This window comes from Polyodon spathula, chromosome 3 (assembly GCF_017654505.1).
Source record: "Polyodon spathula isolate WHYD16114869_AA chromosome 3, ASM1765450v1, whole genome shotgun sequence".
Lineage (NCBI taxonomy): Eukaryota > Metazoa > Chordata > Actinopteri > Acipenseriformes > Polyodontidae > Polyodon > Polyodon spathula.
Genome location: NC_054536.1, coordinates 81,459,666 through 81,603,844, shown reverse-complemented (window position 1 = coordinate 81,603,844; position 144,179 = coordinate 81,459,666). Strand labels below are relative to the sequence as shown.

The 144,179-nt window shown below is 36.4% G+C and overlaps 1 protein-coding gene across 1 annotated transcript; it reads right to left on the bottom strand.

Annotated features, from left to right (window-relative positions):
- Positions 1-34,435: 34,435 nt before the first annotated feature.
- Positions 34,436-96,561, bottom strand: LOC121313487 (cadherin-2-like). Its single transcript, XM_041246091.1, has 16 exons — positions 96,258-96,561; positions 93,575-93,683; positions 55,174-55,397; positions 52,941-53,114; positions 52,323-52,478; positions 51,619-51,763; positions 50,912-51,084; positions 49,774-49,911; positions 46,267-46,452; positions 45,766-46,019; positions 45,367-45,509; positions 42,445-42,678; positions 40,682-40,915; positions 40,324-40,463; positions 39,371-39,535; positions 34,436-35,918 (listed from the first exon to the last, which is right to left on the bottom strand). The coding sequence occupies exons 1-16, from the start codon at positions 96,312-96,314 to the stop codon at positions 35,712-35,714; spliced, it is 2,739 nt and encodes a 912-aa protein (XP_041102025.1). The 5' UTR covers positions 96,315-96,561; the 3' UTR covers positions 34,436-35,711.
- Between the last annotated feature and the right edge of the window lie 47,618 nt (positions 96,562-144,179).

Genomic DNA, 144,179 nt, shown 5'->3' with positions numbered 1-144,179 from the left:
GCAGCATTAGCATAGTAGCATGATGCAGATGCTGCTGCATCAGTCAAATAGGATCCATGAAGAATTGATACTGCCAGTGGGAGCCACATTCCCCCTGAATTATCCTGCTGAGTTTGAAGTGATGGAACAGAAGCTTTTCAGAATGAGGTGGCGAGTATGTTTTGCAGTTTTCTCCAATAGATTACACATTGACAAAACCATTACATACAAACCCCTCCTTGTCTCAGCACTGGCACTGAAAATCTGTAGATAAGTTCAAGTGATGACCATATATGCCATACTCCAAAAATCTTTGGTAAATATTTTTAATGAACTTAATCATTTTCTCCTTCATAAGCAAAAATAGGGATTATTCAATGAATTGAGGGGATCAGTTCTATTTGGGATACAGGTTAGATCAGCTGTTTGTACTTGCCTGATAGTGCACATTGTAGTTATAGCTATAAATCCAAAACATTGCTTTTTATGGAAGTCGTTGGTTACTATCCTTAATTGTTCTTTCGATTTTTCATCTTTAAATATGTGGCAGTTTATTTACTGGGGAAAAAAAAACAAAAAAACAATTACACTTTTTAGCATTCCTTCTATATATCATTTAGACACACTCTAATTAAATATTTTGTCAAATTAAAATACAACCAAGTAAGATATTTAAGTATTTGATCATGATATGTTTTTTTACATAGTCTACTTTCTCGAAGACCTGGGAGGAAGGAAGCTGGATGAAGCAACCAAATGCATGATAAACTTTTCACTTCGGAACTGTCTTTGCACCACAAGCACTTAATTCACGCACTGTAGGAACTGTGTCTGTGTTTGTGTTTTGTGTGGGTGAGAAAAGACGGGACTTTGTGGTTGCGCATCAAACCCTTGGGATGTTACAAACAGAAGTGATAGACACCACTGTACCACTTCCATCATTGTTATTGTTTGCAGGTTCTGCCATAAGGACATTATAATCATTAATAAACACCCTTGCACCCGTAGATCATTTGTCTGTGTAATTAATCCGCTCTGCACAGCACTCACATGCAGGTATTCACCACTTTGCCACATGTATGTATTTGTTGTAGCATGTGACTTCTGTTGGATTTAATTGTTTTCATTTTCACATGCTTTCACATCATATGTAGTATTTATTTGAGAGCAAGCAGCACATGTAACTATAAAACATAACCTGACAGTTGTTTCACAAGCACAGTGGGGAAAATATATCTACCAATGTGTTTGTTGGGACTCAGGTTTGCAGTTGTCTGTGTCCCCTTTAAAAAAATAAAAATAAAATTCAAGTACTGGAAAAAAAAAACTTGGAAAAATCAATAATTTTTTCCCCCTTAGAAAATGGTGCTGAATCTGAAATAACATTTTTGTTATTAGCTACTTCGATACAGGGAGCTCTCTAAGGAGATAGCATCAGACAATAGTCACAGGCCTAGTCCAAATCCATCTCTCCTCAAACCGATGTGCCCAACAGACTGGGTCTGTCGTTTACCTGCCATACAATCAGCAGTTGACAATTACGCGTATGTCATCATCAGTCTGAATGAGATGTCTGGAACATCTGACACTGCAAGCAGCCTGAAAACTTTGTTTGAAAAGATGGAGATACAACTGGGACTCAAGGTGGCACTAAAACTACTAGCATTACTAGAACAGCTCAACAGCTCTCTGCAAGCAACATCTTCAGCTGTGCCAGGCATGCTTTCAGCAGTAGAGCGAACCAGTAACAAGATAACAAGATTGGCGCAGTGAGGAGGCCTTCCATGAAATCTTCACAGAAACAGTTGAGATAGCAGAGTCTGGATCTGGATCCATTGCAGTTATCACTTAAAAAACCGCGTCAAAGATACACAGGATATGGCCCCACAGTACCACAGCCCCACAGCTGAAGAACATTTCAGGTTTCAATACTTTGAATTTATGGATTTGGTCCGCAGCATTGAAGAAGTGTGATCCAGAAGATACTGAGATATCACACTAACAGGAACTGGAAAACACGCTTATCACAGGAACAGTCAATGAAGAGACAACTAACACACAACTCACTATCACTACAGTTGCAAATGTTTGTAGACCACACTGAAGCCAAAAAGCTATAGGAAGCAAAGACAACATATTGAAGTGAGGGGACTGTTCCCACAGGTCTTCATGCTACTAAATATCTTACTTGTTTGCCCTGTTACTTCATGTGAATGTGAGAGAAGCTTTTCAGGTTGAGAAGTACGATGACATAGAAACCCAAGATTGACACAATAGACATAAAGAGCTGCAAAGGTATTTGTAAGCAGGTTAGAAATTTGCAGGAACATCTTTGGTCAATTTGAGAACTAAACTGTGTAATAAGTGTGGAACAGAATTAACCTTGAGTGTTCAAATAAAGTAAAGTTCATCGACTATCATTAGCTTAAACATGTATTAAATTGATCAGAAACACACCATAGATACATATTGCAAGTATTGACAATTATTAATACCAGTCCTCCCAGTTTGATTTTTGCGATCATAATCAGCTCAATGTACGAGACCACAACTACAAAACAAAATTTCAAACACCCCCAGGTTTTCAGACAGATCTACGCCCCTGGCCTATGGGTATTTGAGAGCAAGCAACACAAATAAATATAAAACATAACTTGACAGTTGTTTCACAAGCACAGTGGGGAAAATATATCTAAAAATGTGATTGTCGGGACTCTCATGTTTGCAGTTGTCTGCCTCCCTTTTTTCACACAGTTAATAGTTATGTTGTGTGAGGTGTAAGCTTCAAAATGTTGGCAGGCTCATACTCTGTGTTTTGTAGTTCCCACTGTGGAGAACTGGAAAACATGGACACGGGTACATCCGGAATGTAGCGGACTAAAGGACTGAACACTATACGGAGTTGCGCCTCTTTCATGAGACCGCCTGTGTACCATTGTATGTTTGCTGAAATCCATTACAGGATTTCTTGCTGACTGCTTCTCAAGCATAAACAACTGTTTAAAATATGTTAATGGCTACTGACAAAACTAAATGGAACAAATAAGTTTAATTGATTTTTTTTGCCCCCAACTGAACCAGCTGAAGACCGGAGAGAACCGGAACAAACTCCTGCCATAGAAGGTAATGAAGACATGGATGTAGTAGACAATACTGAACATTGTCTGCTTAGAAAAGACGATTGTCCACAAAGTAAAAAAGAGAGGCTTTGGAGGGCTGGCTGGAAAAGACTATTTCCCTTGCTAATAAAAGAAGTCTAATCCCTTCGCCACATCAGACTCAAGCTGTCTACATTTCAGAGACATGAAAAGAACAGAGAACATCTCTTGTTCGTATCATGAATGAAGTCTTCAGAAAGGCTATCTATACCTGTAGAGAGGCAAATCACACATCTAAAACCAACTGATGACAGTAAAAAAGCACAGATACTGACTATGTACTATATAGCCAAGAGTGGACAGTGCCGCAACCAGAATGAGAACCTAATCAGCTTACAAGTTTGTTATTTTTCTTTTTTTTTTTTGCCAATTTGTTGCATCTGTTAAAGTACAGTGTTCAAAAGCCAGTAAAGTCTAGCCACGTAGTAGCCAGGGTAGGTTTATTTTCCACTGTCTATTTGGCTGTACTGTAGATACAATACTGCTATGTTTAAGGGCCTACTGGCTGCTTGTTCATTTCCCAAATAATAATTATAATGAAATGTGCATATTTAAATATCCCATCTGCTAGCCGATCATATTAAATATGTTTAAAAAATGAACTCCCCTCGAGTTGATTGATATTAATTATGTTGAAATGTCACGAAAGCAGGACTTCACGTCTCACTTTTCTAGAGCTTAATGTCTTATAGCACAGAGACCACTTCTAGTTTGCAATATTGATTAAGCAAGTTGGTTAGTTTTAAGTGAGACCAAAAAATTAATTGTGATTGTAATTAAATAACACCTTTTTTTTTAGTAGAGTCCATTGTAACACGTGACATTGACAACCACTCAATTTGTGTCATGAGTGAATTTAATTGACAGATTATCTCACCTTCCATGTCATTTATACACTACAGACACAGAAGAGCAAGATGCAGTAACCCATGCTGGATGCTAATTATTACTTCTTCGCACTTTGATAGTCCCCCTCTTAACAGGTGTTTTGCAGCATAGCTTTCTTAAAAGGTCACATGGTACTAAACAGAGCTGCAATACAGATAAGAGAAAATATTTAAATATGTCATGTCAAAATGGAAGTAAATGTATGGTACTTTTTTGCAAGCATTTTTTTACAGCACATTCAAAACTTTAACCCTTTGCAGTCCATTTATTCAGCACTTGTCAGGAGCGTCAGGTCCAATTTATTTTCACAAGCGCTGTTTAAAATATCCCCCCACCCTCCCCCTACAGTAAAACAGGTTTAAAAGGTACTGAATCGCAAAAGCACACTCAGTACTGCATCTCCAGCCAAGCCCCACCCCTTGTTCGCTGTATTTTTCACATACCTCTTTATAGACGTGCACACTGATAAATCCTCTCCTGATCACTTGTTTTGTCACTAAACTCCTCAATAATGCGATCCAAGTCATTATTACTACTATAACATCTCAAAAAGCTCTGCAGATGTCTGTGATATTCTTTGAGTGCTGTAGAAAAGATCCAGCTCCCTTGCAGGATCCGGTATAAGGTTTGTCTTCATATATTTGATTGCGTCACCTACCAACACTGACCGCTACTCCCATGCACACTACACTCTCCCCTGCCAGGCTCAAGTCTGCCCTTGGACTTGTTCACCCGGCTACAGGCTTCCATTTGCATTCCAGGGTACCTGCATCCAATCTGACACCAATGTGGCGAACTGCAGTTCCTGCAGGCAGATGTTTCTCACAGGCGGAGGTGGGAGCCCGGCTCTTTTGTATAGCAGAATCGGTGCTATGCTTCAAAGCGGGAGGACCCGGGAGAAAGGATGAATATAAAAGAGCATGTTGCCAAAAGGTTGCTTTCATTTAGAGAAGGGCAGCTAATGTGGCAAGGTTACATATTTGTACATCTTTCTTAATTACACAAACTATTTACGGATAAAAGGAATACAAATATGCCTGCACAAACAGACCTCTCAGCCAGTCACATACAGTCACTTATCACAGCCCCTTGCAGTCTATGGGAATGCCATCACTTATTTACAGTCTCAGAATGGAGATTGTTGGAGAACCTACAGTTATCACATCATTAACCAAAAGGAAATCAAACAAGTTACTGACCAAATTACAGTATCTAAATCAGTTGGGTTTTTATAACTGGTAAGTACACCCTGCATATAACCGAGGTTGTTGATTTGTACCCAAACTACAAAAAAAAATTAATAAAAACAGATTTGCTAAAAGCACACAGAGAATGATAACACAAAGGAGTGATGATCCTCTGAAGCAGATCTCCTGCTTTCAGGCGATATTGCCTTTGAATTCCACTGCTTGTATAATAGGTAGGATTATGTACTCTGAAAAGACAATGACCTGGCACAGCGGTAATGTAATAGGTTAACCATAGTTCTAGGTTCAAATTCTACCTCTCTCTCATTTATTATTATTACCATTATTTAATAAATTACATTTTAACAGGAAATTCATGCCGACGTGCTCCAAAATGTGTTTATGTCCAAAAGATTTTTATGATCCAAACTAACTGGACAGCATACAGTACAAAGAACCCATTACTTGTCCTCAGAAACTGATACTTATGTGATTACTCGTACTTGGATTTACTCAGCGGACATCACCAGAAGTGGGCAGGGCTAAAACCGCTAGGTATGTTAAGATGCATCTCTACCCTTTCACTCGGAAAGTGACCATATGATGTTTTAATGTTTATTTAACCATCTGTCAGCTGCAATAATTGAGCTCACACAGAAGGTGGAAAAGGGTGCAAATGCACCTCATACATAAACATGGTTAACTTATAATTTAAAGCAAAATAACAAGTTTATATTTAAACAATTTTGTATTGGATAAACGTTAAAGTGCCAAATTTTTTTAATATTGTATTTGATTAAAAAAAAAAAAAAAAAAAAAAAATCAACAGTAAATGCCTTTAAAATGCCACAAACACAAACATAAACTACAAAAATAAGTATTGTACTTGCAAACTTAACGTCGTTTCATAACATGAACGTTTGAATTTGACACGTTCTTAATATATATATATATATACACAAATATATACTAATATATATATAATATATATATATATATATATACTACGACAATGCTGTGCTTTAACGTGAAGACACATTGCAGATAAAAAAGCAGCTCCAGTCTTTGTTGATAAAAAAAAAAAAAACTGCACAAAGAGAACTTACATACATAACAAAAAAAAAGAAAAATAGGCTCCATCCACATTTACTCCAAATTGCCTGTCTCTCTCAGGCATTGATTCTACAAGTCAACAGGGGCTGCACAATAGTGGTAGCCTGGTATATACAAGACATCATTTTTCGCAGAATAAAATCATATTTTTTTCAATAATGTACTTTAGAATGTAATAAGCAGGTTGCTGTAAAGAATGCAGTAATTAAATACAGCCTTGGAAACATATTATACAGACATATATACTCATTATACGATAGCAAATTGACATACAACTAAAAAAAGTAATCTATAGGACTAAATAATAATAATCAATAATTTCACAAGCAGTTAATCTTTTCTACAATTATCCCTGCAAATAGCACTCTATTTTGCAACTAAACAGGAGCTGCACATGGTATACGAAAAACATGCCTTTTGTGCTCACTGAAGATGAAAAAATGTAATACAAGATCATATTTTTTTCAATAATGTACTGTATCGGGTAATAAGCAGGATACTGTAAACAATGAAATTATCAAATAGTGCTGGAATCTAATTATACAAGCATAGATGCACAGTTTCTTGAAAATGACTATTGAACACTTAGACCAAAATGCAAATCTGCAAAATGCATTTATTTATGTTTATTCAGCAGTCCTTTTGGGATTATTGTGATTTTTTATTTTTTTATTTTTGGTGGGGGGGGGGGGGGGGGGGTACAAGTAGGTGCGGGGTGGGGGGGGGGGGGTGGGGGGGGGTTTTTTTATTTTGGTGGGGGGTTCAATCTCCAACACATACTGTTTATTATTTGAGTGTTATTTTGAGATTATGATGTGATCAGCTAAGTAAGGCGAGTTCAATCTCCAACACATACTGTTTATTATTTGAGTGTTATTTTGAGATTTTAAGTATTCATTGTGATGGAGAGGGGCCTGTGTAAAATAAAGATTGATTGATTCTGTGCAAAATAAGAAAATATTATTTGTCAATATTAGGCTAATGTCTACTTACTGACTCTCCAAACTCAAATGCACAAATACATACATTTTAGCATGAAACGATGCATAGAACTTGTGGGAAAACAACAACAACACATACAACTCATGGACATATCTTTGGCATAAAAATGTCTTATTAAAAGCTAATGCAAAACAGACAACAGTTTGTGTGTGCAGAGTAAATTAAAAGCTGAATTATTCGTTATTTTACAGGCACGTAGCTTAAGTGTTGTCTGTGTGTATACCTTTACCAGTATTACTAGTACAAAACCAAATAAAATAAAATAAGAATAAAGAACACAGAAAGAAATAGACAAAATACCTGTGGTTGCAAGACAAAGATCCCAAAAAACACAAACAAGTCTGAAAAACACACCTTTAAAATCAATCATATGTTTGTTTTTTCTTTGAAAAATAAAAATATAATTATTTGCATCGTTAAGCAAAACGCTTTTTATTTTTTTTTAAATAAAATATATATTAATAAATTATATTCTTTAAAAAAGCAAAAAGTTTTTAATGCACACATTTCAAGCCCAAAGCTGATCTTTCTATCTGTCTAATTTGCTCACACAGAAAAAACAATTATCTTCAAATGAGGAGTACAAAATTACTTGTTTATTACATGTATAATGGGAAAAATTACAAATGCTTATTTGTGCTCAGGCTTGGGCAGACCCCTACTGGTCTAAATCTACTATGTTGTTTCTGGAGGAAAACATGGATTTTGACAGGGTTTGACAGCTTCCTCTTCACTGTTCAAGAGAAATGCAGATAAGCTTACCTCTCATCTTTAACATCTGTATAACAGTGCTAGATGTCGGATCCCTACCAAAACCCCTGAACAAGGCTCTAATAAAATGGTTTCATTAGAAGAAAATTAAGCTATTTAAACTATTGGCCTGCTGCATCAGATTACATTTACCATTTCCACCTATAGAGGGGTGCTTCACCTTAGTGAACTCCACCCACTGCATAGATCTGGGAAGAAAAGCTTCAGGGTAAAGAATATGTGGAAGAGGGTCGCACAACACTCAACAATGCTAAATGGTCCCTTCAGCTTATGGGAAAATTATCATTTCTGTGGAGAAGCACACATCAGGTTGCCATGGAGTTTTGAACACACTAGCAGTTTGCTGTCTATTAAAAATAACAAGATGCTAGAAATCAGATAGGGAATTTAGCAGCTCAAGAGAGGGTGAGGAAATGTTATCTTTGCAAGTTGGAATATGTTTTGCTTTTTTTCATCTCGATTATTTTTTACCGGCATCCAGTTACAATTTAGCTTTAGAGATGTGCATTTTCATAATATTTTTGGAGCTTGCCATTAAAAGAGTGTGCCTACTTTTCATGCCCTGCATTGGGAATTACTTCATAGTGAATCAATTTTTGGAAAAGTGATTTGGAAGAACACAAAATATGTTAATAGTGGTTCACATTTTTGGATGAAATTGGTCTTATAACCAAAAAAAAGGCTGAGTTCGCCCCATCTGACTGCATCTTTTAAGATTTGATCAAACCCAGTCCACCCCTTTGTCCTTGATGGGCCCACAGAAGATTTGTGTTCGTAAAGGTATACCTTTAGTTCATCAGGTTGTTAAATATTTACAACAGGGTTGGGAGCACAGTCAAGTGAGCAAGACTGCAGAGCAGTAGTGCAACTTGAGACCCCCAGAATCCAAAGGTTTTTCTTGTTCTGAGCAGCCTAGGTAACCTTATTTACTATTTAAACAGCTATGATTACATTTTAGCAGTTTGCAAAAAAAAACATAAAAAAAAACAAATATGCATTTGGATTATGAAACAATAATGTCAGAAACAATTACATTTGAACTGTTTAACATATGAGAATATTCATCTTTCAGAAATCAATATTTTTTAAAATATGCCTTACAAAATAAATGCAATACACAAAACAATACCTCTTGCACAAAACCTTTGCCTAAGGCAGCGGTTCTCAAACTGGGGGGCGCAGACTGTATCTTGGGGATGCACAAGGTGGTTTACGGTTTTTTACATTTTTTTAAATTCAATTTTTATTTATTTATTTATTTATTTATTATTAGAGCTCACATCTTAATCTAGGCTATACCATTGAATGGGCAGATACTTTATTTGGGCTTTGTTGGCTGTTTTGATTGGATCGCCAGTAATACTTCCAATCAGAGGGTTGCATACAGTACTTGTAGCAATCCCGCCACCTGTCAGACTGATATACAGTGCAGAACAGATTAAAGATGCGCAGGACAAGACAAATAACATTATGTAACACAATTTTTGTTCCTGGGTAGTAAGTGTTATTTCCTAATTGTTTATGCCTCAGAAGTATAGAAAATGGCTATTATTCCCCACAAACTTTGCTTTTGTGACCAGGACAGTGATATTTAGAAATTTACCTATTTCCAATGAGAAAACGATCTTTTCGTTCACATGAAGTCAGAAAAAAACAACATATGAATCCAAATTAACATGTATTTATACTAAAGTAATACAAAAATGACTACAAAAGATTTAGAAGTGAGTAGTTTTTCGAGATTTACGATTATACTGTAAATCACTTTCATGAATCAGCCCCCAAATGTAGTCTCCCATCATGTTCTCGTTATGCTGTCCTTGGTAGTGGCGTTCAAAGTCCAGTATATCCTGGTGGAAGTGCTCGCCTTGCTCCTCCGAGTATGCTCCCATGTTCTCCTTGAATTTATCAAGATGAGCATCAAGGATATGGACTTTGAGGGACATCCTACAGCCCATTGTGCCGTAGTTCTTCACCAGAGTCTCAACCAGCTCCACATAGTTTTTGGCCTTGTGATTGCCCAGGAAGCCCTGAACCACTGCGACAAAGCTGTTCCAAGCTGCTTTCTCCTTATAGTGAGCTTCTTGGGGAATTCATTGCACTCCAGGATCTTCTTTATCTGTGGTCCGACGAAGACACCGGCTTTGACCTTTGCCTCAGACAACTTAGGGAAGAAGTCTTGAAGGTACTTGAAGGCTGCCGACTCCTTATCTAGAGCTCTGACAAATTGTTTCATAAGGCCCAATTTGATGTGCAGTGGTGGCATCAGCACCTTCCGGGGGTCCGCCAGTGGCTCCCACTTGACGTTGTTCCTCCCCACAGAGAACTCGGTCCGTTGTGGCCAGTCCCGCCTGTGGTAGTGCGCCTTGGTGTCCCTGCTGTCCCAAAGACAAAGATAGCAGGGAAACTTGATAAAACCGCCTTGGAGACCCATCAGGAATGCCACCATTGCAGCTTCTTGATGCCATCTCAGAAAAATGCAGATATGTATCCACTTAGGCAGCTGGAACTAAACTGAACTGGTGGGCTTAAGGCCCCTGTATTTATACTAATATTTATATTACTAGAAAGTTCTAGAAGTTACTCCAAGTTTACTCAGCACTGAATCTATCTGGAATGTTCTGGAAAATAGGTACATTTCAAAATATCACTGTCCTGGTCACAAAAACAAAGTTTGTGGGGAATAATAGCCATTTTCTATACTTTTGAGGCATAAGCAATTAGGAAATAACACTTACTACCCAGGAACAAAAAAAAAAAAAAAAAAAAAAAATTTGTTACACGGTGTCAGATATCACAGTGGATATGACAATGGCAGTGATGATGTCAATTTGCTTGAAAACAGTAAAAGTGATCAGAAACCCGGAGGCAAACTGCCTGCTAGTATGACTTATTTATTTAAGCATTTGTTGTTTTTTTTTTTAGAAGGGTTTAATTAAATAGCCGAAATTGTTTGTCAGACTTGTTAAAAGTCTGTAACAAAATAGTTGATTGTTATTGTAGTTACGACTATTAATGCCATCATCGTGCAGGTATTGCAAAGTCCAGAAACAAAACAAAACATTAAAACTTTTTGCACCGTATAAAACTGAGCTGATTTTGCCAGTGCTTGCTAGTAACCAGTTTGAAATGATTTTCGTTTCAGCTTTATTGTTAAAGATTTCACACGTGGCAATACTGCCCACAATTACTTCATGGTAGTACTGTAATCGTTCCGCTGTGTTATGTTGTGAACCAGTTATAAAACTGAGACAGCAATTGCTTATCATAAAAGTTTACTGGATGTTAAGGGCCAAGAACGTTAAATACTGTAGCTGATTAGAAGGCCGTCTTTCTCCAAGTTGCTGCAGTTACATTGTAGATGCTATAATAAGTTACTGTAAATGACATAATGTTTTAACAGACATCTTTAATTAAATAAACATTTATTTAAATGTTGCTAGAATTAAAAGTACAAATGCAAAGCTGACTTTTTTCTGAAAGTGCTGTGAAAAAAATAAATCCGTTGAATTTAGTACAAGCAAAAATTTCTCGTTACACGGTATTAACATAAAACCAATCTTTATGCTGACTGACGCCTCCAGGCATGTCAAAGTTTGTAGATGGTGCTGTGCATCTGACTGGTGCCTTTTAAGCTTGCATATTTTGGATGAAGTCCGCTGTCATCTGGTAATATATTGTAGCGATCTCAGTTAATGCAGGCAGGTGCATCACACAGGGCGAGGCAATCCGCACACAGGCAGAGGGCGGGCGCCAATACTGCTGTACAAAAGAGCCGGCTGACGAAGGCAACGCATCACGCGGGAGGTCGAGCTGTTGCTGATGGGAGGAAAAGGGACAATAACTATCAACATCGGGGGTCAAGTGTTAAAGCACCCGGTGTTGATTGCCCCAGTCCAGGATGCATGCATCCTTGGGCTGGATTTCCTCAATCGCATAGGTGGTCAACTTATAACAAACAGCCTTTTAAGACACAAGTCAATTAACTGATTTAAAAAAAAAAACAAACAGATAATTAAAGACTGAATTACAGCGAATAATGGGACCAATAGTTTGTGGGTAAGTGTGTTTTTATCTTCAGTAACTTCTGCAATGGCAAACAACTGTAGGGCAATACAATATGTAACATCAATGTGGAAGGAAATCAGTATCGTTTACACTATTATTCTGAACGCACAATTCAATAGAATGTATATAGTATGTACATTTGGTTTCAAAACAGCAAAAAATATCACAGCAGGGAACAACCAAAAAATACCCCCTTAACATTGGACATTGCTTGTAAAAAAGATACAGAAAACATCCAATTTTAAGCGCAATCAAAAAAGCATTACCATAGAAAAAAAAACAAAAAACAGTCCATGTAAATAAATGCGACAACCAAGTTCCTTATAGAAAAAGAAAACCCAAAAAACGAAGTCCAGCCAAAAATCAAAGTCAATCGTGCGTCTCACAAAAACAAACAAACTTGCAATACATATATTACAAAGAAAAATAAAGTAACAAAACTAATACTCATAGTACTATGAAAAAAACTACTGTAATCCAACAAATGTCCAGCATAAAAGAAAGCTTAACCGGACATTTCATCACTCCTGCTTTGTGTTTGATGATCATCAGCGCATTGTTCCTGAATTGTGCATTGGTTCTGTTTCTCCAGTTTCAAACCATATTAAAAAAAAAACAACAAGCAGCATTCCAGCGATGTATTCGTAATGGGAAGCTCAGCACTGTTTCATAAAATGTTGAACTGTTTCTAAATAAGCTTTGTTATTTTTTAAAAGCAAAAAAGAAACTACAACAAACTTCTATCTAGTCATCCTGCTTCCTGCAAACACTGCTCAGCTCTACTTTTAGACCCCTCCCCCATTTCTTGCAACTCTCTATACATCACCTGGAACCTGATGGCTTTAATTCAAACAAATTACCATAACTGGTACAATAGAATAGCTTTCAAAACAGAAAAAATAAATACAACAAACCCTGACAAATCCCCCTCAAGCCTGAAGATATAATTCAAAGGGAAATAGATTAATAAATAAGGCAGAACACAACGATTTATTTTGACCTGGCCAGGTTCTAAACCATTCTAATTAAAGAACAGTGAATGATGTAATTTTAACATCATTTATGTGGCGGTTGCCACAAACTCGACCTCCGGGAGGGGGTGCAGCGAATCCCAGGTGAGCCGGTCATTGCCCTGGTTGGTTTGGAGACACCACCGTCGTCTCCAAAGGCTCCTCAGAAACACAGGCCTATGCCTGTGCGTGGATTGCCTCATCCTGTGTGATGTACCTGCCTGCGGTAACCAAGATCGCTACAGTATGAGGTTTCTCAGCTTACTATGTAGTAACAGCGGGTCACAATCGGTGAACTATAATTTGCAGAGTTAAGTTTGCAAATATTAAGATGGATCGGTGGCTCATTCGTGCAAAAAAAACCCCCAAAAAAACTAAACAAAACAAACAGCAGTGCCATACAAAGAACTTGCAGGCATGTTGGATTTGTTTTTTACCAGTATATGTGCGTGTGTGTGTGTGTGTGTGTGTGTGTGTGTTTGTGTGTTGGGGTGGGGGGCGTCAAGTATCACAGACAAGAGGAAGGAGGGAGCGGCCCAAAAAGTTTCAGAACCACTGGCCTAAGGTATTTTAGGCTTTTTTTTTTAATTTAAGGTTTGACATTTTAGTAGCTGGCATTTCTACATTACAAATACAAAACAAATTCAAGGGACACTAGAAAATAGATCTACCTGAGTATTCCTTTACTGCTTTTCAATATAACCCCCCCCCCCCCCCCCCCCCCCCCTCAACTCTATACACTTGCTCTACCTTGAATTCAAATATAATAAATCATTTACTATATAAATCTGTTTTTTGTAATGCTCCTGCCCCACAGGAATCATTTTTTGATGATGCTTTCAGACCCATTGTAAAATCTCTACCTTACATATGGATAATTTCACCTTACGTATTGTAAGGGAGTGGTCAATAAAAACTCATAAAGGTGGTAAACACAATGTAAACAAACTGGATGGTAAACAAATAAGTACATAATGTAAAGTATTTTGGAGATCATAACTAAAGTAGGGTTAAATAATGCACTTTCTAAATGATAATTTTGTTAAATAAGGGAAACTAAAAAGTAAATAAGTACGGTTTAAAATAACTGGTTACTATGGTACAAAGACAATATATGGGAGCATTAGGATCACGGGGAAACTACTGGAGTCAGGGATGGCAATGTTAGGAAGTATAAATATTGCAACACAATTAAATGTAAGCTATTGTGTCTGGATAAGAAAGCATAACGGCAAAGTTTAAAGGAATCGGTACTCTATCTAAATTAATTGATTGTGTACAGTTTTTAAGTGCTTTTGAATTGCCATTGCATGGTCATGATGAAACAAGGTCATCTTTGAATCCAGGAGTGTTTTGGGGCTTAGTGGATGTTGTATTCCAGTATAAACAGTGCAAAGGAGAAGCGTGTGAAAACTGCTACAGTGTCTAAAGGCACTTAAAAAACCATTAAGAACGAACTGTGGACTGCATGCTAGACATGACAAGGGAGTACCTTGTCCAGCAGTTGAGAAGACTGGATATGTTCATCGTTCATCATAATTTAGAGCAGCTATATTGAGATTCTTAAATATTTAGTTCCTACTAGAAGTTGTTCAAATTTGATTATAAGTTAAGGAGTTCCACTATTAGGAGAATGACTGGAGTTGTGAAACCCAAATCTCTGAATGTGAGTTCACCTTTTCCATTCCAAGCAGACATGATGGTAGCAAACCACTGATAGACCCTGTATTAACTATCGGCAACTCATCTCTCTAGACATCAGAAGGGTCCCCAGTTCCACCATCTCATATTCAACTAAACCAATCACTCTCCAATCTACTCTCACCTGTAAGAGAATACATGTCATCAGCTCTCTCCATCTACCAAGTCCTACGCTACAGGTTGGTTGTCATTCTCTTCATTCTGTGCCCAGAATCGAATGTACACTAACCCATTTAATGAAAATTAGATTGTAGCATTCATCGTTCACGCACGAGATATTCTTCAGCCTTCACCAGCATCCATAAAATCCTACATCTCAGATATCCAATTTCATTATTGTAGCTTGTCCATCCCTCACTGACACTTTTTTCCATCCCCGCAGTGCGCCTCACACTCAGAGGAATTTCCAGACTACCCATATCTACAGACATCCTTTCCCAATTAATTTCAATTATGAGGATGTTTCAAACCATTTGATGACCTGGTGATGGAAGCTATGTGCCTGTCAACTTTCTTCAGATTTCTTTGTGCAGAATTCACAGTACCATCACTATCTAGTGTCCCAGCCAAAGGTATTCATTCTTGTGATCTTTCAATAATTCCTGATAATTCAGTTCCTTCACTCATCCAAGACTGACCAGCTTCATCAAGGACAAGTTATTCAATTATCCCAGATAAACTCCCATCTCTACCCTTACGCTTCCTTTTCCAGGTTCCTATCTGTCAAAAAAAACTTTCAGTCTCCTAGATCCCCTGTTAATCAAACATTCCCATAATGTCATTACAAGGCACTGGTTCGCAAATCTCCTTTCTTCTCTTATCTCCAAAGCAGGTCTCTGTCTCCAGTTCTATACCACACACTCATTTAGGATCGGCACAACCCCATCAGCAGCAAAAGCCAGTGTTATCGTCATCACCTTATAAAAACTATGGGTCTCTGGTCAACAGCAGCAGTCCACTCCTGCATTCATTCTCATTCTGCAGACATCTCAGCAGCTCACCAATCAATTGCTAGTATGCCCAGAGTGGGGGCACCCTTTCTGCCAGGACCACCAGAAGTTTCCTCCTAACAGAGGGGAGTTTTCCACTCCACCAAGCTGGGGGTTTCACATAGCCTGTTTTACTAACCATCTCTTTGTCCTCATTTGTCCCTCTTCCCTGTTTTATGTTGCTCATTGGCACACAGCCTTTTGTTTGTCTTCACAGGTGCGGTCCTTGCGGGGAGTCGGTTAGTAAGCCTCACTTCTCTGGCTTTGAGTCAGCCATAGCTACTCATGCCTTTGTTCTAAAAGGCGGGTCCTCACTGCAGCGAGTGAGAGGGGACCACCGGCCACACTGTTTTTTCGCAGCTCATTTGCTATTTTCTTGTTTTTCTCTCACTGTACCAATAAGAGCTGTAGTCATCTACAATCCTTACATTTTAAAGTCCAAATACTAACAAACTCTATCTTTCAGATACCTCTGCCTGGCCTTGGAGGACTTGTCTCACCTCTCTGAGGGCGGCTCCTGGAGACAGGGATTCTCTTTCCTTCCTTCTTTCCAGGCTATGAACCATTCCGATCTCTGAGGGCATGGCCCTGTCCACGAGGCAGCGGCTCCAAGGATTATCCGCAGTCAGAGGATATTTCTGTTTTTCAGGGGTTGTCAGGGACCCATGGGGCTAACCTCTGCAAGGTTCTTGCGGTATAAAGTCTGGACCCCGTCCTTTGCCCTGGCCCGCAGGCCACTAACAGTTCAAAACAAGGACTCCTGGCCCACAGACCATCATCATTCCCTCGATGCTAAACCTTTAAATACTAACCTGTATTCTTCCCGCCACCCTAGCTCCCACCTGTGAAATAACAGCATGCCATAACAATGTGCAGTGTAATGTGTCCGTCTATGAATATAAAAAAAATACATGGTTTGAGTCAATCTTAGTTGATGTGAGGCGCGAGTGTATTAAATGGAATGTCCAGACAGTAATTTATGTGTACAGAAATAAAATAATTTATTTTTATTCTCTATACACAACAAAAGGATTAAATAACAAACGAAAACAAAATGGTGTGAGAGAAGGAGTGCAGGGGTGAGATCCAAAACAAACTGTGATGACTCGTCTTTAATTTGTCTTCGTGGCGACCCATACATAAACAAAAAAAAGACAAAAGAAATGTTAGTGTTTTAAAAATCCCGCTGCACAAAACCAGTCTCTCCCTCCACCCGTTACTCCTCCTATTTTACTTTCGGACCAACCCCGAACACAGTAGTACGTTCCCTTTAGTATGTAATGTCCCGCCTCTGTAGTCAGTGGAACACCAATCCCCAACCGACACGTGTCCTTATCCTTCACTTGACTCCAGTGGCTGGAATTTACATACTCGTACTTCCGCCCCTCACCAAGGTGCCGCCCCTCAAAAGATGACTTTTGCCATGGTCACGAGATCTTGGTAAGGGAAGTCCCGAGTTGGTTTGATGCCATCTACTGTCGGGAGGCTGAATCACAGACCGAAAACCCTTTGACTCATCACAGTTGAGATGAACTTTTTTTTTTATTTCTAATTGACTTTTTTTAGTTTTTTACCTTTTGTAAACCACACATTTGAACCCATGTTTTATTATTGTAAAAACACAATTTTTTCTTAAAAGCCTTCGCCTCAGAAAAACAAAAACCCACTAATTCTACTCTGAATTGGTATATATTTAACATTGTCCTTTATCACAAAGTTTTTGAGTTTAACAAATCTTAATGCTTTTTATTTTAAGTGTAAAATGCTTATGTGTGTTGTTCTTTGGACTTAGGAGGCCAACATATCATATCATATCATATCATATCGTATATCATTGGATATCATATAATATTTATAAATATCAAGTACGGATATATAAAGTTCCATGAATAAAATGTGTAGGCTATCACTTTTTTTTTTTTTTTTACAAAGGATAACCGTGTGTGTCTCCAGACAGAAACTCAGGAGCATGAATCGTGTGATTGAATTTAAGAAAAAAATTGTAATATTTTACCTCAGACAACTTGCATCACACTAATTCAGTAACAATTACATATCAAAAAAAACATGATTGTATCATATAATAAACATGATTTGTATGTTCATTAGATGATCTAATTATTTACAGTTTAATCAGATTAATTTGGATAGCACTATGGTCTGTCACCGTTATCTCGCTTTATATATAGGATTGCACTATGTGAATAGTATGTTAAATTAGCTAAACATAGTACCAGTTATAAACTACATGGTGTTACAATAATTATTATGAAAGAAAAATAAAAAACGTTTAAACACAAATGAACAATTCATAAAACAGGACACTAATATTGTTTCCTTTGTTCAATAAATATTCATGATAAAAATAAACATATACATTTTATATACACATATACTTTATAGATACAATGAGTAAAACACAAAACTTACCAAAGTATTAAGAGCATCTCAAATCAGCCTCTCAAAAGACGTTTGTCAGGCTGAGGGATTTTGTTAACGTTTCTTAGGAGGAGAGAGCACAAGATCAGAATTCTTCCAGTTTACCGGGAGGAAGTCATTTAGAGATATTTTCAAATGATTTAAAGATATCTTTAAAACCCTCATTTTAAGATATCACTAATTGACAGTCTGGTGTACCATGATAGCAAAAAAATATCTGTAAATCAATTTGAGATATATTTATTTCATTTTTAGCATCACAGATATCTTAAAATTAATTTTAGGTATCTTAAAAACTGCACAATTAAAGATGTATGTAATTCAATTTGAGATATCTCAAATTGATTTTGAGATATCTTTAAATATTTTAAGATATCTTAAAAGGCAATTTGACATATGTCTAAATGATAATTTGGCTTGCCATAGATGCACAGAGAAGCTGCCGGGATTCAAAGGAAGGTGAAGGACAGATACCCTAATGCACATTATGTTCATTGCTATGCCCAGCAGCTAAACTAAGCTGTATCTAAAATCTCGCAAGTTAAAATGTCTTAGACATGTTGCATTTTTCTACTGTGATGCACTATGAGCATCAACAATTTACTCAAAGCCACCAGTAGCATTTTCTACTATTATAACAACCTTGACTGCATAAAGGCGGCAAAACATTGAGTGAAATAACTTGCATCACTTGATTTTCAAGGTGTGGTATCAGAAGCATAATCAACAAGTACAGAGAAACATCATCTGTAATTGACAAGCTCAGGACTGGAAGAGCCAAAAAGCTGTCTAACAAGGATGAGCAATACTTGAAGATAATATCCTTAAGGAATAGAAAGAAGACAAGCGTTGAATTAAGAAAAGAACTGGCAGAAGGCACCGGAGTCATTGTCCATCCATCAACAGTCCAAAGCACCTTTGATCATTATTCCATAATCCAATTTTTGTGTTCTTGAGCATATTTTAGCCTTTTAGTTTTGTCCCCCTTTCATAAGAGGTATTCTTACTGAAACACATCCTTAAAGTCCTGATTTCAAGAGTGACCTTCATACTGTTGATTTGACGGACAACGACACCTGTGCCTTCTGCCAGTTCTGTTGTCAAGTCAACGCTTGTCTTCTTTCTATTCCTTAAGGATATTATTAAATTAAAATGCATTAATAAAATATAAAGCAGTTTGTTTGATATTATATAATATTTTAGCTGTGGCCTCTGATGATGGTTCCAGTTGGATTTGTAGCTCGACTGGGGTGTTTACGTTTCAACCTGTGTAGCTTCAAAGTTTTCTTATTCTTAATGTGATTGGCTGCAATGACAACAGGGCTAGCCAGAGACTGGATAATGATTGTTGGGTTGTTTTTTCTTGTATACAGTTTCCTAGTAACTGAAGACATTGCATTCTGGGAGAGACAGTTGTTAGTGGAAGTTTTAGGGGAGGCGGGAGGAGAGATAGACAAGCTGTGCAGAAAAATTGCTATGCATAGTGATACTGAATGACACAAATGTACTATAATGATATATTTTAGGATGGGACTAGGTGTGTGTTGTGTGTAAAGAAATATATATTATTTTGTATTTCAGTTTGGCAAGGATGTGGTTAATTTCATTACATGTGGAGTTTGGCTGGGTCTTGATTGAATGATCATCAATCAAGTCCCAGCCACATGGTATAAAAGGGGAACTAAATCCTTTGTTTGGGGAGAAGCGTTTTAGGAGGAGCGGGATCAATGGATCAATTTTCTTTTGTCTTCATTTGTAAATAAACATGCACCTCTGTGCTTTAACTGCAGCTGTCTGTTTCTGAGTCTCCCTCCTGCCAGTAACCAGCCATGCTACCCTTTCACACACTCCAAAAAAAGTAGGTGAAAGAATGCTGCAACAGTGCTCAGCTCCTTCAATGAAGCGTGGAAGAGATATAGTAGCATCATACTAGGGGGATTTTTAAATGAAAATCATGTGAGAATCTCCACAGGGAACAGTTAAATGTTTATCAAGGTTTTAAAAAGACTCATATCACTGCATCTTAACCCATTATACCTGATTGAAAAATGTATTAGATTGGAGCTTAAGGCAACATGTAGACAAAATAAAAAGTTCTGGAGAAAACATGTACACAAACTAAAAAATTCCCATGGTCATCATCACCCATAACCAAGTGGGTCTGTGTGGCAGTAGGGTGTGGCGGACACTTTGCAGTTAAATTTGAGAAATAATATAGAAAAAAGAAAACAGGGGCGTTGTTTCAGTGCAAGTACAAAAAAAAAGCATGTTTTCATGAAAGTTGTTTTCTAAATGGGCTGAGAGATTAATTGTTAATATTTAAAAATATATTATTTTTTGCCTTTGCTTGTACACTCAGATGACTGATATCTTGGAACATAACACAATCAACTTAGTTTGCATCTCAAATTCATTGCAATGCCAAAAACAATTTAGCAGACGCCTTTATCCAAGCCCTCTATAAATATGAATTTTAATAAAACATAACAATCCGCAGTAGGCCTAATGCCTAATGTTCTAGAACACATACACATACACATTTTTACTTAAAATATATATATATATATATATATATATATATATATATATATATATAATTATATATAATATATATATATATATAGTTTATATATTGAACGTAGTGATCACTTACATGCTTGCTTACCCCAGCCTTTATAAGACTTCCCAAATCTTAATTAGATTTTCTTTGAATGAAGATACTTCAGTGTTGACCCACCTAATAAACACTTTTTAAAAAAATCTTTTTGGGAGATCTACTTTCATGAAGCCAGTTATAGAACTGAAGGAATAGGTAAAACCAAGATAATTATTCCAAGACAGAATTCTCATTTTGAGGTCATTTTGAGGTCTTGTGTCCTGTGCACATGATTCTCTTTATTTGTATCTTTAATATTCAGCACACCTAAAACATATCCAGAAGGAAGCAGAAAAGCATTTTCTGCTCGACAGTCAATACCCTCTTCCCTCACTAATTAAAAACATTACTGCCGCAAAGCTAACAGGACTGTACAATTCAGTTTAAAAATTGACAAAATGGATCATTGAACATTTAAATATAATGGACTTGTAATTTACTTGCCTGTGGGTCCAAAAAAAGAAACACTGGCTTGGTTTACATGCACTTGAAAATCAACTCTACAGTTATGACTGTTTGACATTGTCACATAAATACATTGTGAAACAGCAAAAGGATGTCCTTTTGGAAGTGCGACTTTAAGGGCATGTCAATCGCTTTCTCACGACAAAAATAGCTGTAAAAACCCATGTAAATCAGAGCAGGAATCGTGCTTGTGGCTCACGAGGTTTCAGTAGTCAAGATCCAGTTTTTCTGACTTAATATCACGTAATCTCCAGCAGAAAGGAGGTACAAAACATACACCATTACCCCCACCCACCACCACACATACACACACACACACACACACACACACTGTAAATTTATGGAGTACTTAAACACTAGAACCACCAATTCTTATACTCACCAATTTATTCGCACCAATGGTTATACTCATACCTACAACCGCTGATACATTTTAAACACCATCAATATTAAAATGAAAGACAAACTATCGGATACAACTCAAAAGCCTGCAGCTTTGCAGTTTTCTGATCAAAATGTTTGTGCTGAAGCGCTGTGGCAAGCTTCAAGATGAAATCTCTCCTACTTTGTACAAAACTAAGGAATGGATGGCTGCCAGGTCCAGTAGAGATAACAACAGGCTTGTATATACAGTGCCGAGAACAAGTTTGTGAACCCCAATAATTATGGAAATTCCATAGTTTTACCATGATAGCCTTCTTGAATCAAAACCAGTCTTTTGTTAAATATCCAATATGATTTATATTAACCAATTCAATGTCTTTTGAAACAAAATGATGTATGAATTAGAAAAACAATGAGTAATTAAGATTCAGGGTATGTGAAAAAATAAGTGAACTCCTGGTTTTATCAGCACAATTAAGGGGAGTAAATCAGGAGTAAATAATTAGGTAGATCGTTAGGGGTGAATTTGGGAGGCCCCACCCTACAGTGGCTCTCAAAAGTATTCATTCGCACCTTGGACTTTTCCACATTTTATTGTGTTACAACATGGAATCAAAATGGATTTAATTAGAAGTTTTTGCCACTGATCAACACAAAAAAGTCCATATTGTCAAAGTGAAATATAAAATGTACAAATTGTTCTAAATTAATTGCAAATATATAACAGAAAATAACTGGTTGCATAAGTATTCACCCCCTTGAGTCAATATTGGTAGAGGCATATTTGGCAGCAATTACAGCCATGAGTCTATTTGAATTAGTCTCTACCAGCTTTGCCCATCTGGACACTACAATTCTTGTTACATATAGTGAGTTTGGTCTTCACTATTCAGGTGTGTGGAAAGGAGGACCTCAGAAAAAGTTATTGATGCTTATCAGTCTAGAAAGGGCTCCACCAATCCACTGTCAGACAGTCTACAAATGGAGAAAGTTCAAGACCGCAATCACTCTACCCAGGAGCGGTCGTCCTACCAAAATCTCTCCCAGATCAAACAGGAAAATCATCAAGCAAGTCACAAAGAACCCCAGAGTAACATCCAAGGATCTGCAGGCCACTCTCGCCTTGGCTTATGTGAGTGTTCATGACTCAACTATCAGATAAAGACTGAACAAGAATGGTATTCATGGAAGGATAGCTAGGAGGAAACCACTGCTCTCTAAAAAGAACATTGCTGCCCGTTTGCCAAAGAGCACATAGATGATCCACAAGACTTCTGGAACAATGTTCTCAGGGTAGACGAGTCAAAGGTAGATTGTTTTGCCCTCAATAAGAAACATTATGTTTGGCGAAAACCAAACACTGTGTTCGAACAGAAAAACCTCATCCCAACCGTCAAGCGTGGTGGTGGGAGTATGATGGTTTGGGGCTGCTTTGCTGCCTCAGGACCTGGGCGGATTGCCGTCATTGACACAACCATGAATTCTGCATTGTGACAGAAGATTCTAGAGGAGAATGTCAGGCCATCTGCCCGTGAGCTGAAGCTGAACCGAAAGTGGGTCATACAGCAAGACAATGATCCTAAATGTACAAGCAGATCTACAAAAGAATGGCTGCAGAAGAATACATTTTGTGTTTTAGAATGACCTAGTCACAGTCTGGACCTAAAACCCATTGAAATGTTGTGGCAGGACCTAAAGGAGGCTGTCCATGCAAGGAAGCCCTCAAATGTCATTGAGTTGAAGCAGTCCTGTAAGGAGGAATGGTCCAAAATTCCTCAAAAACAATGTAAGAGACTGACCAACAGTTACAGCAAACACTGAGTTGAAGTCATTGCTGCTCAAGGGGGTGCCACCAGTTACTGAATCTAAAGGTTCACATACTTTTTCAAACTTGGATAATGTTGACTCATTTGTGGATAAATAAATGTTGAAAAAGTATCATGTTTTTGTGTCATTTATTTAATCAGGTAATCTGTATCTATTATTAGGACTTAAGTTAAGATCTAATAACATTTTAGGTTTGAAATATGTGAAAATTCTAAAGGGTTCACAAACTTTTTTCTCGTCACTATATATAAAAAAAATTGAATATTGTAGGTTATATTCAAAATAAAAACATGTATTGTAAAAGGCTGTTCTTGTTAACGAAATGTAACTTTTAAATGTGTCTGGTCAGTGTGTTTACACTTGCAAGTCTGCCCTGGACAATCGATTGGATTTAAAGATTCTTATTAGCTGGGAAAACATATACATATATTATGGGCTCTAAGCTGCCTCAGGATCTGTATGCACGCTCATAGTCCCTGAACTAACGTGCATGACAACAGACATCATATTGCCATGTCGACCTCACTGCACACTTGGCAAAAAGTTATAGAACATTTAAATTAAGTGTACCTGTACTGTATTTCTTTTGTAGCCATTCTGTAGACAAACCACAGAAAATCTGTCTACATGAACTATTGTTGGCAAAAAGCTATTGCTCTCTAAAAGGTTAGTATGTAGTAAATGAAAAGTATTTAATATCATCAAGTAACCATGGAAATCTGTTTCACACCTTTGATGATTCCAACAGCAGTTTCTGAGTGCCGTGACATACTGTATCATGTTTTAATAAATGAAGAGACTTTTACCAATTCGATTTACTTTCAGAAGACCACAGAGGACATAGTAGGGATTATTCTGTGTGTCTGTGACCCAGGAATAGCAGATCAGCATATACATCAATAATCCCTTTTGTGAAGAATAGTTCTGGTAGAAAAAATGTAGCTCTTGATAGAATTTAGTTTTCAGACATAGCAAGTTCACCTTTGGGGTGTATAATGCCATTTCTAGTCTGTCAACCATTTACCCATTAGCTCCAAGGTCCAATTAAAAAAATATTATGTTTGACTGTGTCTGGTGCACAGGGCATATAAAAATAGCACATTTAAATTTAAAGTTTTATATTAGACTTAAATTCCACAAATACTGAGGTTCTCTCTTGAATATATTTTTTAAATACAAAAACCTCATGTAACCTACATGGCAAATCCATTGCCAGTATTTTTAAACAGTTTTTTCACCATTAAGACAAAAAATGATGTTCGATTTATATTGTTCACAGGGGATATGTAAGTAAATTATGAACATTTTTAATAGTTCAGGTCCTGCAGTTCCTGTACTATTTAGATTGCTTCTATGACATAAAGATACTGTGCATAAAGGTACCTTTTTATACAGAATCTATCAATATTGTTTACAGGGCAGTTCTAGTTGCTACCCAAGTATTTATTTGTTGGATGTTGTCTGTTACAATAACACCAGTAAGCATGCATATTGCCAGGATGAAAACTTCAGTTCTGGACAAACGAACCATAAAACATACATGGCTGTAAATTCAAGAGCGATCAGTATTACCATTACACATATGTGAATAGGATTAGTGGTGCGGTGTACAAATAGAATGCTCAAACAGTATTCCCAATGAAAAATGTCCGTATTTAATAAAACAGGCAAATAATAATTCAGCCGTCCCTATACCAACAGTGGTATAGGGGAAGCAATACGGCGGGTTGCAGTCCCAAACAAACAAACAACACTTCTCCACGCATGAAAATGTGCTTCTTCAATCCCGGGGAAAGTGTTGTTCGTGACCGTGCTGTGCTGTGCAGTGGGATAGTGATCCAGGGTAAATGTTAGTTCAATGGAGGCAGCTTCTGTTCTCTTCAGTCCTCCTCCTCTAGACAAACAACAAAACACAAACAATAACAAACACGTATAACTCCGGCTGTGAACCACATCTCAGCGTAAGGGGGCCTGGTACTGACGTAGCAGCTTACCACAAAACTCTTCCCTGCAATCAAGCCAGAGCCATGGTTTCTCCAATTGCCATCTGCCCCGTAGCTGATTCCAAGGAAGACCTTCCACATACATGCAGCTATGTCCCCCTAATATGGTTGCCTTCCGGTTTCTGCCTACCGTCAAGGCTGCCCATCTAGGAGGAAGCGTGCCACCAACCTTACACAGCTGATCAGGAGGGAGATTTACAACTCAAATTCCTTCACTCTGTTACAACATATCAACCTAATCTACAGAATAATAGACTACATAGAAACCAGAAACATTGTTATCATGTTTTAAAAAGTATGTTGACACTTCTCTTTTTTTTTCTAATGTGTTTGTGAAGTTTAGCAGCAAGGCCTAAGCACTTCAAAGCCACTGCTATTAATATTTATCATTCCTATGAAGGGTTATACAGTATGTACTAGGTATATAGTATGTACTGTTACTATATCATTGCTCAGAATATGTATCTATGTAAAGGACTTAACTGAGGCTCTAGTGCTGCGGTCCTCAAAGTAATTTTGGCACTGGCATAAATTGAGAAGGCACTCTAATAAGGCTAAGTCTCAGGTAGTAATTGTGCATGCTGTCCTTATTCTTTAAATAATTTACATAAAATGTGCAATGCAAATATGTGCAATGTCAACACTACTTTGTTTTAAAGATCTCCAGTACAATTATTCAGAGAAAGTGGATTCGTAACTAAATCTACTACGGTGTTTCCATTGTCTGGTGAAATAAAAAAAAAATATGGAGATAGAAAATTAAATTCTACATAATGAAATGTAATTTCTCAATAAAAGTCGCCGAAATTCAGTGCTTACCCAGCATATTAACACCCTGCCTCTGCTCACGAATGATTGAACAGCTGTCAGATCTTGCTTATGATTGGACAGCTGCATAAAACTTGACAGATATTTGACTCCCCTATTGGTTAAACTTCTAGTGAGTACCTGCACTTAAAACAGACACAGTTCATGTCCCACCCAGCTACCTTATGCAACATCGATAATGGATAATTGCAAAGCATATGACATGGTTTATTTAGATTTCCAGAAAGCTTTTGACAAAGTCCCGCACAAAAGATTAATTCTCAAACTGAACGCAGTAGGGATTCAAGGAAACACATGTACATGGATTAGGGAGTGGTTAACATGTAGAAAACAGAAAGTACTGATTAGAGGAAAAAATCAGAATGGAGCGTGGTAACCAGCGGTGTACCACAGGGATCAGTATTAGGTCCTCTGCTATTCCTAATCTACATTAATGATTTAGATTCTGGTATAGTAAGCAAACTTGTTAAATTTGCAGACGACACAAAAATAAGAGGAGTGGCAAACACTGTTGCAGCAGCAAAGGTCATTCAAAATGATCTAGACAAGATTCAGAACTGGGCAGACACATGGCAAATGACATTTAATAGAGAAAAGTGTAAGGTACTGCACGTAGGAAATAAAAATGTACATTATAAATATCATATGGGAGATACTGAAATTGGAGAAGGAATCTATGAAAAAGACCTAGGAGTTTTTGTTGACTCAGAAATGTCTTCATCTAGACAATGTGGGGAAGCTATAAAAAAAGGCTAACAAGATGCTCGGATACATTATGAAAAGTGTTGAATTTAAATCAAGGGAAGTAATGTTAAAACTGTACAATGCACTAGTAAGACCTCATCTTGAATATTGTGTTGAGTTATAAAAAAGATATTGCTGCTCTAGAAAGAGTGCAAAGAAAAGCAACCAGAATTATTCCGGTCTTAAAAGGCATGTCATATGCAGACAGGCTAAAAGAATTGAATCTGTTCAGTCTTGAACAAAGAAGACTATGCGACGACCTAATTCAAGCATTCAAAATTCTAAAAGGTATTGACAATGTCGACCCAAGGGACTTTTTCGACCTGAAAAAAGAAACAAGGACCAGGGGTCACAAATGGAGATTAGACAAAGGGGCATTCAGAACAGAAAATAGGAGGCACTTTTTTCACAGAGAATCGTGAGGGTCTGGAATCAACTCCCCAGTAATGTTGTTGAAGCTGACACTTTGGGAACCTTCAAGAAGCTGCTTGATGAGATTCTGGGATCAATAAGCTACTAACAACCAAACAAGCAAGATGGGCCGAATGGCCTCCTCTCGTTTGTAAACTTTTTTATGTTCTTATGTTCTTATGATTGGGCTACCGCAGAGACAATGCAGCTATTCGATTGGTTGATCGTATCGCAAAAGCCATTCAGGAAAAAAAAAAATGTTGCATACGTACAAGCACAGCATAAGCAAGCAGCACTGTCAACAGACTGCCGTGGCGCTTTTGTTGGAAAACGTGTTTAAAGCTTTCTTTATTTTCCCACGCTACGACCAGCCAGAAATGTGTTCACAACCCATAATTTAAGAACAACTGCCACGGCTTCGAGGGCACGACTTTGAGGACCACTGCTCTATTGCAAACTATAATATGTCACAGAATTTTTAAAGAAATTGCAAGACAGGTTTTAAATCAAAACTTAAAAAAAGCTTTAAGATGCATTTTGATATTTGAGATGCAAAATCTCAAACAGACAGCTAACTACCGCATCACCTCTTAATGCAATTGTAACTGAAGTTACGTGTAACTTACTAGAGACTATTTAAGGAGCAGACCAGCAGTAGGCAGAATCGAGGTACTAGCCTATAGGCTCAGTACTGCTATTTCTGTTAAATGTAAAAATGTAACATTGCATATACTTGTACGGTAGTTTGGAATGTAATCACCTCTGTTGCTAATTTAGAGCAAGTTAAAAACATGGTCCTTACTGAATAAAAAACTTTGATGATTACAAAACTTAAAAGCTAATTAAAGAGTCACAGATTCATGTATCTCTGATTGTCTTATTGCTTGGAAATTTCAAATACAAAAAAGTAAGATAAAAAAGAGTAAAATCTCACAAGGCATGGTAAGTTAAAACTGTAAATGAGGCTAAAAAATTAAGCAACTGCTGGTATGTTGAAGATGATATGCAATTTTTGACACATTGTGTTTATAATTGGTAGGTTGAAATTGAGTTCATAAAGTTGTCTTTCTAAAGACTTGTTTTCCGGTTTAAACCTCTGTCAAACCAGTTTATTGCTGTGTTCATGCTGGGCTCATCACAAACAGTCTCAGATCAATTCCTTTGATTTAAAACAATCAATTTGCTTGCGGCTCACACTTACACTAAGCATTTTTTGTGATTAGTGGACTGGATACTTACCCAGTCTGCAATGCATCTTAGTATATTTTTAAAATGGGAGTGATTTGGTAATTGTTCTGTTTTGTCAGCATGTGTTTACATTTAATTTCATTGTGGTTTATTGAAACAAGCACTGAAGGAAAGTACATGAGCTGGAGGGAGAGCATTCTCTTTGTCATGTACTGACTGGATTTTTGTATCCAACCAAATTTCTAACAGTGGCGCCATTTCTTGCACTGTCCATATTGTTCCCCTTGACTTTATTCACAGAATACCAGACACAAGACGTGCAACGCTACCAACTAACTACACAAAATAACAAGGAAATGCCACGTTCTCTTCATTAATTTGAGGAAAAAATAAAAGATCAAATAAATATGCATTTACAAAAATACAACCTCAATTACACATATAAGAGTCATTTATAGAAAGGACTACTCCATTTTTTGGCAATAAAATGCTACAAACTCGTCTATTAGGCATATTGGTAAAGCATATTATATAAGCATGCCTGTAACAACAAGTCCCTGAGTTGGAAAAGTCCTCTTTATAACTTGACATCTCGCAGACAATGACTCCTGCTTCTTTGAAAATGTCTGGCTGTATGTCATTGATGACTCATCTTTTCTTGGCAATAAGTCAAGTTGCTGTTTGTGTGCTTGGGTAGTGATGTCTATGTTCGTCTTTTCTCGACGCGTCTTTTGTTGACGATTTTAATACACGCATCTCCATGCTTGAATTTCTGACACAGACCATTTTTGAGAAGAAAAATTTGTTTAAAAAGTGGTCTTAAATTCAAAGAAATATGGTATGTAACTGTGACGGAAAGATGAGTTCTGGTGATGAATCTTCCTCCCGACCTGTGAGGGCGCTAAAGAACGGGAGGAGAAGTATCTGGAAGGGCTGGCCTGACAGTTCGTTTCCGGGTCAGGGAAGTGGGTCAGCCTGGAGAGGAGCGCGACTCTGTTGTAAGACCGTATTGATTTGAAAGGTAAACGAGAGGCAGCTGCAAGTAATAAGGCAGCTGCAACCATTTATCTCGATATCATGCGGGATTACATATAGGGGCCAGGGTAACGCTGATCTTCTCCTTCGTTTGGGTTAACGTTAGGAGAGAAGGACTGAAAGAGGAGCTCTCAGAGTATTTGTGAAGAGTGTTTTACGTGCTGTGTGTTATTTTCTGTCTGTCTGTAATTGTCTGTCTTTGTTGCACTAATAGACAGTTAACGCACATCTCCGGAGCTGTCGAAAGGAGAGCACTATCCGGAGCACCACTGCACTGAGCACCTGCACGTTTTCGATCACCCAGGACTGGTGACCGTACCGTTGTTTTTGTTCGGGACTGTGCCCTTGTTTTCATTATCCCCGTGCTTTACACATTGTTGTGTATTGCCGGGGATTTATTATTTTTGACGGTCGCCAGACCTGGAAAAGAGCAATAAAGCACTTATTCACTGAATCATTGTTGTCTGTTCATCACTCCTGCACCGCATCACCGCGACATCTGTTCCCCTTACCAACCACTTTGCCACAGTAACCTATGTCTGTTGATAGCATTGCCCATAGCAGCATGTCTGCTAGCGGAATTGCCCTGGCTGAAGGAGAGCCTGGGAGCAGTCAGCTTTTCCACTGACAGCATTGCCATGGGCAGTATTTCTGCTGCCAGTGGTGCAACAGGAGGAGGGTCTTCATTTCATGTCTCCTCGCTCCTTTCTACAGCATAAAGCCAGGAAGCTCACAAAAGCATATCTGCACAATCCAGGAAGGACCTTTTCACAGGCGCCTCATTTCTAGGATTCAGGGGTTTCATGAAGCAGCAGCTCCAGTTCCATTGCAGGCATTCCATCCACAAGGTTGTCTTGCACCACAGGCTGTAACTACTTTCAGTCTTCTGTACTCAAAACTGGATTCTTCCTATGCCGTTCTGTCAAGACTGGATTCTTGCTTTCATCGCACACACAAGAGACTTTCTCCATCTGGTTCTAGGCACAATTAAATCATACATTAGTGGGATTCAGTATCAACTCTTACTACAGCAGATCTTGGCTCACTCTTCAGATCTGCTTACTGTTGCAGCAGGCAAAAGTTGCTTTTGTTTATTGCTTAAATCTGTCCTCCTCCAGAGCGTCCAAAGCTACAGCTTGCCTCCAATACTTGGATCGTGGCATCCATTTCTGCTTGACTTCTTCACCAGTCTAGTCGTATGTCTGCTCATACTTTCAAATACTACAAACTTTAATACATGATGAGAGACGTGGTACGAGACTGGAAATCTGTCTTGATTATGAGTTAAGAGTTCCACTAGTCGGAGAATGACTGAAGTTGTGAAACCCAAATCTCTGAATGTGTGTTCACTTTTTCCATTCCAAGCAGACATGATAATAGCAAACCGCTGATCGATCCCGTATCAACTAACACATAGGATGGTCTCAGCACTCTCTGTCGAGGAGCATGGGGTGCTGTTCTTCTATAATAGTCAAATCTTACATCAGTTCATCCTCTACTGACACAGCAATAGCCATCAATGACTAGCTAGCATGCCCAGAGTGGGGACTACCTGACCGCCGGGGCCACCAGAGGTTTTCCTCTTCTAGGAAGGGTTTTTTCCTCTCCACTGAGCGGCAGGTACTCACATAATCATACCACACTATTTTAACCTCTCCAGTTTGTCACATATGTCCCTTCCTTCCCCATCTTTTCCAGCCCAGCAGACACCCAGTGAAAATGTTAACCTTAGGGCGAAATTCGAGGGGTGGTAGCTAGGCTGATTAATTAATTAAACCTCCTATTTAAACCCCAATCTCACTCTAATCTCCAATCTCAGACTAACCCATCTTTCTGTTGCAGATTACTTGCAGGACCTTTTTCTTGACTTTGGAGGCCCATGCCTCACCTCATGTGAGGGCAGCACCAGACCAGTCAAGGAATCCTTTTCTATTCTCCTTTCAGCCCTACAATCAGGCTATTCCCATCACCCTGAGAAGCTCCTCTGCCGAGCAGAGCAACTTTTATATGTTTTCAGATCCTCAGGAACGCTACCTTGGACCAAGCTCCATCCTCGGCAAAAGGAGAACTCATCAGTCGGGATCTCTTTCTATCTTAATTTATCTATCCTATCTGGCCCATCTAAGCCAAGTTATGGGATCAAGCCTCTATCTTTGGCCGAGCATCACTCGCTCGGCCCGTTTTACTAACTGCTCATTTCTGCTTCCTCTGCTCTATCCTCACAGCCCAGCAGAAACCCCAATAATTAAAATGCATTATCTTCATGTTTTACATATATGTTTTTTTATTGTTATTTATGTGTTTACAGAAAAAATGCAAATGCTTAATCACATAATCCTTTGAACTATAACAAACTAGAATCAATTAGTTTGTGAGCGTACCCCACACTTGAAGCTTGGAGATAATCTTGATCCTCTGCTGTGTACTAAACCTGAGGATCAGCCAATCTCCAGCTTGTTTGTTTGTTGCAATTGGAACTAACTTAATCTGCAGCTGGGGATGATCCTAATTATTACCATACTAGCTAGTCTGCTTGATGAGTACTAACCCTGAATGTCTGTTGCAATTGACCCTCTGTGTTTTCTGTGTTTATTTATGAAAGGCTTTATTTTTAAAAATGGATCATCGATAGTACTGTGATGTGTTGTTAGTATATAGTGTATATACTTCTGGGAGGTGAATAGTACAGAACTGAAAGTCCCAGATGTTTCTTTTTAGCTATTAAACAAATGAGTTTTGCTTTTGTTGAATAGCAAAAGTATTTTTCATGGATAAGAAAATAAACTGGAGTTATTGTTTACATCTACATATAAGAGGAGTTGTCAGACTGATGTATAAATCTATACAATGACATGTTTCTTTAAATGTCCACATACCCCTGAAGATACTTTGAAAGTGGAAATTTAAAAGAAACATGTGTTATTCACATATTGGTATGGCTATGCAAATTTTCTATGCTTCACTCCATTTCTGATGACAAAACTAAATCTCAATTGGCACAGAAAAAACACTTTGAATTAGAAACACACAAGTGACATAAATGACACGCTTCTTGTTGATTTAAACAGTTCTGCCTCACTGTTTTGGGGAGTAAGAATGTCTTCATGCAAGGGGTGGTTGATAGGATATCATTGAGTATGCTCTAAAGTTCAGGGGCTATACATGTGCCTACAGGGGGAAAGCCAGCTTAGGTTTGTGCTCAAGTGTAAATGGGTGGCCCAGATGATGAGAATCTGATTGACCCAAACCTGCTCAGGTCTGAGTTAGTGTAAATGCACCATGTAAGTGCTTTTGGTCTGTATCATTAATTTTCGCCAGAGATTAAAACTCCTTTAACAAATGCTTAATTATTTAAGATGTTAAGCCCAGATGAGGTTTTATTTGGGCTCCTGATTCCACCCAGTTTTACAATTCAAAAGACCAGGAGACAAGTGCTAAAGTCACACTGCAATCCGGTGATTGAATAAGGATTTAGAACCATGGTTATTTGTTCCATTACTATTAAATCATTCTAACAGGTCTATATATATGAATGTTTTCATGTAATTTACTTTGAGTTTAGTCAGAGAGATAGACTATTGGATTTCTGACTGTTCAGTTAAATTAGAATTAAACAGAATTAAATCCAAAATAAATGTTATTTCAAAACAGATTTCTAAGATCTCACTACAATTGCCTTGTTGCAGAACAAATGAGCTAAATACTTTGTCCCGTATTATTCCGATACTGCCCTAAATAAAACGACTTGTTACCAGCAACCATAGAATTTCAGGACTGCTCTGTCTCTCAATGCCTTCTGCCACCTCTTCAAGACCCCCCTGTTTACACTGCACTGGTAAATCTCTTGATTTACCCCTCCTATCATGTTAATGGAAGCTCAGCTGAAGCACTATCCTTGCATTGCTGCACTACTACTATGTCATTGTAGATACAAATGGTTAATCCTTTGTTACTTTGTATCTCATATTGTTTTCTAATCTGCACTTGCTGAAATAACACCTGTAAGTTGTCTTGGATAAAGGCTGCCAAATAACCTACCGTATTTGCTCGAGTAAAAGTCGCCCCCCCCCACCCCCCATTGTGAGGGTGAGATTCGGGTAGAATTTTTTTTCCCCATAAATATATGTAATAGATATCCTGATGACGTTTGAGCAGCAGACTTGTAAAAACAATTTTACAAGCACTTCTACCTAGAACCTCCAGAGGAGTAATTTTGACACGTATTACAATACAGTAAATGTTTTTTGTTTGTTTGTTTGGGTTTTTTTTTGTAAGACTACAATTTGGCCAGATGGCAAAGTTTTAATGAAATGAAACTATATAAAACAGAACATATCAGCCAGACAGAGGCATACTGCAATGGTACAGGATACATTTTCTCAACCAACAGATCAGACGTCTGTACAATGTAAACGTCATCCGAGAAGCCAGGTCGAGTCAGGAAAACACATTTTCATGTTTGTTGAACTTCAAGTGTCATGACATACCCCTGTAGATTGTGATAAATGTTCTACAATAAACTTAATCCAATTTCTTTGGAAAATAGGTTCAAATGTTTAGAACATTAAACACGTCTGTGGAAAATGGTACAGAGCAAGTGTAGTCATGCTAGCTAAAAATAAATAAATAAATCTCAGCAAAAATAGTTTAGTACCTTGGGATTTTTTCCGTATAGAGATCCAGACACAGTCATGTAGAAAAAAACAATTCAGAAACAGTCACTTGCTCCAAAATTAGCATTTATTCAGATTGTTGGGGTCAGGAGATGCATAATTTGTATTCTGGTACAGATCTGCAAAGCTGCAGTCAAAAAAGCTTTCCAGTTTTAAAGCCGTTTCATTTACTAGTGCTACTGGTGTCATAACACCGCCTTTTTGGTACAAATTCAAACAGTTGTGCTAATAAGATTTACTCATTTTACAAAAGGTTTCTTCTCACCTTCCATTCCATTTAACTCATTGTGTCAATGTCTTTTTTTAAATCAATTTTGGAAATACGTTTATAATGAAAAGATAAAAACATGCAAAAAACTTGAATCCGTAGTCCAAATTCTACATATACGTTCGGATCTTTTTGCACTACGTCAAAAAACATTATGTACACACAGTTTCTTTGCAGTAAAGTAAAAATTAACCATAGGCTGACTAAGGCAAATAACAAAGTGTACATGGATTAGAACAAAATAAACATTTTTGTAAAATACTATACCACTTCAGAAAAACAAACAAACAAAAAACTGCTACAAAATGGCGATTTATGACAGTCCCTTTATTTGCAACCAGCTGCATACTTCGTTTTTTTTTTTTTTTAATTTTTAGTGAAAAACTATCTAAAGTCTAGCACACTATACATTGCTGTTTCAGGTTTTATTCCCCCTCCAAGCCAACTAATGGATGTTTCCATCAGTTACCAGTAAGTACTTACTGATATATATATATTTTTTTAAATATCATTTAACAAACAGCAGTATGGCATAACCAAAAAGCATGTAGAAGCACACCATAGTTTAACATACTTTCTCAAATTTGTAATCACTCAAAAAGTCAGTACCATTAAAGCCTTGAACATAAAACTAATTAAATCAGATCCAAAAATGTACAAAAAGGCACATAACATCCCAGTGCTTCTGTACTGTAAAATTCAAGTGTAACTGTGCGCTCTTAATATCAACGATCCAAAACAGTGTCAGTTTACCGATATTCCCTTTGAGCTGGAATCGGATTGTAACCTATGCCAAATCCTTCATCAAGCACCTGTGCTAGTAGACTACAAAGTTAAAGCCTAGCCTTTTGTTCTGCCTTTGGGAATATCGGTTTTAAGAAGCTGTCCTTGTCCCATAAAAAAAGGTTCCACTTCAAGGTTCAATTAGTCATCACTTCCACCATACATGTCTGCAAGTTTCCTAAAACGTGGTCCCCAGTCATTCAGATAATCATAGTCCTGGTCGCCTCCACTACTGGAAGAGGCCAGGGAACTCAAAGAGCCTGCTGTAGATCCACTGCCTTCATAGTCAAACACCAGCAGAGAGTCATAGGGTGGAGCTGTCGGGTCATTGTCTGCTGCCTTGAGACCCTGGAAAGACAGAAAAACAAACAAACAAAAAAAAAATTAAAAAGTCTTCCACTGACAGATGTTGTCTACCAGGGGCTGGTTTAAGTTTTTTTTTTTTTAAGCAGGGTGTACAAATCACAAGTTCATTTTTGTTACTTACTATAGCCAACACGTTTTCATTTTTGATAAAATACCATTGATACACCATTTGAAAACCAGCTTAAATATTTGAACACAAATATGTCTATATAAATATAAAAAGTTTTAATACAAACTTTTGAAAAATATAGTATAAAAGTATTGTTTAGTAAGGTAAAAAAGGACATTTTTTTTGTTGTAATTCAGCAAAATTAAGAATAGATACTACATTTGTAACCAGGGGTAACAGAAAACTGAGGCCAAAAAGACTTCAACAGAAACTAACACTGTCTAATCATTGTTTTAGATCAGCAATGTGTACATGAATGTCATTGATTTACTAGTAGGAAGAAGACCAATAGTTAAAAGTATAACCTGGTTTCAACATTTTCCCCCCTCAGTCTGATAGTACTATCCTGATATGATCCAAATTTGGATATTCAGATTCTGAAAATAGTTTAATAAGGAGTTTAACTGAAAACGTGAACTTTTCAAACACAAATTAACACTAGCATCGCCATTGCCACTTTTTGAATGGCTTCTGCAATTAAAATTTAAATATCTCTGCGTATGCGAATATCTAGTGCATGTCCATTAAGTATTACTAAATATTTGTTTTAAATACCCATAGTGTTTCAGCTGCAGAATTGTAAAAATGAATAAGTTATAAGCACTTGCTTCTTCAACCACCAGACCGGCAGTTCATGCGGCATATTGAAATCGAAACAATATTGTAGACAATTTAGTCATTAAAATCAAAGTAATTGTAAAAGAACGTATTACATACTGTCGAGTGCTGAAACACTAATGAAAGTCATTCTACACATCATGTATTATTATTAATTAGAAGTTGCAACAAAATATACACATTGAATCACAATACAGTGTGATTTACAACACGACAGAGTACGGCGTGGATATACTGGATCACATTGCACGGCTGTATTCTGTCAAAGATGGTACTCGCAGGTGGCCTGTCTTTTTTTTTTTTTAATGTTTTGGACGTGGCAGCCATCAACACTTTTTGTACAAGGAGTCAACACAATCACTCAGAGGGACTTCATTTTGCAGCTAGCCCTGGAGCTAGGGCAGAGACATTTTGATAAGAGACACGAAAGCTGGCTGGCAAATGCCCCTCAACTGGCCCACTAGCACAAGCAATAAAAGACAATGCCATGTTGCTAAATGCAATAAAAACAGAACTTTTGATGTCTGCACCCATTGTGAAAAGGCAGTCTGTGGCAAATGCACTGGTACAGTTTAAAAGTGTGTTTTCTGCATAGATTGTACTAGGATCCTGAAATAGAACTCTGAACAGACAGCGTTTTTGAACTGTTTCACTCAAAGCGCTTTCACATTGCATAAGTTATGTTATATTTTAGTTTTATGCTATTTTTATAACTAGTTCTTTATGTTTTATAATTTTATATTGCATACAGCTTTCTGCACCTCTTTACACAGAAGTTTATTTTACTGCAGTTTTTCAAGTTTATGTATTTGTGCTCGTTTTGGAAAAAATAAGAAAAAAGTTTAATTTTCCATTTAAATATGGTGTTTCTGCTCTGAAAATGTTATGTGTGATGTTCATAAATAAAAATATTATGTTGAATCCAATTGTTTGTTTTTCATTTTCATATCGAAGCCGTTTTAAAATGGAGCCGCACATTCGTGCAGCTCCGGTTGTGTGTAATCCAAAATCTCGGTGGTTCTAGTGTTAATCGGTTTTAGTGCAACTAAGCAGCAATCAAATTCAGTAGTTACATAAATGGTCATTTACAAAAGAAATCCCATTCAGCATGGTTTAATTTTCCCCTTGTTAACTAGTGAAATGTTTGCTCTCGGCAGCCATATACAATTTGAATGACAGATCTTTTATTACAATTCAAGTCATCATTGCTCTAGTGGTAAACTTTTCTATTGTGGTTTAAAATCGCCCCGGTGTCTGCACGCAAGTAGACTCCAAGGTCAGACATTACTGACTCGCAGGAGGAGTCCCAGTTTTATCATAACACCATTAACAAAAAACTGCAGGGTTTTTACAACATCAGCTTATATATATATATATATATATATATATTTTTTTTTTTGTCAAGTCTCTATTTCTGGAGACACTATACTTTCTTCACAAGCACAAAAGTTAATTCATGTTTCAGACTAAGGTTTGTCTAAAGATTTTGGTATAGGAAAGAGCCCATGCTTCTCCAGAAATAGTTGCTCTACAACAGTTTTATATTCCAATATAAACCTGAAACAAAGGGTTTAATCTTTTATGAAGTGGGTCTAAAATTCATGATTTTTTTTATTTAAAAAAAAAAAAAAAAAAAAGTATCAGCAAGGGCTGAAATGTTAACTTTCTCTGGTAGCTTGTTACACTAATGGCTAATATTATGCTTATAAAAAAAAAAAAAAAAAAGGTACATCGGTCCTGCAAGAGTGCCAATCCAAAAGACTGGAAACAAATGTTGAAAAGGAATAACATTTGTTATATTTTCTTAAATTAAACTCTTTCAACACTGCACACATGTACTGAAGTCTAGTAAAGATAACTCTATTCCAAACAGTTTCTTTCATAAAAGTGGTCACATATAGAGGTTTAAACCAAAGATCCTGTGCTGGTCAAAATCAGGGATGACTACTTTTAATTCTCCTGAAAAAGCTTGTCTTTAATTCATTAAATATTTAATTTATCTGTGTTTTGTGCTAATTTTCTTTGCATAGAGTTCAACTTGGCTCTTTTAAAAGATATTCAATTATTTCAACTGTTGTTCAGCTTGAAAAATGTCCAACTTTTTGTAGCAAGAGAAACAGCGGCATATTTTGTTTACGTTTGTTTACGTGCAATTTTGTAGCAATGAGGTGCACTCGTGGAAATCAGAATACATCAGTGTTCCTCAAGACACTCTCGCAATACCAAACCAGTTTTAAAAAGATTAAATAAATAATTTTAATTTAAGCCTCATGATCATGTTATCAGGTTACAAAACAGTACTGTATCAGTTGTGAACTAATCACTACCAGTGCCAAAAAGGTGTTTTTAGCTAAGTTTCTGTTCCTTTAGGCAGAGCATTTACAATGGAAAAAAATCTGTTTCACCACAAGGTTGTTCTCTTAGCTGAAATGTTCTCTTGGAGGTGTTCCTATACATGGAGACTTGTGTAATTCATGTAATTTAAAGAGCAAGTAGCGGGTTTCCGAAAAATATAGCGTTGCACATCTCCACGTGTTGCTACAACTGTTTAAATAATGTAACGGTACCTGTAATTTGTCTTTCCTGACAACGTTTTACACTTATAACTTTACAGTCTGTTTCAAAGCTGTTTTAAAATCTCTCTCACCTCATTAATGAAGTCGCCAATGTCCCCAGGGTGTGGAGCAGCTGATCGTATTGGATATTGTGGCTCGGCATGGATTGGTCTCTCATCAAGACGTCTAATTCCAACAGGCTTGATGGCATCTGGCTCTACCGTATCAGGCTGTTGAAGCTGGCTCAGGTCGTAATCCTGTAAAGCAGATAGGAATCAATGAAAAACCACCTGGTGATTGCAGAATGCATGACAAACACAACATTATGATGACCTGCTTTTCAAATGTGAGGTTCTCTCTTTAAAAAGAATTTGACTGATCAACAAATTAAAAAATCAGTGAGGAACACTGTTCTAATGGTTTGCAATAAATGTACTCCTATTAACAAACCAAATACTTTTTTTTTATATAAATAAAGCCATATTTGTAGTGTGAAGTGTTAAGACACATCATGGCAAACAGTACCCAATCCAGGACCACATGATGATATTTAAACTGCTGACTTGTCTTTACAGCTTCATCATTTTGTTCATTCTTTCACCTTTATTAATATAGGCCAAAGATTGAGAATTGGCACTGTCTTGGATTAGCCTCAATGGGACTGACACAATTAGCTGAAAATGAAAGACTCCTCATACCCCAAAACATTACCATGTCTGTAGCTATTGACAGTGAAAGTTCATTTCTCTATTAAATCTATTTAAAAACTGTGTGTGCTCCAACATAGAAAAAATAAATGGCAGTTGATCTGAATCATATTCATAATATAAACATTATTCTCATTTTAGCTAATACAATTAGAAGAAATCATAATAAGTGTGAATGGACTTCGCTTGCTTCAAAGAATTTCACATTAATAAAGGTTAGGCCTGTGGGCAAAATTTACAAGAATGCTCGGCATTAATTATTACCTGCTTAAAATTAATTGTGACTGGCATCTAAATGTTTTCAACAACTGTGTGTGTATAGTATCCAAGTAACATACCTGGTCCTCTTCTCCACCACCTTCCTCGTCATATTTCAGGATGTTGTCACGAACATCATCCTCAGGATCTATCAGCAGCTGCTTGGCTTGGCGTTCCTTGTCACGACGTTTCATCCAAACCACAAACAGCAGGACAAGAACTTGAACATTAAAAGAAAAAAAAAAAAAAGACAATCAATAAAATGAAACATATGTAGTTTTGTTTTTTTAATTCAGACACATTTTTAGAAAAGGATACAGCTGTACAGGCTTGATCAATGATTTAGTTTTTATCCATATAATCTGCAAGGATTTCTTTTAGGATGATAACTTTGAATCTAGCGGTGTGTGGCATCAACAGCCAGAGCTGTATACTTACTGAGCAAGGTAATGATGCAGAGCAGAATGGCAATGATAGCTCCCGTCCCGAGACCAGCAGCAATGATCCGCTCCACGTCAGCGCAGTCTCCATTGTGGTCACACTGGCACACCTTTATTCGAAGGATGGATGTGTGGGACTTGGGCGGATTGCCAGAGTCTGTGATTATTATAGGGAGCTCATAGACTCCACTTTCAAGATAACCAATCTGGAGACTTAGTTGAGCATAATCGCCTGTAGAAGAAATTAGAATTTTTAAACTAATTACATGGTTATTGCATTGACTTTTACAACCGTTTTCTTTATAAAACAGGTATATACAGTACCAGCCTAAAGTTTGAGTACACCTGCTTGAAACCAGGTTTTTCATGATTATCTACAATGTATAAACTTGTCTATAAACACTTAATATTTCGTTATATGATACATGTACTTATATAAGCTGATAATAATAATCATAAGTGAATTGCAATCAAAAAATCTAATTTTTAAATGAAAATGTAAATCTTGTCAATTTCAATTAAATAGTCACCCAAAGTAAGGGAGCAGAAAATGGCAAAATATACTCCGTTAAGCAAAGAAAAAGACACAATCGCAAGAACTTTGCAAGTGTCTGTAACTGCTGTGGCCAAGACCATCAAACGATTTGAAGAAACTGGCACTCATGAGGACCAAACAAGGTCAGACAGGCCAAGGGTGACCTCAGAATCAGAGAACAAGTTCATTCGAGTCACAAGTCTGTGAAACCGGCGATTAACTGCCTCTGAAATACAATCTCAGCTAAATGCTACTAGAAGTACAGATGTTTCAACATCAACTGTTCAGAGGAGATTGCGTGAAGCTGGCCTAACTGGAAGAATTGCTGCAAAGAATGTTAAGAGTGCAGAATAAGAGGAAGAGACTTGCCTGGGCCAAAAAACACAGAAATTGGGCGTTTGAGGAGTGGAAGTCGGTCGTATGGATCGACAAGTCAAAATTTGAAATATTTGGGCAGTCCTTCATTCTTCAGCAAGATAATGACCCGAAACACACTTCAAAGTTGTGCAAGAACTATCTGGCGAAGAAGGAAAGTGAAGGCAACTCAATCTAATGAACTGGCCTGCCCAGTCTCCAGACCTCAATCCCACCGAACTTGTATGGGACGAACTGGACAAAGAGTCAAAGCAAAGCTACCCACAAGTGCCCTACATCTCTGGGAATTGCTGCAGAAGAGCTGGGAAGACATGTCGTTGATTTCCTGCTGAAACTTGTTAACCAAATTCATTGTGCTTGTGAGGCTGTTATTAAGGCAAAGGGTGGCTATTTTGAGGATTTAGAGACAATTTTAAAATTTTCTTGAACATTGCTTTCATACTCCTTATGTTTTGTTTTGTATTTTGTAACGTGTTTTCATTTTCAAGTATTTACAGAAACGTATACGATGTAAAAAATTGTCAATTATGAAAAAAAACCTAGTTTCTAGCAAGTGTACTCAAACTTTTGACTGGTACTGGTACTGTGTGTGTGTGTATATATATATATATATATATATATATATATATATATATATATATATATATATATATATATACATACACACACACACACACACACACACACACACACACACACACATATATATATATATATATATATATATATATATATATATATATATATATATATATATATATGCATCCTAGTCGTAGCTAGGTTGAGTTTGGTAAAGGCAATGCTGTTTTTAACCACTACTACGTTAAATGTTGAAATCACTGCTAACATACCACTCAAACGGGTAATGGTCCAGTTCTTCTTTACATCAAAGGGCTTATAAGGAAGTTCAAAGGCAAAGGGGCCAGAATTGGGGTCAATGTCCCCGTCAATTGCTGTAATGTTGATGGCATTGGGTTCAGGCTTTTCACAGATTTCTGCCTCTTCAGGAAACACATGTGGAGCATTGTCATTGATATCCATCAGGAGAATCTGCAGCGTCCCAGTTCCACTTGCAGGAGGAACTCCTAAAAGAGGGAAAACATTAAAACATGTTTAAAAACAACATTAAATGATAAATAAATGCAGAGAGAGAGAGAGAGAGAGAGAGAGAGAGAGAGAGAGAAAGCGAGAGAGACGCAGAGTAGATGCCGGATATTATCAACCCTGATAAAGACAACTTAATGTTACTGGATTTCGAATATTGACAACTGTCTGCCGCTTAACCACAAATAAACAAATCCCCTGGGCCGGATGAGATCCTCCCAGTAGTACTCAAAGAAATGAAAGTAGTAATTTACAAACCGCTAACCAAGATCATGCAGCAGTCTCTTGACACAGGGGTGGTACCGACAGACTGGAAAATTGCAAACGTAATACCGATCCACAAAAAGGGAAACAAAACTGAACCAGGTAACTACAGACCAGTAAGCCTGACTTCTATTATATGCAAACTTATGGAAACTATAATAAGATCCAAAATGGAAAATTACCTATATGGTAACAGGGTCCTGGGAGACAGTCAACATGGTTTTAGGAAAGGGAGATCGTGTCTAACTAACTTGCTTTATTATTTTGAGGATGCAACATCGATAATGGATAACTGCAAAGCATATGACATGGTTTATTTAGATTTCCAGAAAGCTTTTGACAGTCCCACATAAAAGATTAATTCTCAAACTGAACGCAGTTGGAATTCAAGGAAACACATGTACATGGATTAGGGAGTGGTTAACATGTAGAAAACAGAAAGTACTGATTAGAGGAGAAACCTCAGAATGGAGTGTGGTAACCAGTGGTGTACCACAGGGATCAGTATTAGGTCCTCTGCTATTCCTAATCTACATTAATGATTTAGATTCTGGTATAGTAAGCAAACTTGTTAAATTTGCAGACGACACAAAAGTAGGAGGAGTGGCAAACACTGTTGCAGCAGCAAAGGTCATTCAAAATGATCTAGACAAGATTCAGAACTGGGCAGACACATGGCAAATGACATTTAATAGAGAAAAGTGTAAGGTACTGCACGCAGGAAATAAAAATGTACATTATAAATATCATATGGGAGATACTGAAATTGGAGAAGGAATCTATGAAAAAGACCTAGGAGTTTTTGTTGACTCAGAAATGTCTTCATCTAGGCAATGTGGGGAAGCTATAAAAAAGGCTAACAAGATGCTCGGATACATTGTGAAAAGTGTTGAATTTAAATCAAGGGAAGTAATGTTAAAACTGTACAATGCACTTGTAAGACCTCATCTTGAATATTGTGTGCAGTTCTGGTCACCTCGCTATAAAAAAGATATTGCTGCTCTAGAAAGAGTGCAAAGAAGAGCGACCAGAATTATTCCGGGCTTAAAAGGCATGTCATATGCAGACAGGCTAAAAGAATTGAATATGTTCAGTCTTGAACAAAGAAGACTACGTGGCGACCTTATTCAAGCATTCAAAATTCTAAAAGGTATTGACAGTGTCGGCCCAAGGGACTTTTTCAGCCTGAAAAAAGAAACAAGGACCAGGGGTCACAAATGGAGATTAGACAAAGGGGCATTCAGAACAGAAAATAGGAGGCACTTTTTTACACAGAGAATTGTGAGGGTCTGGAATCAACTCCCCAATAATGTTGTCGAAGCTGACACCCTGGGATCCTTCAAGAAGCTGCTTGATGAGATTCTGGGATCAATAAGCTACTAACAACCAAATGAGCAAGATGGGCCGAATGGCCTCCTCTTGTTTGTAAACTTTATGTTCTTAACTTTTTTTTTTTTCAATTTCTTTGGCTATAGCACGCACACGTATACATTGTGTGCACCATCGCAGTGTCTATTTATGTATCCATTTTCATAACACAACTGCACATTTATTGAGTCTGATTGTCACCAGGTCCTCAAGGTTTAAAAATGTGTACATCTTTCTAAGTTTTTAAATTGGTTAAGAAGATGCACGCAAAATTAAGAGTGACAAAACTGGACAACTACTTCTTTTAAAATGATATAAGTCCTGTATACCAAGTTTTTCTGCTGTTTGTAAGGATATTGATAGTAGGTTGTTGTAGTACTATGTGTACAATACAGTACTGGGTATACTGTTTTTTTACATATCTGTGTAGTATTAGTAAACAGTTCTTTGTTGTGATATTTGGTGTTTTTCGTGTTTATTTTTTATCACTAAATGAACCAAGATGTGTATTTCAGTGCGCTGTTTCTACAACTATAATATACATTGTTTTTCCATATACCTACAATTCAAAATGTGGCTTTTCGCTTAACAACAACATTCGTTAATAACAACTTTTTGCTGGGAACCGAGAGGTTGCTAATAAGCAGCATCTACTGTGTGTGTGTGTGTATATATATATATATATATATATATATATATATATATATATATATATATATATATATATATATATATATACACATACACACATACATTTAAAACATATGATTAAACTTGTAATTTCAGTTACTCAAAGATGTAACCCTCAAAGATTTTCTGTTTAAATGGGAGCATGTTCCATTATGTACACATCATATATTTTGCAAGAAATAAAAGTCTTCAACCTTCAAAACGAAAAAAATCCTCAACTTGGTGTTTATCTGTTCACATGTACAGTTTCAGATAAGTCACGTGAATTATGATAAGATTAATTCACTTCACAAGAAAGTGATTTAAAAAAACAAACAAAAAACACACACAACAAGAACACCGCATACCACTGTCTGATGCAAGGAAGGTAGCATTGTAAAAATTATTTTTCACATATGGAGATTCCCTGTCCAGAACTGCGATTGTAGATATTCGTCCACTAACAGCATCAATTTTCAACCAATTTGCAGGATCCGATAGTTTTGAATACCTGAAAAGGAAAAAAAAAATGTTTGTTTTGTTTAATAAATACTCAAGAGCAAATCAAATACGAGTACAATACTATAGTTATTTACATTACCATCCTAGACTATACATGGTTAAAAAAAAAGAAATTGTAATTGAACCAGTAACAATTAATCAATAACTTTATTTAAACAGAGATTTTCAACAGTGAACAATTTCGTTTTCCAATTCTCTGTGTAAACAAGATGTCTCTAAAACATAAGAAAGAAACTTTACTGTACCTCAGTGTTTGCTGCATATAACGATCAGGATCCTGGGCAGTGAAGCTTGTTAGCATTGTTTCAGCTGGCAAGCCTTCTTCCTGTTTGATAAGCTTGGGGTTTGGATTAAAATAGGGACTCTCATTCATGTCAATAACTGTAATGGAGACAGTCGCAGTTGACTGAGGAGGGAGATTGATGCCCCTGGCCAGAGGCACTTGATTTTCCGCAACCACAGTTAGTACAAACATCCGACTGGTCTCGTAGTCAATGGGCTGTAGAGAAATACAAATATGTTAACAATGTCATGCTTCACAAAGGGGAACAAATCGTGCAACAGCAGCATACTCAAAATATTATCAAAGAAAATTGATTTCACAAGTTTCATTATTAACTGTTCTCATTGGAAAAAGGCTATGTGGTTATTTACAGTTCATTATAATTATTTTACATCAAAGTGTTTCAGACCAACAAAAAAATCTGAAGCAATTCTCATAAATCTCAAGATGAGCTATATTTTACCTTGACAACAGTAACCAAGCCTTCATTACTGTTTGGGTCAGTTGGAATTGCAAATCTTCCTGTAGAATCACCACCTGTTATTCTATAGACTGCATTCCAGGCAGGCGTGTTGGGCTGGTCCTTATCAGTAACTGTTAAGTTGGCAACAATAACATTGACTCTGTTTTCTGGCACTTCTCCATAGAACTACATAAATGAAACATAAAAAATGTTTACAAACTCAGACAGGTACAAGTACAATCATATGTTTATTAAATTATGCCTTTTAATTAATTAAGATATAACAAAACGTAAGAGGTGGTAGAGTTTATTATTATTTGAAGAATGTAACTGTGGCTGCTTGGGGTTTGACTTGGGTTACTTGGCAGATGATCAATGTAGGTGAGACTGCTGGCACACTCACCAGAGCACAGCCTTGAGTCTGGAGTCAAACACATCATTTACATTGAGCTGCTTCATCACATGTCATTGTGCTAACCTGATAATCATGCTAGCAGCCATTTCTTTTATAAAAAACAATACACATGCTTTAGAAACTGATTACACCGTGTAACAAATTTCTTTTTTTTTTTAGTTCCTGGGTAGTAAGTGTTATTTCCTAATTGCTTATGCCTCAAAAGAATAGAAAATGGCTATTATTCCCCACAAACTTTTGTGACCAGGACAGTGATATTTTGAAATGTATCTATTTTCCAGAACATTCTAGATAGATTCAGTGCTGAGTAAACTTGGAGTAACTTCTAGAACTTTCCAGTAATATAAATAGTAGTATAAATACAGGGGCCTTAAGCCCACCAGTTCAGTTTAGTTCCAGCTGCCTAAGTGGATACATATCTGCATTTTTCCCGAGATGGCATCAAGAGGCTGCAAGCATCCGGCAGACGCATTTTGCTATGTCTGCGGCCAATTTATCAAGACAAGAGCGAAAAAGTACTCCGTGGAAGCATCTGCTAAGATGTGTGAGGCCTACAAGGCATATTTCAGCATGCCTGTCGGGGATCAAGACAATCCCTGGGCACCTCATTTCACCTGCGAGCACTGCAAAAAAACTCTGGAATGTAAGATGGACAACTGTTGCTCGGAATTTTATGTTATAAAATTTGTTAATTTTAAAAATTGTAAAAGTTTTTTTTCAAAATGTTTTACAATTTTCAATGTTATTAAAAAAATATATCATATATGAAAAATGTTGCGAGAATCTCTTACATATTAGTCATGGGTGAAATAAATGTATTTTAGTAGGATGGTACAGAGGGGAAAAGAGAGCCATGAAGTTCGCTATCCCAAGAATTTGGCGGGAACCCACTGACCACTCAAGCAACTGCTACTTCTGCATGGTGGACCCTTCCAAACGTCGGACTGGCAAGAATGCACCTGCTATCACGTATCCGGACCTTCCTTCATCCATCGCCCCGGTGCCACACTGCCATGAGCTCCCCGTACCCACTCCTCCGGAGAGAGAGCAGCCGTCTTTAGAAGAGAGCAGCAAGTCAGAGAGCGAGGAAGACATTGTAGATCCAGATGACAATTTCAGAGGTGGAGCTGAGGAGAGAAACCCATACTACCCCAACCAAGAAGACCTCAACGACTTGATTAGAGATTTTGGTCTCATCAAGTCCAATACCGAGCTTTTGACGTCTAGGCTCAAACAGTGGAACTTGTTGGATGAAAGTGTGCAAGTCGCAGATCAGAGGAAGCGTCACCAACCTTTTTCCAGCTTCTTCACCCGTCAAGATGGGCTCTGCTTCTGCCACAATGTGACCAGTCTGTTCGAGGCAATCGGAATCGCCTGTAACCAGAATGAGTGGCGCCTCTTCATTGACAGCTCATCCAGGAGCTTCAAAGCCGTGCTGCTCCATAATGGTAACAAGTAACCGTCTCTTCCCCTGGCTCACTTGGTGCACCTCAAAGAGGATTACAACAGCACCAAGACCTTGCTGGACGCCTTGAAGTATGATGAGTACGGCTGGGAGGTCATAGGAGACTTCAAAATGGTGGCATTCCTGATGGGTCTCCAAGGCGGTTTTACCAAGTTTCCCTACTATCTTTGCCTTTGGGACAGCAGGGACACCAAGGCGCACTACCACAGGCGGGACTGGCCACAGCGGACCGAGTTCTCTGTGGGGAGGAACAACGTCAAGTGGGAGCCACTGGTGGACCCCCGGAAGGTGCTGATGCCACCACTGCACATCAAATTGGGCCTTATGAAACAATTTGTCAGAGCTCTAGATAAGAAGTCGGCAGCCTTCAAGTACCTTCAAGACTTCTTCCCTAAGCTGTCTGAGGCAAAGGTCAAAGCCGGTGTCTTCGTCGGACCACAGATAAAGAAGATCCTGGAGTGCAATGAATTCCCCAAGAAGCTCACTAGTAAGGAGAAAGCGGCTTGGAACAGCTTTGTCGCAGTGGTTCGGGGCTTCCTGGGCAATCACAAGGCCGAAAACTATGTGGAGCTGGTTGAGACTCTGGTGAAGAACTACGGCACAATGGGCTGTAGGATGTCCCTCAAAGTCCATATCCTTGATGCTCATCTTGATAAATTCAAGGAGAACATGGGAGCGTACTCGGAGGAGCAAGGTGAGCGCTTCCACCAGGATATACTGGACTTTGAACGCCGCTACCAAGGACAGTATAACGAGAACGTGATGGGAGACTACATTTTGGGGCTGATTCGTGAAAGTGATTTACAGTATAATCGTAAATCTCGAAAAACTACTCACTTCTAAATCTTTTGTAGTCATTTTTGTATTACTTTAGTATAAATACATGTTAATTTGAATTCATATGTTGTTTTTTTCTGACTTTATGTGAACGAAAAGACACAAATTTGCCCGTTTTCTCATTGGAAATAGGTAAATTTCAAAATATTACTGTCCTGGTCACAAAAGCAAAGCTTGTGGGGAATAATAGCCATTTTCTATACTTTTGAGGCATAAGCAATTAGGAAATAACACTTACTACCCAGGAACAAAAATTGTGTTACATAGTATTATTTAGTGGCAACATAGTGCTTTAATGGCCAACAGGTCAGAAGTTAAATACAAATTTGGTCAAACAAGTTTTAAATCTTGATTTTAAAATGGTAATCACAGATTCTGCTTTCATGATATCTAACGACACACATTTCTACCTGGGTGAATGGAGACAAAATGTAATCTGGGCAAGAAACTGAGAACTAAAACAGTGAAACATTATAGCTGAAAATTAAGTACACGTGATATGGCAAGATACTCTGGTGTGGGTAAGCATTCCCATCACAGTGCTTTGAAAGAGAAACTTAAGTCTGCAAAAAGTCAGACAAGAGAGCCAACAATGAATTACAAAAATCAAAAGGTGATAACCCACTACTGGGTCACAAAGAATAAATTCTTTCCTCCTCAATTTTCTTTCTCAATGTCATAAGGCTTGGAGCTTCATACTTTCATGCAGGGTTACTGTACATTCTATCAGGAAAATCTATTGTCGTATAAAATAAAAATGCAAAGAAAATAATTATAGGTTTTCACTTACAGTTCGAGCTGTGAACTCAGGAGGGTTGTCGTTGACATCTGTGACTTTGATAACAGCAGTTCCCGTGTTAGAGAGGCCATATGTCGGGTTTCCCTCCATATCCGTCGCCTGAATTATTAACGTATATTGTGGTACTTTCTGTGAAATAAACACAATCCTTTATGTTTAATAAATGAATCACAAAAAAGTTAACAGAGGTCATTGGGGAGATACTTAACCCCCCTTAAGTGCTGCATTTATATGGTCTCACCTCCTGTTGATTATATCTCCTAAATACAAACTCACAAACCCACTGTTGTATGCAGTACTGTTTGTTTGTTTTTTTCATCGTGTTATGTATTTTCATCCCCCCCTTGCACATATACATGAACTTTAATATCGTCCCAGATACTTTTTATCATTAATTCCTATGATGTACAAAATCAACAGTGCAGCTTGTTGGTTTAATATTCTTGAGCCTGGAGGGAGGTCCTGATCTGGCAGCTGACTCCCTCTCTAGTAAAACTGTGCAGGTACTGGTTGCTAGGTAATAGGAAGCAGACAGATTATTTTCAGAGGAAACCTCCCCCCCCAGCCGCTGCACATGAAACAGAACCCTGGGGTGTAATTACTCAAACAGGAGGCAGTCATGCATATTGCCTTTTCTCAAATTAGAGCAACTGACCGTCTCTTTCATATTATAAAGCCAGCAAGGCATAAAACATACTGGGAAACTGATACTTTGAGAGAAAAAAAGAGCAGGCATTTTAACATTTCTATTAATACATCTGTAGCTTGCCTTACTAAATGAATATATAAAAAATGTAATTTTACATTTAAATATTATATATTTATTTATTAGGATAGAATGCCAAGGTCACATGTTGTGTTTGTTTTTTACCTGGGAAATATGTACAACCATTGCCACACTCAAATGTGTTGATTTATGATGACAATGTATACATTTTAATAGGAAGATACCTTCATTATTCAGTTCTGTTTTATACAAAACCAGTAACATATGCTTCTGTTTTGTCCCCAACTACTGGTTTAATTCTGACTCACTAAAGCATACATTTAGAATGCCAGTTGCAATTTTAGTTAATCCTATTTAAGACCTTTTGTTTACAATTGCAATTTAGTTTTACATTGTTCATACCTCTCTGTCAAGTCCTGCTGCTACAGTGATAATGTCTCCAGTCTGATTGTTTATAGTAAACATGTTTGAAGAAGGGCTTTCAGGATTCTGGGACAGGATCTTGTATCTCAGAATACCATTGTGAGAATTGGGGTCGTCCTTGTCAATAGCAGTGACAGTCATAACATAAGTTCCTAGAGATAAATACAAAACAGCAAACTTGTGAGACAATTGTACTTTGATACTGACACTTCCTTCAGCAAAATATTGCTATTGTTCAACTTGATTTGGCAAAGGAATACATGCATTTTGTAATCATCCCCAAAGCGCCAGAGATCACACATTTTATTGATTTAATGTATTCATGTATTTATTACAGTTGATTTACTGCAAGGAAAGATACCCAAACGGTGTATCCATACCAGTGCCAACATTTAAGAACACTGCCTTAACAACCCCAAGTAACAAATTCAACAGCTCATCCAATCTTGTAACATGCCAACAGTAAGATGAAGCATTAGCTTCTCTTACAGGACATGCATTTTTACTTTCATCCAAGTAAACTAGCATTTCCAATAAACATTACTCAAATTGCATGGTACAGTATACAAACATAACAGTACCTAAGTGACTAAGTAAAAAAAAAAAAAAAAAAAAAAAAAAAAAAAATACAGGGATCCTGACTAAAGCAATAGAACATTAACATTACAAACCAGGCTCTCAGTTACCTGGCTTTGACCCTTCGGGAACAGTGCCATTCCAGATTTGATGCAGAAATTCAGGTCTGTTGTCATTCATATCTATCACATTGATAACAATGTCAATGGGATTTTCCACCTGGTTTCCATTCAGATCCACTGCATGTGCCCTCAACTGGAAAAAGCATGAACAATTACAGCAGGAACCTACACATATTTTCTGCGGCTCAAAGCAACAAAACACAGATAAGAGGGAGGTCATCTAAAACACACCAATATTTTAAAACAGCCTTTACTGTGTAAGCCACATGCAAAACTTGAACAGTAAGATTGCAGTCGAAAACAGTGGGTAACAGTGTTGGCAGTTTTTGCTGCGGTTCAATTGGCTTACCTAAAATTGTATTTCTAATATGTTAGATTATATAGAAACAGTTAAACATAACTTACTCAAATTATCATTAAAAAGATTGATTTCTATCTATCCATGAGACCATTTATTGGTTTAATACATAGATATATAGCAGTGGTATCTACAGTGGCACTGGAACAATTGTTAAAGTGGAGGGTGCTGAAAGCCATTAAACAAAACTGTAACCCCTGTATATGATGGAAGCCATGCCTAGACAGGGGTGCTGCCGCCACACCCCCAGCACCCTTAGTTCCAGCACCCTTGCGTATCGACATATCTGGAAGGGCAGTAAAAGGCACACTGTGCTGCCAATCATTATCCTTACATGAAAGTTAGATATTTGCTCCCGATCCAAAGGCTTAGTCACAGACAGTTCTCCTGAAATTGGATTAATGATGAAGATCCCAGTAGGAGGCTGGTCTGCTCCAGGTCCTGTGACACTGTAGCGCAGGGAGCGGTTTTTGTCCCTATCTGACCTGATCTAAAACCAGAGGGAAAAGGAGGTGAAGGAAATGATAGACAAAATAAGAACCAGCAGCTTTACTTGCAAGAATGCACTTTTTTTTTTTTTTTTTTTTTTTTTTTTACAGGTGACACAAAAAAAAAACCTGACAATCTATTAATTACTCCATCACTGTACATTAATAATAACCAAACCAACCAAATAGTGCTGTCAGCTCCCGCTTACACACAGCAGGCAGTGCTGGTTTCATAAAAAGGGTTCTTTCTTCCTATGGCAAGGTTAATTACATTTTTTTACTGTGTTCTTGACAATGTATATTCAGGAAATGGAAACCCATCAAAATCACCCATTGAAGTTACAGTACAAACATAGTTTTTTTTTATTACCTATAAGTGAAATGCACCTTTTACAAATATATTAACATTGCAAGAATGTGGTTAAAATAGAATGAATACATAAATAAATAAAATATTTCATTACCCTGACAAGCTCTAGTGGAAAAGGGCCTCGGGAGTTTTCTGGCACATTGATTGGGGGGATGACCCAATCTCTCTTCATGCGCTTCAGCTGACCACTACGGTCCGGGTGTTGCTGTGGAAACACAATTTCCCGGATCTGCTGGGGGAACTCTGGAGCACTGGATTTCTTGCCATTCTGAAATTCAAATCCACTAAAAATTAGGGTTGGTCGATAACAAAAGTTTCAGTTAAGGATTACAAATGATCACAATAAAATCATGGACTACCTTAAATAATCTTTTAGCTCCTATTATTTATGGCTTTCTCCATATTTAGTAGTGCCAGACAAAAGTATAAATTATTGTTCCAATCTCAAATTCCATTGTGCAACACACAACTATATTAAAAAGGGTATAAGCAGTCTTAAAAGAGAATACAGAAAAAAGAAATACTCAGAACTTTCAGGGAAAAACTGAAAAGTGTACATGACTAGACCATGCTTTTCCCTTTGTAGAACAAAACAGAAGCAAAGCCACAGACACCAAGTCAGTATAACTTTTGGAGATTGTTTATAAAACTGCTGAGCAAGTGACAGCAACAATCTGTGCTGCTTTACTGTCTTTTTGAGAAAGTATTTTGTTTTTATTAAAAGCTCAGTGGAATCCAGCTTTTTGTAAAATGCCCTTTGATTTAAATCCTGTTATGCTGAAAAGGGGGGAAAAAAAACAAACAAAACTACAATACATTACGGTTTTCCTTTAGACTTCTTAATGCAGTTGGTAATGCTAACCATGTTTGAAATCCGATTATAAACGTAATAAATTTAAATTCACAGAAGCAGGTCTTGCAGCTACCAGAAACATGACTCAGAAATATTTATGACCCTATTAAATTCTAGAGAAGTAATGCAGTAATTATTTGAGACCTATGTCAAGAATGATGGATATTCTAGATGGCTTGCTTATGAGAATGGACATTCATCTCAGTAGGTAAAATGTCGAAATTCCTAACTCTTACCAATAACAACCTCTTCTTTTTTTTTACATACTGGTACAAATCACAAAGCAAAAGATCTAATATTGGCACATTTACAATATTTGTTGAGAATCTAATTGATATATCAAAAGGCAAAAACTAATACAATCATTGTTTTAAATGATATACAGGGAGGGGAAAAAAAGGTCACACACTAATAATGTGGTTGTACATTTACATGTTACCCAAGTCATTAATTTACAGGTCTAATCATATACTAAACAAGGCTTCCCAGCAGTGCTTTTCAGTTAGTTCCTCCAGAAGCTTTGTAATAAACGTGCTTGATAGTTGGCTTGTAGAATACTTCCTATTCTGTAGTTATAAACTGTCCACATAAGCTTTTTAAATGGTACAATTTTATAAAACACAAGAGAGGCAGTCTTAAATGGGAGTTGCTGCTTTTGGAGATTGATCAAAATGCTTGCAATGTAATACGTTACAATGTTTATTTTGTATTTGCTCTAATGAGAATTAAAATTTGTCTCCCTATTTAATTTGTGTACTCATGACCCTTCATCAAATTCCAGGTAACACAGTCGCTGAAAAACCAACTAACAACCATTAGTATTAAGTTTAACAGCTACAGACATTTGAGCTTAACCAAATTTCACTGGCTGAAAATCTGTTATTGATTTAGCTAAAATCTCATAGATGATGTTTGTCGTTGTCATTCATATTATTTTTTATATATTATAAAAACTATATATATATAGGAACAGTATAGCAATACATATTACTATATATATCTATATATAATATATATATATATATATATATAATATATATTATAAATTTACTATCATATCTGGGAAACTGAAACCTAGTATAGAGCAAGCAGCACTTTTGCCTCTGGCAAGCAGATACTAATTATATTTCTGCACTTTACCCTTAGTCAAGTTTTGCAGGAATATCTAACACAGGTTTCTTAAATCGCTAGAACAGATCTTTTATAATAATTCAGGAGTAGAAGATTAACTGGAAATTCACTTAAAAGTAAAACACTTTGTTGTGTACCTCTTCTGCATACACACTGCTATGTTGATGTTTAAAGATTACCTGAGACGGCTCCATTTAAAACCACAGTGACATGGAGAAATGCATATATGCTTTTAGAAAAACAGTTAAAAAAAATCGTAATTTATTTCTTAACCGTACCAGACAAACTGTCGTTGCTGCAATATATACATTAACACATACCACTGGTTTATAAGCTTCCTCACCTGTTGCTTTTCACTGTGTGCCAGCGTGGGCATCAGTCTCACCGTTGCCTGCCACTGCTCCTGGGTTTCGGTATCCCGTGCTTTCACAGAAAACGTAGTCTCCTTGGAGGAAATGTGGACATTTCTTGCAGCATAAACCACTCCATCATCCCCTATCCTAAAGTCTGATGGGTCAGTGGTTTCATACCGAAGTCGTCCATTCCTTCCGCAGTCTACAAATCTCACTGAAACACACATGATAAATAGAGAGGACGATCAACAAACGGGAGGATATGGAAATACATTTTTACAATATAAGCAGAACAATGAAAAATGAATACGACATGTCTGTCATATATATATAAAAACACACACCACACACACACACCCTCATCTTGAGGGATGCAGCTTTTAAGCCGCAATTGAGCGAAGATTCATTAACAATTGACACAATGTATACAGGTCATCAACAAACAACCAGCACAGTAAAATATATAAAACATTCATAGGTGTTAGTGGAAGGTTTGAAGATGACCAGGATCAGTTTCAGTTACTAGTTTAGTTCATTTTTCAAATATACTTTTATAAATTTGATACTGAAAGCAGTTAGCTAACTCAAGTCATCTCAATATATGTGTGGTTAGACATTGCTGGTACTGCAATGTCCTTATACAGGATATATAATATATATATATATATATATATATATATATATATATATATATATATATATATATATATTTTTTTATATATATATATATATAAATAAAAAAAAATTACTATCTCCATTTTTTTTTTACTGGATAGAGGGGTAAAGTGATTTCTTTGAGGAATATTTTTTGGCATTGCTGTGTCTTGACCCTTTCGGCACACCGTACTTCATTCCTGGCCCTGGTAACACTGGATTGTGCGTCTGAGTGCAGTTATTGTTTAAATAGAAAGTTAGTCGCTGAACCGCGTAATGGAGCAAAGCACTAAAAATGAATGGGAGGGTTTTTTTTTTTTTAATGTTCTGACGGCTCACTGGACAGAAAGCCACTTACTTGGCTACTGTTTTATGTTCTCTTCACAATGAACAGTTCATATCCTAGAAGGTCTTATTGTAGCTACATATTTATAATTTTTTTTTAAAAAACTAATTTCAGTCAACAATCACATTTAAAAATAAACACCCTATTTATTCAGTTTTCTGATCACTGTATGCTGCTGATCAAGAGAGAGAGCATGTGTGAGAGAGAGAGAGATGCACGTGAACACACACACACACACACCTCTTACAGATCTTATGGAAACCCCCTGTAGGAAAAAAAAGAGGAACTTATATTTAAAATTTGACAAAACTGATTTCCTTTTTCCACTGCATGTGACCCACAGTAATCCATCAGCAACAGGAATATACTTTGGTATACAGCAATATTGGTCACACAAACACGCCATACAAACAACTTTAAAATAACTTTTGCAATAAATTGTGCTTTAAACAAAATCTAATTGGACTGTAGATGATTGGGACATCATGCCTAGAGTAACACTACTGGAAAGAGAAGGTTCCGATTACAGCCATTTAGTCAATGGAATGAACACTTGTTATAAAAATTCCTTTTACATTCTTGTGATCATGTAAACCATGTGAATGTCAACTGTTCCAAGAAAAGTGTTTATTTCTTCAGCTATAAAAACAAATGTATTGCAATTCATTGCACTCTACCCTAACTTACACATCGATGGAAACTGGCCACATCAAATGCATTCAACTATGCATACCTTTTGGAGTCACAAACAGGTTCCATTTACATTCTACCACCAGGCAATTATACTGCAATACCAAGTTAAATACCCTTGACTGAAGACAAAGGCTCTAGAAAAGAATGGTTTAAAGTTATACCAGACATTGCAAAATAAAAAAAATAAAAAAAAAAAAAAACAGCCTGGTATTATTTAATGATTCATCATTTTAAAAAGATGTATAAACTGTGATTAAAATTGTGTAAATCACATAACAGATTATAACTTCAAGTCCATCTTTTACTTTGACGTTTGCTTGAAGAAAGACTACTTGCACAATGATGTCCCACCTTACTGAGTCTAGGGTAAATCAAACAGAAAAAGTCTTATCCCACGTACTGTAAATCCCAATGGCTTCTTATTACAGGGTATATTAGAAGCCATTAATAGTAGCTGTAAGGGACTGGTCCTGGCTTTACACTACAGGGTGTACATACATACATACATACATACACATACACACATATATATATATATATATATATATATATATATATATATATATATATATATATATATATATATATATATATATATATACCTGCAGCCATTTAAGATGATTTCTTCCATGTTGCTCCTGACCCGGTTGTCCTTCTATCTAAGACTGTAAACGTGTGCCACCAGAGCATGTTCCTTTCAACAGAAGGTCACCATAATAAGCAGACTTGCATGTCACAATGCAGAATCTCTGGGGAGCACCAGTTCTTTCTTCAGTATGCCCAACTCAGTTTGTTACAGTTTTCAAGACAACACTGACTAACAGGTTGTCACTGCATAACATTTATGAAAATGTTATGATTTATTGTGGTTTTAATAATTTAGTAAACAATGAAGCTGGAATCCTTTTGTTTGTGGCCATCAATTTCCCAGAAAACTAAAACGGATTCCACGGTAGAAATTTTAATCTATAAACAGTGCAGATTTAATCCATCAGTTGTGCTGCTAAGAATAAACTGCATTATTCAGAATAGCTGCAAGCAAGAGTGAAAAAAGCTACCATATTTAAAACTGTTCCTAATCACATTTACAGCATACTGAAAAGTTAACTGAAACAGCAAACGAGTCTGTGGTTTATAGTCGTACAATTGAATCCCACTGCAGTATATATTACAATTCAATAAAACACTGGAAATACAGTATACATGTCTAATCCAATGCGGTTTTAGCAACACTTTATATATAAAAAATAGAAAAAAAACTATTATCCTGACAGTAATACAAATGGAACTACAAAATACATTTATTTAAATAACTGCTATCTTTAAACGGGGGAAGAGAGGGTAGTGTTTGCATCCTTATTTTAAAAAGAACAAAATGTCAAGCTGCAACAACCTGTAGGCAGAAAGTTTGTTTAATATTTAACAGATAATTTAAAATTTGGAAACACATTTTGACAAATCATTGTCAAATGAATATTATCTGTGAATAAAGTGTCACCACAGGTCAGTCACTTCTCATTGTCGACTACTGTTTTTACTGAGCTATCCATATTCATAAGACACTTAAAAAGATATATATTTTAAATGCAGCCAAGTACAGTATTTCATTTAAAACAGAAATGTAGACATAGTACCTGGGTCTAAAATTAAAAGCCTTTGTCAGTTCACTTTTCTAACGCCATCTTGAATCATCTCTGTTGTGTAATACTGTACGCTGATGCACCTGAATGAGCTTAACCTTTTATTTCTGTGCCTTCGTTACCTTCAAATTTAAGATACCCTCGAATTTAAGACGCAGCCGAAATTATCCACACAATTTGAGGAATAAAGAAATCAAATAAAGCTGCATTTACAAAAAGATACAACCTCAAGTACGCATATAAGAAAATTACGTCTGGAGGCAGTTTGCGGCCCTCTGCAGTCAAACAGACCATACAGTTATGCGCTGCTTCTCAATTCACCGTTTTTCTTCCTTTTTGTGAACTGTGGTATTTCTTGGCATATCGAAAAATATGGGGCATTTCCGATCTGTCCAGGCTGGTACTATTTGTTAGACAGAGACCAATAACGAAAACGTGAAATTGTAAAAGCTTACCTTTGAATTCCTCAGGAAGCTAATGACTCTTCTTTGAAAATGGCTGTGTGCATGTCACGGCTGATTCTAGATCGGGCAGTGACGTTTTTTTTTGTTATCTTTTCTCAGGTCTTGTCAAGCTGTTGTTTGTGTACTCTGGGTACTGCCGTCTCTTCGTGATTTTTAAAACACGCATCACTTATGCTCCAATTTAAGTCGCAGGCCATTTTTGAGAAGAAAAAATTAATTTTTTCGGTATTTAAAAACAGAAAAGGTAAATTAGCAACCCAGGTCACCAGGGGCCACTCAGCTTGGCAGGATGAAAACAGGTTAAACCTTTGTCAATTGTACTTTACCTTAACTGCCTGCAAATTAGTTTATCTAAAAAAGACATGGACGATGTTACTCTAGCATCTAGAACGACTAGTTGGTGAAATAATTTGACCTGTGGGTACTCTTGCTTTTATAATTTAACCAAACACTATGCACCCTCCATCTATTAAGCCCTCAAGACAAACACTTTAAAAAATGAGTCCTTCACATAATTCAACACTGACAACATAAATTAGTGGTGTAATGGTGTTTGAATTGTGATTTATTCTGTAACCAGATATTAGCTGCTTCAAAATATTGTTGTATACCATCTTCAATAGTCTTAGTCCCCTTTGTATAAAAAAATAAAAAATAAAACAAAACAAACCATGCCACATTAGACATGTCGCCATGGACGCAGTCTTTGATAGCTTGGACAGAAATGCCTATGCAGCACTACAAAATGGGAATACTGTCTGTCAGCAAAAGCCCAGATTTAATGCCTAGAGCAGAGCCAAAATTATGTCTGATTCAATGATCACATTCATAGCTAACCCCTGCTGCTTACAAATACAAAACCTTACTAACCTCTCAAGTACCCTTTGTCTGCAGTGTCACGTGACACAGCAAACTTGAACACAAACATTTAAAAAAAGCAAAAAAATTGTAAATTTGTAGCTACAAACAGAATAAGCTTGCAGTGTAGTTTCTCTCCTGAGCTTTGTCTGAGGCATAGTGACAGAACAACCTAATTGTTTCTTAACAGAGTGAAAAAGGGAAAAAAAATACAAACCTTGGAAGCTCTATGGTCATGTAGACTCTGCTACCAGTTAGCAATTTTTAAATCAAAAGACTTTGAAAACACAGGGAAAGAATGTGTATAAATAACATTCAACACAAACCACAAAAGAACCTCTATACTGAATTCGGCACATACACATTAAAAGCAGGAATACATTTTCTGTCACCAACTTCTAAGGATTCAATATCAAATGTTGCCATTAGTCCCACTCAAAAACTGACAGCCATCTCTCTTCATTGGCAGATCATTTTAGGAGGAAATCTACAGACAAACTTTCTTGAATAACTGCAGTTTTAAGTATTTTATTCTGCCTGTCAGCAAGTAATTGCAGTTCACACTTTACAGGTATTCCTGGAGGATATATTTTTTTTGTCTAGATTATACAGTTTTATTTAAGATGTATACTAAGCGTTAAAGCCTTTTAAAACAACAATCATAACCATAATAAACCCATCTGTGCATAATAAGGATGTAGTTCTATCAACGACTTCTGGGGAGAGTGCTTGCTTGAGTGATTCATCAATGTCACAAGAAACCCAAATACAATTGCTTCCTTACATGTACAGTTTGGGATTATTTACATTCATGGCGACATAAGACAGAAATTGTCGAACTACCAGCGTTTATTTTTTACAATTGAAGTGTTGAGAAAAACTTTTTTTTTCTGTTTTCCAATGTTAATTTAACAATTAAATTTTAAACTTCAGCATTTTTTTGGTTTGTTTTATTAACATTTTTTCGGGCAGGAAAACAACATTAGTAAGAACTGGAGTAGAACATTTGCTTGGCTTTTTTAGAGGAGGAACTTAGAGGATTTCCTTGAGATCTGCTTTCTGAGGCCATCAGTCTACACTGCCTAACATGCCATCGACAGCATGTAGTTGAGGTCATGTCTTACTAAATGTGTCAATTATCATTTTTTAAGACTACTTCCGTAATTCTGCTTTTCCACTAATTTCTCCCAGTCTTTCGCAGATAAAACTTTAAATGTGCTGCCCATTGTTGCTTGTTTAAGTATTGACAGTGTTTTGTTATGTTCATGTACTGATGGAAGAGTTTGTTTTTTTAAAAAGTGGGAGGTCAGCAGTTTTATCAACCTTATTGTATACAGTCAGCACTCACATATCAGACCCATTTTGACTTCATTGATGGTTCGAGTGCGACACATATCTGATTATTTCATTTTAGCCCGTTCCAACCCTTGTCTTTTTTAAGGGAACACAAAAAAAGATACAATGTCAAAAATACATAGCTGAAAAGGACTGTGTTTTAAAATAAGTAGGATTCAATTTAGATGTACTGTATTGCTTTGTTGGTACAGTACTATATTTTTAACAGAAGTAGTATTTTAATTCAGAACAATACTATTCTGAAAACTTACCAAGAGAGACGACTGTGGACTGTAACACAGTTCATATTTAAGTCCAGTATGTATTACAGAAGTATGTAAAAATTCCCATTAACGACCCAACAGTAAAATGAAATCAAAATGTTACCCATGCACAGAACTGCGTATTTAGCACAGTATAAAAAATAACACCAGGTTTCCAGAATTAAAACCTTATCCAAAGGCAGTATTCAAATTGCAGATTACTGTAGTCGATAAGGACCTAATGTCACAGTTCACTTGCAAATGAAAATTAACCACAGTATCTAAAACTGTTTCATGATTAACTTTTACATCACTGTAGCTTGTCTCGTTCACTTTGTTTTTGCTGCATTTTCGTCATGTGAAAAAGTGCTGTGTAACTACATAACAGAGAGACTGATTTGACATATGAGAGAAAAAAAAACGTGGGCTGTGACAGTTGAACAAGTACATTGTAACAGTGAAGCTATAGTCAGAAATCGCGTGTGATGGGTAAGTGCATTCATTTGTTACATGTATATAATGGGGATTGGTTTTATTATAAGTGCGGTAAAACACGACTGACGTGTACCTGGGGGTAACAGATATCAGAGTGCTGACTGTACAAAGTCAATCTTATTGTACACAGGTTTCACACCACCGCCATGTATAATATGACTAGAAAACACATGTTTACAGGAGAATTACTGTTCACCATATACTATAACAACAATGCATTAACAATCAATGCACATAACTCCCTCAAAAAAAAGAAAAAAGACTGATTGGAGAATGCTGAAGTTATATCTACTTTGTAAATCGGATTTAGTAGAATATGTCGGAGGAGTGTCTTGTCTGTCGATTATCAAGCTTACACTTTCACTTTAGACTGTCAATGTGTGTTAGTAAGTACACATCTGCATCAAGGCTATTTCATCAACTTAACACGGCTAACCTGTTACTCTGATGTACTGTAAATTGCCATTAAAAAAATAAAAATAAATCCAGGTTCTAATAGCAGGTCTACAGGTCCTTGCACAGACCTTACCTGCACAGATAAAATGTTTATTATCTGAAAGAATAGATTCAGCTAAACTATAGACCTTTGCTTAATGCAACATTAAGTGTCTTGCAGATTAAAAAACATTGTCTATGATTGATTTAAAGAGAATTGTTGTACTTGTTATTACTGTTTCCTAAAATGTAAAAAAAAAAAAAGAGTACCTTTTGTGTGTTGCAATTATATTAAAAAATAAAAATAATAATAATCCAATTGGGTTTGGGTTTTAGATTAGATTATTATTTGCCCCGATTGCCAACCATTCCACCAAAAACATGCCTACATGCATCTGAGAGAGACTCCAGCTTGACTGTGGGAATTTGAGTTGGGGAAACATTGCATATGGAAGCAACATTACCATACTTCCCTTCATCACTTCCCCAAAATCAGCCTTCAGAAGTATTTTCAGAAGCAGAAAAAAAGGTGGATCATACTTGAATGTAGAAAATACTGCAGACAAAAGTATCCCTTTAATACATTGATTCTAAATTTAACACTCTCATCCCAAAATAACCATGTCCAAAGTTTCTGAAATCCTACATTGTCAAATAGTTTTCAGTCAACACCCTATTTATAATGTTTTTATTCTTATTTACTTCAATGATATTTAACCTTATCACCTTGTCCAACAGTCAGAAACCATCTTCAGGGGCATGTTACAGTAACATTATAACATTATTTGAAATCCTTTCATTATTTATTGTTCTCAGCTAGGGATGGGCCGGTAAACTGTTTTTTCGGTTTAGGTACATTACAGTATTAATACCTTTGCTTTTATTCTAAAACGCAATTATCGTAATTCGGTTATACACCAGTTAACGCATTTTGTTCAACTGCAAACACATTTCTTCTAAATCAAGCGATGGTACTTGCAGTCTTAGCAAAGAGTCTGAGGAAGTTCTTTTTGTGAATAGATAAACATTAACTTTATTGTAAAATTATACATCACTTATCACGGATTTAGTACATTATGTTTTTTTTTTTTTCCAAATAATTTATTTATTTATTTAAAAGCATGGACAAGACTGTTCACAGCTTCATTGTCTAATGATAAAATGTCATTCGCCTCCACTAACAAGGTGGCAGCAGTAGTTTTAGTGGTTATTTGCATTACGATTAGCAGGTCACTCGTGATCTTTGCATCGTCCCTTTGGTTCGCAGCCGCAGTCAGCCTCCCGCAGTAACATTTCAAAGCTGCGCTGGGCTATGCAGAATCTGCAGCAGCACAGATTTCTGTGGGTGTTGAGTGACGTCTACAGCGCGTCTCCGCGATTCTGTGCAGCGCTGTGCAGATCTGTGGAAATCTGCGCTATAAGAACACGACCAATGTCTTCGTATAATCTTAAATCTGGTAAATCTCGAAAAACTACTCACTTCTAAATCTTTTGTAGTCATTTTTGTATTACTTTAGTATAAATACATGTTAATTTGGATTCATATGTTGTTTTTTTCTGACTATGTGAACGAAAAGACACAAATTTGCCCCCTTTCCCATTGGAAATAGTGATATTTTTCACAAAAGCAAAGTTTGTGGGGAATAATAGCCATTTGCTATACTTTTGAGGCATAAGCAATTAGGAAATAACACTTACTACCCAGGAACAAAAATTGTGTTACATAGTGTTATGCTTAAGATACCACACCTTGAAAATAAAGTGATGAGAGCTATTGCAATCAATGTTTTTCCATCTTTATGAAAGTCAAGGTTGTTATAATAGTCTAGCAGTGAAAGCCAACAGGTGACCCAAAAGGAAAACTGCTTCCTGGATTATATTCTTATTAAAAGAAAACAAAGGTAGAATGTTCAGCTAAAACTAGCAAGCTCATTAATAAAGTTAAGAATGAATGGATATGTATACTGTATACACAAAATACTTTTTTTTAATATTAATGTATAGCACACATGCATTTTCTTCTTACCAAAATGTACATACCCTTCAGCCTCCAAGAGAACTAAAATCTACAGCAATGCAGGAATCAGAGTTAGTAACTATTTTCGGTCTTGTGCATTGTCTAGAAACAAATTAAAAATCAATAAAACCATTCTCAAACTAGTGCATTTAAAAAGTACATAATCTAGTTAACAAAGCAGATTAGCTACTAACTTGACCAGAAAACACAGGGGGCCAATGCTCTCTCTATGCCTTCTATATAATGAGTTAACAACTTCTTTCATTTGTAAATTCTAAAAGTGCAATACCTTGAGTACAAGTTTCTTGGTGACATCAAATACTCATTATCATACAGTACCAAAACACTTTCAGAAGTGCCACTTCCAACGAACATGCAAACTAAAAAGTCAGCAGGGTCCCACTTTCTTCAGGGATATGACAGAGAACAAGGAGTGAGGTTATTAAGATTCTTCAGGGAGCATATAGTTCAATTCTTTTAAGTCCATTAAAAATAGCACACAAAATGTCTTTTCTTACACCATGGTGTTATGTTAAGAAGCTCCACCAAGCCCCAGGATGAGTCAGAAACAATCCCATTATGAACAGGTGGAGAAGTGGAGCTCCCTTGGGTAAAACCACCTATTGTGTTTGTTCTTTCTTGCATTTTTTGTAATGATCAAATAAATTGAACATACTGCAGATCAGTTGTTGTGATTAAGCTATTACAAATTGTTTCATTAAAAGAATGTGCAGTGAACAGGCAGTTAATTAAATGTTTACTCAGCTCATTTCTTCCAATTGAAGAAATTAATACTGGAAAAACAATGCTGGTTTTGTGTTTACAAAGACTTGTGTTTACATAGTTAACTGTCAGCATCGAAAAAGTCATTTCGAATCCTAGAGGCAGCGTGTTGTCTAAAATGGTTCTACGTGGCCTGGTGCCTCTGCCACCACTTGTGCAATAATTCCAGCCTCAAATTGTATCATGGGTAGACACCAGGGGAATCAGACACTAAAGAGCATGATTCACCAAAAAGCTGCAGGGGTCCACTAAACTAATAGCAATTTCAATTTGCATTGCAAGAAATGTTCTATTGACTCCCACAGGAAATTCACCAACATGCTGGCTTGCATGCTGTGCCTGTGCTCCCTTGGGTATCAACATTATATATGGCCTAAATAGTGAATGGACCCATCTGAAGCAAAGCCAAGAATTGTGTAGGGTCTTATGTTGTAATTTCTAGCACTAGGTATTTGCTTTGTTTCATTGAACAGCTAGGAAATATTCTAATACTCTAATATTCCAATACTTACTATTACTTTCCCTCTTTTTTTATATATCTGTTTATTAACTTACTTCTGTGCTAAATTAAAATCACTGGCATAATAAAAAAACTAAATTAGGCATAGTGTAATCAATCAAAGCATACCTGTGCTTTAGATTTTATTTCTGTTTTATGTAACATCATCAACACTGTAATGCAAAAACAAACAAAGAAACAATGCACTGTAATGAGATTAGTTTTCATACTTTAAAAGACAAGCAGGAGAAACCTGTCTTCTACCACTGACACAAATATTTGTTTCCAAAACAACAAAAAAAAAACACACACTCTTAAGGTTGCTTCTCTTTTTACATTAGTTAATCATCAATGTATGCCTTACAATATGTTTATGTATTCTAGTCCAAGCATTCAGCTTCCATTCTGATAAAGTGCCTAAAACACATGCCTCCTGTAGGAACCGATTAGGTCAATGGTATCCAATTACAAAATGAACCATTCAGGAGTGGAACAGACCCAGCTGTCAAGACATTTTCTTTTGCCACCAGAGATGTTTTAACCTTTTGACCAAGTTAGGCGAGATTAATCCTATCAATGCATAGTCAGTATTAACCCTTTCAGCAACAAGTACCAGAAAGGCTACCTTAAGATAATTAAATAGTTTTAGTGCCTTATAGGGAACAATAAAATAAAAATGGATGCAGGAGGGTGTGCAATTTTTAACAAAACTTGATGTCCAAGGGATAAAATGATAGAAAGACCTATTTGTCCTTTTTAATCTACTTGCCCCTTCCCCATCACACAAAACACACGCCAAAAAGTAGAATATAAATCTTGTAGGATTTTGGTTTTAACAGTCAACACAACAATCAAATAATGATTAACAGTGGTTTGATCTAGCCTTACAGCTTGACTGGTTCACCTTCTTTCCCTGCACTACTTACTGAAAAATAAATACATACATATATACATACATAAACACATTATCATGAGATTTAGCCTGTATATTTAAATTATATAGATAATAATATATATATATATATATATATATAGATATATCAGATATATATATATATATATATCTATATATAATATAAATTTAATTTACTTATCATTATAAAACATATTTGTATAATCTTAATGATTAAATTATCAAAATTTTACAAATCAATGCCTGTTAACTTGATCACATTTATTAACTAATATCACTTCAGTTCAAATCTAAATCAATATATGATATAATATAATATATCTATTATATTTATATATATATATATATATATATATATATATATATATATATAGGTATATATATATATATATCAAAATTTAGAATCTATATAAATTTAAATCTAAAAATAGCTAAATTTATCGTAATTAAATCACTAATTTAAAGAAGCTTTCGTTTTGCCATTATGTAATTTCTATAGATATAGAAAAAAATTATATTATTATATATATATATATATATATAGAGACACACACACACACACACACACACACACATTTTTCGCCAGGAAAAGTTTGTCTTGAAATACTCTAAACAGTAAACTTTCTTTTTTTTTTTTTTTAACTCTATAAATAACCCGACAAGTACATCGACCATTAATTGTTATAAATTACACAACACAATTGTTTTCTTATCTGCTAACACCTTAGCGACTCTGGTGTTTTTACTGTTTTTTGTAACTATCAGATTACAGCATTTAATTGTCAGGTTCATGCTTTAAGAAAGCAGTATCACTTAGTTGCTAATTTACAAAAAACGTAAATAATACCTTATAAATGTAAAAGATTAGTCTGTGTTGCAGGAGGCTCTCTTAGCAGCCATTTCTGGATTTCTTTATAACCTATAGAAGATCAGACATATACCCAGAGTGTGTTTCTAGCAACAAAACAAACCTAGGACAAATAAATAAATACAAACTACTTGTCCGACGGCAAAACTTGTTGTCTGTCACACAAATCTTGTTGTCCCGGGCATCGGGTCTCACCCCTGTAGTTGAATATCTTAGTACGTTAGATTACTGGTCTGAGGTTGTGAATGGCGTTCTATTTATTGACTAAGAAAGGTCTGCAGTGTTAAAATAAGTTAATATTTCAAGCTCTGCAACACGGCAAGAAGGAAATGTAATCCATTATCCATAGCTTCAAAGTGTTCTGTATATAAATTCAGCACTCTATGATCCTTGCTAACAAGCAACAAACAAAACAATCAAACAAGCCTGACAGATAAAGCTTCGTTACTAGGGAACAATGCTTTCACAATCAGAATTGTCACAGAATGCTGACTGGAAATCTAGAGTAAACCATAATAACAATGATCCATTATCCACGATGGATCGTTTAGGATAGAGCTGGTTCCCAAGATACTATAACCCCATTGTGGCAAGACAGTAAATAAATCTCCTTTTAACTGTTTAGAACAAGGTTTTACAATATTTAACAATGGGCATTGTATTTAAAGTTGTCCCCTGTTGAACCCCTGATATTCTTTAAGATTCTAATTAAATTTTATTAAAAAAAGTTTCTAAAAGTCTTGCATTAACCAATACTCTGTTTACATGTTACAAAAAATAAAACCACTTAAGCTTGTGGGTTCCTACAAGAAACAAAATGGGATTAATGTTTCATATTCTGTACCACATAATACCACAAAGGTTTGACCAAAAGAAATTCTGTAATTTCTATAATTACAGCTATATTATGAGACCAGCCAAGCCTTGAAAAGTGGAACATTTTAAAACAAATCTTTTAACTTTCTGTCAATAAGGAATAACGCCTTGGAATGGCAATGCTTGTAAATCAATAATGATCAAGGATAGGCTTGTACAGCAATTATTCTAAGTATAAACCTATACAATCATGATTATAATAAAGTTACTGTTGGCAAAAATATGTACCCCAAGGCTACAGCATTGCACTACAATTCTCATTGCTATATTTAGGTAAGGAGATTATTGGCATCTTCACAAAGTCTAGAATAAATATTTGTTTATTTTTATGGTAATCATTTAAAAAGTATATACATATTTTACCAGTATTTGATTTTATATAGAAGCTGTAGTTTGACTATGGTTTCCTGGCAGAAGCATAAACAACAAACTGGTACATTTCTAGGCGGTACTGAATACCCTTTTGTTATCAATCAGTTTCAGAAGCAAATATTTAAACCTGTTTTAAGTTCTTTCTTACATATCATGTCAAATACATTTGTTCACCACTGCTGCAGCGAAAACAAGCAACATCTCCCACAAGTGCCACTATTAACCTACTTTACAGGGATGCAATCCCCTCTCTCAAGGCAGTTTTCTAAAGATATCAAATGGAGAATAGATCCATCTGTGCTAGCAATGAGTGCCTGTATCTGCAGGCAAAATGTACCAATTCCCATAGATCAAGAACAATTGACCAAACCGATCAGGGAAGAGAGACCTCACATTTTAAGTAGGTATTTTGGCAAGTTCTCCAAACACAGAGCTTTACTTTTGGTTATACTAACACAACTTCATGCTTCAAAGATCACAGAAGGCAGTGTAACATTCAAATCCTTATTACCTTATTTACGATCAACTTGTGCCTCTTCCTGAAATGCTGGGTATCCCTGTAATGAAGTGCACCATAAAACTACAAAGCTTGAAAGGTATACCTTTCCATCAGACTGACTGCTCCGCATGGCTTGATGTCAAATGAAAAAAAAAAAAAAAAAAAAAAAAAGTAAGTAACTTCATGTGTTTCCACCCAGGAGTAGACATACAAGGGTGGCTGGGTTTTCAAAGAACGGTTGTTTAAACAGATTGAGTTTGACACAAAAAATGGGGGTATGGAAAAAATAATTTAAAACACAAACAGAGCAATATTGAGAGTAGTCATGCTGAAGTTTAATGGATTTTGGTTTGTATAAATATGAATGCATGCAGCAGCATTAACTACTTAACATGCAGTCCTGAGAGAGTTTCAATCTAAAACACCATCATGCTCACCAAGAATCTGTGGATGTGACCAGCTTTCTTCCTTTAAGTCAAGTGCAGTATTTTAAAAACTGGTTGAAAAGGGTGGAAAAACCATATACTGCCTACTATGATTTACTATTATTTTATAATAATTATTTATTATCAATATTTATTTTTTTAAATATTCAGGACACATGGTTAAGAGAGGTAAATTGTGGTCAGAATAAACAAACCTATTAAAAACACCCTTAATACTTTAGTCCTGAGATGTTAAACTGTGTGCTATAGATTACAAAAACATGATTAATGCTGTACACTACAGAATGCTTGCATAGCATGTTACTTGAAATGTTTTAAGCAATTAAGACAGCTAGCCAAGACCATTTCCTATTATATAACTTCACAGAAGACATCAAGTTATGTATGATCCTTTTAGTATCAATACATCCATGGTGTTGAATAATAAATAACTTTTTGTAACAAGAAATCTTACTGGGGCAACAGGGCATAACATTACTGGTGCAATGTGTAGCAGGAGCTTAAATGATTTAAGTACTACTTGGATTTAAAATGGTTAAGATTGTGTATTTGTAATCATATCATGAGCTTTCTTTTAAATGTATTAAATTCTATTAAATTCATCCAGTATACCCAGACTTCAAACAAATTGTAGTTACCATAACCATATATATATATATATATATATATATATATATATATATATATATATATATATATATATATATATATATATATATATATATATATATATATCTATATATAGAGGAGTTTACATTTCTCTAAATTTAACTGGTTTTGTTTCTTAAAGAAAATCTATCCAAACCATTTGGTAAGCAGGAATAAATGCCAACGAATTTACAATGACAAAGCTGTTTATTCATGCTGGCTGTCTTCTGTCACTACATCACAGAATGTATAAACTGATAAACAATGCCCAGTGTGGTAAATGACAAAGTATTATCATTAGGATACTGTAAAATGTAAAAAGCTTCAAGGGACATGCAACAAAGCATGCCTTCATGACACCAAGCCCTTTACAGAACAATAACATTTTTACCTTTTTGTTTTATTTTTTTTTTTAATTTAAGATGTTCCATCTCAGCAGCCACATCCCCACACTGTGGAAAGGTCAATGTTTTGCATGAACAACAGATTAATTTAAAAGTTTTATATTGTCAGCAAGTCAGCATCAATTTGCGTCTGAAGATTTTCAAATAAATGAGCCTCAGTTATTGTTTCCAATCAACACAATCATTGTCTTGCTGTCAAATAAACACAAAAAGCCTAACAGCTCAAATACTGCCACACCCATGCAAAAACTATTTTAGAAATAGACATATTAGGATTGTAATGTTTATAGTAGGGTTTCTGAAGAGTGACTTGATAGCTAGCCACGGAGCATGAATTCATCCTCCTCCATTAACAGCTCCCCTGACAGCAAGTAGCAAGACAAAGCCAGATTTACATGCACCAGTGACAGGGTGGTACCACCAGGACTGGGTGAAAATAGATTGCTGCTTAAGTGTGTCAGGTGGTGTCCCATTTTCGCAGTCCCCTGCTACACCTCAAGGTATTAAAATAGCATTTTAGCTCTCAAGCTTATACATTCCTTTGTACATGCTGGGGGACTTGCCTATTCATTTTTTAATCTATTAACTTAAGTATGCCAGCACTATGACAACACTTTCTAATCTATCTCAGTTCCATGGATACTGACTTTAAATTCCTATTTAGGGCATATTGCATTTTTAATTGACAGACTTGCACATAACATGCAGTACTGATTAGAAATGAAACCACTTGCTGCACAAATCTAAATTTAATCCCATTTTCTACTTATTCAGTTTCAGATTTTTGCTTTTAAGCTTTATGCACTGCATTTTTCCCCACTTTGACCCAATTTGAAAAAACATAGATCTCTGTTTTTTATACATGTATAAAAAATATGGTTATTAGAGCTATAATAAGAAGACGTGTTTACTGTCAGCCTTCTCCTGTGGATGCCTTTTTTGTCATGTATTACATTTAAGTTAATGAATGCAGATAGATAGTTTGTTGCTCTACACACCAATCAGAGCAGACATATTGGGTGGCAAGGTAATAAGTTTTGAGTAAAACAGGCAGTGAAGGAGAAATGTGAAAATGAATATAGGAGTCAGCACAGAAGGACGAGACTAAATTTTCACCGTATGGACTTCAGAAGCTTTCGGTACCATGAAATTTGTTTGGTTGCTGGAGTGAATTACTTTAGAGCCATATCACCTGAAGGATTGTGTTTTTGTGTGTACGTGTGTGTGTGTTTGTGTGTGTGTTTTTAAATAAATCCACTAACAGGTTATTATGCTTTTCAATTTCCAATGTGTATCAATTATAAACACCATGAACTCCTTTGTTCTCCTTGCCCCCCCCCCCCAAAAAAAAAAAAAACAATCGTGTTTGAATATATGAGATATATTATATATATATATATATATATATATATATATATATATATATATATATATATATATATATATATATATATATATAAATTTACAATTTCAACTGCTCTTTAGTAATCTGACAGTGATGTGTAGGAACAAATCTACCCCTTCCTCCATTAAGAATCAGCTGTTCTTTCTAACAATTAAGTGTCTATAACACTTTTGGTTTAAGGAATGTTAGAGCATGTGTGTCAAGTTTGAAAGATGGCTTACATCAACAGCTGCATTACTAGCACAGTTCAGCAATGTGGGTTCAACTTAATGCATTACACGTTGGTATGTTCACATGCCAACTTCCCATCGAAACAAATGATCCCATTACTAAACCACACTGAAGTCTAAAACTCATGCAGATTTTTTTTTTAACACCATTTAACAGTTTTATTTAAAACAATTTCTTTCAAAAAGAAAAAAAGGGGAGATGATATTTGATGAGTTAGTCAACAGCTCTGCATGGCATTTCAATATATCCTTTTCCAACAGACACAGGGAAACCAATTATCTTGAGAACATTTTCTGATTCTATAGCAATTAACACATTGAGGGAGAAAATCAACAATGAATTAAAATAAATAAATGCTTTGGTTCCTTTTATTTGCATTCTCAGCTTGACCTTTTCATGCAGTGAACCAACCGAGGGCATGCATGACTAAACATACTCAACATATTAAAAGCTCCAAGACAACCTACACTTTAAAACTTTGAAAAAAATGATGAACATGCTATTCATATTTAAAACAGGGTGTGTAGATACCCTACTCTAGTTGTAGAAAACGTATCTCACAAACACTACCCAGGACTATAGAGTTTAGTCTTTCAGTGATAACATACACCTTTTTTTGCAAAATTTACTTGTGGGCAAATGGAAAGGGTGGTGACCTAATACGTCCCTATATCCTATTACACTTCCAAGCTCTGCTGCTCCCAGCACATTACCTGCACCTGGGAACCATAATTGTTTTAGTTACTTCCTTGTATAGTCCCACTATAAATGGGTATTGAAAATTCATTATATCTAATGAAGAGAGCTGCGTAATAAATGCTTTATATCATCAAGACCGAAGGTTGCTTCCACTGAAATGTGAAAAAAAAAAAAAAAACCTTTACAATGCACTGCTTCATTTCCTTGGCCTCTTGCTTTGCATATAGTGGGAGAGAGAGCCAAAGGTGATATACATCATGTAATTCTTAGAGGGTAAACACAATGGAGCTGAACAGAATGTCTCTAGCTTTGTTAACGGAAAGTAAAAAAAAAAAAAAAAAACACAACATCCTTACTGGTGAAGACTGGAAAATTTGCTCTCACCTCCCCAGAATTCTAGCTGTCTATTCATTTTTTCACCTTTGAAATGTATCTTTTGGCTTGCATTGAAATTCAATGCATCCCTTTAGAAGGGATCATTTTTCATGCAGCAGAGACAAAGAGTGGTATGAAAAACAAGAGAGAGAAAAGCAGAGCACACAAAGGCCCTGTGAATTGATGTTTAAAAAAAAAAATCCAGATCAAGCAGTACCATGATGAAAAAGGATGTAATTAAGTAAACACAAGCCGGGTAAGAAGATGTCCAAAACTACTGTTAATGTATTTCCACATAGAAACAAGGAAGCCAAAACGGACTCAACTAATTGTGCACTTTTCATTTCATAGCCTTATAAGGTTCACCTTTTGCTATAACGAGAAAATAATTTCCAACGCACCCCCTTTGAGCATCCCCCCCCCCCCGAATTATCAATATAATCACCCACATAATCATAAAGCACAAAACATTTGAGAGAAACATTGCTAGAGGAAATGCAGAAAGCAATACATTTAGTATTCGTGCTGATTTGTTAAAACGACTGGACGCTAATAACAGTATCGACATTTAGTATGGCTTTAGCATTTCACATACTTCATCAACGAAGGTTCGCCTCAAGGTCAAACCGATGAGCTGTTGCTAGACGTTTCAATAAGCAGTTGTTAAAGGCCTACAAAGTAATCCGTCTTACAATTGATATTTGTGTGCCATCTCTGCTGATTAACAGCACCAGCAGCACTTGGATTTTATTAAGAGCATTAGGAAGTGACAGCTGTAATGATGAGAGACAATCGGCAGAGCTGAGCCACAAACATTTGCTTCGTCATTGGAGTTAAAACCCCACAATTGTTTTGCCAAACAAAGGTAAAGAACTTCCTAAATAAAAGCAACATTCAGTGTTTTTATTGGCCAAACAGGATTATAGCATGCCCTGACAGAGATAACTTATATAATGTGAAACAGCAGCTAAACAGTATTTTAATTGAGACTTAAACAAGAATGAATTACCGACATATCAAGATCATTCAGCAACATGCGTCTGCCACATTAGAGTACTGATGCACCATTTAAAATAATATTATATTAAAAAGCTCAATTAATATCATATTCCAACAAGAGTCCTCAAGATTTTAATAGGCTATATATTATTTTTATTTATTATTTTTGATGTGTGCAGACAGACAAATTCCAGTGAATGACCTGTAAAGACTATTCTTATTCTACATATAACTTGGTGCCAATTTATATATTAGGCCTATGTGCTGGGCTGAACACAAGATTTTCATGTTCAAATATTTGCTCATAATTTAAATATTCGATATTTGTTCATTTTCAAAAAATAATAAAAGCCATTATATTGCTCAGAATGCAGGCAGAGACAGCAGAGCAGCAAGGGCAGAGGGGCGTGGCCCGTGTGTGTGCTTTTACTTTACAGCAAGACGTTACAATATGTGGCATGTTAAAGTACAAAAATATCCCAGGAGTAAAGAGTACGTTGTGTTGGCCTTACTTTACCTCAGTGAATTAACTACACGAAAGAGCAAGGAAAGAAAGAACAGCAAAAATAAAAGGAGAGAGGGGGGGGGAGGGAGAATCAGAAGGTAGAAAAAAAGAGTTACAAAACAAAGGATGCCAAATAGCAGTTCAAGTTAAACGGTTTTTTTTTTTTTTAATTCACGAAATAAATAGTGCATAAAGTTCATTCCTTGCCATTTTTAATTCCTTGCCATTTCCCCACAGTAAACAGTGGCTACAGACACATTTTCATAAAGTAATAACATGAGATTTACTTGTGCCTTTTTAAACCTTAACAAGCAATCGAAAATTGAAATTTAACTTTACACACTTCAAATAAAATAAAAACGTGGTAATGGCATTGTAAAATGAAGGGGAAAAAAAGTCACCATTTTGGATGTCGTTTATTACATTCCACATAGGTTGCAACAAAAAATATATAATATATAAAATCTATATAAAAATCACTACACCAGCAAGAATGGCACGGTTTAAGCGAGGCATTTCAGAATGGCGTCCTTGTCTTTTTTCTGTACCATGAGATTCTGACTCGCTCTAAAGCAGCACGCGTTTTTTACCCAGATGGCCTTTCAGAGAGATAACTATGCATGCATGCACATAATCTAGTATGTTTACTTTTTGCCATCTAAAACTTTTAAATAGAGGCTCTCTAACCCTAACCACTCTCCAGGATTTCTTCCCCTTCTTCACTCCTTTGCCGTCTGCCACCCCTCCCCCCCCCCGGACATCTCTGATCACTACTTCATCTCCTCTATGTCGCTGCCATCCCTTCCTACTCCACAAACCCCCTCTATCACCTTCCATCAAAACTTCTGTTCTCTCTCTCCCTCTGTCTTTTCCTCCTGCCCCACCCACTCCCTGTACTCTGCTCACACTCTCCATTACCCTCTGCAACCACTACTAATCGATCCTCCTTCACGCCGCTAATCTTTCATCCTGGCTCTAGAGCCATAAACCCACCATGTGTTTTCTGGACCTTCAACCCACTCTTCCAGGCTGCTGCCCCCCCTCTAATCCCTTTCATTTCCTCTTCAACACCTCTCCACTCTGTTTCCCTTCTGCCTTCAAGCAGGCTTGCATCACCCCCATCTTAAAAAAAAAAAACAAAAAAACAAAAAAAAAACTCCCTTGATCTTCATCCCTCCAGAACTACCATCCTGTCTTACTTCTCCCTTTCTCTCTAAAACCCTCGAGTGAGTGGTACATCGTAAGCTCTCTGCTTTCCTGTCAACACATTCTCTGCTCGACCCCCTCCAATGTGGTTTTTGCCGGGCACCACTGAAACTGCAATTCTCTCCGTCACTAACTCTACTCTCTGCCTGTGTCTATTTCCTCTCCTCTGTCCTAATTCTCCTCGACCTCTCTGCTACCTTTGCCACTGTCGACAACTGTATTCTCCTGTCCTCCCTCGCTGACCCGGGACTCTCTAACCTGGTTCTCCTCCTACCTCTCCGATAGCACGTACCAGGTGTCCTGGCATGGCTCTCCCTCTGCCTCTTGCCCTCTTTCGACAGATGTTCCCCACGGATCAGTCCTACTCAGCCCATTTCTACTCTGGCACACTCCTGTCGCTTCTTCCTCAGCAGCATATGCAGAATTCACCCCTTCCTCACCGACTGTCCCGCCTTGATTATTGCAACTCCTTCCTCCTGGCCAGCCTCCCTGCCTCTGCTATCCACCTCGTCTTTTCCCTTTCTCGTCTCTCCCACATTACACCGCTCCCTACACTAGCTCCCTATCACTGCCAATTACAAACTCGCCTATTGCTGTCTCGACCTTTCTGCTCCCTCCTATCTCCAAACTATCATTTCTCCCTACATCCCCTCCGCACCTCCACCACTGGCAGATTAGCTGTACCCTAAAGACACACCTGTTCAGGCAGTATCTTTAAACCTCACAACTCTGACTACACTAGACTACATGGCACCCAATTGTACCAGTACTTGCATCATCTTGTACTTGTATTGAACTGCAACATACCTTAAATATTCAACAATTGCTCTTAATTATGATTATTTCCTATATCTTGTACTTGATTTTACTCATAGGTATCCGCATTCATGTTTTTTGTAATTGCTGTTATTTGAAATTTACCTTATACATTTATTATACTTACTACATGCTCTTAATGGACTTTACTGGTATAAGCAAATATTTTTACTATAAGTTTAACTGCTTTGTAACAACTAAGTCGCCTTGGATAAGGGAGTCTGCTAATAAATAAATAAATAAATAAAGCTGCTGTGTTGATCATGTGGGTTTTATCTATCTATCTATATAAATAAAATTAAATCTCACATATCACACAGTGCTCTTTTTCATTTGCCATGTTTGAAACTCTTGCACAACTTCTGGAGAGACGGTTAACAAGTGCAAGGTATATTTGTCCCTTCTAGCGAATGCGAACGTCTAAGTTTTGTATCTGAATACATGTCAAAAATATTAATTTGAATATTTGTCCCAGCACTATAACTAACATATACTAAACTTTGCAAGTGATGCTAGTATATTTGTGAGTAAAATTAAACTACTTGGAGTGAACATCACTTAACTGTTTCTTGAACAAGAATATACCAGAATTTATAACAAACCTTTGGTGTTTGCTGTTTATAATTGCATGGATGTATTTTTTAAATTAGGAATACACACAATTAAAACAACTTGGATAAAAGGAGTTAAACCTATAACTATTTTTATTACCACATCAGTCAAACTCACGGTCTTAAAACAGCCGAGTTTTCCTAGAGACTTTCCTGGGGGGGGGGGGGGGGGGGGGGGGGGGGGCTGGGTTAGGCATACAATATTACCTCCCATGACCCTTTCATTATCAATTCACCAGTGTCAGCTTAAACTGTGTCCTCAACAAAATAAATTCCAAACTTAAAATACTTCCACAGTCTGGTTACAAAAATCCTGCTCAGCAGATAACAATAGCATAACATTCTTCAATTTGCTGATTAAATCACTCTGTTGTACTAATCATTGTGTCTGACCAATGTGGGTGGCATTTTGATATATTCAACCATGTGAAAGTCTGTTACACGGGTAGTACTATAACATACTTGTACATCGCCAATCAACCACAGCATTTTTTTTTCATTAAAAAGAATGAGTCAAATAAGAATGCTTTAGTAAACGTTTCAAACCAGCTGTGTACGTAAGCAGGGTTAGAATCTCATGCTCGTCCGCTCGAGGCAAATTTAATCTGATGAGGACTACTTGATGTCTGTGTCTCAGTAGTCCTCTGGGCGAGTAGTTAAAACAAATGTACACATATACTCTCATGTTCAGTGTTGCATTTAAAAAAATGCAGGGAAGTCAATTTTCCAACATGGTGTAGCAATGGTGAATAAGCATTCACAAATGATGCTTAGTAAATAGTCACTCGGAACTGAAACTTCCCTTAATCTTCCCAGCAATACCAACCCCACTTGATGATGTTTTACGTTTGCGTTCTCCCTCTGTGCAGGATGCAAGTTTATCGTCTGAATTTACTGAAACACGTTGCATCTTTTGAAGTAAGCACAAAGTCATTTTACAAAAATGTGGAGCTTTATACTGGGTTACAGTTGTACTACGAGGTCAAACAATAGGCCACGTTTTACTAAACATTTAAAAACTAATAAACAAACAAATAAATAATTTAAACATAATAAAGTTGAGTTCTTATAAACAGTAACATGTTTAATGCTTGGAACTCGCTGTCTGTAGCTTGGTGTTGTTTACATTATCGTCAGCACATTAAGTGATTGGAAGCTGAAATTATTTTTTTGAAACACACTTTTCTTATATCAATACAGTACTGGTGGCCAATCAGTTTGTTTGAAAACCAGGCTTTAAATCGCTGATAATAGGTGCACAAGCGGGGATTCTGTGGAGCGCTCTGGGGCTCAAGCACCATTGGGGAAAACAATGTGCTGCATAGTGCAAATAGATAACCTGTTCTGTCAATATAGTCTGGATGCTTCACAAGCAGAATTGTTATTGCAGCTTTTAAATATAAAATTCATGTACACAAAGTCTCCCAGCTTTCTTGAAAAGATCAGCATTTCCCTTGTTTTTTCTTTTGTATTTGTTTTGCTCTCATTAGTATTTATGGTAGATTCAGCATCCATCAGTTCTGGCAAATTCTACTGTACTTCCTGAAGCGGTTCTCGCACTGCTCATTTAAAAAATAAAAAATAAATAAAAATAGCCACCTAGCTAACAATTTCATATACATGGCCACAGTGAAACATAATTCATAGCCAGCCAACATTTTTGTAAATAGCAACACATGTAATGTACAATAAAATAAACATTTTAGTTGTGCCATCGTTGTCAATTTCAGGCAGAGCTTCGTGGTCGGCAAGGTGACACAGCTGAGAGAATGTTCCTCTGTCATCCCGTCTGGTGCTGTCAGTGTCAGCTTCTCACCACACAGTACATTTAGTCCATCAGCAACGAGGTGAAAACAGGTGATTGATCGATCTGTATGAGTGTTTACGAAGGTGCTTTGTTTAAAAAAATAATAAAAATCTAAATCTAAATTTATAACTGTATTTTTTAGCAAAATAAAATCTAAGTCCATTTTTAGGGCCCTCAAATGTTGTTGTTGATTTTAGCTTAGGCTCACATAAGGGTTAGTAAGTTACATCAGGACTTTTCAAAAGGTACTAGTCTTTGAACTAGTAGCACGACATTGTTAGTTTCTAACCCTGCATAAGTGTACAAACATGCTAAAGCTCCAGTTCTGTAATTATGTGCTTATAGGACACTAATATTGCGTAGGATTTACCATGCTGATTGTGCATTTGGATGATCAAAAAAGCTGGAAGTGGGGGGGGGTTCTGCCAATTTTCACCTCCAGTACCTCACATTTTTCTGCAATTGTAAACAGTCCACGTTGCAAAAGAAGAAAGACTTATTTAAAACTATGCTCCCTAAAGCCATTCACAAGTTTTTCCAGAGATAAATACATGTTACATCAGTCTTGTTTGTAGTTAACACAGCTTTTTAGGACAATGGTTTATGAAAAGACTGCTGTACAATGTTTTCTAATTAAGGATGCACCGAATCCAGGATTCAGCCCGAATACCCACTTTTTGAGCAGGGTTCGGGTTCGGCCGAATACTTATGATTCGGTGAACCGAATCAGAATCCTATATCCGCCCAGATGCACATCCATTTTAATATATACTTCCAATGTGTGCGGTCCAAATCAGACAAAACCGGTAATGAATGTAACTGTTGTATTTAATAACATCAATATGTTTGATGAACTCAGCTCTCAACTCTCTAAATTACTGGTGACGCAAGTACTAAACACGTCACACAGCTGCTGAATGCAAACATACCCACGTGTGCAACAGTACATTCACATCACACTTTTCATGGAGTAAAGTTATGCAGTAAACCTGTGATATATAGTAACGGCAAACTGTTGTAGACTTTGTTGCTTTCTCAGAGACGTGTTCTAGAGATCATACTGAGAGAAAAAAAATTTAATTGGTGCACAGAAATATATATTTTTTGTAACTTTACAACTGTCAGATGTGCAAGACGTTGTTGAACAGTATTCTTTAGTAAATTACATTTTACTTTACTGTAATGTCTCAACACAAGTTAAAACCATTTGGGAACAGCTGTGTTTTATTAAAATTTATATATATCCTCATAGCGCTCAGATCAGGTGACACAGGTTGAAACGTCATTAAAGAAAATAGTGGGTTATGGCAAAGATGCAGCTCTCCTTTCTTGTAAATTTTAAGTAAACAGTTCTGTATTTTTTTGGACGTTTCTGCGGTGGGGGGAGGGTGCTAGCAGTAAATTGTGTAAAGTTTCCCTGTTTTTCATTCAACAGTCTCCTTCAGTTTTCTTGACAGTTTTTGTAGATTTGGTATTCGGTTCGGTATTCAGCTGAATCTTTTGATGGATTCAGTATTCGACCGAATCCCAAAAACTTGGATTCAGTGCATCCCTATTTCTAATAACTAAAAAACTGAAATACTAGAAAGAATAATTGACTTAGCATAACTGCTTTACATTCTAGAAAAAAAGCTATGTTTTTTCTTTACTATTGTAAATAGGATGCAGTAGTCTACTAAAGAGAGTGAAAGAGAGATGATCCTCTTATTTTATCATCTAAACATCACTGACAATTTTTTGTTAATTAACATTACTTATTTATATTAAAATTATGGAAGGAACAGTAGCATGTCACCTCTGTAAACATTGTTAAGGTTATGTGTAGACTAATTCTTAACACATGCCCTCAGTAGGTTTGCTTGAAACCAAGCACCAATCTAAACTTTTTTTTTTTTTTTTTCCCAGCAACATATAATGGTTACAGAAGGACTTTGACAATGTCCAAAACACAGGTCCAGCTGTCATGTCTGCCAACAGATGAAACATATTTTAACACACATGGGAGAAAAGCCAATCTCACTTATCCGGACAGACTGGCGCTTAGTTTCATCACAGCTGCTAAAGGACATTTTACAGCCTTCATAGTGCCAGGTACACTACAGCTGTAGACCAGACAGACACTGGGAAAAAATCTAATAGGATTGTCCTCCACACCACAGTCTCAATTGAGCTCCCAAAGGCAAATATAAGGTGATGCAAGTGTGCTGTTTGGCTACTCTGCCATTTATAAAAGCAACTGGTAATACAATTACACTGCACCACCACTGGGTACCAACTGTGACAGTTTATCATCAAACTGCTAACACAATGCTATTAGAAAATAAGTGGCCAGTTGTAAAAGCTGATGTCAACAACTGTGTCCTCCACAATGACACAAGCAGTTGTGGTTAAAGATTATTTCAGTTACAGAACACAAGTTGCTGCGAGTTATTAAAAGCAATATCATTTTTTATGAATTAATTCATCCTTGACCAATAGGAGTCTGCAGCACACCCTAACCCCAGTTGAATTTTGTATACTTGCAGATAAAGCGATACTACAGCCTGTTGCACCTCCAAAACATAGCAAGCGATTTTAACCACTTAAAGCATTATACTGTACATAATAGCTAAATTGAGGCCCTGAACTGTGTACAATAAAGCTACCATTCCTTATGTGGCACTGTGTTGTTTGAGAGCTATCTTCAACCACACAAGATTTAATAGCTGGGGTCACTTAAAACCCTTATCTCCAACCTCTTACCGGGGTCTGGTTTTTAAAAGCGAAAACTGATAAACATTAAAAAGGTCTGATCAGAAACAATCTACTACAGTTAAGTTGATTTATTTAGTCCATCTGCAGTCACCATGCGTATGCTTGTACTTTGAAGACAGAATTACACTCAGTAAAAGAATTAACCCTTATGGTATGAACAGATAAAATCTAAATTCAACACTGTTGCTCAACACCAGGCAAAACTATTTTCTGAAGGTCTAAAGAGCAGTATCAGTTTTGTGAAGCATTTGGCTTTGATACTATTTTTGTTTCTAGGACTCAAAAGAGGAGGAGCAGGAGGGATCCAGAATACTCCCTCCAGTTTGTTATTAAATTAATTTAAATTATTTAATTTCAACAGCAAACTCATTCGATTTTAATTTTCTCTTCATGACATGAAAAAAATCCAGTCACAGACAATAACTTCAATCCCCTTCTCACTGTTAACTTAACACTTCTTAGGCAAAACAACAAGACACTGCACTCACAGTTGAGCAACGTCTTTTCACTAAGTCAGGGGTGTCAAACTCAAGGCCCTTGGAGGTACTTTATCCGGCCCCCCGCAAAGTTCATTCATTCCAGTGTAATTTGGCCCGACCCACTTTGAGTCTATTGCGTTATTACACGTAAGAACACCAAATCCCATCAGAAAAGTAGCGGGAAGCTCAGAGCTAAAGAAACAGAAGACATCAAGAGACAGCCAATCATATCTAGTGCTTGGTGCTTAAGGTGTTTTCTGTTAGACACTGCAGTCTACTGGCCGTCAAAAATGATAATGTAACTAAAATTGTCCAAGAAAAGGAAGGCAGACTGTTTCTGGAAAGGTGGGAGTTTGAATATTTATTTGTAGAGCAGTAAGAAAACCCCATTTGCTTGGTATGTAAGGGAAGTATTGCGATGATGAAATAATTCAATTTAAGGCACCACTATGAAACAAAAAGAAATATGGCAAGTTTGAAGGAAAGCAAAGGCAAGAAAAGTTGGCTAAATTAAAAAGAACCCTTGATTTACAGCAGACTATGTTTAAAAAGGCAAAAAGTGAAAGTGATGCGGCAGTAAAGGCAAGTTACCTTGTGTCAGAGCTAATTGCAAAGTTGTCAAATCACTTTTCTGAGGGTGCTTTTGTAAGACTGCATGCTTTAAGTCACAGAAATATTCTGTCCTGAGAAAAAGCGTGTGTTTTCCAATGTCAGTCTTTCAAGAAATACCGTGGCTGAAAGAGTGTATGACCTGGCTAACGATCTTCAGAGAGCTCATTGAAAAAGCAAGCGATTTCATAACCTTTTCACGACTGCTCTTCACGACAGCACAGATATTACTGACACCGCTGCGCTGTTATCTATTTTTATCCAAGGTTTTAATGCAGACTTCACTATTACCCAAGAGCTTTTGGATCACTACCACAGCAAACAACATATTTCAACTTGAGAAGTGTGACCGCAACATGAAATTACAGTGGCAGAAATTAGTTGGATTGACAACAACAGACAGGACGTCTCCCATGTGTGGTGAGTGAAAAAAAATGGGCTTGTTGCTTTGGTGTGCAAAAAACTACAAGAGCTGAATTGTACCACTGTATTCTACACCAGCAAGTGCTATGTGGGAAGGTGCTGAAAATGGATCACATAATGGTCACGGTTGTGAAAACAATAAATTTCATCACAGTAAAAGGTTTGAATCACCTGCAATTCCAAAAGTTGCTTGACGACCTTACTGCTTAATATGGTGATTTGCTGCACCACACCGAAGTTCGCTGGCTTAGAGCAGTGCAGTACTTACAAAGTTCTTTGAACTGCATCAAAAAATAGACGTTTTCATGCACAATAAAGGGGGAAAAAAATAGACAACTTACAGATGCAAAGTGGTTGTGTGATTTGGGATTTCTCTGCGATATAACTGACCAGGCTGTAAACAAGTCATAACTGAAATGTAGGACGGTGTTAAGGCGCTTCATCTAAAGTTACTTGGGTGGGAAAAACATGCAGCAAGGAAACCTTTCCCATTTCCTAATGTGCCTAGCTGTATGTGATTCTATGGTGGATTTTACTTTTCCTGGCAGTGCGTCTGCTGCAAAACTAAACGTGTTGCATGTGGAATTTGAGCACCGTTTTTCAGATCTTCATAAGTAGCAGTTCCAGTTGCAGCTTTTTTCAAACCCATTTTGCATAGATGTGGAAACTGCATCAGAAGACATCCAGATGGAATTTATTGAATTGCAGTACAATAGCGCACTGAAGGCTAAGCTTGATTCTGTCTCGGCTGAGCAGTTTTACCCGTTCCTTCCAGCCACATTCCCACAGCTCCGCATTCAGGCTGCACGCGTCATGTCAATGTCTGGCAGTATGTACTTCTGCGAACAGCTGTTTTCACTGATGAAGATTAATAAATCCGCTCACAGATTTCGTCGAAACGGCAAGCATCTACACTCCGTGCTAATGATCGTTTCAGCACAAAACATGGATCCCGATATTGACAAGCCTGTCTCACGAAAAATGTGCCAGATTTCTTCAGTAAATGAGAACGCACAGGGCAGATAACATGTTTTAAATTAATAAGTCATATAAAACATACATGTGTATGTATTAAAAACTGTGAATATAAACATGCACTTTCTATATCACATATTACAATATAAAAAGTAAAAAGTGTTAATTTTGTGGTCCGCGAATCAAACGTTAAATTAAGATATGGCCCTTGGTAAAATTGACTTTGACACCCCTGTACTAAGTGGACCTAATTTTTCCAAACAAATTTCTCAAAAGGGCCTGTGGGGTGGACATTTAAGTTATCTACTTCTACAAAAACACTTGTAAGCAGTCCTTGCACAATAGTATTTACCAACTATAATCTAGATGAACAAATATCTGTCAACCACTTGCAATATAAAGCCTATATTTGCTTAGTTGGATTCTAGCAATGCACAATAAAGGCATTCTGACCATGTGCTTAAATCGTATTTCAGCTGAGATTATTCCATCACATCACACCCACTACAGAAATGTATGCCTCACAGACTTTTACTTCATAGCTCTGCGGTTTAGAAAAGCTCACTGGACCAAAATAAACTGCTCATAGTTTCTTACTTCGTGGTTCTGAGTCGCTGTGTAGTAAGAGGCTGAAAAATTCAACAAGTTGCTCTGAATGAGCATGGAAGCAGATAAATGCTGACCTAGGGACAGCTGAGGCAGAATGACCATTACATGTGCTCCATGCAGCTAATTCCTATAGAGTTAACACAGTGGCGATAGCTCATCTGAATCACGTATACTGGCCACCATGTCTCTTTTCCAACAGTAAATTGACGCTTTATGTATCACAGAAGATAAAACTGTGTAAATGTGACAATCTTTTAAAAGAGGAAAACATGCCATAGATCTATACATAAATTAAAACACTTGAGAATATTCCACAGGCAGCCTCTGTCAGTATGAAGTGAAAATCCCAGCAGTAAACAGATATATGTCCATAACTGCTACAAATCCAATTCTGTAGGACCCCTCTTCAACCGAAAAAAAAATGTTTGTCCATCAGCCATAGAATTCATATTACAAATGTTTTCTTCTGTAACTTACAAGAACATCCCCAATGTAACTCAACTCTAATTAGAAAGACCAGTGTTATTGTCTTTGTGAATGTTTTTTCTTCATGTACAAATATCACACCCAAGGATCATTCTATGGTCCCACTATAGCTACTGGACTACTTCTAAAATATGTTAAGTTATTAACCTGAACAAAGCATCAACCAAGTTTGTGTGTCTTTCTTATTTTCTGCTTGACTATTATAGAACTACAAACACGAAACTATGAGCAAACATCCACTCCCTCCTCATTACATATTGTTACTGTTGAAAAGGAGAAATGTTAACAAAAGAACACAAACATACATAATATTAAACTGTATATGTGATAAGCTCAGTTGTTTTGCATAGATGGCCATTCCATAAGAATGTGCTTAATACACTAATTGACTTCAGACTAACAGTAAGCATTTACTTGTCTTCTTAATTTTACCTTTCTGCTTGCAGCAGAAATGAGTTTAATATTTTTTTGTATATGAACTACATATTTCATCACAAACATTTATGTAATAGATCATTGTTGTTATCATAATAGCAGAGATTTCTTTCTGCTTAGTAAGCATATATTCACACAAACAGATATGCAAAGTGAAGACTAAAAAATGCAGGGGAGGTTTGAAGGTCATAAGGTGTATGGATAGCTGTTGTATACTGTAGCTGAGGAAACTCACTATGAGAGCAATTTTATGTTGAAAGCACAAATGTATTTGCCAAGCCATTTTTTAAAGAACAAAAGTCAAGGTATTTAGGGAGGTAACATTGACCAAACTTCTGCAATAAGACACAGAAAATTCACCTTTCCCTAACATCTCAGGTATGTATTTTCTCCCCCACCCAATCACAAGCCTTTCATTTAAAAAAAAAGTGAAAAGCAAAACTTAAAAATTCTATATCGGAATAGAAGGCAAACATGCATTACAAGACAACCTATTTATCATTGCCGACCGTGACCGGGGGTTCCCAGGGGACGGCATACAATTGGCCACGCGCTGCCACGGTAGGGAGTGCTTAGGTTGTCAGGGCAATCCACGATTCACTGCGCAACAGCGACCCCTGTGGGTGACAGGGTGCCTGCGGGTCTGCAGTGGAGCCATTCAGATCTGTGTTGTCTTCCGGCATTATAGGTATGCTGGCTTTGCTGTTGATCCGCAGTGCTAAAAAATGACAGCTTGGCAAGAACATGTTTCGGAGAATGTGTGTTTCAGCCTCCGTTTCCCGAGTCGCCGAGGGGTTGCAGCGGTGAACTTGGATTACTAATAACACAATTGGCGATTCCAAATTGGGGTGAAAACCAAAGTAAAAATCATTGACAGTGACTAAATTATATTAAAGAAAAGAGAAAGAAAGAAAGAAAACTTATTTGTATAAGGTACAATACGCTCACTGCATGTTATTTGTGGTAAATAGCAGTGCATTGTCCAGGGCTAAAGCCAGATAATATGGGTTACATCCAGTGAATAAATAATCAAGAAATAATTATGAAAATGAACAGAAGGCATAAACAGTTGTACAAAGTAAATAGCAAGCTGCAGATATAAATCAAGTTACACAATACTGGCTTTGATTACTGCCCAGTGAACTGGTCAGCAAACCAGGCTGTTTAAAATTCTAAGAACTCCGTCAAACCATATGCAAAGAAGATATATATATATATATATATATAATATATATATATATATATATATATATATATATATATATATACATACATACATACACATACACATACACACACACATTAAAATTAGTTTCTTCTTAAGTTGTGTGAACCAGTTATTTTATGAATAAACATTTTAATACACAACTTTGTTCTGGATTCTGCTGACTGTGGGACACATGCAGTAATGAGCACTGCCAGTTTTCTGCTGTGTCTGGGATTTCAAGAATGAAAATATAACAGCATGCCTACTGAAAGCCGGGTCAACACTGCCTAAGTGCTATTGATATATGGCCTATCCTTAGTTTTCATGTTGTCATCAAGTAAAATAAATGTTACAAGGTCTGCTTTGCGGCTGTTGTATTAATAATATAAACTTCAACAGCGATACAGAATTGTACTAAGAAAGATCATAGGCTATGTATAATCCATAGAAGAAAAATACTAACAATAACTAGGCTAAAAAAATGGAATTAAATGCTTAGTTTTTATCTTTTACAATCTTAGATGTGCTTTTAAAACACCCTTTTAAAACAAATCCACCATCTTGTTCTGAAGGTGCGCTCACTAGAAGTCATCTTCCAGTTTTATGATCACTCATAGTCTGCACAATAAGTCAGAGGTGCAATATTCACATGACACAAAACCCTTGCACCTATTTCGCAGTAATGAACACTAAACACATTATTCTAGTCTAGATTATATAAACACTCCAGGTTGATCTGGAGTATTGGCTTGAAAGCCAAATGCCATACTTTTGGTACTTAATATACCTACTAAAATCTGGGACCATTATATTTTTGAAATATACAGTAATGCATCTGACAAATGTCAATATAAAAGTAAGCAAGAGAGGCAACGGGAAACAAATGTTTTATTAATCTTTTCTTCCCACAGTATTGGGAACCAATTTTCATTCCATCTACAGTAAGCTTTACAAAAAGAGGACCCTCTGGCCACAGCTGTTGGATTTGGAGCCAGAATCTGCCCACGGGTATTGCAGGCGTCTGTGTATAATAGGCCAATTATAAACCAAGGACACATTGAAAATCCATGGAAACCCCTCTGAAACACTAACATCACTCCACCTTATTTGTTAATGATAGATGCAAAAAAAAAAAAAATATCAAAACAATACGGGCCAGTAAACTGTGGATTGAGGGCACCAAGTAGATGCCAACACCACTTCACTGCAATCAAAGCTTGCTGAAATTAGCCATCGATTCGGAGCCTCAGATAAATCAACAGCATTACTGGAATCAGCATACCACAGAGTGTAAACTTCTTTATCATGAGCACATTCCAGCCAGCTCTTTGTTCTAGAATCCAGGCAGACAATTTAGTTAACAGTCAACCCTGATAAACAAATGAACAGTAGCTAAAGGTCAAGCATGTCTAAAAAATCCCCCCCCCCCCCCCCCCCCCCCCCCCCCCGATTTATTAAATCACTAAGTGAGATTAAAATTACTTTAGTTTGTTACAGTTCAGTTTGAAAATGTTTTTTTCAAAGATTAATGATGTACTTCCAAAACTGGAACAATGAATCCATTCCAGTTGCATAAAGTATTATCAAATTAAACAAAAAATAAATATAAATGCAATGACACAAAAAACAACACACACAAAGATCGTATAGCAGTCAAGCCAAAGTGTTCTTTAAGACAGAGTGGTGAATTAATAAATAAATGATTTATTACTGTACTATATATGTTCTGGAAAAATCAAAGCATTAAAATGTTGTGTTTTTTTTTATTTTATTTTTTTTTTTTACTCAGGACTTTATGCTCATTAACATAGGCTCCAAGTGCTATTGTCTTTTACAACTACATGAGAAATGTTTTCTGTATGTCCTGCTGAGAGCTACTTTAACAATGCCTCCATTTTCTTTGCCTTTCTCCTTAACAAAAGGCAATCAGGGTAAGAAATTCAAAATGCTAATTGAAAACGCTGATGCAGTGCCTTAAAACACCCCAAATCAGCACAAAAAACAATAGTTGTGGAAATGGCACATGATCTGGTCTTTTAGAGACCAGTGCATATTCACTCTCTGGTAAAATTTATAATTATCACTTGAGCTTTAGAAAATGACAACATGATTATGATGATTTTCACACATCATATATATATGTTCTGTATAGTCTCACTAATACGGAATGATTAGGACAATAGTATATTTTATATATTATAATTCTAAATATACACTGTACCACTGCTCAAATTCGGATCCATGAGCGGAACAGAACAAACCAGAAAACACTGATGTGCAGCAATAAAAATGATTGTGCTTTATAACATGGAAACGACAGCCCAATCCTCCCATCTCTGGCAGCAATGCTTAGCTGGGAACTGGAGCACAGACTTCATTACACTGTATTGATCAGACCAAACAAAGACCCTGGATTTATTGATCATTCAAACTGAAAGAAAAAAACAAATGGCTTCTCACCAAGGATGCAAGGAGCAGAATGCAGGTCGGTGCGACTAACAGATTACAACCAAATAGGACCATCCCACAAAAAGAGAGAGATTGGAAAAATTACAATCTTTTAGGTAGATTTTTAATATTCATGAGATGGGCTTTCACAGTAATGCTCACGAGAGGTAGATGGTTCAGAGGAATAAGTATGACAAAATGAATAATGGTTATTGAGGTGAATGCACAGTAACTTCTATAAAACTGAGCCGGAAACTTAATAAAAATGAGCAACCATTGTAGAAGACAACAAGACCATATTAGGCAAATGGCTATTCTACCTTCACAGACTCTCCTTTCTCACATACACAATGTATTTGTTCAGCTGATAAAGGGTCCATGTTCAGCTGAATGACACATGTTCATTAATCATTATACCCAGTTGCTGATTAATTCCCGAAAGCATGCATCATTCTGCACTGCAATCACTGCATAATGTACTTATACCAAGTACTTGCCAATAAGTTGACCGTTTAAACCCCACCTCAATCCCGGCATACACTTGCTTAAAAATGTATTTTTCACTAACCTGACTGAATTGAAATAAACTAAGCCCTTAATAAAAGTGAACTTAAATTGAATGGAATTTGAATTATATGTCTCTCAAAAAAAAAAAAAAAAAAAAAAAAAAAAAAGACATTCATGATCAAAACCACATTTTGTTCAATCAGCCTTTGGGGCTTTTCATTAACATATATTTTTTTTTAAACCATTCCTTTAGAAACTGGTATAGTGTTAAAGTTTAAGCATAACAGAATTATGTTAAATGCTATATAGTTTAGTCTATGCATGTAGGCAAGAAGAAATACCTTGGGGTATATGTTTAAAATAAATCACCACTTTTCTTACATTTTAGACAAACTGTTTTTGAAAGGCTTCAATAGATATGACAGACATAAGCCACGGAACACTTATTCCAGATTTCATAATTATATCATACAGACTTGTAGTTCAGCTTGTGCAGTAGTCAGTGGGGATCGTGATCTGCTGTATTTGTAAGTTAATTCCATAGTTATCAGGAACAATAACTAAGATCATAATGAAATGGTCATTCCTTCACTAGATCTGAAATGGCCTTAAAATCTTCATGCTGCCTCTCAAAAAAAAAAAAAAAAAAAAAAACAAACAAAAAAAACTGCAATGTTGTAAATGTCATCGTCAGCATCACAAGTGTTTGTAAAACTTGTGCTTTTTGCAGTTCAGTTTGGGACAAATACAAACTTATATATTTATGTTAAAACAATGCAATGTTTCCAAGCTTTACCAAGTTACTATTAGTTTTCCTAAAATAAAATATAGATTTATAATCTTACACAATAATACAGGAAATCCCATTTTGCATATAGCAAAGTCACTGGGGCTTACATACGGTGGGAATGTCAAACTTCAATTTTTCCAATACCCTCAAGCACTCTAGATGGTTTCCCATTTACAAATAGAGAATATAACCTTCTTTCTGCATTTAAAGTGAATAACCACAAGCTAAACAATTATTCACTCTTCTACCTCACTTTTTTTTTTTTTTTTCACAAACTTGGTCAAATTTGCCTGAATGATTCCATTGAAAACCAATGAGGCAGTTGTTTGTTGTCCAATGGCTGATCTTCTGCTAATCTTTTACTGCACTAAAAGGCAGAATAGTATCAAATGTAAATATTTAATTTATATGAACTATGGACAACACTGTTTTACTAACTATGTTTTTTTTTTTTTTAATAATGTATTTCAGATTTGAATATGGCCAGTGTGTTTTAGCTGCTGGTTTTAAGGGCACAGGGTAATTTACTCAGAAGCCCCAAGAGCTTTTGAGAGCGCCTTAAAGAAAACGAAGCAGTGCCCTAAAACAAAAACAAAAATAGTTCGCCATAACTCAGGACTTTTTATCAATTACATATGATTAGTGTGCACAAGGCTGTGGTAAACTTGAATGGCTTAACTTCACCCCTATTCCGCTATAGCCTAGATCTGCTGAAACAAAAATAATTTGATTATACTTGCACTCTTTTTTTAAAGAATAAAAAGACAGCGTGTTGTTACAACTGTTTAAATAACGTTCCTGTATTTTTTCTTTTCATTATAACATCCCAACCAATTTTTACACGTCTAACTTTAAAACTAGTTTTAACAATGTCCACTGTCGTGCACTGACAGTGTCAGGATTACTGCCTACATTGTCAAACAGCAATAATGATACATGATGTGCTCCGGAACAGAAAAGCCAGAGCGATCGATCGATCGATAGATAGATATTTAAATCACTCTTCCTGCAGTGATTTAGAGCAGTGGTGCGCAAACTTTTTATATGACACCCCCTTTTCTTCGTAAACCCCCACCCCCAAAACTTTATATTTTAACAGGTTTTTTTCTCCTAGATATAACCACAAAGTCCAGATTTAGGTAAGTCTGGTCTTTTTGTGGGTAAATCTAGGAAAAAAGTGATTTATATTCAATCTGGGAAAAAAACACCTGTTAAAATATTACTTACTTTTTTTTTTTTTTTTTTTTTTTTTTTTAAACACCTTTTGCCTCATATATGGAAGCCACCATTTTGGCTCTGTTCACTGCAGTTTCACAGACACGCCCCAAACATTATTTCTCTGGTTCTACAATTCCTAGAATGATCATCAACGGCTCATTTGAAAGGTAAGAATTTAGACTAATTAGCTTTCATTTATGTATTTAAGATGTTCTATCCTTAAAAAAAAAAGAAAAAGAAAGCCCCTTTAGTCATAGCTGCACCCCCTTTACTGACTCTCCGCGTCCCCCACTTTGCGCACTGTTGATTTAGAGGACAGATCTCAAACCCCAGTGCACTAGAGTGGACATTTTTTTAAATAACTTTGAAACAGACCTTAGTTTTAACTGTAAAAATGTGTCAGGACATCAACAATTTAAAGAAAAATTACAGGTACGTAGTGTAGCAACATGAGGGGACATATAACACTATTATTCAGAACATTGCTACTTTCTCTTTTAAGAGAGTTATAATAATCAAACTAATCCATGGTTACTTACTTGTATAATTTGAGTCATTTTAGTAAAATTACAATAAGATGATAGTCCTTAATTAAGAAAAGACACGCTTTCTCAGAACATTAAACCAGACCATACTGAAAAAAGCATTTTCTAATGGTACATTAAAATATCCAAAGTTCCATCAATTTTCAGGTTTTGTTCAAATCTTTTCTCCTTTAAAAATAAACTGCTTAAGCTGGCAAACTGATGTTTATGTTGTAATATAAGCTTTATTGAGTTATATGATGGAAAAAATTAAACATCAAAACATAAATTCCCCTATACCTCAGTTGTTCAAATATTCTTGTAAAAATGCTCTACATTCTGACCATGCAAGTTTTAAACTGGCTACAATCTTAATAGCATGGAAATTTGATTTACTACTGAAACATGCATTTTGCTTGGTCTCATGCAACAAATGTATTATGTGAGCAAACTGAAGCTGTCTAGTTTGGACCTCATAATAACGTATCTATCTAAGAATGTATTTATTTTTAATTTCATTTTTTTTTTTTTTTGGGGGGGGGGGGGGGGGGGGGTCAACTTTTGGGTGAAAACCCCAAAGATGTCCCCCTTAAATAATGTAAAACATATGTAGCATTTATCATATTTGTTGAATAGATGTGCATAGTAATGCAATTCTGTAAAAGGAGCTTTAACATGATATTTTTTGTACTCTAACTGCTTTTACAGTGCAATGAACCCATAACCCAACTGAATAATCTAGCATCATTATGTCCAGGAAATTACCATTTAGAAGAGGCTGGCCTTCAAGTACACTCCCAGACACAGCTGCATTGTACTCATCTTCTGAAAATCCAGCGTTGCACAACTGGGATCCTCTGCCTTCAATGGGAATCTAGGAAACAAAAAAAAAAAAACACAATAAAATGATTTTTCAATAATATACTCCACACTAAAATGGATATCAGTTTACCCCGCATCGCATAACTCTGCAAACATTGTTTTTTCTAAAGGGCAACAATTAAGGTAATAAGGGCAAAAGGGTTAACCATTTGCCAAGGAACATGGCAAAGCATATACAGACCTCATTCGTTTCGTGAGGTTTGAGTGCAAGAAGCCTTTTGCCACCGTTTGAGATAACACCCATTTAGTGGTCAAGTGGAAGGAAAGATGATGTAAATAAGCATACAATGCTGAAAAGCATTAAGACTTGACTTATTAGGATAGCAAAGCACTTGTTAATAATACCTCATTCAGACATGCAGCTGGGTGTGTATTAAACAAATTTATTAGAAAAAACAATCATATAACAAATTACATTGGTTTACAACACTTTTAATAAGTTCTTAGAGCACTTTGCCTGATTTTACACAAATTCCAGAACTTCCTAAGGTTCTTTAGGTGTGCAAAGTGGCAGTGAATGAATGAATCATGAACAAGGCCATTTGAGTCACAGTTCAGTGAAAAGGAACCTTCCCTTGTTTGATACCTCTATTGAGTTTTGCCTTTCCTTTTCAACAGAATACACACAATGGCTTAACCGAGCCCCCTCCCCCCTATAAAAAGGGCACTACATGATCAAAATGTGAATAATATGGCCAAAGGAACTGGACATGTTTATAGGATAAAAGGAAGACTCATTTTTATTGTTTAAATGTGCACACTTTCTGAAGGTTACAGATCAAATGCGTGTTTGAATGATAAAGAAATTATGCCACTTAAACTATGAATACCCCATTCGAATTAAACACACCAGCAATTCAAAATAAAATTAAATATGCTTTATTTTTGTAATTACGAAGAAAACTTAATTATCCAAGCAAACCAAAAACTCTAAAACTAGCCATCGATTATGTTTGTTATTACCACATTGTTACCTATAATGAATTAAAAACACACACATGAAAAAGCTGTCCATGTTACCTCGGCAATTACAAACTGTACACCTCCCTCCAATATGTGGGTTTATGCTTTAAGTAAAATATTTAGGCTATGCAGTTTAGCAAATTCATGAACTGCCAAATACATACCAATATGTAGCCCCCCTTTTCACCCACTTCAAAATCTCATTTCATTGTGGGGCGCTCAAGAATGTGAATTGTGAGTTTAAAGGCATGTAGTGCATTATGGGTATCTCTACCACTTGCCACTTTCAATCTTATTTCCAGACAAAAAGGGAAATATGTCCTGAACATCTTGTTTCCCGCCTAGAGCCCATAAGACCATTAATTTGACAATTTTAAGTGACCATCAAAACCATCCAATTATGTTACAACACCGGAAGACTGAAAATCAGGCAAAAGTATAGACATGGTAAAGGTTTGAAAAATAAACAGTAACAATTCAATCTACAACTGCTATTATAAAAAATTAAGCACTTTAATGTTCTTCCAATAATAATGTGTGTTATATAGCACGGCTATGAACTGAGACCGTGTAAAATGATAACTTTTTAGCACGGAATACTCCACTAAATATCGACTAAGTTGCACTAGTATTTGCAAATTAAAATCTACCAAAAAAAAAAAAAAAAAAAAAAAAAAAAAAAAAACACATAGCCAAGCCATTTAAAAAAAATACATGAGAACTGTTGTAAAAGGTCCATTTAACAGTCCTTCTTTTATTTTGGCAAAACCGTGTGTGTGTGTTATATATATATTATATATAATATATATAGATATACTATAGATATATATATCCATTTGTACACATGTTTACAAATATACATTTACTAATGAGGTCTGCATGTACAAAGTTAATTAAAATACTGTACAGACTTGAAAACAAAAAAATTAACATGGAAGTGTATCAGGTTTTATGACAAAAAAAAACAAACAAAAAAAAAAAAACCTTGGGACTATTTTACAGCACATTTAGTATTTGTTGACCGGAACATTATATCTGCTACTTACTTAACCCAATGTTTGTGACTAAAACGTTTGAATTGCAAAAATGTATCCGATACAAATTTACACAGCAAGCCACAGATGAGACACTTTCCTTGCTTCATTTTTTAACACCGTGGACAGTAACCTTAGCAAAAACTAAACCATGAGTACTTGAAACATAAGTTGTAACATAATATACACTTACAACAATCTACAAATCCAAACCAAGACATAAAAGAGAGTTCCTCTTAGGAAGCTTAATCATATTCCCCACCCGGTCTTTTTCTGCAATTACACTAGAAAGCACAGCGAACATGCTGAAAGAAACAGCAGACATCGTTCGAAATTTCACTTGTTATAAAGCGCAATTCTGCAATAAATAACGGGTACTGTAGTTATTTGAGTTTTCTGGTGTTAAGAATAGTATTTTTTTTTCTTCTACGAGGTTTTGTTGTTGTTGTTTTTATGCCTGCAGTTAATCACTGCCGGAGCACACTTTATGTTTTCTCCAGCATCGTCACAGAAAACATACCCGCACCACCCGGCTACGATTCTAGATTCGTAACAAAAAAAAACGTTACCTGCGAAGCTGCAAGCAGCAATAGCAGAAGCACCCCTGAGCCTTCTCTCAGGTACATCGATAGCGATTTTACTTTCTTCTTCAGAATCCGTATTTCTATATTTGTTCCACTCCCGGGTTGGACCTATGTGTTAACGATGATCCTTACAACAAAGGCAGCAACGGGAACTATAACAAGCAGGCTCTCTACTCCCCTCCTGTACACTGAGCTCACAATGTGGTACTGAGGCTGCAACTCCCTTTACAGCCAACCAATACAAAACCCCTTGCACAGACAGACACCTCGCTGTCTCTCCCTGCTGGTCGTCTATTTCACTTATTCCCCCTAATGGGTTTTACTGAAAGTGCGGAAGTTTGGCTGGAATCACAAACCCCTCCTCCCTCACCACAACAAAAAGAAAATCTCCTCTGCTTTCTTTCAATCCCCACCCAACCCCCATCACACCAGTGGTTCAGATGAGAAGAGGCAGGCAGTTTGTAGTGAGAGATTTGCAGGTTTGAAGGCATTGTCTTCACTTTCTTCCTGCCTCTGTAATGTTGTGGGGGGATGTTGGAATAACCATTAGAGGTAATCTCACTGTAATTCCACAGCTTGTATGTTAAAGATTTGTTCTGTCCCCCGTTTTATTCGTTAACACTTCTCCGACATTCTAGCTGTCTGTCTGAATCGATTGAACTGAACAGTGTTATCAATCCAGTACACTGAAATGTTTTAATTAAAAGGGCACTGTTTACCAGGGTTCTGAAATTCACTTGAGTTGGTTGTTAGTAACATATAAAAAGGTGTTCATTTTTTTTTTGCTTTCTTATAAAAAAAGGTTACTTGAATGATAGATAGATGATGAAACATTGTATGTTCATGGCTTAACCTTATAGAACTTCCAAGGGTTGTATTGTATAAATCATATCAGTGTATTATTATTATTATTATTATTATTATTATTATTATTATTATTATTATTATTATTATTATTGTTGTTGTTGTTGTTGTTGTTGTTGTTGTTGTACATTTAAAAATAGACTATAATTATTATTGTTGTTGTTGTTGTTGTAAATTGAAAAATAGACTATCATGCGATTTAAAAATGTTTTTATTTCACCCATGACACATTCTGGTTTTACCCCTGTAATTTGCAATTACTTCAGACTTATAGTACTGTAGGTACCAGAAACGTTATGGTGAATGTTCTTGGTCAGTGATAATTATATATATAAAATGTATATAAATAATAATAATAATAATATAATAATAATAATAATAATAATAATTATATTATTATTATTATTATTATTATTATTATTATTATTATTATTATTATTATTATTATTATTATTATTTACTTATACCCAAAGCATCAGTGTAGCTTTTAAATTAGTAAATGATAAAAAAAAGTTTGTTTTTGTTTTCATGATTTTGTATAATGTATGAGTATACACTGTCAGCAAACCTGTATCAGCGCACTACACATTTCTATTTCCTTTTAAAAGAAGATGCTTGACAAATAGATACACCCCCTATTTGATTCTTAATAGTAGCCACAAAGCCTAGCTCAATACAGTCAGCTACTGGCTAGGCTGTCCCTTCTGGCTGATCTATGCACTCCCAAAATAACTGAAGACTGTCAAAAATACAAACATGAAAAAGGACAGCACAGATTCTTTCCAGGGGCACGGGAACATGCGTGATGGGGGTGCCGCAGCTGGTGCAATGAGAAATCCTGCTAGTTTTGTGAATCTTATGAGCTGTGTGTGCAGTGCACTATGCCTTTTTACATTGCTTTTGAACACAAATGATTAGAGACCAATCAGGGCTGACTCACAACAGGGGCGGGATGTTTTATAAATGGCACGGTTGCAGTCTCACGAGAGTCGGTTAGTATTTGGAACACATTAGCTTGTATACAGTAGAACAGTTTTTTACATTGTCTCAAAATCAAATATCAGATTAATTTTGCAAATTCTCAGTTGCACTACATGCTAAAATTAGCTTGTCACAAATGCGGCTAACTGGGGGTGCTGTTTCGTGGAGCAATACTAAAAACAAACGTACATGACATTCTGGACACGTTAGATGCCCATTCCTTCAACCTGTTTTTACACATAAACATTTATAAATTGCTGTATTTAAGTGGAACACAATACGTTACTTTTTAGTTTGTTTGCTCTAAACGTTTTATGGTAAGCATGTTGTAAACATTAGGTGTGTTTACACTGGCACAAATATTCCTGATCGGGAGGATAAGAGGATGGATTATAGTCACTTTTTGCTAGTGTAAACGCTACTGAGCACTTTCCGGAATCCGTCCTCTTATCTTCTCAAATGTTGAGTTCGTATTCTCGACTGAGAGGACAAGAGGACGGATTCTGGTCACTTTACTCAGTGTAAACGCGCTGAGGACGTATTTTGTAAAGATTACAGAAAATAGCCAGCGGGTACTGCACGCTAACCAGCAACGTCATCACATAGCAATTTCTGCCATACGTTTTTAAGATAGCTAATCAGTAAGTAATGCTATTAAATATTCACTGACACACATCCCATAATCATTAACATAAGATTAATTATCGTTAATCTTTCCAAATTTCTTTCAACAGTCTTCAAGGTCCACTGCTTACACTGGAGATATTTTCAAATGATGGCACTTATTTATGTCAGCAGAGCGTGAGCTTTTTTTTTTCTTTCCCCTGAAAGTACACATGCTCAGTCTGCTCCTGTGTGAAGCACGCCCACTGTTTGAAGCAAGTGTAAACACACCCTTCCGGTACAGACTGCCCCAGAATCTTATCAGAAAGATTCAAGAACACTAGTGTAAACGCACCTATTGTAGTATGGTTAAAATTGTTTTACTTAAATAGATAAACAGGTGTTGATGCTGGCTTAGTTTCATTAACATGTTAAACAATACTGTGCTGAAATAAGTATACATATTCTTCAACCAAATAGCCAAAGCACAACGAGCTTGGGAGACATTGTCCAGCTTGCAATGTTTTTTTGTTATTGGAAATATGCTGGATAGCCCCATAGAATAGGTCAATTTTTGTTTCATCACTTCACAAAACCTTTGACCGATTGAGAATCTTTGGTATGAGTTGAAGAAGGATGTGCACAAGACAAGTCCTCAGAATTTGAATGAACTGGAACAATTTTGCACCGAAGAATGGTCAAAAATCACTAAAGAATCATGCCAAAAACTCATTGACAAATGTCATCATAGTTTAAAAAAGGTTATTATTGCTAAATGTGCCTCAACTATCTATTAATTTAATTTTCCTGTCAGGGTATGAATACATTTTCCTCATCCACAAAAGCTAAAATTTTTCCTACAATTATTTATTTTCGAGATTTTTTCTAGAAATTATAAATTTCCATTGGGGTATGTAAACTTTTGACTACAGCTGTATACTGTATATATATATATATATATATATATATATATATATATATATATAATATATATATATATATATATATATATATACAGTGCCTTGCAAAAGTATTCAGACCCTTCCTATGGTGTCCCATTTTGTGAAATTGCAAAGCGATTTTTTTAAGCTTAATATTTTATTCAAAACTTGAATGCTCAAACTGAAGACTTCTAAGAGTAAGATAAGTTACAGTAAATGTCAGAAAAAACTAAAGAGAAAAAACTGAAATATGTTGATTGCATGAGAATTCAGACCCATCAGCTCAATATTTTGTGAAAGCACCTTTGGCAGCAGTTACAGCCACAAGTCTTTTTGGGTAAGTCTGTACCAGCTTTGCACACCAGCTTGGTGCAATTTGTGCCCATTCTTCTTGGCAGATTTGCTCAAGCTCTCTCAAGTTGCTTGGGGATCGCTTATGGACAGCAGTTTTCAAGTCTTTCCACAGATTCTCAATAGGATTCAAGTCAGGACTTTGACTGGGTCACTCAAGGACATTCACTTTCTTATTCTTAAGCCACTCCAGTGTAGCTTTGGCTTTGTGCTTTGGATCATTGTCCTGCTGAAAGGTGAATTTTCGCCCCAGTTTTAAGTTTTTAGCAGATTGAAACAGGTTTTCCTCTGCATGTACTTTGCTCCTTCCATTTTTCTTCAATCCTAACTAGCCTTCCAGTCTGTGCTGAGGAGAAGCACCCCCATAGCATGATGCTGCCACCACCATGCTTGACTGTGGAGATGGTGTTGATTGGAAGATGTGCTGTATTGGGTCTGCGACAAACGTAATGCTTGGCATTTAGACCAAAAAGTTCCAATTTGGTCTCATCTGACCACAACACCTTTTTCCACATTTTTGCAGGATCACTCAGGTGCTTTGTTGCAAACTCCATGCAGGCTTTGATATAGCTTATTTTTAGTAATGGCTTCCTTATTGCCACCCTGCCATACAGGCTACTTTTGTGAAGTGTTCTGGATATTGTTGACTGATGCATATTTTCTCCCATCTCAGCCATTGAACTCTGTAGCTCTTTCAAAGTTGTCTTTGGCCTCACAATGGCATCACTTACTAGTTTCCTCATTGTCCGACTGCTCAGTTTAGAGGGACACCCTGATCTAGGCCGTGTCTGGATGGAACAATCCACCTTCCATTTCATGATGATTGAGTAGACTTTGGTCACAGGGATAGTCAGAGGCTTCAATATTTTTTTTGTACCCTTCTCTTGATCTATTCTTTTCAATTAGTTTATCCCTGACTTGCTCTGAAAGCTTCTTGGTCTTCATGGTTGAGTCATTGCTTGAAATTCACTACCTGACCAAGGAACCTCACAGAGACAGGTGTTTTTATTCTGAAATCATGAGAACCACTATATTGCACACAGAAAAATGTGATTCAAACTAATTGTGTGACTCGTTAAGGTCATTTTGGGACCTGAATTAATTTAGGTTTGCCACAGCAAAGGGTTTGAATACTTATGCAATCATGACTTTTCCATTTTCATTTCATATTAATTATCTATTTACTTCTTTCTTTTTGTTTTTGCTTTGAATGTGTGGAGTAGGTTATGTATATAACACATATTAATTCCTACTTCAACGTGGCATGACTGCAAGCTTTAAAGCAACAAAATATGAAAACTGCGAGAGGGTCTGTATACTTTTGCAAGACAGTGCCTATAGGAAGTATTCAACCCCCTTGGACATTTTCAATTTGTTGTGTTACAACCTGAAATCTTGATGCATTTAAATGGGATTATTTTCCCTTTGATTTACACACCCTACACAACACTTTCAGTGTGTGAAAAAAATGATGGGGGGGGGTGTGTGTGTGTGTGACAAATCAATTAAAAATAAAAACCTAAAGTCTTCATTAGATAAGTATTCACCCCCTTTGCTGTGACACTCCTAAATAAGCTCAGGTGCAACCAATTACCTTCAGAATTCACACAGTAAGTTAAATGTAGTCCATCTGTGTGCAAAAAAAGTGGTTCACATGATTTCAGATTAAGTACACCTGTCTCTGTAAGGTCCCAGTTGGGTAGTGCATTCAAAGCAATGATACTACCATGAAGACCAAAGAGCTTTCAAAACAACTCTGTGATAAAGTTGTGGAAAGGCACAGATCAGGGGAGGGATATAAAAATATTTCAAAGGCATTGAATATAAAAAGATTTCAAAGGCATTGAATATAAAAAAGATTTCAAAGGCATTGAATATCCCTTGGAGCACAGTCAAGTTGATCATTAAGAAGTGGAAGGTATACGGCACCACCCAGAATCCGATTAGGGCAGCTGTCCTCCCAAATTGAGCAGCTGGGTAAAAAGGGCATTGGTCAGAGAAGACACCAAGAAGTCAATGACAACTCTGAAAGACATATTGTACCTGAGCATATTTAAGATTGTCAGAACATTATTGAACCGAGGGAAGACTATTGTTACAAACAGGGGGCTATAATGTCCAAAGCCGCAGGAGGTAACAATAGTCTTACCAAGGGACATTTAATTTTTAATTTTCCGTTATGGCTGAGTCTGCAGTACATATTTAATATATGAATCAGTCAAGAAAATAAATGAGGCAGGGTTGGAAATACGACTTTATATATATTTTTAAATATAGCTGACACAGCATAAGTAAATAAATAAATAGCATAAATAACAGAAAATGTTTTGAAGTTCAGACCGTATTGTTAGCAAAGTTTTCTGGTTTGCCGACTGCTGCATAATCCAGTTTATATCCCACCTGTCATATTTGTTTTCATCAAGTTCAATTTGTTTGAATTTCAGAAAGTCAGACAACAGTGACAGTGATGTTTTAATTGGCATTTTAGTGTTTGGATATGGAGATATAATACATTATACATAGAAATATCGGAGCTATCATTTTCACCACCGTAGTAAAAACAGTGGGTTTAGCTTAGTGCATGTGAGATCCATCACATGATCGAGCTGCTGAACTTGAAAGCTTTATGTTTATTTTGAGTATCTACAAAATACTTGTTGTCCAGTGAAAACAAATAGACCAACACAACGTAGGACTACACAACAAGTCTTGCAGTACTTTTAATTAACAGAAGACGAATATATAGACACAAAAATGCGACAGACCGAGACAGTGATGAAACTTACTCTGATCACAATGAGGTTAGTGATAGTGAAAGTGATAGCGAATTTGCAGAAATTCTTTTGGGACAGAGAGAAACACAAACACAACCACAGCTATGGAAAAAGCGGGGCAAGTGCACTGCACGTGTACAGAAGTGGCATGTCTGTGTTGATTACACAAACTAGACTAGGAGATTTTTACTTGTACATTCCACACTTTGAACAGTTATATGTTTCCATCTTTTGAACAGTAGTACGTTTCATCTTATGAACATTTGAACAATACAAACAACAATTTAGTCCTGTTGTGCATGATTATATTGAAAATCAAAAAAATAAAAACAGGTTCTATTTTAGCGAACAAAATGTTCTCAAAACGACGTCGCTTGCGTCACTGCTGCTGGTGTGGATAATCCTATGTGACTGTGGTGACTTCTAAATTATTCGCTCGCGTCCAGTGTGGATATGGCTTTAAATAAACACATCTCGGGCCCTCTCTGCTGTTCAACAGTGTCGTAAGCTACCGCTGCATCCCAAAAGTTGCCTCTGTGCTGCTAAAACCACCCCATTTTATAGCCCAGTATTTGTATAAACTTGCAACATTTTAAACAATGCAACCAATCATATCTCCCCTAACACCACCCCCAAGTCTTGTGCTGTAACAGGTTTACGTCACATATACCAAACAGACTGTCACAAACATAATCCTGAAGGAAAACAAACAATAACACAGAACGGTTTTATAGCGTGCGACGCAACAATAGTTTTATAGGCATTTTAACTGCTAGTTCTAGGTATATAGGTATGCTGGGTAGTTCTAGTGTTAGTTGATTAATTGAGGCTCAGTTAAGCCCAGCCACATGTTATAAAATGAGAGCCAGCTCCTTTGTTTGTGGGAGAGAGTTTGAGAAAGGAAGACTAAGTGTTTGGAGAGGTGACTGGTAAACTGAAAACCAGTGTTTTTCTTTATTTTCAGTTCACTGTTACCTTGTTTTATTTTGCCTTTTGTTTGAACTGGGCATTCACCTTTTTGTTTGGAGGTAAAGGGATTACCCCTCATTAGGTAGGGAAATGATTGTGTAGTTAATGTAATCAACTATATTGTATTATTGTGTTACTCCTTGGAGCTGCACTGAGTGTGCTATAATAAACATGTGTGGGAGGGATTTATTCTACCTCTTGTGTCGTCTGTCTTCCTCTACCCGCACATATTGGTCCCTACTTAAAGGAAGCAGCTGCCCTACTTTCCATCCACTAGGGGTGTACTTCCACTTAGAAGACTTGTTCTGTGGTTGTTTAATAGCAGAGAGCCTTAAAGGACACTGTGGCAGAGCACAGCTCTGCCCTTTAGAAATTGGCAGGGATGGGGTTAAATTCCCCTACCTGCCTGGGTTCATTGTGTTCAGGTGGCTGGGGTTGATTAGATGATTAGTTTAATTAATGATCAATCCGCGCCCAGCCACCTGACATAAAAGGAGGCCTCTGCTTCTCATTTGGGAGGAGGGAGTTGAGGAAGCAGGTTGGTGTTTTGTTGTTTGTATTTTTGAAAGTTTGATTCCAGTGAAGGCATTGCCCAGCCTGGAAACCTTTTTTTTTGTAAGTTTTGTTTTGTTGTCTTTCTATTTGTGTTTGAAGATTTTTTTTTTTTATTTTGCCCTTGCGCACTTTCTTTTTTGTGTTTATAATAAAAGTTATTTTTTTTTGAACTTCAGACTGTCTCTGGGCCTCTATCCACTCATCAGCCTGTCACAGACACATAAGGACCATTTTATTTTATTATGTTACTGTGACAGAGATCGATTGATTCTTGGTGTTAGATCTCCCTCCCAACCTATGACACAGCTTCATAAAGGGAATAGAATACCCTGCACTAAATGGCACAGCAGTTTATTCCCAGGGTTAGATGGAAGTCGACCATCTAGCAAGGGGGAAAAGCTATGGTATATAGACTCAGTGACCCTGATGGGAAACGACGTTGGAGGAGCAGATGTACTCGTTGACCAAGGGGTCATGGGTGATGGTATAAAAAGGGGATGTAGTGATGTGATCTGTCCTTTGTAAATGGTTAAAATAAATGACCAGAAGGAGAACCTGTATAATTATTTAGACGGCTAACATGATCTGGAGCTGTCACCAAAGGCCAGAACTAAACCCGGATCTTTTCACTAAAGAACTGTACTCACCACGAGTACTAGATACTTTGCACGAAAACGGACTCACCACGAGTCTAAGCACTCGCACTCACTGTGGACTGGTCTTTGTGTTTGTGTATGTGTTATGTGTGGGTGAACTAAAAACGGGACTGTTATTATTTAGAGGCAAACCCGTAGATTACAAATAAGCAATACATGCCGCTGTATTGCTTCATTACCATTGTTATTATTTACTGTTGTTTTGCATCAGGCCATTGGATTTTAAAAAAAAGCATTAAACAACATTGCACCTGGATTATAATTGTCTGTCTGTTTGTTGATCACCAGCACACTGTTAACCACTTTGCCACAGTTACATGTTCCCATGTGTTGCTACAGCTGTTTACGTAAGGTTGTGTGTATTGTTTAACTCTTTAAATTTTATTACATTTTGACCACTTTTTTAAACTTTTAAATTACATTCCTTGCCTCAAGATGTCTTCTCATGTACCCACATGGACCTCTCAGAACTACATTTCCCACCATCCTCTTGCTCACTGGTAAATCCATCTCAGTTACATATGTGAGCAGGATGATGGGGGGAAATGTAGTTATGAGAGGTCCATGCCTGTACATGGGAAGACATCTTGAGGCAAGGAATGCAATTTAAAAGTTTAAAAAAGTGTAAAATAAATAAATAAAACAACACAAACCTTACGTATACAGTTGTAGCAACACATGGGAACATGTTACACAATAAAATAGAAAGGTCCTTATCTGCCCTTAAATTATTATGAAATGGGCTAACAGCTGTCACAATTAGGTACATTTCTGCAGTCTCACTGCAAAGTACTTCCTGTCACTGAATCCCATGCCAGATTCAGAGCTGGGTCCCAGAGGCAAAAGTAATGTTTTCTGATCAAGGAGAAGAACCAGTGTTTACCTGACTGCTGCACTTTCAATTCCAATAGAGTTTAATGTGCAAATTAGATCAGTCAATTGCAAGATATAATCAGCCTCAACACAGAAACACAGTCACTTTCATTTCCCTTTCATTGTGTTAAAATGAATATCGATGTCAAGTCTTTATTAATTCAGTATAAAATATGTCTTCAAGCATGATTTCTAATGTGTAAAAGACAGAGAATTGTCCTGATCTAATTGCCTTGACTCTTACAAGCTCCCCGAGGCTCGAATGTTATTAAGGATGTGGTCACCATATCTTAGAAGTTTGAGTAATCTGTTCCATGCAATTAACCTTTCCAAGATTACTGGTAAGCAGATAATTAATGGCTAAAGTTTAGTCATACTATATACTGTACCAAGTTACGTGCGCATATTTTAGGGTGAAAGCACATAAAATATATAAAATGTCTTTGGTGCCAAACTTTAGGGCCAATAAAACAACCATCTTAAGCTGCTTTTTATGGATGACATTTTTAGATTTACAAGGGAAAGCCATAGCAATGCTCACCCATTGTCAAGTACCATTCTAGAATGCATGCTTGATGAATTAACTGTCAGCTGTATGAAAATATAAGAGAGGAGAGAAGCTTGAGCTTACCACCTTACAGTAGACAAACACATATTCCAAACTAGCTGAAAGAAAAAAGCATTCGTCAATAAAATGTGTAGTTTTGAACTCACTGAAATGTGACCACTGCAATAACAAATCCTGCAACAGAAGCTAAAGAAAGAAGCCAAGCTGGCTTCTCACATGCACATAATTAAAACCATACCAAGGTATGTAAGCATCATAATAATCATTCACCATTCTTTTGTTTGTGATACCAAGTTATATTACTATTAAATGTATTGTTAAGCCTATAAACATAACTGCCACTTGCACTGAACCTTTCAATGAATGCATGTTTTGAGCTTTTAAAAAAAAAAAAAACAACGTATTTTTAGGCCTGGAGAAAGTTAAATTCCTTGATAATGTAAAATAAATGCAACTATGTACAATACACTGCTTGAATTGCTCCAGTGTGTAGGATATAACACTAATGCTCTCTGTCGAATAAGAATTTGAGGTACAGTAAAATTGTTTGTATTAAAATAATGGAATAATTTTTTACTCAGATGTTTGAGTGCATATGCAATTTGTGCTGATTATGGGAATTATTATTCAATAAAATTGGAAGTGATCATAATAGTTAATTTAGTAACTCAATACAACTGCCAGTGTTTACCTATTGCACATACTGTATTACTATCTTTTTTTTGTAATTAAACGATCTAGAAACTGTATTTCTTTAACCTCATGAAAGTAACCCTTTAACATTTTGTAGGCAATATAAAGATCAAGAAAACCACACTTACAAAGCTTGCTTATTTTTCCCCAGGCACTAGCTGCATTTGAAATGAAGGAATAATGGATTAAATAGCCTTAGTTCTGTAGTTATAATACATATGGTAACAGAGAAATATATGAAACACTATAGAATAACTTTTTTTTTACTTTATAAAAATCCAATAATACAACATGTTGTGCTAGAAATAGAATACCCTATGAGAAAGGTTACAGTGTGTGAAATGTAGCTCCATTTCTGTACATACCTAATAGAAGCGTACAGCATATTCACTTCATTCTATACCCTAAGTGTAGTCTGTAAAGTCAAAAGTATTTGCATCCTACACTAAATATAAGATAATTCAAGAAAACATGTTAAGTGTTTAGTGAACATTTGCCAGTAATTAATATGACAAATACCAAAATGTGCACATTCTTTTAGTTTAACAAACAATCTTTTTTAAAGCACTTTAGCCATTTAAAATATTTGTTCATGACAAATGTATTGGCACCTTTACATTAAAAGTCTGTAAAGTGTAATGGAACTAATTAAAACATATATTCATTGATTGAAAACCATTACACAGTAACTAAGCTGCATTGTAAAGCCAATAGCCATAAAAAATGTATTCTGAAATAGCATTTAAAATGCAGTTTATAGAACTATACTTTATGACTCAGATCCCTGCTCTTATGCTGCTAGTTTGCAAACCTTTTTCTGACAGTCTACTATTTTTGGAAAATAAAGAAAGACATGCTACCGTCCTCAGATTCCCTTGGCAAGTTATGTAATCTTTTGTGCATATAGATAGCAAGTCCCACAGTCCTGCTTACACTATACAATACAGGTACATTCAACTGCTACGTTTACTCCAACATTAAAATGACATGTTTCTACAGTTTAATTTTACTTCCACTTTCCTTGATTTGTAATATTTGGAATGTTGTTTCTGTTGTTATTTGTTTTGCACACACACAGGTCTTGAAGATTTCACCATCAGTGAAGTAGAGTTATTAAATAAGCTACACAAGCTAAAAAAAATAACAGATGAGATTTATCCAAGGGTGCTTAAGGAAACAAGGGTAGATATATGTAATTAAGAATAAGAATTATTTAAGACCCAGGTAATACATACATACAGTATTAGTTTAACTTCTTCAACAATGCAAATGATAGAAGCAATATTAAGAGGTAAGCCTGAAGATTATTTACACATCAACAATATTATACGGGATAGCCGTGGCTTCAGAAGAGGGAGGTCATGCTTAACCAACCCACTTTACTTTTTTGAGGGTGTTACAGCTGATGTAGATGATGGCAACACTTGTGATATAATTTATCTTGATTTTAAAAAGCCTTTCACTCATGAAAGATGTATACATAAAATAAAATCAGCAGGAATACAGGGGTGGGCATGATATTGAATACAGAACTGGTTAGAAACAGAAAGCAGAGAGCAATTGTGAGTGGTTTACAAAAGGATTAGGGGATGTACTTAGTGGGGTATTATAAAGTGTCTGTACTTGGACCCTTACTATTCCTCAAGTATATAAATGACTTGGAACAAGATGCACATTGCAAGATTGTTAAATTTTCAGGTAATACCAAACTTGGGGCATTAGCGGACTCTACAGCCCAGCTTATTCAAAGGGATTAGGACATTCTCTGTAACTGAGCAAACTTGTGGCAAATTAATTTTAATGATAAGAAATGTGAAGAATTGCATATTGAACGTAATAATCCATGTTATAAGTATAAAATGAATGGAGTGGAAATAGGGAATGAGGGCTTTGAAAAGCATCTTTGGGTTATTGTGCAGTCATCGTTAAAAGTATCTTACCAATATGGTGAGGCAATTAAAAAGACAAATAGTATGCTAGTCTGTATTGCAAAAAGCGTGGAATACAAATCTAGTGAGGTTATGCTAAGATTATACAATGCCCTAGTTAGACCCCACCTAGAATAATGTGTGCGGTTTTGGTCACCTTACTACAAAAAATGCATCATTGCACTAGATCGGGTACAGAGAAAGACAACTGGGCTGATCCCAGGACTTATTGAGCTACAAGGATGGGTTAAAATAATTACATCTCTTCAGCCTATAAAAAAAGAAAGAAAAGAGGGAACTTGATTTAGTTAACCAAAAGTTAACCAAAGACGCTACTTCAAGTTTAGCACAGAGAGAAGAACAATGGTGCTTAAATGGAAGCTGAGTAAAAGTAATTTTAGAACAGAAGATAGGAATTACTTTTGTACACAGAGTTATAAATACACATAATAGCCTATCATGTGGAGTAGTAGGATTTATAACACTGGGAACATTTACAAAATTACTAGATTCTGTGTTTTTTAAATTAGTTGCCCTTTGTAGGTGTGCTAACAAAGGACAAATCTTGATGGGCCAAATAGCTTTTTCTCATTCTAAAACTTTTCTTATGTTCTTATGTTCTTCCCTTTGATCTATCTATATATAAGGGGGTCAAGAAGAACTATTTCCTTGTAGTGACCTGGGCAACGTCTCTGATGGCAAAAAGCTCTTCAAATTGAACTTACCATGCAATGCTTAAGCAAAGCAATGTTGGGCTTGGTTAGCACTTGGATGGGAGACCACCTGGGAATACTAAGTGCTGTAGGCTGCATGTTAAGCTCATATATATATATATATATATATATATATATATAGTACTGTGCAAAAGTTTTAGGCAGGTGTGAAAAAATGCTGTAAAGTAAGAATGCTTTCAAAAATAGACATGTTAATAGTTTATATTTATCAATTAACAAAATGCAAAGTGAGTGAACAGAAGAAAAATCTACATCAAATCAATATTTGGTGTGACCAGCCTTTGCAAAAAATATGCAGAAGCCTTGGTGGAGCTAGCGTTACCTACTCTACACATTATTTTGCTGAAATAACTGTTGGTGCAAATAACTACTAGTATTTAATTTGGGAAGTGTAGATAATTTTCTACCCTTGGCTGGCACTGCCCAGGTCAGATATTTACATCAAAACAAATACTGCTTTTTGTAAATCAGTTTTCTCTTGGAGGCAGATCTGTCTCCAAGAGAAGGTTCAAATATAACAGACTACATCAAAGTAAGGCATACAAGCTGAGTGATTCACCAAGAAACCTGAAATAACTAACTGCCATAAAATATGGTTCTTTAAAAGTAAAATGTCAGACCTACATAGCAATGAAAATGGCAGTTTTATGCACATATTTCATAAGCTATAACCCCTTTCACATCACTTCACGTAATTTTCAATTGTTTTAAGTAAGGAAATGTCCTTTAATATTTTTTTTTTTTGTTCTGTGTTTATTTAATGTTGGCTATAAGAATGACAAAATGTCCACTTTTTGAAATCTAACTTTTTTACATGTGAAAGTTCGATATGCTTTAATTTTTTATTTTTTTTTGCACTGCCTATCTCCCTTTTTGCGGTTTGTGGTTAGCCTTAAAAATCGAATTTTGTTGATTTGCAACTTGTAAATGATTCAATAGGTGTAAAAGTGGGTTGTAAAATAAAGTGCTGTATACTTTTGTCACTTTGTGACCCACCATGTACAGATCCATAAAAACAAATCTAATTACACTAATATTTTGGCACTATTTAGACAATTCCCTACTATTTAAACAAATCTAAAGTGGGAAGAATCAGACCTTATTCATGCTTTTGTATTGGGTATACAGTATAATCTAAGAGGACAAAATTAAACTGGAAAACTTTAATCCTCCTACACATTGATGCCTCAGCATGTGGACCAATTAGGGTTTTCTCATATTTCATGTCTTTACTTAAAAAACAGTTTAGATTCTCCCGTACTCTATCCTCAAACCTAGAAGGGGGGCATCGTTATCTGAAAACAAGAGAGAGTAGAATCGAAAGATCAGCTTCTTAGCAGCTTGTCTTTCAAGAAATCCAAATGAGTACTCTTTGCGGGCTACCATTCGTCATTGTAAAATAATGCATTTCAAAAATTAAACTAAAGGAATGGCAAATTGAGCCCTGAGTTGATCAAATGATTTGAGGATGCTATTTATAAGTATTCCTATTGTTTGAAAATAGAATCCTTCTGAGCTCTTTAAGAAGCTAGGTATGATGACGTTTTTGTGGTAGATGAGTGATGATGCTATGCAAAGTGGGCCTGACAAATGTAACAGGGAGTATATTTGGTGTGACTCTCCTTGCGTATGCAGTATAGACCTTTAACCTTGTCTCATCTGCTGGGAATCCAGCAACACAGCCTTTTACATGACCTGGGTTTAATCCTTAGTCAAAAGTTATGTAAATTCTGAACAGTTACTCATATAGGATTAAATGATATGCATAGATGTACAGTATAAGTAGAACAGCCATTTAGAATGTTTCAAATCCAGACATAATTCCTTACTGCAGTAGTCACTCCTTAAAAATGATGTATTCCTTGTCTCTTTTCTTGTTTCAAAATAGGACCTCCTAGACGTTTATGTATTTATTTATTTGCATATGAACAAATGTGATTGAAAGTGGGAATAGAAACCTTGGTCCTATTATCATTTTAGTTAAACACATTGTGTCTAAGATGGCAACCATCTATCAATTTGGTATATTATGCAAATAAAGTAAGGTTTAATATTGGCTACATCTAAGTATGAGATCAGGGGAGTGATTTTAATAACTATGTAAATGATCCTCCAGGGGCCGACCTACAGGGACTACTGCTAGACGGGGCTCTTTTCATGCTATATGATTGCACTGAACATTAATCCTGAAACATTGTACAATTGTTTCAACATAAATAGCTGGGACATTCAATATGGCAATAGCAGTCAAAACAGACAATAAATGATACCGCTTGTTGGTTGCTTAAAAAGTTTGTACACATTGTCCCAGGTGATAAAACCCCCCATTCCTAATGTATGAAACATATTTAATGCAATTTTGCTAGATTGAAAGCCATCTCTGTATCTTATTCAGTTGTTATAATAAGAAAGATGCAACATGAAATAGCCTTTTAATGTTAGTCACATTTGGGCCAAACTTGATTGACATCAGTTGAGGTCATAGTGAAGTGATAAAATACTGATGCATAACCAAGGCTTTAAAATATCATAGTCATTTTTGATTGTGCTAAAATGTAATAGTTATTTTTTCTAACTTCAATTCAGGACATGCATATGTTTGAATATGGTGCTGCAAGTTTAGCATTTTCCGAGTACTAAATCACTGCCTGTGCTGTGTAGGTCACAAGGTCTTGATGCAGCTAGAGCACTGGAGGCAGATTAACCCACACCAATGAGTGGAGGAGCGTCAGAAAGCAGCAGCAACTTATCTTATATTGTTGTATTTGAAAAAAATCAAGGTTTTCCCTTTGTTTGGTTCTTTAACACAGGTGGTATTCTCTGCTACAAGGACAAGTGCTACAGTTGATTTAACTTTAGTTGCATTAGGAAACAAAGCCATTAAGTTAGAAGTGTCTGGTTATTTGGCTGGATAGTAATTTTGATTTCAAGGCCCATATTAACCATCTTGCAAAAAAATTGAAATTCATGATAGGTTTTCTGTACAGACTCAAATCCTGGTTTTCTGTAGTTATATTTTAAAAAAAGGATGTTTTAAATTAATTTTATTTTTATATTTGTATTTTTGTATTGCAATATGTTGTATTGTATTTCTGCTGCCTTTCTTGGCTAGGTCTCACTTGCAAAAGATATTTTAATCTCAATGTAATTTCCTAGTACAATAAAGGTTTAATAAAAAAATAATAATTAAAAAAAGTATGAAGAACCAAAAGGGCTTCAGTAAAAGAAAATGCATATCAATAATATTGCTAATGCCATTTTTTTTTTTTTTTTTGAATCCTTGCATTATTGTCATTTGATGCCATCATCATAGTGCATTGCAGGTGTAATTGTATCTTTGCAAGTGTAATCACATTTTGCTATCTTAGTAGTTTCCTAGCCATATTAGTTCACACCAGTTCACATATAGTTGCTATAATGTGGTCACTGTATTGACGCTGACAACAAACACTTTCTTGATTATTATTTGTTTTACTTATACTTGCTATACTACTTTTAAATAGATAGATAGGACAGCGTGAAAGCAGAATATCTGAAATTGACAGACAACACTCAGAGAGCGTGTGCACTACAAGAACAGAGGCTCTCTTTCAACAAGCAGGAACAGGCCAAATCATTTACGTATTTTTGGGCAGATTGATTTGGAACAGTGATTAAACATGGTTTGAAAGGCAACATTTGAGGTCCTTTATCAGAAATTTAAGTCTTCATATTGACCAATTAGGTTAAAGGAAATCTCCGATCCATTTTCTAATTTGTTATAATGTTTCACATTTGTTAAGCTCATAGATTATTAGGAACCAAACTGATATCTTGTTTCCGGTCAGCCGATAGTAGTGACTTCAATACATTGTGTTAAGTTTACACAGCAGTTAACTTGTTTACAGTCGCACATGATATATGCACACACACGCAGCACTAGCAACAACCAGGGAAAGGAAGAACACATATAAATACAGATACAGGTACAGAAGCGGCTCTCCGATTATGCTGCTCTTCATACTGTACGTAAATATTTTCACTTGTAATAATTGCCATGAAAATAAATTGCTACAGTCATCGTGAAAATAAATGTGGTACTCCATTGTATCTGCAAACGAAGATTTTTTGTTTTATTCATGTATTTGTTTATTATTAATTTACAAATCATTTTTTCAGTTTATTATTTTTTATCGTTTTTTTTTTCATCTTAGGTTCTTTTTTTTTATTTTACTTTTCTTTCTTTGATTTCCTCTTTCTCTGTCAGTCCAAACGCAGGGAGTTGCTACTCAGGACTACTTTGCTTTTTATAATGTGTTCAATTGTTAAAGTTCCTGATTGCACCACACTAAATAAACCTGATTTCAGTGGCTCTTAAAGCAGTGCTCAATTGTCTACTTGGGACCCCATTACACTTTCATCAGAATCGCATCGGCGAATATATTAAAGTTAGCACGACCCAAAAAGTATGCAAAAGATGGCACAGACGCTCTATAATGGTGCAAAACAAGTTTTTTTAAATGTATTTATTAAACGTTTTTGCTCCATATATGTGTCACCAATTTGGGGACATGCGCCGTTCGCCCTTGCAGTCGCATTTGTGTTGTGATCAGAATGCAGCCCAATATGTGTCCTTAAGTATTTTAAAAGATAAGGGACCTTGTACAGAAAAAAAATATCATGTCAAATATTCCAATTCAGTCTCTTAATTAAAACTGCACACTACCCCATAAGGGAAATGCTAGTCACTATGAATGACTCTACTACTCTAAGGAGTGTCTCCAATTACCACAAACCTAAGGTAAAAACAGGTAGTACAAGATTAGTAAGAAAAATTTAAGATAACTGAAAAAAAATGTCAGTAAGCACTGCCCACTGTCAAAACAATTAATTGAGATGGTAAGGCATTTTATGATTATACATAAGAATGAAAGAACATAAGAAAGTTTATAGATAAGGGGAGGCCATTCGGCCGATCTTGCTCGTTTGGTTGTTAGTAGCTTATTGATCCTAGAATCTCATGAAGCAGCTTTTTGAAGGAGCCCAGAATCTCATCAAGCAGCTTCTTGAAGGATCCCAGGGAGTCAGCTTCAACAACATTACAGGGGAGTTGGTTCTAGACCCTCTCCATTCTCTGTGTAAAAAAGTGCCTCCTATTTTCTGTTCTGAATGTCCCGTTATCTGATCTCCATTTGTGACCCCTGGCTCTTGTTTCTTTTTTCAGGTCGAAAAAGTCCCCTGGGTCGACAGATCATTTTGAATGACCGTTGCTGCTGCAACAGTGTTTGCCACTCCTCATATTTTTGTGTTGTCTGCAAATTTAACAAGTTTGCTTACTATACCAGAATTTAAGTCATTAATGTAGGTTAGGAATAGCAGGGGACCTAATACTGATCCCTGTTGTAGTCCACTGGTTACCTCGCTCTATTTTGAGGTTTCTCCTCTAATCAGTACTTTCTGTTTTCTACATGTTAACCATTCCTTAATCCATGTACATGTGTTTCCTTGAATCCCTACTATGTTCAGTTTGAGAATTAATGTTTTATGTGGGACTTTGTCAAAAGCTTTCTGGAAATCTAAATAAACCATGTCATATGCTTTGCAATTATCCATTATCGATGTTGCATACTCAAAAAAATCAAGCAGGTTAGTTAGACACGATCTCCCTTTCCTAATACCATGCTGACTGTCTCCCAGGATACTGTTACCATATAGGTAATTTTCCCTTTTGGATCTTATTATAGTTTCTATAAGTTTACATATAATAGAAGTCAGGCTTATTGGTCTGTAGTTACCTGATTCGGTTTTGTCTTCCTTTTTGTGGATCGGTATCACGTTTGCAATTCTGCAGTCTTTTGGTACAACCCCTGTGTCAAGAGACTGTTTCATGATCTTGGTTAGCGGTTTGTAGATACATACATAAGGTATGCAGCAGATGATGACAAGAACACATCATACATGTTAAGCTCTCAATAATATTACAGCTCCCACCTTTTATTCTATCAATACAGTATAAGACATTTAAAATGTAGCTAAAATAGCTTTCAACTTTTTTTAATACATGTCCACTCATTTAAAAAGAATAGTAGGTCTGCAGACTTGTGAGTATTGTGCAAATACAGTTAATCCAGTTAGGGCTGTTAGCTTTTCAAATGTAACTTCTCAATAAAAGTGTACTATTTATTTTTGTCGTATCCAGAAAATGAGGGATAATGCTATCATTAACCAGCTTTGTATGCCAATAGTCACAAATCTTGTTTTTAATTGTAACATAGATGTTCTCTCTTGCGTGCATGTTTTCCAGCTGACACCCAACATCTGCCCTATTGCACAAACACACTTGTAATTTTTCAACAAGTCAGATTACTTAAAGTAAAATTAAAATCCAATTGAATAAAGTATAGCATCCAAAATAACTCTAAAGGTGATGGTTAGTATATGTTAAATTAAGTATAGAAAATATATGACAGGAGCATATATGTTTCTGTAAATCTGCCTCCACAACTGCCTCAACTCCTATTAATGGTATAAAAACATAATGGTTCTCTTCACCTTGAATTGCTTATTGTGGTCATGTGACTTTTTGGTTTCCCAATGATAAAGAACTAACATTTTGAGATATAGGGGTCTATTCATTTGAATGAAAAAGTAGCAGATTGAAATGCTGCCACTGAGAATTATAATTTGTGTGCTAATAAGTTTTTTTTTAGAAAAGGTAAAAGTGATTTAAAGGGCAGTGGTATTTAGAAATAGCAAATTTTACATCAATAGTTCAAGTTCTATCATAAAAGAACATTTATTTTCTGTCAGTCATTTTATAAAGAAGTCAAGACCATGGGAATCAATTTCATATTTGCAGTTATGCAGTCATTGCATGCAGAATGTGTTGGTGACTGACCTCTTTTCCCTTTTGGATGACACACTAAGGTCATGTACTTTTTGAAGCTTTCTGCTGGATAAAGGCAAGTATTGAAGTCTGTACAATGAATCTTTACATAAATGTTGTAGGTCTCTCAAGGTTATTCATATATAAGTCTTCTTCTTTACAGCTACTCATTTCACTTACTCATTTTACAGAGGGGCCATTCATCTTACATTATGCTTCGGTATGCACTGCTTTGCAATGTTAAATGTGATGGTATATTTTACTTTCTTAACCATCTGATCTGCCATTTCTGCTTTTTACAGAGGCTTAAAATACAACAAAAATGATACACACACTTGAAATCCAAATAGTCATTCAGCTCTGGAAATGTGCTTTGTATAGAATAAGACTAATCAACATATAATAGCAAGGCATCATTTCTACGAAGCACTCAAATGTATGCATTCAAAAGAACTATTTATAGTTGCTTGAAGCTTTGCTATGTGATGACCTTGTGGGCTCACTACATTACACTTTTCATTCAGTTATTTGATCATGTGTTTTGTTCATAGAGAATTTTATTATAGCTGCTGAGAATAATTCATCATATGAGCTATTTTAAAAGCTTTTTTTTTTTTTTTTTGGAAAAAGGCTCAGTAATAATTTCCTCATACTGCAATCATGGTTACACAGTACCACCAAATAAAAAATATAAACTTTGGCTATATAAAAAGTCGTTCGGTTATAGTATTAAGTTTGATGCTGTCAAAATTTCCATCATCCCAAATGAAATGTCTCTTAAGTGTAATATAACTAGGAAATTAAAATGTAACTTTAAAAACTTTTTTTTTGTATTTTTTGGGGGTCACACTTCATTTTACAACATAATTCCACAGTCTGAAAACTCTGTTCACGCCAGTTGGTCCGTTCCCCCTCCCCCCTCCTGTTCTCAATGAATGGCCTGCAATTACATTTGCAGTCTTAGTTAACTAATGCATTGGTCTAGAGTCCTATTATCAAATTAGGCGTCTGAAAGAAGGGGGAAGAGTATAGTGGCATCAGCCCAGTGCCCAGCAGACAGTAGTTCACATCACTTCATACAAAGAGCGTGTTGTTGACTCTTCTATACATACAGTATTTGTCTTTGTATTCCAAAAGTGGTGACTCTTTAGAGAATTCTTTACTGAAAGTAACCAGTGACACTTTTGAAGTAGAGGGCAATGGGCTGAAATCAATACTCATTTTGATCTGTCATCCATTTCAGACACCAGACTATGCTTTGAGATTATCTGTGTTTTCAGTGCGACTGCAGTGGCATAGCACTAGTAAACATCATCTCTGGCCAAAGGCTCTAATCCTGTTTTCTTTGACATTTTCACTGTCTTTAGTATGGTATTTCTCAAAAGTCTGTTTTTATGTAATTTCACATTCGCTACACACATGGTTTGATGATCAACTTAATCTTCCTGCTTGAAATTGCAGCAATTCTTTAAATTAGTAAAATGGAATTCTGATTAATAAAAAATATATTGTGAACCAGTTTGTGTCTATTTTGAATCCTGCTTTTGAAGATAGCTAATAAATCAATCACTGCAACGAAGAACCACATATAAGAGATCAACTTTGTCCATATGCCATCTGTTAGATATGTGGCCCAAATTGTGTCTACAGAAAAATAATTCAGGCACTACATGTAACACTGGCACAACTCACATTAAATAATATTAGTGAACATTATAAATAAACCCATGCAAAGCCAACACATGTCGCACACACACCAAGATAACAAACTTCCATTTGCCTTAAACTCATTTGGCATGGACATTACAAGAAAGAGCAGCCATAACCAAATTTTTATTATTATTATTTTTTATTATTATATTTTTTTTTAAATTTAGTAGTCGCTAATTATTTTTTTTATTTTCTCCCACTTTAGAATATCCAACTACTTTAAGGCTGAGCTTACCGCTACCACCCCTGCGCTGACTCGGGAAGGGAGAAGACAAACACACGCTGTCCTCTGAAGTGTGTGCCACCAGCTGACCAATTCTTTTCACACTTCAGACTTGCCATCCAGCCACCTCAGAGCTACAGCATCAGAGGACAACACAGCTCTGGGCAGACTACAGGGTTTGCTGGTGTGCAGTTAGCTGAGGACACCCTGGCCAACCTAAGCTCCCCCGGGCAGCGCTCAGCCAATTGCACGCCACCCCCTGGAAGCTCCCATCCACAGTCGACAGTGGAATAGCCTGGGCTTGTACCGACAACGTCCAAGCTATAGGGCGCATCCTGCACTCCACGCAGAGCGACTTTACCGGATGTGCCACTCGGGGGCCCCCCTGCTTTCCTAGGTTTTTAATTGAAGCTCTTCTTTGTTGTAGAGCAAGTGAGTTTGTAGAGCAAAGATGAGGACAGTCTAAAAAAAAATTCTGACCTTTAAAGGTTAAAGTAAATAAAAAGTATATAAATATTGTCAATAGACCACTTTGATCTGTGATAAAGCATTTTTTAAGTTATAGATGCACATTACAAAACACCATCCTGCATACAAACATAATGTAAATGCAAAATCCACCTTTTAACATCATCTGTTTTACTTAGGGAATTTTGAAGTGTTCACATGTTTGCAGAAGACACTTCTGTTATCTTTTTATGACCTACAATTAGCTGTGATAACAATTGATTGTTTAATTTAAACCTTGTTGTGGAGTATACTTGAAAAAAGCACAAGGATTGTCATTTATACTGTTTCTGAATCAAACCTCCTTTAGCACTGAGTTTAATGTGCTTCTATAGATTGTAGTTTCTGATTGGTAAAGCACTGATCTCTTTCTTTTCTTTTCTTTTATTATTTGATGATTTGCTAAGATGATCCAATTTATCTGGTCTGACGTAGTTTTATAATCTAAGAAGAGTTGGGGCTGTTTAAAATGCTGTCCTTACAGGACACTGCACTATGATTGGCTATCATATTATTGTTAATAAAACAATGAATAATCATCTCCCTACATTGAAACCCTAACCTTAAGGTCAGTATCCTATACTACAGTCATTATACATCTAAAGTAGTTCATGTTTGGCAGTGAATAAGAATTTTTGTTACTGTAGGAAAAAAAGTGACAACCTCAGTTGTCCTGACAGGAACACTTCGTGGTACCTTTGTAGGCACTGCGATTAAAACTTGGATGGATGACCATCCATAACTTACATGTAAAACCAATGTCCTAGCATAGTGTTATGGATTTTCATTTGCAGTAATTAGATTTTCTGTATGCAAAATGTACTAAAGAAGAAGAATCCTTATGCAATATACCATAATTAATAATCTTTAATCACACTAGACTTGCACTTAAAAACTGTGACCCTAGCATTTAGTAAACAGAGATTACAGTTGCATCTGAACCCTAGCGGCATCTAAATGCCAGCGAATGAACATTCTGTTGACAGCAAATAAGACCAAATGAACCTTGGCAAGTTAAAACACTGAAGGATGTCAAAAAGACAATGTAAATAAATCTGAAATGTTATGTTACGTATCAGTTATTTATTTATGAGTTGGTTAAGATGATCTGTGGAAACAGAAGCAGCTTTGAGTTTGAAATTCTCTAACGAAAATTGAAAAATGTGACATTTCCAAAGGTACTACTTTTTTTTTTTTTTTAAAGCAAATTTTCATACACAATACAGATGTGTTTAGCTGATGTTGCTGAGTGAATTTAAATAGCAATTGATAGTTAAAATAGATGCAGCCCCACGGTGAGCACACATTTTTTCGATTTGACTTAACCCTCTATTATAATGAGTCACCATATTTAATCTTAGGGAAATATATATAGATTCAGGAGATTTCTCTCTGGCATGGATGCAGATTCCTTTTCTTGAAGTTTTACTACAATTGTTAGTGTCGTCATATATGTAAGGTATAAACCACAACGGGCCATGCAGTTCCCAATCAGCGGTTGTTATTTTTCCAAGTCGTGTTATAGATAGATAGATAGACAGACAGATAGACAGATCCAATAGCATTAATATAAATAACGACTCTGCAACAATGATATATATTGAGATGACTTTAGTCACACTTTTTTGTTTCTAAATGAAAAGAAAAAGAATGAAATCACATTATGATTACATTTTAAGTATTAATTAAATATTAGTCAATTGTAGATTTTTTATTCCCAAAGAAATTGCTGTTTTTTTTATTTCTACATGAATTGAAAAAATAATTAAGTCACATCTTATCACAAGGCAAGACACTTGCAATGCTGACAAACCACCTTTCAGTGCAACAGCATCCCAAGAAACCACAGGGGACTCCAACTCCTTCAAGAGTTCAAAATGGTTTACACAATTTACACAAGACACAGTGTAATCATGTACTCACTGCACTGTGCTACGCCAACCTGTCCTATCAGTTGTGCACAACTCCTAAGTACCTCCGGAGGACTAAAATAAAACAGTCCCTGCAGAGAATCTTTAACCATGTTCTGTTCTTGCAGTACAATCTGTAATATCCACATGTGTTGGACTAGACGTGAATCTTCCCCTTTAGACATTCTGATCTTCTTATGTCTCCACGCAAAGAAGTCCTCTTCCTTTGGCTCTGGAGACAGCAGTGGCTCCTCCCACTTTGGCTCTAGAGATTGCAGCAGCTCCTCTCCCTTTGGCTCTGGAGACGATGGCAGCAGTTCCTCCCCCTTTGGCACTCGGGACGGCAACAGCAACTCTGGTCCGGCAGCAGTAACTGGCTCTGTATCTGGCAGCAGCAACTCTGGGTGGAGGGAAAGCCAGACCTGGCCTCCAAAGTTGTCATCAAGGCATGAGGGCGCTGTTGCATAATCTTGACTTGCTTCTGGAGGGGCAGGCTATAAAAGTACAATACCATCCCATCATCTGTGTTTGAGGGAATCTGCATTGGCACCAGCTCTTCCCCATTTGCTGGACGGTAACCAACTTCTGGAGAAGTTGCTCCATTTTCTTCTATTTTTATTAGTTTTTTTTCTTCTCACCTGCAGTTCCATGCTGAGTCAGGATCCCGCTTATAACACCACGTGTTGTGTAGCCCTCGGTCAAGGATGACCTGCACCCTTTGAAATATTAAACCAATACACGAAAACTGCAGTTAAGCGCTCTTGTACACTTTTATTTAACACAAAAACAAATAAACAAAATAGGTTTAAACAAAACACAACTTACACAAAACAAACTGTTCAAACTAAACAAAATAGCAGCAAAGCTTCAGCTAACACATGGCCTTCTCTCTGTTTCTCTCTGTACGCTGCTTCACACATTCCCAAACAAACATTTCTTCTACCCTTTTATACCATATAACCAGGGGCTGATTTACAATCAATCAGTCACTCACCACCTGGCCACATTCCACACTTCTCCATTTTTCCAATCAAACAATTAACAATCAATCAAACCATAAAAGCCATGTGGCTGTGCAAACAGTGACCATCTTGCCTCCAGACTGTCCCTTCACCAAGATGGCCACCAGCCATCACACTCTCACACACATGTGCAGCGCCTGTGCTCTACCACACACATCTTATCATTGGCACTAATAAGCACAGACTCATTCTCATAATTACAGTAATTATAGTAACTACTGTAGAAATATTTGTGCATAAAATGAGCAAATCCAAATACAATGGATGTATTATACCCTACTTGTAATTTTATAGCACCTAGGTTATTTTACTACATTTTTAAATAAAGAATAAAATAAAATAACAAAATTCCATTAGTGATAAATGGAGTACATGTTTACCTTACAATACCTATACCAATAAACGGAGAATTCAGCTCTCTATAAATATCCATTCATTATTAAAGATCTATTTAGAAAAAAATAACATACTTTTCTGAGAATCTAAAGTTGCACATGTTAGGTGCTAACTGATGTGTGCTTCAAAAAGAAATAGTTCAGTTTACAGTAGACACTGACAGTGTTATGAACTTGAACAGTGAAAATGGAAAAAAAAAAAAAAAAAAGACTGAAAAAAAAAAAAAAAAAAACTTGGACTTCATGTCACAGTGGCTTTCTACTCTCTGTAGAAACCAACAAGAGCAGGAAGCTGATTGGCTGGTGGTACAGAATTTTTAAATATTAATAAGGCTATTCCATTTGGGACTGCTATTGCTACTTATACCAACATACAAAGTGGCTTGAATGCAATTTCATATTTTTTCAGCATATCACATTTTCAGTTGTTTGAAGAGTACAATTTATTTTTCAGGATATATTATATACAGTACTTTTCAACTACAATTATCTTGGATTATTAAATACAATAGTGAAGAAATGTGATAAGATCACTTGTAACAATAAGAAAATGCATTTTAAACCATGGCTTTATTTTTTTTCTAAATGCATGCACTATTGAGAGTGAAAAGATAATCTACATAAAGGCTTATGTAAAAGTTGTGCACTTCTAATAGTAGGCATTTCCCTGGAAGGTTGCTGTCAATCAGTACGTAAAAGACAGAAGGGAGTTTGAGAGAAGTATGATTGTGGATGGCAGACTGAAAAGTGAAAATAAAACTTAAGCAGAAGAAAAAAATTACCAGAAGAAAACTGATGGTAAAACATGAGCAGTGGTGTAGTCTGGGACAATTCTGTATAGGCAACATTGGTGTAGTCGAGCCGGAACTCGTATAATAGGCAATCTAAGTCACATGACTTACAACTTCTGCACAACTATCTGATTTCAGTCAGCAATCCTCTTGATACAAAGAATGGCGCATTAGGAAGTTCTATTACGAACTACTACTTCAGAAGGCTAAAAATGCAGATGAAGACTACAGCAACAGTGTCAATCAACTACGACTGTGACACAAACACAAACAAAGCCACTGACACACAGACACGTAAAATAAAGCATTCTCACAAGATATACACTTAATCTCTTTACAGCCAAGCATTTTTTCCATATCTGTAACTCCACAGCCAAGCATTTTACAAAGTACTTTGTTAATAAGGGTAAAAATGCTGCCGAAGATGACAGGAACAGTGCATCGACTTCATCTGTGTGTAGAAATTAGACAAATGCATTACCTATTATATGTGTTGCTTGAAGTACAGTATACAAATAAAATGTGAATTTGTATGATAATTATTGTTTAATAAAATCGATATTTTAGTGGTGTTCCAGAGTCTTGCTGAACTCTGACCCTTGTTGAATTTGGCAAAACTTTGAAATATGCGCATGCATCAGTGTGTGTCTTTCGGTGTTACAAATTAAATTTACATTTTATACATGTATATGTATTATAATACAGGCAGGCGCATCACACAGGGCGAGAGATTCTGGGTTAGCACCCGCCCTCCGTCTGTGTGTGGATTACCTTGCCCTGTGTGATAAGCCAGACAGCATTAACTGAGATCACTACAATATATATAAACACACAGTGGGTTGCAGAAGTATTCACCTTCTACCAATAATGTTGAATTACAAATAATGTGTGCACAGTTTTTCAAACAAACCTTTTTTATTCAAAGCTGTAGTGGTTAAATTGAACACTGTTATATGAGGAGGAGGAGGTTAAATGTCAACAAAATCTTGCAAAGAAAATGTACAAAATGAAATTTACCATTTCCATAAGTATTCAGCCCCTTAAGTCAGTACTTGGTAGCAGCACCTTTTGCAGCAATTACTGCTAAGAGTCTTTTTGGATATGCGTCTTCTAGCTTTGCACAGTAGGATGGTGACATTTTTACCCATTCTTCACAGGAAAATTGCTCCAGTTCTGATAAGTTTGTTGGAGATCGTTGATTGACTGCAATCTTCAAGTCTCACCATAAATTTTCGATTGGATTCAAGTCAAGACTGTGACTGGGTCACTCAAGAGCATTAATTCTCTTGTTAAACCACTCTAGTGTGGCTTTGGCTTTGTTCTTTGGGTCATTGCTGCTGAAATGTGAATTTCCTCCCGAGTTTCAGAGTCTTGGCTGACACAATCAGGTTTTCCTCAAGGATTCGCCTGTACTTTGCACCATCCATTCTCTCCTCTATCCTGACAAGCTTCCCAGTCCCTGCTGAAGAGAAGCATCCCCATAACATGATGCTGCCACCACCATGCTTGACATTTGGCTTGCACCAGACGTAATGCTTGGAATTTAAACCGAATTTTTGTCTCATCTGACCACAAAACCTTTTCCCACATGTCTGCAGTATCATCTACATGCTTTTTCCAATATTCCATACATGCTTTAAGATGAGGCATTTTGAGTAATGGCTTCTTTTTTGCCACTCGTCCATACAGGCCAGCTTTGTGTAGGGACCACCTTATTGTTGATGTGTGAACACTGACTCCCATCTCAGACACAAAACTTTGCAGATCTCTCAAGGTCATTGTTGGCTTCAGAGTGACATCCCGAACCAATTTCCTGCTTACCTGGCTGCTCAATTTGGGCGAACAACCTGATCTTGGTAGTGTCTGGGTGGTATGATGCATCTTCCACTTCTTAATGATGGCCTTCACTGTGCTGAGAGGGATAATCAACGGCTTTGAAATTTTATTGTACCCTTCTCCTGCTCTGTGCCTCTCTACCACTTTATCCCTGACTTGTTTTGAAAGCTCCTTGGTCTTCATGGTTGCTTTGTTGGATCACTATGTGAGTTGCAGCTTAAAAGTCTTTATATACCTGAGGGAAATTATCTACAAGTTAAACCAAGTTGAGTACACACAGGCTGAAACCATTTCACTTTTCATTTTTGTGACCTTTCAAACTAATCATTTGCACCTGAGCTGATTGAGGGCTGCAGTAACAAAGGGATTGAATACTTATGTAACTGAGAATAATCTGTTTTTTCTCTACTTAAATGTTACTTATTTATATTCTATATGCATTTTTTAACTTTATCAATGTGAAGTGAAAGCGTCGTGGACTATGCTCAGGTGCCAACAAAATATGAAACTTTGCATAGGGGTTAATACTTCTGCAAACCAATGTGTGTGTGTGTGCATATATATATATATATATATATATATATATATATATATATATATATATATATATATATATATATATATATAGTATATATATTATATATTGTAAGATAGCAGGGAGGGGGTTAAAATTCCTCCCTGCTAAAACCATGTGAAAATGCACTGTGGGTGAATTGGGCTAAGGGTTTTTGTAATTGTTAATTGTTTGTATTGTTTAGTTAATCCCCTGCACCTGGTGCTAATTGTAAATTGGAGCCAGGTGCAGGGTATTTAAGAAAGGCAGGCAGACTGTTCTAGGCTGCTGAGTGAAGAGCCTGACTGCGTGTGTGTCCAGTCATATTGAAGAGAGTGTTGAGAGAAGCCTGTTTGTGTTTTGGTGTCTGTCAGGTAAACGGCTTAGCCGTCCTGAGTATTAGTTAGCTTCCCGGTGATGTTTAGTTAGAGCTCCAAAGAGAGCTAGGTGTTTATTTCTGTTTGTTTAATTTCATTTGTGTTTATTAAAAGTGCGCAAAAAAAGACTCAAAAAAATCAATTTTGAGTCCTGGGTCTGTTTTTAAAGGGGCAACGAACTGTGAGTGTGGAGGATCTTTCACTATCTATCTATCTATCTATCTATCTATCTATCTATCTATCTATCTATATATATATATATATATATATATATATATATATATATATATGCATACATTTCTTTCTACACAGAAGGGCTTTTGTCCAAAACTTATATTTACAGTATACATAATTAATTTAGCTGACACCTTTAACCAAATATATGTACGTTTTTTTTTTTGCATTATTGCTATTTGTGTACATGTCTGCATAATTGTATTGTATAATTCTTGCTTATATTTTGGTTTGCTGAAACTTACATTAAGCATTTAATACTACGTTAACACTGTTTTGGATTATGTGATCATACCACTATTTGCAATTCAGTTACTGTGGCTTACTACTAATACTGTACTCATATTATGCTTGTAGTGTATGGAAAAAAGGAAATTATTTATTTGAGTTGACAATTTTAAATGCATCTGCCATTAATTTGAGTCTCTAAATACATATTTTAAAATTTCATGAGTCGTCTGAAGTTACATATATCGCATATTTCAGGCAGATATATCAACAAAATGTAGAACGGAAAGTAATAACTGCTGCGTTAATAATTTAATTTTCGCTTGATCTATTTGTGCTTTGATGTTATGAATACATGAATAGGAAGCTTTTTACGATTGGTGGGGCGACGCTTCCTCAGTACTATTTTTAGTGTTCCCACCTAAACACAATTCATGAGTTAATATTGAAAATAATAAGGCCCTACCTAAATCGCAGCGAGTTTAAAAAAAAAAAAAGCAGCTCAATTGCGGCCAAATCATGAAAAAAATTGCTAAAAGAAAGTCTGCAACAGTTTAAAAAAAATGTATGTTTGTCAATGCTATAGAACTCGGTCTGACATGCTGTCACTCTTTTTTTTTTTACTGGCGGATAGTCGCATTGACTGTGCTGAAGCAGGCGGAAAGCTAATTGGTGGAAGTTTCCATTATAAATTATCACGTCTTTAGAAAATAGACATGGATTCTTAGATCATTACATATTCCATCAAAAGAAACCTTTAGAATAACTAATGAATCAAAACTGTAGTAAGGCGTCCCGCCGTGTTTTCCGCAGTTTTAGAAAATACTGAATCGGTGGAAAAAACGGAGGTGCAGAAAAAAATAAAAAATAAAAATAAAGTCGAAATAATGCGATCCTCCGGTGGATCTCCTTTAAGAATAGCCCCCAATGTGAGGAAATGGCCATTCACAAGCTATTTTGTGTTTTGATGTTTTTATATTGTTTTCCTGTATAAAATGTACATGTAATGTATAATACCGAAAGTTCACGCAGACCCGGGGGACATGTCCCTCTCACTTTTTCAATGATGGGGAAATGTCCCCCTCGCATTGCAGGAGTACTAAAACTTTTATTTCACAATAATGTATTGGTATAATCACTACTCAGATAAGAAGTCAATGGGAAAAAAAATGATATGAGATCCAGGATCACTGGAGCCAGATCATGAGATGGTGTTTTACTATGAGGATCTGGATCGGGCTCCACTGATCGGTAATGTTGATCCTAGAGCTGCACACACCATAACTAGGGAAACTGACTAATCAGAAGTGAACATACGAGACCCTGGCTGACAAATTTGTATACAGCCTGAGATCACAGTAATGTTTGGAGAAAATGGCAAAAGGATGGACAAAGATAAACGAGGATGCACGATGTTGCTGTATCCAAAACACAGGAAAATGGTTTAAGTTTGTAATTGACCGTAGCTTGTGTTATTTACTAACATTATCACACTGGGATTTCTGTTTACTTACAGTTTAACTTTTCATTTTAAATTGAAACAGTAAACTTAAAACAGCATAATGACCTTTGTGCCTTGTGCAAATAAATATGTACATCAATAACAACTTAATACATTACCAATAACTTTTTTTACATAATTATTATACCAAACTAATCACAATATGTTACTGAGTCTAAATTATTTAGCGTGTTTAAATACATCACACAGACTCTCGCATCTCTTTTTATCAATGTTCCAATAACTCACTCATGGTCACATTTTACTAAACATTTTTAAACTAATAAATAAAAAATTAACATAACGAATATCATCATAATCATCATAAAGTTGAGTTCTTCCCTGTAAACAGGGAAGACTTTTAAATTTTGCAGCTCATTGTCTGGAGCTTGGTGTTGTTTACATTATCATCAATACACTGTGGTTTGTATCTGCATATTTTAAGTGGTTGGAAGGTCAAAATACTTTTTAAAAACACAATTTTCTTATACCAATACAATACTAGAATCATTTTAATAGCAAAACTGTATTTATGTTAAGTATTTCAATTGGAGAAGTGCTTCTTGAAATATATTTCAAGGACAATTCTCATCCCTTTCATTAAATCTGCATTATGCCATACTTGCTCTAGCGCTCAACGATTATACTAAAGAGATCTGATGCTGGATCCAGGCTCCAATCTGAGAGGAGCTTCAATGCTCTTCAAAGACTGAAGTCATGGCTTCGTAATTCCATGACTCAGAAGTGACTGAATAATATAGCTATTTGCCACTCATCATTCATGACAACATTGTGTCAACAATGTATTATTTTGAATGATTGCCGCAGGAATGTCTTTGGATCTTTTAATTAGACACAGAAGGGAAGCAATGTTTTGTTATACTTGTTTGTTACATTTTTTTTTATTTCAGATAGAATAATCTTCATTCACACCCCAGCTACAGAAACCCCCTCCTCCCCACTCCCCCACTTTTGAAACCAAAGTTACACCACTGCGGTAAACCACGGGGATGAATATATTAATAGCTTAAGTAATCTCACAGACAAACTGCAAAAAAAGACTTGCGCATATCTCAAGGTAGTGCAAAATTCAGCAAGGGGAAGAATCCAGCGCAACATGGTACCCTTCAGACTGAGATGACACCACTGAATATGAGTATATCAGCACCCATTGACGGTAGTCAGCCATGAGCCTAATGCAATGGTTCCCAACCTTTTTCAATGTAGTGACCACCTTGGCGTTTGGATTTTTATGTGTATATAATACATATAGAGAGTAAAGTATTTATATAACATACCTAACTTGATGAGATTCCTGGGCTTGAATCTTGCAACCAGTTCACTGGACAATGTTGTAATTTTGCGAAAGTTGCTGATGGCAAAGTGCCAGTTTCTTTTGTTTAAGAAAGTTTTTTTTTCACATTCTAAATGCTTTGTAGATACATGGTGTCTCAATTTTGCAGGCTAAAGACAAAACATTTTGACCAATAATGCACTAGGGCTTTAGGTCGTCCTCAGATCAAGTACATGTAAAAACCAGTGCTGGTCCCCGCAACCGGTACCTTGTGTAGCAAATGAATCTATCAGTTTCTAATGCAGCTTATGGCACTCACTGAGTCGCCAACTTCGTTCAAGTTACAAAATTAAAAAATTATTGGAGAGTGCACAGGATGTTACATACCACTTCTGGTGGGGTGTGATGTGTAAATTAAATGGGATTGGTGGCACACAGTCGAGAGGATTTATATCATTAAGATCAAATATGATGGCATCAAGAACAGACTACACATTATTTTCAGAAATAGTGTTAAGAGAACTTCATTTTGGCATATAGTCTTGTGAGATATTAAACCTGGCTGAATAAACCCATATAACACTACTGTACAGTTCACAAGTCAAGCAACAAGTATAGCCTTTTTTTGTTTCACATTAACTTTTGTTACTAAATGGACCTAACCTTTCCAAAAGCATATAATATGGAAATAATAGGGATATTCCTATATTCATGGAAACAATGTAACTTGTGTTTTATATTGTTGAAAAAGAAAATAATTAAAACTGTGGTTTTAATGGTTTTTGCTTGTTTTACTTTAGTCATTCCAACTGAGTTAGGAATATTCAATGCAGTGCGTTACTTTATTATGCATAGCGAAAAGGCTGGGACAGCCAGATTACGTTTTGAAAAGATAACAGTGAAAGCAAGCAGTAGAATGAGCACAAATTAGAAAGATGTGTGTTATGTGAAATGTGAATGCTAGATTTTTAAAATAATGCTGGCAAAAAAAGTCTAGTTTTGACAAGACAAATGTGCCTTCATAATGTGTAACAGTTATTTAGTTAGTATTTGTTTCCCATAAGAAAGCTGTTTCAGTTAATGGCGGCTTTGAAGACGATGTTTGGTATTGCATCAAAGGGAGTTGTAAGAATATATATATATATATATATATATAATATATATCATATCTAACACCTGTAATAAAAGAAAGCAGATGAAGGGGAAAACTGCAGACTGCATACAGATCTCATAATGATATATAATGTTGTTAAAGCTGTTTGTTGTGCTGGCGATGGATCTAGATATTTGCACATGTCTGATAGCTGTACCACTGACTTAAGGGCTATGCACATCGGGATCAAAGAAAACAACACAAATACAGCACGAGTACATAAAAAAAAAAAAAAAAAAAACACAACTGCAGCTAGTCATGAAAAGAAAATATTGTCTCTTTTGAAAAAGAATAAAACACTTTTTTTAATTTATTTTCTTTAAGAAATAGTCTGGGTACACCACACACACACACACACACACACACAAACAGATACACTGAATGTTTATATGTGATCTGGTTTAACATGTAAATTACATCTACACATATTTCTTTGTAAATACTGAGAAAATGAGTTTAATATACTTTTTTTTTTTTAATTGATTTTCAGTTTTAATAAAATCTTTAGTTAGTGTGTGAATGTGATTTGTTATTATTGGTCAACATCATTAAAACAAAGAAGCTTCATTTGACAGAAATATGAAACCAGTGTTTGGCGCTCCCCATCACTAATAACTAAAATGAAGGTGAAATAAAGACAGATTCATACCATGAATTTCCAATTATTCTGTTATTTCTTACCATATGTCATCTTTCTTTTTATTGTCTTTATAACCACTGACACTGGCATAATAAAGAACATTATATTTTTTGACTTTAATAATTAAACTCTCATTGATGTCCATTTCTATTTTATTTATGTGGTAATTTCTGCGTGAACGAGACAGTGACATTCTCCTTCAACTCTGTCTGAGTAATGATGTGTTATGTAGAGAACCATAGAAGGCTTGCACAGGCAAACCATCAGTTTGAAACAACAAGGCAATTCTATGTTTAGAGTAAGGGGGGAGTTTGCGTTCCAGCTACAGGAATATAGAATGGTAGTGTACACCACTTCATGGTGACCCTTTTCCACCTCAAAAATGAAATAATACTCTTGCACAGTTGTATTGGATGTACTGCTGTATAAAAGGTTTTGCAGCCTCGCAAACAATAACAAACTTATATACAAACGTGACAATCCATTGCATGGCTGTAAGACTCTCAAAATTGTGAAAAACCTCACGGGTAAACCTTGAAACTTGACATCCATGACCACAGGTGGTCAGTGGTCCACAGTTTGGAAACCACTGGCCTAATGAAATGGGAGAACTGCTGTATTTAAAGCAAAACTGTGTTTCCAAAACTATGGTCTGCGAGCCTCTTTGACATGGTCCGCGAAGAAAATAGATTTAATTCCATTATCTAACAGTACAATGCAACATCGGTGTAAGCAAATTAGCTTTGTTTTATTACTACTGTATTGTAGGAATTGCACACTATTGACAATAACCGGTAAAACACAGCATTAAAAGACAAATATATACAGTGTTATCCACAATCCTTGAACACAAATGAATGCTAGTTTTTATGTACTGTATGATGTTGTAATCAGATACTGTTGAATTTTAGTTTGTTATAATTATGTACAATAAGATTGAATGTAAGAACACAAAAGCATTAGTCACACACGCTACAGTACTCTTGACAACCATCTAGTTGCAGCGTGAACCCAGACTGAGGGGAGCCAAGCTCTGTAGGATTTTGACGAATCGAACAGTTCTGATAAGGATGCCTTACTTTCTATAGGTTGCCAGCTAGAAGGACTAGGGGCTGAACAAGGGCTAGTTAACCCTTGAAAATATGAATGAAAAGTTGTACCGAGTTCGGTGCCTGGAGTCAGACCCAGGGATCCTTTTGATTCCTGTATTAAAGATTGTTATATTGTGTACTATATTGTTATATTGTTTACTATTTGAATAAAGCATTTTAAAAACCAAACAAGACAAAGAGCTTTCCATTAAATGCATCCTGAGTCAGAGACGGAACAGGAGGTGATACGATCAACGGCAGCAGATCCAGTGTGTGTGCGCTGAGACAGCAATTCCTGAGTCAGAGACGGAACAGGAGGTGATATGATCAATGGCAGCAGATCCAGTGTGTGCGCGCTGAGACAGCAATTCCCGAGTCAGAGATGGAATGGCGGCGGGTCTCGAGTCAGAGACGGAATGGCACCGATGCGGTTCTCATCAGCAACAACACGCAATAAAATAATTTAACTAAATACACCACATCCAACAAAGACATCCAACTACAATTGGTGAGCCAGGCACATCTGCTGTGAACCGAAGGAGGATCGAGGGTGCTCACGGTGTTTGAAGAGAGGTTTTATCACTGGCTGAAAAATCACTGAAGTTGAGTTTTCGTTGCCACCGCCTCCAACTACCTTCTAGGGACCCAAGCAGACAAACAACTACCGGATGTTATGTGAGTAAAATAGTTATATTGTTTTAAATGTTCAATAATAACATTTTTATGAAATACAATTACATTGTTAAATACACAGACACAAACAGGCATCATTTTGTGATTGGATATGGGCTTTGTCTGTTTAAAAACTGATAGAAATTATACAGAAGAGAAGGAAAGGGACATTGTAGTCCTTGAAACTATAGTTCTGTACAAACACAATTTTGTTTTATTGTTAACCCACATGTTGTTGACATTTTGTTTAACTGTTAACCTGAAATCCATCATCCCACGAGTTCCATAGTGTTGCATCATTGCATAGGGCACATTTTAACATATGTAATGCCCATGTGCAGAAGTCTATAAAGAAACACAACCTTTTGTTTGCAAAGCAATACAACACTTGCCACAGCTTGATAAACCAGCCTATGTAAATACTAATAACATTTAATCAAGCGCCTTTTCCCTGCACACCTCTTAAACAAAACCTAATTTTGAGTTTAGGTAGATGACACTGAGTTTAAACAAATGAAATATACAACTTCCTTGATTTAATAGCGGTCTATATTTACAAAGTTTGCAGCATTTAAACCTCACATGGTTGATTACTCTACTTTGTTTTTTGTTTTGGCATAATAATTTTATTTATTGTTAAAGCATTCTTTACATATTACATTTAATAATCTGGTTTACACTGAAATTTTTGTTTTCATCTCGCGTTTTCTTTGACTGTTTAATCATATTTGATTTGTTATTCTTAGTTTTAACATTTTAGATTTTTTGCATTCCATATTTCTTTTAAAACTCCCATTTATTTTTAATACAACAATTTGTGTTATTTTTATCTTAAATAAGGAAACCATATGTTTTATTTTAGACTTTGTTGAATATATGTCTTACAGGAGTGTTTCGGTTTTAATAATTGGGTTTTATTAATTGCCCACTTGAAGACCCCAGAGATGTACCCTACTTAGCTCAATCCAAATGATTGTCATGCTGATGCGCTGGGAAGACCACACTGAGTAGAACCCCGGAGCCAGCATCGCAGCCGTTGTGTGTGCTGATGCGCTGGGGAGGCAAAATGAGCTGATCCCTGGAGCCAGCATTACACTTCAGCAATAAACACCAGACAGAAGGATATCTATATCATCAGATGGAAAACAACGCAATTGGATGGAGATGCAGATGGATCACATTAGTTTACTGCAAAGCTACGTCTTAGTTGGTGCTTATCTTGGTGAAAGCTGAGTCAAATCAGCATGAAATTCAACATCTACTCTCATGTAATGGAAATCTTGAAGAATAATTGTATTTGTCATGCCTTAAAAACAAAATCAGTTTGCACATTGGTGGTAATCCTAGAGATTCATTGTTGCCACATGCACTGACATTACACATTTTGTTAAATTGTGTGATAACACTATGTAATACAATTTTTGTTCCTGGGTAGTAAGTATTATTTCCTAATTGCTTATGCCTCAGAAGTATAGAAAATGGCTATTATTCCCCACAAACTTTGCTTTTGTGACCAGGACAGTGATATTTTGAAATATACCTATTTCCAATGAGAAAACGGTCTTTTCGTTCACATAAAGTCAGAAAAAAACAACATATGAATCCAAATTAACATGTATTTATACTAAAGTAATACAAAAATGACTACAAAAGATTTAGAAGTGAGTAGTTTTTCGGGATTTACGATTATACTTTAAATCACTTTCACGAATCAGCCCCCAAATGTAGTCTCCCATCACGTTCTCGTTATACTGTCCTTGGTAGCGGCGTTCAAAGTCCAGTATATCCTTGTGGAAGCGCTCGCCTTGCTCCTCCGAGTACGCTCCCATGTTCTCCTTGAATTTATCAAGATGAGCATCAAAGATATGGACTTTGAGGGACATCCTACAGCCCATTGTGCCGTAGTTCTTCACCAGAGTCTCAACCAGCTCCACATAGTTTTCGGCCTTGTGATTGCCCAGGAAGCCCCGAACCGCTGTAACAAAGCTGTTCCAAGCCGCTTTCTCCTTACTAGTGAGCTTCTTGGGGAATTCATTGCACTCCAGGATCTTCTTTATTTGTGGTCCGACGAAGACACCGGCTTTGACCTTTGCCTCAGACAGCTTAGGGAAGAAGTCTTGAAGGTACTTGAAGGCTGCCGACTCCTTATCTAGAGCTCTGACAAATTGTTTCATAAGGCCCAATTTGATGTGCAGTGGTGGCATCAGCACCTTCCGGGGGTCCACCAGTGGCTCCCACTTGACGCTGTTCCTCCCTACAGAGAACTCGGTCTGCTGTGGCCAGTGCCGCCTGTGGTAGTGCGCCTTGGTGTCCCTACTGTCCCAAAGGCAAAGATAGCAGGGAAACTTGGTAAAACCGCCTTGGAGACCCATCAGGAATGCCACCATTGCAGCCTCTTGATGCCATCTCAGAAAAATGCAGATATGTATCCACTTAGGCAGCTGGAACTAAACTGAAGTGGTGGGCTTAAAGCCCCTGTATTTATACTACTATTTCTATTACTGGAAAGTTCTAGAAAGTTCTAGAAGTTACTCCAAGTTTACTCAGCACTGAATCCATCTGGAATGTTCTGAAAAATAGGTAAATTTCAAAATATCACTGTCCTGGTCACAAAAGCAAAGTTTGTGGGGAATAATAGCCATTTTCTATACTTTTGAGGCATAAGCAATTAGGAAATAACACTTACTACCCAGGAACAAAAAAAAAAAAAATAGTTACACAGTGTAATCACTAATGTAACAAAACAATTTATAATTCAGAACTTGGAGAATGAATGTCAACCTGACGAGAAGGTTGCACACTTGTTTGAAACTGATCTGTGGATGAAAAAGAAAAATAAGAAACAAAAGTTAACTTTTGTGATATGTAGTTTGAAGCAGTATTGCGAAATATATCAAGTGAAACTTGAAAACTTTAGAAAAATGTCTGAGACTGAGAGTTTGAAAGAGGAAATAAAAGAATTGGAAAGTGTTACCGGGTGCATCGATGGCTGAGAGGCAGCAAATGGAAATGCGCAAGGTGGATGCCACGCATCTGCAACAGGTGATAGACTGTCAGAAAATAATTAAATTGGAAGCGAACCTGCAGAAGTCACAGATTGCATATCAGGCATTGTGGCAAGTGTCAGGTGAAAATTAAGGCTGACGCATTGTGTAAGAGTTGCGCACAGTACGTAAAAATAATGAGATTCAGAAAGAGGAAAATAAAGTTATGGCAGGACCTGAGTCTGATAGTGAAGACAATGACATCCCAAATAATTGGAGGCTGCATGAGGAAAGTGAGGAAAATAAATGTAGCACTGGCTGGTAATGACCTGACATTCTGGCAGTTAGTGATTAGCAGTTGCAAGGGTTTGGTATGCCATACATGTAAGCACCCGTTCATACAGTACAGCCATGAACTGTTGCATGACAACCCCCCGTAGACTACTGGTGCAGGTATACACAACTGCTTGAGAGATTGGAATGAGTCTGAGCCCGACAAAAACATTAACAGAAAGGTTGCTGTGTTGGGACGGTGAGTGTCCACATGTTGTTTGATACGCCAAAGGAGGTGATGAGAAAGGTAATGAAGGTACTGAGGGGAGTGAGAAAAAGATACAGCTAAAGCAAGACCGGTAGAGATAGGGATACACTGAGCACAACTGAGATATGTGCCCAGGAATATTTTATTAAAAATATTTTCGTGAATGATGTGTTTGTTTCTTTGTGTGTGAAGTAAGTGTGCTAGCAGTGACGTCATGGACTGTTTTGACTGTGTTCTATGTTTTGAAGATACAGGTGAATTAAAAAAATCGACTGTGAATCACGCGTACATATTTGAATTACATGCAACATTGAGGATTATTAATTTGGCTAAAAGGACAATGTTGAAAGCAACTATCAGTGATGTGGTGTCTTTCCCCTCACTGCACAGATGTAAATACAGGCTTTCCCTCAGAGAAATAAAGTATACATTATACTATCTAACTCTAGAGTAAACATTACACATACATGTAATTCTGTTAAAAACAATTTAAGGATAACATAAACATTGACAGACCACAATAACTTGCATTACAGGCTACTGTTTTATCAGATGTCAGAAGGAACACTGTTCATTTCAACAGAGGGGTTGCAGAATGATATTTTATATCATGTTCACAACCAACAGGGAATATGTATTGAATGTAAAATTCAAATATAACGAAATTATATAAAAAAAGGGGGGTGGGGGGTGGGGGGGGGTGGGGGGGGGGGGGGGGGGGGGGGGGGGGGGGGGGGGGGTGGGGGGTAGGATGTGAACTGAAAAAGTTCCATATCAAATTATGGACAAACCTGGAGAAGGCAATTTTAAAAACATTAACTTTTGAATAAAGATAGTTTCGTTTAATTGTACTGAATCTTCAAAGATATGATAAGACAGTGAAAACTGGCTTGGAAACTAGTTTCACTGATAAACAAGTCTGCTGGAAAACTGATATTCCCAAGTGCACTGATGCAGTTAGTCTAGTGTGGTAATTGTGAGCAATGAAGGGAATTTTTTGCCAGTAGAGAAACAAGTGCATCCTATCTGTGATTGATCAAAGGCAACAACACTCCTAGTGGAAGTTTTAGGAGTTACATAAACTTTTAAAGGAGAAACAAAACAACAGGCACATGCCTGATGCTTTCTCTTCTCCTACAGGTTCATTTGGAACTGATATTTTATACTACAGTATGTTTCCAACATGATGTGGACATAGGCTCTAAAATACCCAAGACAGAATTTAGCAGACATTCTGGTGGTGACAGATGGAGCAGCAATAGCATTAATATTAACTTTCATTTTCTTTTTCAAGTCTGGGGGATGTACTAATTATAACAGAGATACCAGTTTGTTTGGAGACAAAGGGGGGATTTGCACTTAATCTCAGTAGAGCTCTCATAGCAAAACAGATCATTGAGATAAAAGTAGCAAACATTATTTTTCTCACACAGACTGCATCAGGTAGGCTACACATTCCCAGATGAAAGAAAGAAAATTCAAGAAGAGAATGACCCACTTTTTTAAGGTTGAAATGAAATCAGATATTATCAAAAGAATAAATACTGTACTTGTTCTCCATAGGTCCTGGGATGACATTGATGGTGTTTATGTGGATTGGAAGCACGGTGCTGTTCATTGGAACTGAGGGGACCATTCTTGAAGTGTTCGTGCAGCCAGTTCCAGTACACTTGTGGGACATTTTGAAACCTGCCTAACTTTACAATGCTTGTCCATGATATATGTAGTAATCAAGCTCTACCATGTATCTGGAACAAGAGTGTAAGTTGTTGAGAGACAATCATGAGGAAGTATCTGAAACCTCAGGGGAGATTCTTATATATGGGGAACCATTCTGGTCTGCATATAAAAAGAAGAAATGTTTATGATGCCGTTAAAGTGACATATTTAGGGATGTGATGGGGACTGTTCATTTAACTATGTAGTGGAGCAGTTTAACACTTTGAATAGCATCTTACAGAAGGTGGCTAACCAGTCAGTTAATATACCTGATAATGAAACAACTTATTATAAACATGGGGAACAGATTTATGTAGTTCAAGATACCAAAAGTTATATGTCAGAGATCCTGGAGTGCCAAGATGGGAGAGCTATATGAAGGAAGTTGGTGGGATCTGATTTTTAGAGGGGCATGTGTACTGATGATTGCTACATTTTTGTCAACTTTATTGATTTTAAATGCTTAATCAAGATCTATAGATTGGAGTTAAAGTATCAGCGATGCAAAGCACTTAATGAGTATATGCTATTGACACCCAAGCCTAAAGGAATGGGAGAATAGAAGCATGGAATGTGTACATAGCATTTATATTGTTTAGTACTATTTTCATTTTACAGCAAAAGTATATCAGAAACAGCAAAGACAAGGTAACAACTGACACATATTGTAGATAATAGAATAAGAGGAACACTTTTTAATATTTTATCACACATTTTACTGTTATCACACTTCTGTAATTTTGATGGATTTAATCCAATACTGTAGTGATCAAACAGTGCTGTGGTCAAGACATTAATGAGTGTCATTTAATCTATGATTGGCAGACAAAATAGAAATATTGCACATGATTTTAAAGGTCCTGATTCAACAAACTGCAGGTACAAAGCATCACACGCCAACACGAGAAGGTGGGGGAAGGAACTCCCCCCTCCCTGAGTCAAGAACAAAAGAGATCCAGAGAGAGGCTCGCTGTCAATAAAGGGTTGGCAGAACTGCAAAAAGCACGTAGTGAGTCACAATAACCGGTAAAACACTGCATTAAAAGGCAAATATATGTAACATTATCTGTAATCCTTGAACAAAATTGAATGTAATGTATGATGTTCTAATCAGATACTTTTGAATGTTAGTTTGTTATAATTTTGTACAATAAGATTGAACGTAAGAACTCAAAAGCATTAGTCACACACGCAACGGTACACTTGACAACCATCTAGTCGCACCGTCAGCCGAGACTCAGGGGAGCCAATCTCTGCAGCTTTTTGACCAATCAAAGAGTTTTGATAAGGATGCCTTACTTTCTATAGGTTGCCTGCTACAGGGACTAGGGGCAGAACAAGGGCTATTTAACCCTTGAAAATATGAATGAAAAATTGTACTGAGTTCGGTGCCTGGAGTCAGACCCAGGGATCCTTTTGATTCCTGTTTTGAAGATTGTTATATTATATACTTTTTACTATTTGAATAAAGCATTTTAAAAACCAAAGAAGAGAAAGAACTTTCCATTAAACGCAAGCGTGCAAAGCAGAGTTCCAGAATCCAGCGTTTCCCAAGTCAGAGATGGAGTGATGCGGTGAGGAGCAGCAGCGGATCCAGCGTGTAAGCAGAGTAAGCAGCCAGCGATGTCTGAGTCAGAGACAGAACAAGCGGTGACGCGACTCATTGGCAGCAGATCCAGTGTGTGAGCGGTGAGGCAGCAATTCCCAAGTCAGAGACAGAACAGCAATGGGTCCCAAGTCAGAGACGGAATGGCGCCAATACGCTTCTCATCAGCAACAACATGCAGTAAAATAATATAACTAAATACACCACATCCAACAAAGACATCCAACTATAGTAGGTTAACGGATATGGCAGAAAATGTAAAGGAACAGATTATACCAAGAATCAGAAAAAATCATAGCTTTTCACTTCAAATTGATGAATGAACTAACGTTGCCAACAATACCTAGCTTTTGTTCATCAGGTACAACTTTAAGAGAGAGGCTCATGAAGAATTTCTCTTTTGCAAATTGTTACCAACACATACTACAGCATAAGCTATGTTTGAAGCTTTGAGTGAATTCATACAAAGCAATAATATTGTTTTGTTGGAATTTCTACCGATGGAGCTTGTGCTGTGATGGGAAGGCACAATGTTTAGCAGCATGTATTCATGGACCCACTGCAGCATACATAGGTAGGCTACAAAAAAAGATGCCAGTTAATCTAAAGAAGGTTCTAGATGACTTTGTCAAAACAGTCAACTTCATCAAGTCCCGGCCACTGAACTCCTGTATATTCGCTGCTCTGTGTGACGAAATGGGAAGTGAACACCAGCAGCTGCTTTTATATACCGAGGTTAGATGGCTATCTCGAGGAAAATTGCTGACATGTTTGTTTGAGTTATGTGAAGAAGTCAGAGTGTTCTTGCTTGACTGTACTTTTCATTTGTTTGATTGTTACAGTGATTTCTCATGGTCGGCTGCTTTGGCTTATTTAGAAGAAATTTTCAGTCAGCTAATTGGTCTCAATTTAAGCTTACAATGAAATGGGATAACTATCTTTCAATTACAAGACACAGTGGATGCAATGATAAAGAAACTGGAGCTATGGGTCTGTCATCTTGATAGGTCAAACTCCAAATAATTTATTTGGTGAAAATCAAGAACAGCTTCCCAGTGATGTAAATTATGCCATCAAAGAACATCTTCAAAGCCTAGGAACACAGCTAAGTGAATATTTTCCTACTTTTGACTGCAGAAATGATTGGATAAGAAACCCATTTGTGAATGTGAACGGTGAATTGTCAACAAATTTGACTTCAAAAGAAGAGGAAAACCTTTTGGAACTTTCTTGTGCTTTGAAATTAGTGTTTTCACACAAAAATTTGATTGGGTTTTGGTTACATATTCAGTCTGAGTACCCAGAACTTTCTAAGAAAGCAGTAGATATTTAATGCCATTTTCAACAAAATACATTTGTGAATGTGGCTTTTCTGCACTGGTTGCTCTCAAAACAAGATACCGCAATAAGCTGGATGTGGAACCAGATTTGAGACTTAAACTTACGTCAATTCAACCGGACATTGGAGTATCCATCTCATTAATATACCTTCATGAAACGTAAGTAACACATTTTGCTTTCACAGTTTAGTTTATTTTAATTTATATTGTTTTTGAAAGTGGTTTGTGGTTGTCAAAAGTTTGGGAACCACTTCTTTAAAGTACTAAACTATTGGTCTGTAGCTTTAAAATATATACTGTCTCTGAAGCTTTAAATATCAAGTAGACTCCAGCAGCCAAATCTGTAATCACTACACACAGTTTTGATCTACATTATCACTATATACCAGTTACAATCTATTATAAGAGTGATATATATATATATATATATATATATATATATATATATATATATATATATATATATATATATAGTAATGACCCTGGGTCTGCTGTAACCACATTAGGGAAGGTTTTGGCCCAGGGTCAACAGCAAGTGTTCAGGGACATCAGAGATGGGAGAATGCACCAATCAGGGGCTCGGCTTGCCACACCAGTGTCCCCAGTTGCAACAGTGTTGGCAGAATCAAGGGAAGAGATGTTGCAAATTCATGGGCTCAAGAGCAGAAAGCCGTGTCTGCTTGGGATCGGTGACTCGTGCATCAGGGGCGTGCCCTGAATACAGAAATAAGTAGCGGACTGCAACTGCTGAGATGGGGAAAGAGAGACACAAGCTGGAGAATGAGCAAAAGAGACAGAAGAAACCACAGGAAACAACAAAAGAGCAGCAGGACTAGAAAGGACTGGAGACTGCAAAAGCGTGTTTTGGAACTTGTTTTTGTTTTATTTGTATTATTTTGTCACAGTCTGCGTAGCACTATGATGCTCAGCTGTATTTGTACCACTAGCTGGTTAAGCAGCACATTTTACCTGTCCAGTGTAGATATTTGGTGCCATAAGAATATGCAAATGATTACCAACCTTGCCTTATTAACATACATTAGGTAAGGTTGAAGAGAGCCAACATGATGCTTTTCGTGAGGGAATTAATTTTACTGTCAATTTCATGGCTCCCATAGTCCCCTGCAGTTATAGTTTTTTGTATATTTATTTGGAGTACAATACACTTTTTATCCTCTCTCTCTCTCTCTCTCTCTCTCTCTCTCTCTCTCTCTCTCTCTATATATATATATATATATATATATATATATATATATAATAATATATATATACAGTACACCCTTGCTATAACGGCCTTCATTATAACGAACCTTCGACTGTAATGAACTAGGCCCCTGGACCTCAAATAAAAATAAAAAAATAATAAAAAGATCATATAAACACACACTGTCAACATCCCAGTCTGTACGAGCGAGATGCCACCTCCGCAGTGAAGTCAACAAATCATTTTATGTTGCACCAAAGCTGGAAACTGTATTGATCATTTGAAAAAAGGAGTAACGCAGGCGTAGCTCTGTCATGAATATAGATTGTCAAAAAGCACTTTTTTGGCTTGTTTACCAACCATACGGCAAAGCAAAAAACAAAAAAATAAATAAAAAAAAAACTTGAGGAGCTGTTGATCTGGAATAAAAGCGGTTTAGGATTCTTGAATGTTGGATTAAGATTTGGTGCACTTTGAAACAATTCATGTCAGATTGATTTTGAATAAAAGTTCAGCTTCAATTTGGGATTTGTGCTTTCTGAACTGCATTTTAATTATTTAACGACTAGGATAAAGCAAAGGCAGAAAACTGCATACATGAGACAAAAAGATACATGTAATTCTACTTGTATTCACAATCTCATCTCATTAACTTACTCTAGCAGTTTATCGTACATTTTGATTGTCCTTTTGCTATAATGAATCCCTCGATATAACAAACAAAAGGCTTGGACCCCAACTGGTTCGTTATAGTGAGGGTGTACTGTACTACATACAAGACATATCAGATGTATTGCTATTTAAATCTAATAGATTTTCTAGTTTTTGTGTGTCATCACACATCATAGTTTTAACTGATTGTTTGAAGCACATAAGGATGTTGGCAATATAAAGCAATACTGGCACTTGGCATCAAGTCACCATCTATCTGCATTGTTGTAGAAAAAAAAAAGAAATATAAATGAACTCATAACATGTCATAAAATTCTCATATCACATCAGTGAATTTGCCACAAAAGATTAATGCTATACATGTGATCTTTAAGACCACAAAACTGCACTTAATAGAAAACAAATGGAAAACATTTGTGCCATGCAGAGTAGAGTCCAGGATTTTTTTATTTTTTTAAACTAAAATTGGTTGCTCAAAGCTCATTACTCATAACTTAAATGGTCCTTACAACAATGATATCCTGTACTTACAAAATGCCTCAGCATAAAGCAGACAGTGTAATATTATTTCCACTAATATAATAAACAGTTTTCTGCAGTATCATTTAATACTTACAAAAATATATTTTAATTATTAAAATATCAACCAACTCGTATAGGTATATAGCACTGGCAGCTGTTGGTCCAAAAGAATGGGGAGGCAGAAAAAAAAAGCCAGTCCAATGCATCTTAATATATATTTTAGTATCATATTTTTTTTCTTTGTGAAAATTTTTTCTTTACACTTTTGTTTTATATATATATATATATATATATATATATATATATATATATATATATATATATATATATATCGACCTTGTTTCTGCTATAACTGCATTCGGAAAGGTTCTACAGGTCATCATGCAAATTCCAGGAAAAAAAAAAACAAATAAGTTTGTTAGCACTTCCCCATTAACTCACAATGAAAGTTCTGAACTATCAAATTTGTACATAGTATCTAAATATTTGGAATGTGGTGCTTTACATACAAAAGCCAGTCAGGTACCAGACACACCGTCTGACACCAGGATATTATCATCTTTGATTCTGGATGAAACGAGGCACTTCTGTAGGCTTTTCTTAGTAAAGCAGCAAAAATTGTATGCCAGGGGACAGGCAACGGCACATTTCAGTAAAATAAAAAGCTTTGCTTTGCAAACCTCCTCAACATCCTTAAGTGATCACTTACAGGATCTGAATAGTGTGGCTGCAGAACGATCCTTCTGATCTTAATGTATTAGGGATGACAGATGTTGCATTAAAAGCAATCTTGTAATACCAAAACCACTTTAACAAAAGGATATTGT

Bases quoted from the DNA above. Each gene is read 5' to 3' on its own strand.
- LOC121313487 (XM_041246091.1), bottom strand. From the start codon at position 96,314: ATGTACCTGAGAGAAGGCTCAGGGGTGCTTCTGCTATTGCTGCTTGCA. The intron at 46,453-49,773 runs GTAAGTGAAAAC...TCATTTATGTAG, and splicing joins CTGAGTTCACAGCTCGAACT to TTCTATGGAGAAGTGCCAGA. The intron at 39,536-40,323 runs GTATGTTACTTG...TCTGCTTTACAG, and splicing joins GTGGTGGAGAAGAGGACCAG to GATTACGACCTGAGCCAGCT.